The sequence below is a fragment of the Phyllostomus hastatus genome, unplaced genomic scaffold (genome assembly GCF_019186645.2).
Source record: "Phyllostomus hastatus isolate PE091 unplaced genomic scaffold, TTU_PhHast_1.1 phas_contig_195, whole genome shotgun sequence".
Lineage (NCBI taxonomy): Eukaryota > Metazoa > Chordata > Mammalia > Chiroptera > Phyllostomidae > Phyllostomus > Phyllostomus hastatus.
Window position 1 is genome coordinate 197007 of NW_025333706.1, and position 144179 is coordinate 341185.

Genomic DNA, 144179 nt, shown 5'->3' on the forward strand with positions numbered 1-144179 from the left:
GCAGTAATGTTGAGAAAGAAGAAAATAGGAGGGATCACAATATACCTGATACCAAACTGTATTACAAGGCCACTGTAATCAAAGCAGCCTGGTATGGCATAAGAACAGACACATAGACCAATGGAACAAATTAGAGAAGCCAGAAATAAACCCAAGTCTCTATGGTCAATTAATATTCAACAAAGGGGGCAGAAGCATAAAATGGAGCAAAAATAGCCTCTTCAACAAATGGTGTTGGGAGATCTGGACAGCTACATGCAAAAAAAATGAAACTCGATCACCAACTTACACCATGCACAAAAATAAATTCAAGGTGGATAAAATACTTAAATATAAGTTGTGACACAATAAAAGTCCTAGAGAAAAACTTCAGTGGGAAAATCTCAGACATTCCACACAGCAATATCTTCACTGATATGTCCCCTAAAGCAAGGGACATAAAGGAAAGAATAAACAAATGGGATGTCATCAAATTAAAAAGCTTCTGCATGGCTAAAGAAAACAGCATTAAAATGAAAAGAGAACCAACTATATGGGAAAACATATTTGCCAATGATACCTCAGATGAGGGTTTGATCTCCAAAATATATGAAGAACTCACACGACTCCACTCCAGGAAGACAAAAAAAAAACCCAATTAAAAGTCAGCAAAAGACTTCATCAGACACTTCTTCAAGGAGGACATACAGAGGGTACAAAGACATATGAAAAGTTGCTCAGCATCACTAGCCATCAGAGAGATGCAAATTAAAACCACAATGAGATACCACTTCACATCAGTCAGAATGGCCATCATAAACAAATCAACAAACAAGAGTTGTAGAGAAAGAAAAGAGTTGGAGAAAAGAAAACCATAGTGAACTGCTGGTGGGAATGAAGACTGGTGCAGCCACTGTGAAAAACAGTATAGAATTACCTCAGAAAATGAAAAATGGAACTGCCTTTTGCCCCAGAAATTCCATTGCTGGGATTATATCCTAAGAACCCCGAAACACCAATCAAAATGAACCTATACATCCCAATGTTTATACCAGCACAATTTACAATAGTCAGTGCTGGAAGCAACCTAAGTGCCCATCAGTAAATGAGTAGATGAAAACACCATGGTACATTTACACGATGGAATAGTATGCAACAGAGGGAAAGAAGGAGCTCCTACTCTTTGCAACAGCATGAATGGAACTGGAGAGTGTTATCCTAAGTGAAGGGAGCCAGGTGGTGAAAGACAAATGCCATATGATCTCACCTTTAACTGATCAGCAAAGGAAAAAAGCAAGCAAAATATAACCAGAGACATTGAAATTGAGAATAATGTGACAGTTACAGACTGGGGTGGTAGAGGATAAAGAGGGGAAGGGTTTTCAGGAACAACTATAAAGGACACATGGACAAAACCAAGGGGGCGGGTAGAAGCAAGGGAGGGAGGTGGGTTTGGCTGGGGTTGGGGGCATTGGTGGGGGGAAAATGCAACAACTGTTATTGAACAATAAAATAATTTTTAAAAGCTACAATTGATTTTTGTTTATTGATATTTCCTACAACCTTGCTGAACTCACTTATAACTTTGATAGTTTTCACTGGATTGCTTAAAATGAAGCAACTTTTATATATATTAAAAGAAACGAACCTCTATTATAATGAGAGAAATTCAAATGAAAATTATCATAAAAACAATCATGAGATATGGTTTTGTCACCTACTAAATTGGAAAAGATCTAAAGTGTCAGTACCATATGATCCAGCAATTATACTTCCGGGAATATATACCAAGAAACCCAAAACACTAATTCAAATGAATATATGCACCCCTATGTTCACTGCAGTGTTATTTACAATAGCTAAGATTTGGAAACAACCCAAGTGCCCATCAGTAAATGAGTGGATTAAAAAGCTGTGGTACATTTACAAAAGGGAATACTAACTGGATTTAAAAAATATATATAATCTTACATTTTGTGACAGCATGGATGGACCTGAAGAGTATTATGCTAAGTGAAAATAAAACAGTCATAGAAACACAAAAAACATATTACTTCAGTCATATGGAGTTCTAATGAACAAAATGAAATAACAAACAAAACAGAAACAGACTCAGAGAATAAACTGACTGCTGTCAGAGGAGATGAAATTGGGGAGGCAGGTAAAAAAGGTGAAGGGAGTAACAAAAAATTTCAGACAGACAACAGTATGGTGATTACCAGAAAAAAAGCAGGGGCAGTAGAAGAGGGTAAAGGGGGAAGAAATGATAGAAGAAGACTTGACTTGGGGTGGTGAACACACAATACAATATACAGATGATGTTTTTAAAGAATTGTACACCTGATGCCTATATAATTTTTATTAATGAATGTCACCCCAATAAATTAAATTAAATCCATAAAATTTAGATATCATTGTATGTGTGTGGTATGTATTAACACAATTACTCATGCTCTTTATTCAGCAATCCTACTTCTAGGAATATAATCTAGAGGAGCTGTGTTCAGTTTGCAGATAGTAACCAAGGGATAAATAAACAATATTGAAGGAATGTAATATATAGGCATGCCACAGTTTGATTCTATTAATATAAAGGTCAAAACAGGCCAAAACTAATCTGTTGAGAGAAATCAACATAACTGTATAATATCATTGAATCAAAATCCTTCAGGATGTTTCTTTTGTTTTCCGTTTTTAAGTATATTTTATTGATTATACTATTACAGTCCTCCCAATTTTTCTCTCTCCTTTATTCCCCCTCTGCCCAGCATCCGCCACCCTGCAACATCCCCCACCCCCTTTAGTTCATGTCCATGAGTCATACATATAAATTCTTTGGCTTCTCTATTTCCTATATTATTCTTAACCTCCCCCATGCCTATTTTATGCCTACCAATTATGCTTCTCATTCCCTGTATCTTCCCTCCCATTTTCCTCCTCCCCCTCCCCACTGATAACCTTCCATGTAATCTCCATTTCTGTGATTCTATTACTGTTCTACTTGTTTGTTTAGCTTTTGTTTTTGCTTTACAGCTTTAATTGTTGATAGTTGTGAGTTTGTTGTCATCTTATTGCTCATAGTTTTTTATCTTCTTTTTCTTAGATAAGTCCCTTTAACATTTCATACAATAAGGGCTTGGTGATGATGAGCTCCTTTAACTTGACCTTATCTGGGAAGCACTTTTTCTGCCCTCCCATTCTAAATGATAGCTTTGCTGGATAGAGTAATCCTGGATGTAGGTCCTTGCCTTTCATGATTTTGAATATTTTCCAGCCCCTTCTTGCCTGCAAGGTTTCTTTTGAGAAATCAGCTGATGGTCTCAAGGGAACTCCTTTGGAGGTAACTCTCTCCTTTCCTCTTGCTGCTTGTAAGATTGTCTCCTCATCTTTAATCTTGGATAATGTAATTATGATGTGCCTTAGTGTGTGCTTCCTTGGGTCCAACTTCTTTGGAACTCTCTGAGCTTTCTGGACTTCCTATAAGTCTATTTCCTTCATCAGATTGGGGAAGTTGTCCTTCATTATTTGCTCAAATAAGTTTTCAATTTCTTGCTCTTCCTCTTCTCCTTCTGGCACCCCTATGATTCAGATATTGGAACATTTATAGTTGTCCTGGAGGTTCCCAAGCCTCTCCTCATTTTTTAAAATTCTTGTTTCTTCATTCTGTTCTGATTGGGTATTTATTTATTTGTTTTGTTCAAAATTATTGATTTGAGTCTTGGTTTCCTTCCCTTCACTATTGGTTCCCTGAATATTTTTTTATTTCACTTTGCATAGTCTTCATTTTGTGACTGAGCACAATCAATTCTATGAGCATCCTAATTACCGATTACAGAGTTTTGAACTCTGCATCCGATATGTTGTCCATCTCCTCATTGCTTAGCTTTTTTTCTAGAGTTTTGATCTGTTCATTCATTTTGGCCATATTTCTTTGTCTTGGTGCACATGTTATGTTGTACAGGGCGGAGCCTTAGGTATTTGTGGGGGGATGGGCAACTCTTTGCTGCCTGGTGGTGCTGTCTGTGGGGGAGGGTCAGAGAGGGAATATTGCTGCCGGCTTTTCTGCTCTAGCGCCACTTTTCAACAAAATTTCCTGCAAGACTGGGAGTTTCTCCTGCCTTTGCAACACTCACAGTATTTTACAGCTAGAGGTTTTGGCCCTTTAGTTTCCCATTCAGCCACTCCAGCCTTGCCTGCACAGTTTGCCACCTTGCTGCCAGGGTCCTCTCAGTCTCCATCTCGACCCCTCCTACTTGTCTGGATGAATGTTTCTTTAACTCCTTGGTTGTCGGACTTCCATGCAGTTTGACTTTCTGGCACTTCTGGTTGTTTACTGTTTTTAAATTGGTTGTTATCCTTCTTTTGGTTGTTTGAGGAAGTAAAGCATTTATACCTATGCCTCCATCTTGGCTAGAACTCTCCAGGATGTTTCTTTTAGTAAGTGGGGCTTCCTTTTTCTCAGCCTCACCACAATGCTACTACTATATCCCTCCCCTAAAGGATAATAAGTCTCAACTATTAACAAGTGTCAATTTGCTTGCTGTTTGAAATTCATTATATTACCATTTTTATAAACACTCCATGCAGTTCAAATCCTGTCTTCAAAAGTTATTACAGTAACCTTCTAATTGGTCTCCTATATTTCATGATTCCCACTGTAGCCCTGGCTGGTGTGGCTCAGTGGATTGAGCACTGGCCTGTGAACCAAAGGGTTGCTGGTTTGATTCCTAGGCAGGGCACATTCTAGGGTTGCCGGTCAGGCCCCAGGGGGTTGGGGGCGGGGCGTGAGAAGCAGCCACACATTGATGTTTCTCTCCCTCTCTCTCTTCCCCTCTGTCTAAAAATAAATAAAATAAAAATCTTTTAAAAAATTAAACAAAAATTATTCTGAATAACCAATTGAACACTAACTGGAGAGAAGGCCTTATAACCAAACACATATGAAATAAACCACATCACCACAATGAGATGGGTAAGAAGTGTGGACACATGAGAGGGCTGACTAAAGTTCTGGGAAATATTTCAGCAGCTAGGGGATTCCCCCTGAGAAGTGCAGGGTCTAAAGTCTAAAGCCCAACTTGGGATCCCCTGCCTAGAGCAACAGAACCAGTAAAGGAACCCAAAAAACATCCAGCTGTGAAAAGCAGCAGGGTTTCTGTCCATTAGAGAGAGACAGTTAGAGACACAAGGAGCCTCTTGAAGGGCCAACACACAAAATTTTATTTGCAGCCACATGAAGAGAGTCTGAGGTTGCTGGCTCTAGGGTGAAAGCTGAGGGTTGGCCACCAGGATCCCTGTGCTCAGTCATTCCCCAAACTGCAGAAGCCATCTTTCTCACCCAGATCACTCCCCCCATGCAATGTCAGCCTGGGGGGATGTAATAGCCCCATCTGTAGGTATCCCACTTTCCCCACGCTGTGGAGCTTAGGCCAGGCTCCTGGGAGTACATCTGGGGGCACTTTCAGTGATTAAGCCTAACAGAAAGTCAGCAGGCTACGGTGGAACTCTGAGAGCTTTGAGAAACTAGCTGATTGTCCTCAGGCCCACTATTGATAAAAGCAGTCCTGGTGCACATCTTTGTTCCTTCTACACACACCCAGGCTGAGCAGAGGGAACCACAAGCTGTGGGTCACTGATATTCCAAACAATCAACCGCTGCCAGTCACAGGCATTGTCTGACACAGACCTACAACCAGGTCTTTACAGATCACCTAATACAATGAAGCAAACACAAAAAGTCAGCCAAATTGAGACGACAAAGAAATGGGCCACAAATGAAAGAACAAGAGAATTCTCCAGAAGAAACCTAAATTAAACTGAGACAAGCCATTTATCAGATATACAGTTCAAAGTAATCATTATAAGGATGATCAACAGCATGAAAAAAGACAAAGAAACAATGAAAAAGAACCAGAGAGAAGTAAAGAATGCAATATCTGAAATAAATAATACACTGGAAGGAATAAAGAGTAGGTTACATGAAATAGAGGATTATATTAACGATTTGGAAGGCAGCATAGGAAAACAAATACCAAAGCAGAGCAGCAAAAAGGAAACAGCATTTTAAAAAATGAGGAGAGTTTAAGGGAAATTTGGGACAACATGAAGTGTAACACCAACTGGATCATGGGGATATCAGAAGGAGAAGAGAGTAAGGGATAGAGAACCTATTTGAAGAAATAATGCTGCCTGTCATCTATCAGACACAATAAGCAGATACAGGGATAGGCACTTTATTCAGATGGACGGAGATCTGAGAAGACTTCAGATTATGTATCCTAACAGACCATCTCAAATTCCATTTTAAGCTGACCCTTTTTATAAGGAGAAGGAAAATATAGGTACGGGGCTTGCAATTCAGGGAAAAAGTTAGTCAGATAAAAGCTGCAGCATTCTTTTATCTGTGTCCTGGGCCACGGTCCTTATCTGTGCCCTGGGCAGTGGCCTTTACCTATGGTCTGAGCAGTGGACATCTCACCCTGGAATACAATGGCTCAGATAGCACCTTGATTGCTTGCAGTCCTCTTAGGGCACAAAGGTGGAACAATTTATGGTTTCCTGGAGTCAAGGTGAATTATACCTTCAGTTCCCAGAATAACAGCTTTTTATGCATATTGAGTACCAACCTTATTAGCTACTTCCTAAATCAAAAATTTCAAAACTGCTTTTTATTCTTGTGCCTCACGTCTTTGGAATGTTAAAACAGGGTAAAATAACCTTTGGACTGGGCCTAAAGCAACAAAGTATCCCAAATGACTGTTTTCAAAGATAATAAGAAAGCAGTTATTATAACTACTGGACTGAGGGCTACCAGACCAAAAATTTAAAACATTCTTTAGAATTAGCATCCCTGTGCTAGTTTATCTGCATTTAATAGAAATTCCTTCCTTCTATTGATATTGCTCTCTTTCCCTTTCTCTAATACCCCTTTTCTTTTGCCTCCTAATTGGAACACTATTAGCTTCCCCAATAGCTGTTCTTTTGGATCTCAGGTAAATTCTTGTTGCCTCCCATTTTGGCCTTTTATTTTTAGGTTAAGAAATGTATCCATCTCTGGGATAGAAATTCCTTTATCAACAAATAGAAACCCAGGACTCAGCAATAAGAGACATAGGCCCTACTGTAACAGGGTGCAGCCAAGAGGGGGGACCCCAAATAGGGATTTGGAATTGTTACAGAACACAACAAGGGGGGGCCTGAGACAATATACTATTATTGAAAGAAGGCCCCGGGTCCGTTATGTCCGCCGCCCTAGGAAAGACATCTCTCAATGCCAGAGATTTGTGAAAAGGAAAGGAAATGTTTATTTAATGCTATACAGACTTCAAGTAGTGACCTAATGTCTTCATCAAAAATCCTAAAGTCCCTTAAAACACCCACAAACACAGTCACAGTCCTTCCTTCCTTCCCCCTTTGCCCAGTCCAGAGTACCGTATCTCAGGAAAGGAAAACGAAGTCCATGGCTCAGACAGTCCTCTGGTTCTTCGTTAGTCCTCCATCTTGACTGGGAGACCTCCCTGGGTTCCCGGCACCCTCGGCTGAGTTGCCGGGATCTCTGCTAAAACCAGGTGGTGGTTCCCCTTCTAAAGCTGTGGGGGTCCCCACTCTGTCCAGGCCTCGTGGTTCTCCCTCTCAGGGCTGCGGGAAGGGGAGAGTCCCCACTCTGCCAAAGCCGCATGGTTCTCTCTCTCTGGGATGCGCATGGCTCTTCCTCCTAAAGCAGTATGGTTCTCCCCCAATGGCTGAGGTCCTCCTCATTCTGCTAAAGCCGCATGGTTCTCTCCTCCTCAGGGCTGCGCATGGCTCTCCTTCTCAAGGCAGCATGGTTCTCCTTCCTAAAGCACCACGGTTCTCTCTCTCCAATGGCTGCCAAGTCTGGGTTTTAAATCCCCGCGGCCAATCTTCCTCTGCAGCCTCATTTCTGACTCCTCCCACACTTGGCTTCACTTGCCAGAATTCATATCCTTCCAGCTTTACTGGGCTGCCATCATGAGTCTGGGCAGGTGTGGCCCCATGTCCTGGAGCCAATCTTCTCCGAGCTCCCACGCAGGCACTGTAGCTTGGGGGATCTGCCCCCGGTCACATCTTGGTGGGGAAGTTACTTCCATTCCCCTGGCTCAGAGATGATCACAGCTATTTAACATATCAATACAACAAGCCAAAGGCTATAGATGTGTTAAATGACCACACCAGAGGGTAGCTGCAAGGCTGTTGCTATGCAAAACAGCTCTCAATTGCCCTGCTCCATTTGTCCGTTCCCCCAACCCACACCCTGGGTTGGGGGATGGAGACATCTTAAAATCTCCTGGACACCTTAAGTTCTGGACCCCATTTCAAATGCCCATTTGGGGTCCCCCCTCTTGGCTGCACCCTGTAACAGAATGGGGCCCAGAACTCAGGGTGTCCAGGAAATATTAAGATGTCCTCACCCATTCTCCTTTAGGTGTGAGTTGGGGGAAGGAACACATGGAGTAGGGCCATTGAGAGCTATTTTGCATAGCAACAGCCTTGCAGCTAACCTCTGGTGTGGTCATTTAACATATCTATAACCTTTAACTGGTTGCATAGATATGTTAAATAGCTGTGGCTGTGCTCTGAGCCAGGAGAATGGAAGTAACTTCCCCACCAAGATGTAACTGGGGGGCAGGTCCCCCGAGTTACAGCGCCTGTGTGGGAGCTTGGGGATGATTGGCTCCATGACATGGGGCCATGCCTGCCCAGACTCACAATGGCAGCCTAGTAAAGCTGGAAGGATATGGGAGTGCTGGAAAGTAGGGCCAATTGTGGGAGGAGTCGTAAATGGGGCTGCAGAGGAATATTGGCACAGGGATTTAAACCCAGATGTGGCAGCCAGTGGAGAGAGAACCACTCGGTCTTTAGCAGAGTGAGGACCCCCGCAGCCCTGTGAGAATCACCATGTGGCTTTAGCAGAGAACCACCACTCCGCTTTGGCTGAGTGGCGACCCCCCTCCTTGCAGCCATTGAGGAGGGAGAACCACACAGTTCTGGCTGAGTGGAGACTCCCACAGCCATTGTGCAGAGAGAGCCATGAGGCCTTGCCAGAGTGGGGACCCCTGCAGCTTTAGAAGGGGGAACCACCACCTGGCTTTAGCAGAGATCCTGGTGACACAGCTGATGGTGCTGGGAACTGAGGGAGGCCTACCAGCCAAGATGGATACTGAGAAGAACCGGGGGCTGCCTGAGCCACAGACTTCTATTCTTTTTCCTGAGATATGGTATCCCAGACTGGGCAAAGGGGCAAAGGAAGGACTGTGAGTGTTTGTGGGTATTTTAAAGGACTTTGGGATTTTGATGAAGACATTATGTCACTACTTTAAGTTTGTATAGCATTCAATAAACATTTCCTTTCCTTTTCATGTATCTCTGGCATTGAGAGATGTATTTCCTCTGGCGGCGGACATAATGAACCTGGGGGGTTCCTTTTGGTAATAGTATATCGCCCTTAGGCCCCGCCTTGTTGTTCTGTAACACTACTATACATCAGCTTTTAACATGCTAAGTTATATTAGACAGCAATAAAGTTCCTGCAGGAGGAAAATAGAGGTAAGGCTCTTCTGACCTAATGTGGGCAAGAGACTGTAAAAAAATTAACTGTATATTTGTTTCTGGAAATGCTTGGTTTGGATGTTGGAAGAAAGCAGGGGTAGCTGGGAAGCTGATGCCATATGCCTTATTTATGTTAATGTAAGAGACATTCAAACCTGTAGAGAATTTTTGGTGGGTTTATTTGAGCTAAACTGATGACAATTGTTGACAATTGCTGGCAATTGCCAGGAAGTGCTCCGGAAAATGTTAGTTTAGCACCTTATTTTATACATTACAATCAAAGGAGAAGACATGAGGGAGTTTTACAGGAAATCTGATGGTACATTAGGGAGGTGGGAGAAAGCGAAGTGGAAGGGAGAACCTCTGGGATTGGATAAAAAGTAAAATGATAGACAGATACTTCTTTTACATAGGTGGGTAAAGGTTAGTTAACAATCCACAATTAACATGACAAGGGATGTGTAGTCTCAGTTCTGGTGGTTGTGTTTAAGGGTTTTGGAAAAACGGAGTTACCCTAACATTCCAAGCTATGTTATCATAGATGCAAAAATACAATAGACAGGCTCAATTAGAGATTGACCTTTGTTAGGGCAAAATACTGGCCTAGGACATGACTATCTGCCATAAACTGCTTTTAGTTAGTAAGTTTTAATTTCAGACCATCCTTTGTGGTTAGTGAAGGGCTCTTGAGTTTGTAAGGCTGCAATACAGCCTTGAGCTTGGCAAGTTTTGTATGAGGCCCCTTTCCTTCCACACTAAGCATCCTAGAAATTAAAAAAATAACTTGGATCTCACTTTTGTTATTTTGAAAAAAAGTTTTTCAGTCAAAGTGTAAAAAATTGCACAATGAACACATATATCCATCACCTAGATCCAATTGTTAACATTTTGCTGTCTTTGTTTTGTCTATATGAACTATACCTGTTTCTGAGCCATTTGAAAGTATTGCTGTAACCACGAGAACTCTTGACTAAATAACTCAGCGCACTTCTAATAACAAGGCATTCTCATAAATTGCTATCATAACACTGAAACCTTTAATGAGTTGCAAATACTCCCTAATATGTATTCCTCATGCAAAGTTCTCCAGTTATCCTCCAAACCCCCTTCATAGCTTCTTTCTTTCAACCTGGTGTAGGACCAAAAGTTATGGGATGATTTGCTGGTGGTCTCCTATGGAGGGATTCCATTGCTTTTCTGCTTTTCTTGATACTGACTCTTTGAAAAGTCTCGTAGAACTGTTTTGCAGAATTTCCTGTAGGAGACCATTCTGCTTGTGTGGGCCCAGCTTTCACTCGGAGATGCACAGGACCCATGCTTAGGGATAGATTCTCCCGTGGGGAATCAGGCCTGCAATGTACCTAGGCCACTTTGCTAAAACTTCCTCACCCTGAATTGAGACAGCAAGTGCTTACTGTAACTTCCTAAAATCCATGCTAAAACTCCCCAGTGTGGAATGTAACCGGTTCAACTACTTTTCTCTTTTCATTTGCAAATATTCTTCTTCTGTGATGTGATTAGCAGCATGGGCTCCTTTGTTTTCTGTAAAAGGTAACCACCTAACGTGAACTTGTGCATAGTAAATGAGGACCATCATATAATGTCATGATGGCTTGACATTATAAAGCCATGGCTTTTGCTCCTCTTGAGAGAGAAGCCATGCTGTCCCTTTTCCTCCACAGAACTGGGTAGTCCGTGTGAATGTCTCTCCCACATCCACAATGTTGTGGACCCAAGCCAGGGTCCTCATCAATGTCCCTCAATCTGGATTTGTCTGATTTTTTCCCCCTGTGACTAGATTCATTTTAAACATTTTTGGGCAGATATACATGAATGATATAAAAAACCATTTTTTACTTTCAGCATGCTAATTAGCAAGGCTTCAGAGGTCAGTTGAGATACTTCTAGCAGGGCTGGTAGTTGCCTCCTGGAAAATGTGTGGCCCTTTCAAACTTAGGGCTAGCTGGGTTTCCTGTCCTTGATAGCACCACTGATCAGTCTAGTGATAGAGAGATCTGATCAGATCATTCAGGAGGAGTAGGAAGGGGTGGTAGGAGGAGGTTGGCCGAGGCAATGGTAAACAGTGTAGAACCGGATTGGCTGAGAAGCTGAATGCCTCCAGAGCACATGAAATTGTGCACCAGATTTGAAATAAAAAGAGGGCTCTCTGGCTCTTTCTACCTCAACGATGCCTGGATGAGCCTGTTGCAGCTGCCTGCATTTCCCAAAGGACAATATTTTGATTGGGAAGGAACTCCAGCCGCAGCCTATGACTGAGCTGGCCAGGCAGAGGGTGGCAAGGTTATTATCCTTTGGATGTTCCAGAAGGGACCAGCTCAGAGGCAGAAACCTGTCATTCTTTCAAAATTGTTTAGCTTTTGTATTTTATGCTGTTTTAGTTTGTAAACTAAACCTATAGAAATAAGATAATGAAAAACTAACAAGAGGAATGATAAAACTTTGGTGTGAGTTTAGCCTTAATAGGTTTAAGTGATGAAAGCTATAACTAAAGAGTTAAAGAGTTTAGCCTTAATTGATAGGCCTAAGTGGCTATTGCACATGGAAAACTGTTATTCCAAAGTTGAGTGGTTATGAATACAGACTCCTTGTCTTTATCACCAAACCTTTGCCTCTGGAATTTTGCCTACAGGGTGGCAGCAGACAGCAGGACCCCACTTGCTGTTCAGTAACACTAGAGGCAACATATAAACGAGGGGTGCTGGAGTTGGGGACACATTTGGCTTTGTCTTGGAGACATTTTTGGTTGTGATACTGTTACAGAACAGACCCAAGGGGGGTGTACCATATGCTATTACTGAAAGGACCCCTCACTAGGTTCGCTATGCCCACCACCAGAGGAAAGATGTCTCTCAATGCTAGAGATTTGTGAAAAGGAAATATTTATTTAAAGCTATACAAACTTAGTGATTTAATGTCTTCATTAAAATATTCAAGTCCTTTAGGATACCCACAGACGAACACAGTCCTTCCTTCTCCCTCTGCCCTGACCTGGTGTACCACGTATTTCAGGAAAAGTAGAAGTCCGTGATTTGGGCTCCTGGCACCATCAGCTATGTTGTTGCCAGGATCTCCAGTTAATTCAAAACCATGTGGCACCCTCTCACCACCCACCAGCAAGAGTCCTTTCACCCCTTTTCTTCCAGGCAAAGTCTCTCCTGCTTTCTAAGCCACGTGGCAAAAGGGAGCACCCCAAAGCCATGTGGTCCTCACTCTCGCCAAAGCTGCGGGGGTCCCCACTCTGCCAAAGCCACGTGGTTCTCTCCTCGCATGGCTGCCGAGTCTGGGTTTAAATATCTGTGCCAATCTTCCTCTGCACCCCCATTTCCGACTCTTCCGACAATCAGTTACACCTGCCAGCATTCAGGTATTCTTCCAGCTTGACTGGGCTGCCGTCATAAATCTGGGCAGGCCCCATACCATGGAGCAAATGTTCTCCAAACTCTCATGCAGGTGCTGTAACCAAGGGGAGCTTCCCCCCAGTTACATCTTGGGTGGAAGTCATTTCCATTCCCCTGGCTCAGAGCATGGCCACAGCTATTTAACATAAATATGAAACCAGTTAAGAGTTATAGATATGTTAAATGACCATGCTAGAGGTTAGCTGCAAAGCTGTTGCTTTACAAGATAGCTCTGCTTGTTCCTGGTCCATGTGTCCCTTCCCCCAATACACACCTGTGGGGGGGAGTGGGGAGGTCATCCTGTATATCTTTTTAACATTTCCTGGACACCTTGAGTTCTGGACCCCATTCCAAATCCCTATTTGGGGCCCCTCTCTTGGCTGCACCGTATTATAATACTGTTGGGGGAGTAGTTGTACTATTGGCATCTAGTGGTACATGAAACAGCCCCCTTGAAAAAGAATTACCTGACCCCAAAGGTCAATAGTGGAGAAGTGGAAAAAGCAGGGAGCTACTGAAGCATTCCAACCATCTGACTGGGTGGCATCATTCCTCCTTCTTTCTGAAACGCTCCACTACTGCCTGGGCCATCAACATTAAACACACAAACGAAAGTAACAGTTTTCCAAAGCTTCCTGTTAGGTACAAGATTCACTTTTATACGTGTGTTATCTAAATTGGTCCTCTAGTTGGCCTGTGCACTTCCTATACCTGCCAAGGCGTCACCTGAGATAAGCACTTTAATTGCTAGAGCAGATAGTACCAATCTTATTTGGAAGAAAAGGAGCCAGTGAAATCCCAAGAGCATTGCTAACGAACAAGTGTACTGCAGGTCAGCGTACACACAGTGCTTTCCAGTAATATCCAATAAGTCCTGTCATTTAACCTGATAGCACTGGTGGAGGCAGTTTGTTAGGAGGCAGTTGTCTGGGGCTTTCGAACTGAACCACGTCTGCCCCAAACCGGCCGGCTGGCGGACACTGGCTGGTGGGGGTTGGGGTGGGTGAAGGAGAGAGCACCGAACTAGAATAGAGGAGGCGGTGAGGTGGAGAGGGAAGGGGCAGACCCTGGAATGCGGGGGCAGTTGGAGGAAGGGGCGTGAGCACGGCACGGTTAGGTTTCAGACCTGGGATTCAGCCACCAGGTCCTCCAACTCCATAGGTGTCAAAACTGTTCCTTTCCCGCTCCCCCCGCAAATACCTAATCCGAATACTTAAAGGGCGTCTTAAGTGAAATAAAGTCAAACAAGTTCACGGGTGGCCATGGGCATGGCCAGCTTTTGACTTCAAGAGAGGGTATTCCCGTTTACGGTTGAGGGCAGGGCACGGGATGGGGGGAGGTCGGGTCTTGCAAAGGATTTCCCTCTCCCTACTTTCCAGGTAGAGTAGGCAAGCAGACGAGGCTCGCGTCGGGGCAGCGATAGCCCGCGGACGCCCTTGGGCCAAGTCCAGCCTCGTCCGAAAGGCAACGTGCGCGCCGGAGGTCGACTTGCTCCCCCAAGGACTAGGAAAGCTAATCAATGAATTAAAGGCCTCCCACTACGCGTAAACGAAACCCTAGCGACCTTACTTCCGGCGTCAGTAGCTCGCACCTTGTCTCGCAGAGCCCCGAACACCTCCCCTTCCCGACACGCACCTGGGGCCCAGCAGCCCCGCCCACTTACCGCGCCAAGTGATAGTGGCTCTAGGCCCCGCCCCACCGCCCCGCCCACGGCCCGCTGTGTACAGTCCCTTCACTCCAGGCCCCGCCCCGCCGCCCTGCCGCCAGGTGAGTAGCTACTGTCCCGCTCCGCCGCGTGTCAGGGATCGTTCTCTGGCTCGCCAGGCCCCGCCCTACTGCCTGGAACAGCGGAGCTCACTCGCGCCCCGCCTACCCAGCCGCCAGGTGAGCAGCCCCAGGCCCCGCCCATCTCCCTTGGCGCTTGCGCAAAACGGCCGGTCGGGGCTGAGGCCTGGCGGCGCGGCTCGCGTAGTCGGCGGGTGCAGTGCGCGTGCGCGGTGAGGCCGGGGGCGGGAGGCGGCGGCGGCGGCGGCGGCGGCGGCGGCGGCGGCCGAGGAGCGGGGGCGGGGCGGCGCCGTCTGGCTCGGTCGAGCCGGGGCGGGAGCTCGGTGCAGGACGGTGGGACCCGCGGGTTGAGGACAGCGGCTTCGGTGTCCGGCAGGTGAGGCCATTGTGCCGCGGGAGAGCGGGCGCCACAAGGGGGTGCGGCGGGCTCGCTGTGGAGCGGCAGCGCCCGGGGAGCAGCGGGCCCCGGCGCATTGTCCGTGCGGCGGGCGGTGCCTGCACAGCGCCCCCTGCCGGCCGGGCTGCAGGCGGGGGGCCTGCGGCCGTTCGCCTTTGTTCACCGCCCCCGCCAACATGGCTGCCGCCCCCGGCCCGGCGGCACTGCGCGCTTTGTTCCGGACGCCGCGGTACCGGGCTGGCGGCGCGGCCTCGGGGCTGGGGGGGGGCACTGTGACGGGCGCCAGCGGGGGCGGGCGGGGTGAATTGCGTAACGCTGGCAGGGCCGGGGAGGGGGATCGGACCTCCCTACCCAACGCGGGGGAGATGGTTAAGGGACGGGGAGGGTACGAGTCTCCTAAACCCCTGAGGGAGGGTCGGGAGGATGTGGGGAGGGGAGGGACGGGGGCGGGGACGAGGATGGGTCCTCCGGGTACGGGGCCAGGCGGTGAGGGATCCCTTAGGAAGAGATGTACTGGGCTGGGACCCCTGGGGAGGGGAGGGGGGGGGAGGAGGAGGAGGAGGTGGAGGTTCTTTGGACCGTACCCTGACGCGGCCCTACGGGGCCCCGGCGGTTGGCTTGGCGGAGAAGGTTGCTTTTCCGGGCTTTCCGTGAAAGCCCACCGCCTCTCTTGCGGCGCGGCACCCTGCGCCTTAGGCGCCTTTCGCCAAATCGGAGGGTGGCGAGGTCTGTGCCCTCACACACACTAACACACTTTTCCTCGCAATGACCTTGAGCGAATTCCGCAGGTTTTGTGGAGATGCATCCCACGACGCGGAAACTGCGCAATGCCTTGGGTTCGGTTCTGCCTGTTTCCCCCCTGGAGATGAGACCTCCCATCTCACGTTTATAACTAGGCTGGATTTTAGTGATGGCCTTCGCAGTAAATGCCCTGAAACAGACATCCCAAATATGTGTAGGCAGTTTCATGTTTATTTGCTTTATTTGATTTGTGGGTTGGGATTCGAGTTTTGGAGAGGATTTTTCCTGTAGAAGTGGCAGGTGCGGATTATTTGGCGGTTTTAGCTGTATCACAAAGGAACACGAGATATGTTTAAGTGTCTTAAAGGATTACACTGTGTAATATGACTTATACAGAAGACGGCATACCTGCAAAGGGAATACCTATATGACTTCTGTTGGAATTTTCTGGATCTTTGCAGTCGGGAATGATTGATGGAGAATAGAGTAGTTGCTTTTTACATAGCTTTTGTTAGGAAGTGAGAATTACGGGTAAACCTGTACTTACGGATGTATATATTAGGACATAATGAGTTTGTGAACATTCACAGAGGTTTGTGGGTTTTCTTTCAGAAGTTGCGAAATTTCAGAGGGGGCTCAAGTGAAAATGAGACTTTCCCGACTGCCCTCCCCAGCCTTAGATAAAGGGCAAACACCAAAAACTTGTTGTAGCTGCTAATTTACAGAACATTTATTATTGAATTTGATAACATATGTAAGGTTGCACAATGTGTCAAAATTACCGGTCGTAGTTACCAGTTTCTTGTGAAGAATAAAATAGAATTTATTTCTAAACTTTTGAGTAGGGTAATACTGTTAAAATGCTGAGAAATGGATAAGGGAAAAGGGTCTTGGGTCATTTCTTTGTTTAATTTAGAATTTGTGAAAGACTTTTGATGAGCCAGGAATTTCTCTAGTAGTTTCTAATGGTACCTTTAATTACCAAGTTAGAATACAGTAACAATGTTTAGTTGGTTTTGGAATACCTGAAGCAGTGTTGCTTAAGGTGACTTCTCTGTGACACTACAGATTTATGGTTTTACACCCAATTTATGGTTTTCCACTTTACAATGGTATGAAAGCAATGTTCATTCAATACAAACCAAACTTCAAATTCTGAATTTTGAGCTGTTCCTGTGGTAGTAATATGCTGTACCATACTTTCTCTAGATGCTGGGCAGGGAGAGACAGTTCCCAGTCAGGCATGTGTTAAAGTCAATACTGTCTACACTGAACTGTGTTGCCAGTGTTTTGGAGACATGGTTTTGGGTTTTTGTATTCCATCACGTCTACAAAACGGCCATCTGTGTCCTGTTTCTGATAAGAGGAATGCAGTTACTCTTCAGATGAAACTCAAGATGCCATAATTGCGAAACTGTAGGCTAATGTAAGTGTTCTGAGCACAGTTAGAGCAGGCTAGGCTAAGCTGTAATGCTTGGTAGGTTAGGTGTATTGCATTTTTGATTTACGGTATTTTCAACTACGATGGGTTCATTGTGATACAACCCCATTGTAAGTCCAGGAGCATCTGTAGTTCTAAGAGATGCTATAGTTAGGATAAAGGATTCCTTGGTCACCAAAGTTTGGGAAACAATGTTACTCCTTTTCCTCTCTCCTAGAGTCACAGTTCACATTTTTTAAAAATTGATAGTGGTTTTATTTATTTGTTTTTTTAAAGATTTTATTTATTTATTTTTTAGAGAGGGAGGGGAGGGAGAAAGAGAGAGAGAAACATCAATGTGCAGTTGCTGGGGGCCATGGCCTGCAACCCAGCTATGTGCCCTGACTGGGAATCAAACCTGCGACACTTTGGTTCACAGCCCGCGCTCAATCCACTGAGCTACACCAGCCAGGGCTTACAGTTCACATTTTTACAGTTGCAAATGTCAGGAATAGTGCACTAGTGATTTCCGTATTTGGCCCCAGGTCCCTTTTTGTTTCGTTTTTAGTGTAATACCTATTAACACCCAAGAAAACTAGGTAATCTTGGTCATGGGGTTCCTTACAGTGTATTTGATTTGTGTTATATTTTATTGATTATGCTATTACAGTTGTCCCGATTTTTTTCCCTTTTGCTTCCCTCCATCTAGCACCCCCCACTGCCTCAGGCAATTCCCCCACCCTTGTTCATGTCCATGGGTCATGTCTAAGTTCTTGACTCCCTTTCCTGTTTTGTACTTTACATCCCCACAGCTATTCTGTAACTACTTATTTGTACTTCTTAATCCCCTCACCTCTCACCTGCTCTTTCCTCACCGCCCCCCCCCCCAGTAGCTCTTTATCTTTAACCTTTGGCATTTTAATTATGATGTATCTTGGGGTGGGCCTCTGCATCCATCTTGTTTGGGACTTTCTGTGCCTCTTGGACTTGCGTGTCTCTTTCCTTCACCAAATTAGGGAAGTTTTCTTTCATTATTTTTTCAAACAGATTTCCAATCTTACTCTTTTGGCACCCTTATGTTGGATTGCTTAAAGTTGTCCCACAGGCTGCTTACACTATCCTTGTTTATTTTGGTTTCTCTGTTCTTGTCACAGTGTATCTTAACAGCACCATTCCTTCAGTGGTCAGTCAGGAGATTATGTGGTTTGTGTGTGCCTTTGCATCAGATTTGGCTGTTACTGTACTGATAAGAAATTATGAGTTATTAATTTGAAGTCTTAACTAGAACAAATTTAATTACAGTGTTTTTAGTACCTGTTCACTTACTTGATTACATTATAACTTCTGGGTGCATTCCTTAATTGTTAACTTTTTTTCCCTTTTGGAATGTTAGAAATACCTGAAAAGGATACTGTTTTTCTGAAGTTACTAATGTGGATTATTTAGAGATTAAAAGTAATGCTGTTGGGTATTTCTTTTGGCTTAGCTATTAGAATCTTCATTTTTCTGAGAAAGAGCAGTTAATACATATATCCATGTAAATATTTCTTTATGCTTATTAGATGCCTAATTAAATGTTTTTTTTTTTCCTTGAATAAAAAAATTGGAAGTGGGGAATCAACTTATTTGTCTAAGTATTTTGTTCAGTGTGGAAGACGGTATGGTGTTGTGAAAAGGAGATGAGCTTTGGAGTTGGCATGGAGATATTATGGCCTTTCAACTCAGAAAAGTCAGGTTGAAATCCAGCCCCACTGGTCCATAGCCACATAGCTGATTAATCACATACATTTTAAACTTTCAATTTCTCATCTGTAAACTGGGATGAAACCTATCATATAAGGATATTATGAAAATTGAATTGAATATGTTGTAGAGTTCCCAGTACAATTCCTGAAAAAGAGCAACTAATGCCACATTGTTGACTTCCTGCTTTTGAACTTTGCTGTGGTTATTAGCATGATTTTTTTCATATTAAAGTAGAGAAGTTCTTAGTTGTGCCCCAGTACTCAATTTAATTTTTAGTTAAATCTTTATTCGGTGCTTATTTTATGGTCTTAAAATTGCCATAAGTGTTTTCTAGAAAAGTCATGTATGGACGTAATAAAGATGTGCCCTTAGAGACCTTACAGTCTGTTATACGGAGAGGATACCCATGTATGTATTGAGGAAATTCTCCACAGAGCTATGTGGGAGAGGGTGATGCTCCAGCAGAATATAGAGTTAGGAGAGGATGGAAGTCTACATGGAAGGATAGCAGGAACAGAGAGAGGCATAAAGAACGTGTTAGAGACCATACTAGATTTGAATCCCAAGCAATAGATGACCCTTGTTATCTTTTACTCCTGTGTACATTTATTTGTAGAATGGATGAGGATACCTACCTCATTAAGTGTACATTTCAGTGGAGTGGCTCCTGGATATAGTAAGTGCACCATGGCTGATAACACCTGTAGTTTGGCATTGCCAGTTTTCCTAGGGATGAATTTGGGGCCAGATTTTATTTTATTTTATTTTTTTTTTTCCATAAATCATGGTTTTTTTTTTTAAAGATTTTGTTTATTTATTTTTAGAGAGGGAAGGAGGGAGAGAGAGAGAGAGAGAAACATCAATGTGCGGTTGCTGGGGGTTATGGCCTGCAACCCAGGCACGTACCCTGGCTGGGAATCGAACCTGCGACACTTTGGTTTGCAGCCCGTATTCAATCCACTGAGCTATGCCAGCCAGGGCTTGGGGCCAGATTTTAAATTATCCTACACATCACATTAAGGCAATTGGTGTTTATCCTGTAGGTGGGGGACGCCGTTGAAAGGCATGGAACAGCACGAAGGTGGATTGGAGGACTCTGCTAGTGTAGGGTCTCCAGTCTCCAGAGTCTGGCTTGCTGGAGAAGGTGGGTGAAGTTATTTGAGGCAGGAAGAATTGGTCTGGTGTCACTAGAATGTTAAATGTGTTGACTTTTTGGAGTATTATGTTATCCTAATGTTGGATAAAATATTGCTATAAATTTATCCAAATGTTCAGAGAGTAAATGAAAAAACTAGTAAAGCATTTTACTCCATTTTAGATGTGTTCAGGTTGTAATAAAGTCTTTAAAATAAAAGAAAAAACAACTTTAAAAAAAACTTAGATTATATTTGTTTATAGTAAGTTGTCATTTTGCTTATAGTATATACTTACAACCTAGGTTTAATTTTTGGATCTGCCTACAAATGATGTTAGTTGTGAATTTCTTTCTTTTTGCTTTTTCTCTCGAGTATCACTGTGGCCCATGGTTTTTTTGTGTGTTCAGTAAATCAGGTAGTTACCATTCTTTTCCGCAGCTTATGTTAACTTGGGTGTGGTGGTGTCCTTTCAAGGTAGTTTTTTTCCCTTGGATACAACCCCATTAATCTTTGAACTGTGGCTTGCTCGTGACACAAGGTGTCTGGGGTACATTTTTCCTCACCAGTATTTGTCAGTTCTTTTAACTCCTTTTATCTAGAGTGGAACTTTAGATACCAGAACCTGGTGCTGTGCATCCTGATTGGTAATGGGTTGTTGTTTCACTGGACAGATTTGGGAAATGTAAAAAATTTGGTTTTGTATGTATGTTTTCAATTTATACCATTGAAAAATTTATACCATTTAGCAACATGAATTACTTTTTCTCTTTCCTGCAATATATAGTATTTTGAAAACACTAATGTTAAAACAATTGTAGGTTTGTATTTTATTAGTTATTGTTCTGAAAACGCATCCATGTAAGGTTGTATGTACAGTTGACATTCTGAATTATTGGGTGGGCCAAAAAGTCCATTATGTTTTTTTTTGTTTTTTTTTTCAATAAGATAAAAGACATTTTTTTTTCAACAATAACTATTGGTTTGGATAATTTGAGTATGTTGGCAGTCTCCTGCTCTTGGCTTGTAGTGGGTAGAGACCAGGGGTGCTGCTAATCATCTCCCAATGCATAAGAAAGCCCCACGACAAAGAATTATCTGGCCAAAATACCAGTAGTACCAAGAAACTTCGCAAACCACTTTGAACATGCTCAATCACTTATAGTACCTTCTCCATATACTGCACAAACCTTTTTTTGCATTTCAGTTGCAATTTTACCTTTCTTGAAATAATAAAGCATAATATGCCGAAAATGTTGTATATCATCTTCCATCTTCAGTATTAAAATGACTGCATAAAAATTCACCAGTTTTGATAATTTTTAAGTGCACACTGATGACAGCTGTCACTATACAGTCTAACAAAATTGTTTCAAATGAAGTTAAAGACAACTAAGCACTACTAGACCCATTATACAGAAAAAACATAATGGACGTTTTGGCCAACCCAATACAATATCACTTTAAAAATACTGTTCTCTCTAATTATATTAGTGGCTTGATTATTAGGTTTATTTGCATGAAATCCTTAACTTTAAGGATTGTTTAAATTCATTTAATGCATTTTTTCATTTTGTAAAACATTAATGTGGTTCAGAAGTTGAAGCTGTATTACAAAGGTACTTTTACAGCCTTTCATTCTTGTCCCCTGTATCCATTCTCTTCTTGCCCCATTTTTATTAGTTCTGTGGTTTATTCTTCCAGTGTTTCCTTTTTGTAAATACAGGCTCAGTCATGTATTTTTATTTCTCTTCCTTAAGCAAAATGTAAAACTCTATGTATACTGTTTTGTTTCTTTTTACATGATATATTCTAGAGATCCCTTCATATTAGCTCTTTTTTGTTCTTTTGTGCTTGCAGTTTGTCTCCTAATGATGAACACTTGAATTGTTTATATTCTGTTGCAATTATGCATGTTGCTGGTCCTTCTACCATTTCCTGTGCCCACCGTTTCCTTTTCCACCAGGGAGCATGGCACTTGTTCTTTCCCTCTGCCTGGAATGCTTTTCTGTCCCTGTTCCATTTTTCCTAGTCTTTAGAGCTTGTCTCAAGCATCGCTTTTTCATGATTTGTGTGTGTGTGTGCGCGCGCACACACACGCGCATGTTAAAGGTAGTGACAGTAGTCCAGGAAACCCCGTAAATTTGCTGCAACGACCATCTATTTTCTGAAGTTTTTCTTGACCTTCTTTAAGCCCAGTCTTCTTAATACATTGCAGTTCTCCCTAGTGGTTGTCAAATTTATAGTGCTACATTAGTTTACAAAATTTTTTTCCACAAAAAGGCTGAGCTTCATGAAAGCAGAGACTATTATTGTTTTTGCCCATAATTACTTTTCTAGTACTTTGCTCACTGCCTGGGTTGTGAGTGCTCAAACCACCTAGATAGTAATTGTAGTATTGTCTGAGGAAGGGTGGAGGCTGTGTGTTTTTATATCTGGTCTGCTGCAAAGAGGTCTCTCAAACAGTGGTTTTTAGGGATCAGAGTTAATGTGAGGGAGCTGACAGAGTGGCTTAAAGACAAAAAGGCTATTGTCTGCTGCCTGATGCTGGAGTTTGAAGTTCACAGGGCAGGCTTTTGGGAAAAGAAGATGTATAGTGGGGAAGTTGATGAACAAGCTGGATGGAGGCTACCCCAGAATGAAAGTTCTGTCAGTTTTTTTGTCCGGGAGCTTGGTCGAGTAGATGGTCTGTAAGAGCTGGGCCCTTGTCATGGAACCAACTATACACATTTGGCCCAGAAGGCAGAGGAGCTCAGGGAGGGGAAGGTACAAGCAGTTGCTGCAGCTGGTGCAGGCCCAACCATGCCTCAAATCAGTGAGATGTATGGGAAGATCAGTGGATGCAGGTTAGAGAGGTGGCCCTTAATGTGCCCTCTGCGCTGCACAAGAATCTCTCTTGTGGCCTGCCCAAACCAGACACAAAGGGGAGAGAAAATTCTGGGGAATGTGATTCAGCCAAGTTCAAACAATTATGAAGTGAAATGATGAGCTCAGGGTTTTAAATTCCCAACTCATGTTCCATATAAGGAGGTTTCTGTGTCTGCTGGAAAAGTACAAATTGAATTCCCAATTTGTAAGTGAGAGCATTGATTGGTAAGGAATGGGATCCTGAAAATTGTATTAAGAGCACAAGGTCAGATTCTGCAGTTCTCAGAATCCCTTTAATCCCTAAATTCTACTGGACTACCTTTGCCAATAGAAGCAACCTTTCCAACTTGTGCCTGAGGAACTTAATTGCCATTTGCCTGAAAAACCTGTAATTGGCCTATTTAGGGTAGTCCCAGCAATTTCCAAAGGGTGAGGTGCAAAATGTGCCTCCTGAGGAGGTGTGCTACTGTCCAAAAGATTGTCTGATTTGCTACCATGTAGATAAGAACCTGGGGGATATGTGTGGGAATGGATCTTAAGAGTGTGGGATAGTGGTGGAAGGAATATAAAGTTGGGTTAGATTGAATTTATTGATATGGACCCATAAACAGATTCTGAATTCAGCATTGTAGCTCCAGGGGTTAGAAAGGGCTCTGATCGCCCGAAACAACTCAAAGGGTGGCCAGTGCTAAGTGAAGTGGAGCTTCTAGAACTACTTTGGTGTATGAGGTAGGGTCCATAAACTTAGGAAGACTGGAGTATTGGAGTGGATTTGTTGTAAATGACCTCCTTGCCCATCCTGGGGAGATGCAGAGCTTATGTCTTATCCCACAGCTGTAAGACATTTGTGAGGGGAGCCCAGTATTCTTGAGAGCACTGGTCACTGTTCTCTGTAGGTCCGAAATCACAGTGGGAGTTGGCTGGCACTGATCTGGTGATTGTAAACGCAGTGGGGATAGTTGGATTCTAAGGTTGGCAGGCTGTCGAATGGTCTTTTTTATTTAGGATTAACCTCTGGGTTACAAATATTGGTAATATTTTTGGTTTACTTTTGTATTACTGTTTAAGCCTATAAAGTTTTTCCTTTAAGTTGATGCAGTGAAAGATAAGAGCAATTCTATATACTTTCCATTTATAGTTACTTTTTAACAATTTTTGAATTATTCATAAAGTAAGGTTCACCAAAACCACATGGCCTTTAAATAATCCATGTTATTGGTGGGACTATAATTTGGTAGAGCCTTTTTGGAAAGGGACTTCACTATACTTAATTTAAAATGCACATAGTCTATTTGGTCTAGCAGTTCCACTGCTAAATGTTTGTTGTATCGATGCATTTACATACATATACATTGTATGTGTAAGAGTATTGTAGTTAGCAGGGTAAAATAAATGGTCTTTATACCCATATAAAATCCACTATACTACATGGAAAACAACACATAGAGAGGCAAGTTGTAGAACTATGTATTCTTATGTGCATGTGTTTTGTGTGTATATGTGTGTTTTAAGATGTTTGTGCATCTATTATGCTTTAAATGTTTGCACAGTATGTTATTAGATTTATTACAGTCTTACCTAGTGGTTACCTCTGGGGGATGGGACTGATGGAGAAGGTAGGGAATGAACCTATAAGAAAGTAACACTAGCTTCAAATAGCTTCTTTGTAATTTGAGTTAATAGCAAATTAACCTTTGATTTGAGGACTGTTGACTTTTCACTCTTGTAATTTCTAAAAAAAAATGTGAAATATACTGTAAGTACAGAAGTATTAACAAAGATCTGTACCTGTGGTTTGTGATGCACCAATTTTGGAACTACCACTGATTGCATTAGGAGTTTTACTCATGTGGTCACATACAGTTATCTATTCATGTATGATTTATTTATGTATCATGGCTATTCATTTTCCTGTTAAATATTGGGTTATTTCCAGTTTGAGACTGTTAGTTCAGGTCCCCCAAGAACAAGAAGATGGCAAGTTGGGATCTAATCTAGCTGTATTGAGGGAAATACCAGTGAGGCCAGCCCCCTGCAGGTCTGATGCATGTGGAGGAGGAATGAATGGGTGGAGAGAACATTTGGTGGGAAAAGTCTTAATGACCACAGTGCAGTTCTGAGAAAGTTTGAGCAAGGCCAGAGAGGAGTCCTCCAGCCAAAATGGGTCAGAGGCATCCTTTGTCCTGCTGGCCTGGGCCTGCTGTAGCATCCTCTGTGCTAGAAACAGTCTGTGTAAGGGATGCATGGGGCTAGGGGTGGTGGTGATGGATTCAGCTGAGCCATCACTTAAGATCCCATTGTATGAAGCGCTCCCCATGGTAGGTGGTGTAAGGGGCTCACTTCGTTTTCATGGCTGATGTGGGGCTCATGTGAGGTGACTTGCTGTGAACATTTAGGTGCATGTTGCTTTCATGCTTTTCTGTTGTGTAGAATTTATGGGTCTCATATTATGCTTGTGTTTAGTATTCATAGATAGTACCCGACTTCAGAAGTAGATATACCAATTTCTATTCCTGCTACATCAGGGGTTCCCCACTCCCTGAGCTGTGGACTGGTATTGGTCTGTGGTCTGTTGGGAACCGGATAGAGAGGGAAGCTCCCCTGAGCTCCACCTCCTGTTCTGTTCCTCTCTGGTCCCCCCAGCCAGGCCACAGCAGGAAGTGAGAGGCAGAGAACAAGTGAAACGCCCTTGAAGTTCAGCCTCCTGACCTCTGACCCCCCCCCCCCAAAAAAAAAGGTTGGGACTGCTGTGCTATAGCAAATGCATTCTTGTGTCTCCACATCTTCACCAATATGTGGCAGTCTTTTTTTTTTGTAAATTTTTTTAAAGATTTTATTTATTTATTTTTAGAGACGGAAGGGAGGGATAAGGAGAGAGAGAGAGAAACATCAATGTGCGGTTGCTGGGGGCCGTGGCCTGCAACCCAGGCATGTGCCCTGACTGGGAATTGAACCTGCAATGCTTTGGTTCGCAGCCTGTGCTCAATCCACTGAGCTATGCCAGCCAGGGCTTGTATTGTTAGTCTTTTTAATTTTATTCATCCCAGTGGGTGTTTAGTAGTATCTTATTTTGGTTCCTGTCTTCTAAGTTAGGTGTGGCCATGTGATTTGTCTTAACCAGTGACATGTGAGCAGGAGGGACATGTCACAAACTTTTAAGAGCAAGCCATGGTGAGATTTGCTACATGTCCCTCTTCACCAGTGATTTATTTCCAGATGGAGCTTCCTGCAGTACATGTCTTTTATGTGTTTACTATGAGTCAAGAGCAGAAGGAGGGAGAGAGAAGGGACAGGGATAGAGAAAAGAGGAGGAAGGGGAGAATAGTGGGGAGGGACTGGGAATTTGTCTCAAGCAGGCAAGATTTCTGGGGTCGTTTGTGACCGTTGTATATTATAAATCTATCCTGACAGGTAAATCTATAAAAAATAAACTTTATTTTTAAGAGCACTTTGAGGTTCTCTGCAAAATTTAGCAGAAAATACAAGTTTCCTTGTGCTCTGATCCCACACAGGCACAGCCTTGCATATCCTGCACCAGATTGTACATTTGTTAGAATCAAGGAACCTATGTTGACACATTTTTATCATCCAAATCCATAGTTTACATTAGGTGTGTATATTCAGTGGGGTTTTACAAATATATAATGTGTATTCACCATTATAGTAATACATAATGGCTTCACTGCTCTAAGAATCCTCTGTTCTCGGCCTGTTTTTTTGTTTGTTTTTTTTTCCAACTGATTTCTGTGTGGTCAGAACACTGTATGGTTAAAAGTTTATGGAATTTTTTGAAGCTTTATTACCCAAGAGATGATCAGTTTTTGTAAATGTCCTGTGTGTGCTTGCAAATAATGTGGTTCTGCCTTCATTGGATGCAGTGTTTTGTATTTGTCAAGTTAGTTCAACTTGTCTAGTCATGTTATATTCTTCTACAATCTGGCATAATCTCTTTTTCTCTTCTGGTCTGCTGCTGTATTGGTTACCAAGAGAAATGTATTAATACTCTGATTTTGCATTTGTATGATTTTCCTTAGTTCTGGTAATTTTTATTTTATATATTTTGAGGTTATGTTATAAGGTGCATATATGTTTAAAATTGTATAACTTCCTTATCAATTCTGTTTCGTTTTTAGAAACAGAATTTCTAAAGAGGGACATTTCAGAGGGACATTTCAGAGGGACATTGTGTCCCTCCTTAGGGCAAAAGCATTATTAGAAGTAAAGTTTTCTTAGCTTAATATTAACGTAGCTGTACTCTTTTTTTAGGTTAGTGTGTACCCTTTATTTTCAATCTCTGTAAGTGTTTATGTTTTAGACAATTTCATTGTTAATATATAGTTGGAATTTAAAAAATCCAACATGACAGTATTTCTTAAAAATGGAATATTTGGTCTGTTGACAGTATTTAACAAGATAATGGCCATACGGCCCTGTCTAGGTAGCTCAGTTGGTTAAAGCATTGTCCCAGTTTGCCATAGTTGTGGGTTTGATCTGCAGTCGGGGTGCATACAAGCAGTCAATGAATAAATGAATGGAACAATAAATGAATGTTTCTTTCTTTCTCTCAAATCAACAAATAAAAGATAATGGACATAGTTGGGTTTAAATCTGTTATCTTACTAAGTGGTTTCTGTTTCTCATACCTGTTTTACTGCCTTTTCCTCTCCTTTCTTTGGGTGCTAATTTTTATTATTTTTTTTTCTTCTGTTAACCTGAAAGTTACTTACAACATGCATCTTTGACCTATCAAAATCTAGTATTTGGTTATTTTCCCCTTTTCTTGAGTAAATTCCGTGTATCTCATTTTAAGTAATGTATTACTGTTATGCTGTTATAATTCTGTGTATATTTTATCTTAAGACATCATTAGTTTGTTTAGTAGCCTTTTAGATTTACCCTCTTAATTGCTCTTCATTCCTTGCTATAATTCCAGTCCTCCATATTTGAACATTTTCCTTCTGTCTGAATGTTTACCACTTGTTGTGTGACTGCTGACAGTGAATTCTCTGAGTATGTGTTAGTATAGATATCTCAAATTGACCTTTTCGGAGAATATTTTTTAAGTATTTTTTAATTGACTATGCTATTATACTTTTCCCAATTTTTCCCCTTTATCCCCACTCCACCCTGCTCCCCCAACCCTCCAGTATCCCCTCCCTTAGTTCATGTCCATGGGTTGTACATATAAATTCTTCGAGTCCTCTGTTTCCTATACCATTTTTTATCTCTCCCCATCTATTTTATGCCTGCCAATTATGCTTCTTCCCTGTACCTTCCCCCCATTCCTCCCTTCCCTCCCCACTGAACTCACTCTGTGTAATGTCCGTTTCTCTGATTCTGTTCCTGTTCTGGTTGTTTGCTTAGTTTTTTGTTTTGTTTTGTTTTGTTTTTTAATTTTCTTTTCTTCTAGGTTCATTTGTTGATAGTTGTGAGTTTGTTGTCATTTTATTGTTCATATTTTTTATCTTAGATAGGTCCCTTTAACATTTCATATAAGGGCTTGGTGATGATAGAAACTCCTTTAACTTGACCTTATCTGAGAAGCACTTAATTTGCCCTTCCATTCTAAATGAAAGCTTTGCTGGATAGAGTAATCTTGGATGTAATAGTTCCTTGCCTTTCATGACTTCAAATACTTCTTTCCAGCCCCTTCTTGCCTATAAGGTTTCTTTTGAGAAATCACGTGATAATGTAATGGGAACTCCTTTGTAGGTAACTGTCTCCTTATCTCTTGCTGCATTTAGGATTTTCTCTTTGTCTTTAATCTTGGGTAACTTAATGATGATGTGCCTTGGTGTGTTCCTCTTTGGGTCCAACTTCTTTGGGACTCTGTGGGCTTCCTGGACATCTATTTCATTTTCTAGATTGGGGAATTTTTCCTTCATTATTTGTTCAAATAGTTTTTCAGTTTCTTTCTGTTGCTCTTTTTCTGACACCCCTATAATTCAGATATTGGAACATTTCAGGTTGTCCCAAGAGAATCCTCAGCTTTTCTTCATTTTTTTGGATTCTTGTTTCTTTGTTCAGTTGGGTGTTTATTTCTTCCTTTTGTTCCAAACCGTTGCTTTGAATCCTGGCTTCCTTCTTGTCACTATTGGTTCCCTGAATATTTTGCTTTATTTCATTTTCTGTTTCTTTCATTTTTCAACCAAGCTCAATCAGTTCTGTGAGCATTTTGATTACTAGGGCTTTAAATTCTCCATCAGATAGGTTGGCTATCTCCTTGTTGCTTAATTCTCTTTCTGAGGTTTTGCTGTGTTTTTTTCATTTGGGCCATATTTCTTTGTCTTGGTGCATCTGATAGGTTGTGAGGGGGTGGGGCCTTAGGTATTAGCAGTGGCAGGGCAGCCCTCTTTGTGGCACTGCCTGTGTGGGAGGGGCCAGAGAGGGAACAATGCAGCTTGCCTGCTTGTCTCTAGGGCACTTTCCAACAGACTCTCTTGTCAGACTGGAAGTATCTCTCACTGTGGCAACCCCAGCTTTAGCCCACAGTGAGCTCTGAGTCTCTGTTTTCCCCTTAAGTCAGTCCCTTCTGTGCAGCTCTGCCCAGCTCTGCAGCTCTGCCCAGCTCTGCAGTCAGCCCAGCCCCTCAGCCACCTGCCACGGTTTTTCTGAGTCTCCTACCTGGAGAGGTCCGCCTTCCTGGTCTGGTGGTTCTGGTTGATTTCTTCTTTAATTCCTTGGTTGTCAGAGTTCCATGCAGTTTGATTTTCTGAAGATTTTGGTGGTTTATTGATTTTAGATTGGTTGTTACCTCCTTTTGGTTGTTCGAGGAAGCGAAGGGTTTCTACCTATGCCTCTATCTTGGCTGTAACTCCCCTCTGAAGAGTATTTTTGATGTGTATTGAATCAGTTTTCTACTGAAGCACTGAAAGTTACTGAATTACATCTTCAGTTTCCATTCTTTCTGTAAGAAGTCAGTTTAACATATGCTGCAATGGGTACAACTCTCTCGAGTTGGTCTGTGTGCACTTGGATGCATACTTTTCACTTCTTTCACAGGGGCACCTGCACCCTGGCATCTTTCTTTTTTTCCTACTCGAATAAAACTTGCTTTATTCTACTACATAAAAAATACATGTATTAGCTCCTATGAATGGAGTCTGTCTTTTATATTTCTGGCTTTTATTATTATTTTTTGTTTTTAGTTTTCAGCTCTTACTGTGGTGTGTCTGGGTATATATTTCTTTTTGTTTATATTTTGTATTTATAGGTCTTAACTGAATCTGTGTGAATGTCTGAGAGCCCATTTAAATGCATGTTAGATCTTCCCAGTCTCATCCTCTCCACGCTTCATCCTGGATGTAGTTCTCTGATTTCTCTAATTTTTAACAAGAGTAGTATACTGTTAATCTTCATCTATTGCATTTACTATATTGTTATTACTTCTGGAAAATCCAATTCTTTTATAGTGTTCTATTCTACATCTTATCTCTTTGAGTATAATACAGCTTTTTTATTTTGTTAATTTTATGTTTTTTTTAGAGAGAGGGCAAGGGAGGGAGAGAAACATCCATGTGAGAGAAATAATGATCAGTTTACTCTTGCACATTCCCCAACTGGTGACCAACCCATAACCCAGGTATGTGCCCTGACCAGGAATTGAACCAACGACCTTTCATGATGTGACCTTTTCTGACCTTTCATGCGGGATAGTGCCCAACCAACTGAGTCATGCCAGTCAGGGCCTAATAATTTTACCTGTTTCTGTACCCTTCTTCCCCCAGATTTAAGTTACAGTTTTGCAACTCCAATACCTGGCAGTCCTGTGGGCCTGCCATTTTTGGTTTCCTATTTATTGTTTCTTCTGGTTTTTTAAAAGTATTTTATTTATTTAATTTTAGAAAAGGGAAGGTAGGGGGGAGGGAGCAAAACAATGATGTGAGGGATACATTGATCAGTTGCCTCTCACACTCCCCCAGTTGGGGACCTGGCCTGCAACCCAGGCATGTGCTCTAAATGGGAATCGAACTGGCAACTTTTTGGTTTGCAGGCTGGCACTCAATCCACTGAGCCACACCAGCCAGGGCTGTTTCTCCTGGTTTTTATTTTGTCTTTTGTGGCTGCATTGCGTGTGTGTGAATGTGTGCACATGCAGTACAAGATTACATTTTAAAAATTGAAATAATTAGGGCCTAGGATGATATTTCTCGAAAGGATTTATGCTTGCGTCTACCAAGCTTCTGAGGGAGTGGACAGTCTGGGATTACCTCAGTTCAGTTTTAGTGTAAAGGGAAGTTGCAGCTAGCTGCAGTTCTTAGCCTGCCTGGCTTCCTTACTGTTACTCCAGCTCCTGAGAGCACACTAGGATTTCAGCTCATGTGACGTGGGTTTACCGGTCCTCTTCTTCCTTTCATAGACCCTGGGTTCTGGTCTTCTACTTCTGGCCTTGCAAAGCTGTCAGCCTTTCAACTGTTCTTAACACTTGGTAGTTGTTCTCAAGGGTAAAATGATTCCAAATGTGGTGTTTACTTCCCTAGATTGTGCTTTTGTGAGCTCTACTATCTTCAGGTTCTTTGATGCTTTCAAACATAGTTTTAGTGTATGTGTCAGTGTGTTCAAGTTTTGCCATGTAAGTCTTCAGCCATATATAATAGTTATTAAAATAGTGTAAAACAACCCTCTTTGTCTTCTTGACACCACTCCAGTGATGTCTTCTGGCTTTGAGAGCTGGCTTCTGGCATGACAGTGTTCTAGGCTCCTCTGACTTGGAATTAGCCATTCCAGTAAGAAACCCTGGTTCCTGATGGTTTCTGTTAGGGATGTTCTTTTAGATGTTATTTATTATTTCTCTATTTCTCTATTCATTAGCTTTCAGGAGAGGTCTAAATTATTAGTTATTTCTACCAGGAGTTATTCGTTCTTTTTAAAAAATGTTTAATTATTTATTAGAGAGGGGAAGGGAGGGAGAAAGAGGAAAACATTGATCAGTTGCCTCTTGAGTGTGTCCCAACCATGGATCGAACCTATAACCCAGGCATGTACCCTGTCCTGGAATTGAACCAGTGACTTTTTGCTTCTGGAGATGATGCTCAGCCAGCTGAACCACACAGGTCACGGCAGGAGTTGTTCACTCTTTCCATTGATGCCTGCAGGTGTCCTGTAAAGACTCATCAAGGATTCAGAGTTGTCTTTTGCAAGAACTTTTAGGAGGAGATTGTGTTTTGGACCTGTAAGCAGTCTGGTGAAACCTGTGAATGCTGTCTCAGAATGTTTCTGAATACAATAAATAAAATATTAGAGGTCACAAATGAAATCAGTTATATTTAAATAGTTATAAAAAATAAAAACAGTTTTAATATAGTAACGTGGTGACTTTACTAATGTGTTAAGGGACAGGACATCATTAGCATACACATAAAATTTTACATTTTAAGAAACTAAAATGACAGCTTTTGATGCTTATCAGAAAAATACATTGAGGTGGTCTTGGAGTTACCTCCTTTCACATGTTGATCAACAAATCAGTGATGTTAGGAAACAAATTTCTGGTGTTAGGGAATACTAGAGAGCAGTGTAGATCTATGTATCACTGCAGTGCAGTTCTGACACATAAGCAACTCAGAAAGGAGTCAGACTTTACATACCAAGGCACTGTCCTTCACACAGTTGTTCTTAATGCAGACAACAGCTGCAAGCTGCAGGGTCCCTAGGCCACCACACTTGTGATTTGCTGGAGACAAATTTGGGGTTCCCATGACTCAGGTTCAACAGTTTACCAGAATAATTCAAGTGCTGCACTTAGGAATTACACTGTTACTACAGCAGAAAAAGATCCAAGAAGAAGTGCATAGGGTGTGGTTTGAGAGGGTTTGAGGGAAGCTTTTTCAATGAAGTTAGGACCATTACCCTCTGGCATATGGGTGTGTAACTGCATGGAGTAAGAGCATTGACGACCAGGAAAGCTTATTCTAGCTTCAGTGTCTAGAGTTTTTATTGAGGGGGAGGGGGAATCTCATTATGTAAGCATGATTCATTGGCCATGAGGTTGAATTCAGTCACTAGTTTCCCTCCCTGGAAGTTGGGCTACTGTCGTGGAGTTCATAGCCCCAGTCCTTTATCCTGTGGTGGATCTTTCTGGTTTGGCCAGCCTCCATCTGGAATCATCTTGTTAGCGTAAACTATCTAGGAGCCCACCGTGAATCACAAGGACTTCTGTCACTCAGGAAATCCCAAGGATTTAGAGGGTGCTTCCCAAGAACTGGGTCAAGGACCAGCCAAACTCTTTTGTTTTATGACAGTCACCAATTCTGTTTTTATAGCTTGGTCACTAATGGCCTCATAGCCAATCTGCTCTACTCATGTGTATTTTGTGATGTGCCTGGTAACTCAATTTAGAATGAGTTTATGAGTCTAAAAGCTACTTTGAGATCTGGAACCAATGCATTGTTTTGAGGAGATCCGTGATTTCTATGGTTGAGGAAATAAGAGGTACTAGTAATAATACTGTGGTTTGTTGTGTTGACAAAAGAATGTTTGGGTCTGTCCAAAAGATTTATAAGCATTGATTCAAAGCAAGTCTGAGGACATGCCTGGAAGCTGGATCTTACTGATTGAGAAAGTATTCTGGAGAGAATGGCAGTTTTACAGCTCATTTTATATAGGAATCAAAGGAGAGAATGTAAGGAAGGTTATATGAAATCCATTGGTGGTAGATTAAGGAGGTAGGAGAAAGAAAGAAGGAGAAATATCTAAGATTGGATAAGAAAGGAAAATGGAGAGATACATACTTCTTTTACATTATTGGGTGTAGAATATTTGATGTTTAATTTTTTAAAAATGTATTCTATTGATTATGCTATTACAATTGTCCCATTTTTTCTTCCCTTTATCCCCCTCTACCCTGCACGCCCCCTCTACCATTCGCCCTCCTCCTTAGTTCATGTCATGGATACAAATTTGGATGCATACAAATTCTTTGGCTTCTCCACTTCCTGTACTATTCTAAATCTCCCCCTATCTATTTTGTCTCTACCAGTATGATTTATTCTCTGCATCTTTCCCCTCTTTTTATCCCTAACCCCCTTCCCACTGATAACACATCATGTGATCTCCATTTCTGTGAATCTATTCCTGTTCTAGTTGTTTGCTTAGTTTTTGTTTTTTTGGGTTCAGTTGTTGACAGTTGTGAGTTTTGTTGCCATTTTACTGTTCATAGTTTTGATCTTTTTCTTAGGTAAGTCACTTTAACATTTTGTATTGTAAGGGCTTGGCAATGATGAATTCCTTTAACTTGACCTTATCTGGGAAGCACTTTATCTGCCCTTCCATTCTAAATTATAGCTTTGCTGACTAGAGTAATCTTGGATATAGGCCCTTGCCTTTCATGACTTCGAATACTTCTTTCCAGACCTTTCTTGCCTGCAAGGTCTCTTTTGAGAAATCAGCTGACAGTCCGATGGGAACGCCTTAGTAGGTAACTGTCTCCTTTTCTCTTGCTGCTTTTAAGATTTCTCTTTTATCTTGGGTAGTGTAATTATGATGTGTCTTGGTTTGTTCCTCCTTGGGTCCAAGTTCTTTGGGACTCTCTGAGCTTCCTGGACTTGTATGTCTATTGCCTTCACCAGATTGGGTAAATATTCCTTCATTATTTGTTCATGTAAGTTTTTAATTTCCTGCTCTTCTTCTTCTGGCACCCCTATGATTCAGATGTTGGAATATTTTAAGTTATCCTGGAGGATCCTAAGCTTCTCATTTTTTTTGAATTCTTGTTTCTTCCTTCTGTTCCAGTTCAATGTTTATGTTTTCCTGTTGTTCCAAATTGCTAATTTGAGTCCCAGTTTCCTTCCCTTCACTGTTGGTGCCCTGTATGTTTTTCTTTATTTCACTTTGTATAACCTTCACTTCTTCCTCTATTTTTTGTCTGTACTCAGTCATTTCTGTGAGCATCCTGATTACCAGTGTTTTGAACTCTGCATCTGATAGGTTGGCTGTCTCTTTGTTGCTTAGTTCTTTTTCTGGAGTTTTGATCTGTTCTTTCATTTGGGCTGTATTTCTTTGTCTTAGCACAGCAGTCTGGTTGAATATTTCTTTTTTAACCCCTTGGTTGTCAGACTTCCATACACGTCAATTTTCTGGCAGTTCTCCTTGTTTTTCGTTTTTTAAATTGGTTGTTGTCTTTGTTTTGGTTGGGCGAGGAAGCAGAACCTATCTACCTATTTTTCCATTTTGGCCGGAAGGCCTTGAGATATTTTTCGTTCTTACATTCATAAACCTCCTTGTGTTCTTCCTCTACTGCAACTTCTTCAAGTTATATATATTTTATACTTTTTAAAAATACAACAAGTTCAACCTGAAAAATTTAATTAAGTGGTAAGCAATAGAAAGTGGTGAGGTTAAATATTCTAGTTAGAAGGTTGAACGTTCTTTAGAGCATTAGTAAGCTAAGTTTTCATTTATTTATTTATTTTCTTATTGAGAGAAGAAGTGAGGGAGAAAGAGAGGGTGAGAAACATCTGTGTGCAAGAAAAACATCAATCGGTTGCTTCTCCCACGCCCCCAAGTGAGGACCTGGCCTGCAACTCGTGCCTTGACTAGGGATCGAACCAGTGACTTTTTTGTTTGCTGGCCTGTGCTCATTCCACTGCGCCACACTGGCCAGGGCATTAAGCAAAAGTCTTGTTACAGAAACAATGTAACTTATTAAGAAAGGCTACATTGGCATTTGTGTAGATTAAACTATTTCTCAGTCTTTGAAGTAGCCTTGTGAAGAGGAACAGATAAAAGGAATAGAGTCATTGGATGTTTTTAAAGTTGGGAAATACTACATCATTTAGTATGCCAGTGGGAATTCTAGTAGTAAGAAATAAATTAATACAGAAGACAGAGATGGTATAGAGAAGACAAGTAAAAGGTTTGAATTTAAACATAATTCATCTGTTCCTATAGCAGCAAAAGATAGCAATCAGTTGGTGAGTTTGGTGGTGGGAGGGTATTTTGTTGTTGTTGTTTGCATTATTATTGAGCTTATCTGCTGAAATTGGGGTAGTATTCTTGGAAGCTCACTTGAGACATGAGATTAAATTATTTACAGTTTTTTAGCCATGATCACCAGTTTAAGCTGTGGGCAGGGTAGGCAGAGAGTTGGGTTAGAGTTTTGTCACAAAAGTGCCAGGAAGAGACAATGGAGAAAAGCAAGGGAGTCACTTCTGGTTGACAATTCATGAAATTTAAGCTGAATTAGGACAGTGAAAAAGTGGTCATGATGGAGTAAATGGTTGCATCAAAAATTTGTTGGAGTGATGGTATTGTGTTAGAAAGTGGAATGATCAGCAGTGGAGTTGAATGTGAGATTCTTGAAACATTCCAGAGGCATTGCAGTCATTGGTGGTGAAAGGTTGAGGTTGTGACCCTGGATAGAGGTGGCTAGAAGGGGATCTGTAGTTCAAAGTGAGGATGTTGAAGAATTGAGGGCTCAGGTTATTGAATGGATCATATGTTGCCAAGTATGTACTGATAGTGGTGGAAAGGCTGTACAGCAGGTAAGAAAGTCCTCAAAGTGTGTGCAGACAAGAGGACTAATAAGAAACTGTGGCATCAAAAATGGGAGGTTGCCCAAACTGGTGCTGTGACACATGCCTTCATATGGGGTGTTGGGGTAAGAGAGATTGGGTAAGTATAGACAGTGGGGAGTACACACAACAACACTGCAGAGAGCTACTGGGCGGAAGGGACTTTAGATAGACTTTGTTAAAGACAAGCTGCCTTCTGAAGGCAGTTGGAGAGGTTTGGGCAGACAGGTAGGGAAGGGTGGTAGAGTCCCAGTAAGTAAGGATACATCAGTGTGGGGAGAGTGTAATGAGGGAAGCTGAGATGTCTGTTACTGATCAAGGTAGAGGGATGTGAAGTTTGCATGGCTTTTGGATGGGCTCTTAGGGGAAGGTGGGTGACCAGTCAGGTGTGTTGACAGTATTGCCCTCAGTTTAGTTTCCTTATGTCTTTGGGGCTGTGAGGCAGGCTGGTGTACATGGGAACCATGTACCCATGAGCACTTGGGACCTTGCACAGGAAACAGTCACTTCCAGAAAAGGTTCTTGCTCCTGTGTCTTTCTTGGTGTTACTTAATGCCACTTGAGACGCTTTTTAAACATATTAATTAAAAGTATTTTATTGTTATTCTATTTGTTGTTCCCCATTTATCCCCCATTGCCCTCCTCTACCCAACGTGCTCCCAAAGTCAGTCCCCACCCTGTTCAGGTCCATTGGTCATTCATACATGTTCCTTGACTAGTCCTTTACCCTTCGTTCCGTCCTTATCCCCTACCACCCCCACCTGGCCGCTGTCAGTTTGTTCCATGCTTCCAAGTACTTTGGAACAAACTTAACCAATGAGGCCAAGGAGGTAAAAGATCTGTACTCGGAAAACTACAGAACACTGAAGAAAGAGATTAAGAAGATACAAATAAATGGAAACATATACCATGTTCATGGATTGGAAAAGCTAACATCATTAAAGTGGCCATACTACCCAAAGCAATCTGTAGATTCAATGCAGTTCCTGTTAAAGTATCATGCCCTGAGTGGTGTGACTCAGTGGTTTGAGCACTGGCCTACAAACCAAAGGGATGCTGGTTCAATTCTCAGTCAGGGCATATGCCTGGGTTGCAGGTGGGTCACTGGTTGGGGCACAGGAGAGGCAACCACACATTGATATTTCTCTTCCTCTCTTTCTCCCTTATTCTCTCTCTAAAAATAAGTAAATATAAGAAAAATAAATAAAATACCATGGCATATTTCACAGATAGAACAAATACTTAAAAAATATTTATATGGAACCAAAAGACCCCAAATAGCCTCAGCAATCTTGAGAAAGGAACAAAGTAGGAGGGATCACAATACCTGATATCAAACAAGGACGCTTTAACTCAAACAATCCAGTACTGGCATAGAAACAGACACATAGGTCAGTGAAACAGAATAGAGAGCCCAGGAGTTAAACCCATGTATCTATGGCCAGTTTATATTTGTCAAAGGGGGCAGGAACATAACAATGGAGTAACAATAGCCTTTACAATAAATGGTGTTGTGAAAACTAGATTGGAACATGCAAAAAAAAATGAAATTAGATCACCAACTTACACCATTCAGCAAAACTCAAAATTGGTAAAAGAATTATAAGTCGTGATACCATAAATGTCCTACAGGAAAACATAGTAAACTTTGAGATATCCCATGCAGCAATATTTTTGCCAATATATCTCCTAGGTCAAGGGAAATAGAGGAAAAAATAAACATGGCACTTGAGACACTTAATTTCCTTATGTATTTGTATACTGTCTCTGCCCTCCTACATAGCCTCTGAACGGTAGCTACTCAGTGAATATTTATTGAATGGATTAATTATACAACCCATATGCTTTTAAATCTAGCTTCCATGAATATAAAAGTTTTACATGGTTAAGAATTTTTTAGCCACATCAAAATTGTAATAACAACTAGAACCATCATTCATTCAGAACTGTCAGACATCGAGGTGAATGTAAGTCCTCCAACTATGGAATTAATAAGAAACCACACTGAAACTGGTAGGAGGAGCAGAGGTGTGGAATTGGCTACACACCCAAGTATGGTGGATAAAAATCGGGAGGGATATCTCAGCAGCAAGAGGTCCCAGCCACACAACAGATCCCCCAGCCCAGGGTTCCAGTGGCAGGAAGATAAGTCTCCATAAGTACTGGCTGTAGAAACCAGTGAGGTTTAAGGCTGTTGAAGACAGAAACTTTTGGAGTCCGTGGCAGTTCCTCTTAATGGGACCATGCACAGATTTGGACCCAGTCCCTCTGAGCTCCCGCGTGGAGGCAGCAGATTGAAAGGCGTCAGAGACATATAGGGATGAACTGAATTTTATGGTATCAGGGCGGGAGTTGGGGGGCAGCTTTCTCCCAGACAGAAGTTCTGGCAGAGGCTATTGTTCCCTTGATGAGCCCTCACAGAGCCAACAGGTAGGCACCATATATGAGACTCCATCCTGGCTCACAGTGTTTTCTCTACCTTGGTGATTCCCCGAGGCCCTGTCCCACCCAACTTTGTTTGGTGGGGGTGGGGGGAGGTAGACGGTGGGGGCAAGCTGTTTCAGGTGGCTTTTCCATCAGAATGGCTTGTTTTAGCCCATCCTTCAGATTTTCCTATGTTGTCTCAATCAAGCAGCATCCAGCTTCAGTGAGCCCTGTACTTCTCATGAAGTTGCCCCAGGCCCAGCACTAGCAGCAGTCCTCCTTGGTTCACAGCTTAGCCTTGCCTGAGCACTTCCAAGCCCAGAACAAGTAGCAGCCATCTGCAGATCATTTTGTTGCTTATGCTGTGTGACCCTAGACAGAACACAGTCATAGGCTGACATTGAATGTACCAACAGCAATCAAGGCTCAACTACAGTAGGAAGGTTTACACAGCCCTATTGGTGAGTGCACCTTGAGTATCCAGCTTGGGTGAATGGGAAGGCTGGGCCACTGATCCCTACAAGATATCTACTACATTAGATCACTTTACCAATCCTGGAAGACATATCAGCTCTACCTAATACATAGAAACAAACATAGGGAGGCTGCCAAAATAAGGAGACAATGATGTCCAAATGAAAGAACAGAACAGAACTTCAGAAAAAGAGCTAAACAAGGTGGAGACAAACAATCTACTAGATGCAGAGTTCGAAACACTGGTTATAAGACTGCTCACTGAACTTAGAACATCGACAGTGTGAAAAAGATCGAGTCAGAAATGAGGGATACACTAATTGAAATGAAGAATAATTTACAGGGAATCGACAGTAGAGTGGATGAAGCTGAGAATCATATCAGTGATTTGGAATATGAAGAAACTAAAAACAACCAATGGAACAGCAAAGAAGGAAAAATAATCCAATACAATGAGGATAGTATAAGGAATGCTGGGACAACTTGAAGTGTACCAACGTTTGCATAATGGGGGTGCCAGAAAGAGAAGACAGAGAGAGAGCAAGAAATTGGAAACCTATTTGAAAAAATAATGGCAGAAATCTTCCCTAACTTGTTGAAGGAAACAGATGAAGAAGTCCAGGAAGTGCAGAGAATCCCAAACAAGATGAATGCAAAGAGGCCCACACCAAGACACAGCATAATTAAAATGCCATGGTTAAATATGAAGGGAATCTTAAAAAACAGCAATGGAAAAGCACTTTAGTTACTTATAAGAGAGCTCCCATAAGACTGTCGGTTGATTTCTCAAAACAAACCTTGCAGGCCAGAAGGGATTGGCAAGAATTATTCAAAGTGATGAACAGCAAGCACCAACAACCAAGATTACTCTACCCAGCAAAGCTTTATTTAGACTGGAAGGATAGACAAAGAGCTTCCCAGACAAGAAAAAGCTAAAGGGGTCCATCACCACCAAACCAGTATTATATGAAGTGTTAAAAGGCTTCTTTAAGAAGATAAAAAATATGAATGACAAAATGGCAGTAAATACATAACTATCAACAATTGAATCTAAAAAAACAAAATTAACCAAACAAAGCAGAACAGAAACAGAATTACAGATCCAGAGAAATGGTTGCCAGGTGGGAAGGTGGTGAGGGGGATTGGTGAAGAAGGTGAAGAAGGGATTAAGAAGCACAAATTGGTACCTAGAGAATAGTCATGGTGTTATACAGCATAGGGAATTGAATAACCAAAGAATATACATGCATGACCCAGGAACATGGACTGTGCTTTGGGGATTACCTGAGGAATTTGGGTGGGTAGATGGAGGGTGGGGCAGAGAGGGGAAAGTGGGACAACTTTTATTGTTACCAGCATAAACAATAGAATATAATTTTGCAAAAAAAAATTTTTTTATCAGTTAAGCTGATTTCTTACTCCCTAATTAATTAACTGTGAGCACATGGCTATAATTTGTAGACATGTGATTAAATGAAATTGTGGGACATGTTTTGTTTTTTTATGACAATACATCTTCATGTTTTAGTATGTGGACCGAAACTAGAACCAAATTTGGTTTTTAAGTGGATAAACTGATTATGCAAGATGATTTTAACTTTTGTGTGAGTTGGAAGTTTCTCTGGGGCTTTTTCAGTTACTGGATGTTTTTCCTCTGTTTTCTGGAAGCTTGGGAGGAGAAAGAACTGTGAAGTCTCATTGGCAATCATTTTGCACGAAGCTGCTGGCCTACTGACCTACTGAGCTGTGGCTCTGTCTTTAATTTGTTTCTTGTGTTTTCCCTTCTCCAGCTCTTGTTCTACCTTCCCTACCCCCTTACTTCACATGTTACTACCTCCAAGCAGTGGGTTGATGGGTCTTTGTCTCCCATGTAGGAGATGGGCCATGCCAGTCTAAATCTCTTCTGACATCCCAGCATTGCTCTTTTCCAACTTGGCAGCAAAATGGATTGTGGAAGCCAGATGCTATATTCTGTTCCAGTTGACCTCTCAGGAATAGTACTTTGGGGTCTTCCAAATGCCCCAGACTTCCTCATTGAAGGGTCTAGCTGATAGTGTTCACGGAAGAGACCTGGTTTTTCTTGCTGAGGCATGTAGAGAATTACAGATCAGCAAGTCTATTAACATGTAATCAGTTTATTAGTGACCCATTCCCATGGAAGAGAACAGGACTGGGTAGAGTAGGGGGTTAAAGGCAGAGGTTCAGGGCAGAGCAGGGCAACAAAGTAAGAGTAGCTGAAGACCAGGGTGGCAACCCCCCCGGGCAGCCTGAGGCCAAATGGCCAGAGGCCCATTGGCCTGAGAGCCCAGAGTGTCAAGAGCGCCCTGATCCAGAGAGACAGAGACGTTTGTTCTGAGGACTTATATACTTGGTGGGATAGGGAAAAAAAAGTTACATGTTGATTAATGGGTAAATGTGGTACCAGCTTTCCTGGGGGAATGTGACTACCCAAACTTAGGTATGTGTAGGGGTCTGTTAGCCCAAATCCTTATCTTGCTTCAGACTCCATTTGTTCATCTTGTAAAACAAATACGTGACAGGAGGCAGTTAATTAAAATTGGTGCACTTTCTAAAGTTATTTATGGGCTCTTTCTGTAAGCATCAGGGACTCCCTACTAAAACAGATAGTGACCAGAGGTAGACAGTTAACCAGAGTTGTTTATGGGCTCCTTCTTTGGGCACTGTGTACCCTCGTCCCGCATTCCAGGCCTTCGGATGAAAGCTCAGTTTCAAGGCTTTCTTTCCCAGATAGTGGAAATGCTACATAGAATTTCAAGGACGTCCCTTCTTTCTTGCTAACATAGTATTTCTTATGATGTTGGAACACCGGGCAATATTATCAGACCAGGCTCAGGACTGCTGAGTTAGTGCATGAGACATGTCTCCCTCCTCCCTGCCTCAGTTTACTATTTAATCTACATAATTGGTAAAAGGTGTTTCCTGGCAACCAGGGTGCTAGATGCTGGCCAGTAACAGTATTGCAGTCTCAGAGTTCTTCCTATGCTGTTTCCTGCCTCAACAGGGGTGTCTAACCTGTGGCATGCAGGCCGGATGCAGCCCACAGGAGGACCATGAATATGGCCCAACACAAAACAGTAAATTTACTTAAAACATTATGACATTTTTCTCTGTGCTTACTTGTCATGTTGTATTTAATTTATGGCCCAAGACAATTCTTCTTCCAGTGTGGTACAGAGAAGCCACACTGGAAGGTTGGACATCCCTGGAGCACTTCCTTTATTCCCCTGACTTTGAGTTGCCCTAGGCACCCAGGTCTGAGGAAATAAAGTTAATTGTTCTTAGCAGAGTACATTTCAGCTAATGTTATGCTTAAAATTTGGTGTCACATTTGATAGCTTAGTCAGATAATTATGCTCTTGTGATGCTGTAGTAATGAACTGTTATTTCACTATTTTACAGAGTGCTTATGATTTCACGCATTTTTGCTGAACTTGTATAAGAGGCACTTGGATGATGGATTAACCAGAACATTGAAATCCTGTGCACAGTTTCAAATTGGAGCATATTGGATTTTCACCCTAGTTCAGCAGCTCTGCTGCTCACTTAAATACAGATGAATGAAGACCCCATTCGGGAAGACACCTGGCCAGCGGTCCAGAGCTGATGCAGGTAGGCAGTGCAGTTCTCCTTATACCTTAGTGTGATAAACTGAAAGTAGTTGTAAAATTGAGGAATACTTTTACATAATTCCTAGTGGTTTGCTCTTAAATTTGTGACTTCTAGTATTTCATATACATACATGTGAAAAACAGTTTTAGATTTTTTGAGAGGAAGGATCATACTAATTTTTCCCCCCGTAGTGTCTCACCTTCTGTCAAGTTATAGATGTCCAGTAAATTTAGCAAGTGAATTGTAAATACCTAGTTAATAGGATTATAGTAGATAAAGTAATTGTCATTTTGAAGGAGGAAGTGAGAGTGAGGTGAATAGATGAATCTATTCTTACTAAATCTATTGATTTAGTAAGATTTAGGATATTTATAGCAATATGAAGGGGAAAAAATAAATTTGTAGTTTTATGTATTTGAAAGAAGTTTACTGGAATGAAATGTGTGAAAATGACTATTTAATGGAAATTATTTTTGTGGCACACAGCTAACGCAACTAGAAGTTTAGACTTTTCATGATTTTTACCCACCCTCAAAACAGATAAATCAGCCCTAGCTGGGTAGCTTAGTTGGTTAGAGCATCATCCTGATATGCCAAGATTTTGGGTTTAATCTCCAGTCAGGGCACATATAAGAAGCAGCCAATGAATGCATAAGTAAGCAGAACAACAAATTGACGTTCCTTTCTCTCTTCCCCTCTTTCTGTCTCCCTCCCTCTGTCTCCCTCTCCTCTCTCTCTCTCTCCTCCCTTCTCTAAAATCCATTAGTAAAAAATTTAAAAAATACGTTTAGGAGGAGCACAAATAATAGTGTGATCTTACATTACCTTATTTCTTAGAGCATATGATATAAAACTAAAGACAAAGCAGGTACTTTGTAAATTCTGCTTGGCCCACTGTTAGAACATGAGGTCATACTATTTTTCACTGTTATCCTCTTTTAGGAAGATTGCTGACTCCAAGATCAGTATTGATTATAAAATTGTCTTTACCATTCTTGTTAACAAACACAAAGGGTCTGTTGCTGTTAAATCCCTACATCAGTAATGAATGTGCCCCTTTACAAATCAAGAAAGTTCACCAAGGCAGGGAATACTTTTTTTTTTTAAGCAGCAGGAAGCCTAGGTAGGCATTCTAGACCCGGTACAGAGGCTCAGCTATGCCTGTAGTTGTTCCTATCTCAAAAAGGTTAGAGCTGGGGGGCTTCAGTAGTCTGGCTCCTAGGGTGTCTTCTAAGTGGGCCTTGGGGGCAGTTCGGCTTCTTCCATGGATGCTCCCAGAGGAAGTGTCCCGAGAGAAACTGGATCAGCTGTGTGGTCTCTTCTGGTTGATCCTTAGAAGTCTACCAGGTTTACTTCTGCTGTGGTTTTGCTCTTTGAGGCAGTCCACGTGCCTGCCCAGGTTTCAAGGGAAGGAGCTTGTACTGTGCTGAATGAGAGGAGCGTCAAAGAATTTAAAACTGCCACTATGGCAAATAGATTGGGTAGTGTTTAACATAGAGTGTGAATGATCAATCAAAATAAGAAAACTGAATTTTTACATCCTTTTTATATACCTATTTTAACATACTAGGCATTTGTATTTTTGAAATAACAGGTTTGTATACCTCATGGCAAAGGGCAGCAAATCCTATTATTTGGGGTAACTTTTTTCATATATTTTTCCCCTAGAGTTAGCTTTTATTTTTACTAGTTTACCAAAAGCTGCAGTTTTTCTCCTTTTTATGACATACTTTAATCTGATTGTTAGGTACAAGGAATGGTCATAATAGATATCCATGTACTCAACACTGAGACTTAACAACTAATTTTTGTTATATTTAATTCAAATATTTTTAAAATCTTGATTTTATTTTTATCTAATTAATAAAACTTCACAGTTGAAAATGTCAAATAGTGCCAAACAAAGGCTTATACCAAAATGTAGGCACTCTATTTATTATGATTTTTAACTTCAAAATTTGTAAATATGATTATACAAATTTCTTTTGTTCTGACAATTTCAGATATTATGTATCAACTTCTGTTGAGGATTTTGGCTTGTTTGAGTAACATCTTCCTCTCCCACTAGCCTCCTACAGATTTTGGCTAAAATTAAAGTTTTTGTTTCTATTACAGTTACTGTATACATACTAAACACTTTTGAGCCAAGTAATGCAGTATGATTACTCTTTTTTTTGCACTTTTTGTTTTTCTTGGAGTTTAATGATTTTTTTAACATACTTGCTTAAATTTCTTTGCAACTTGAAGTCTCTTAAACTCTTGAACAGCTGCTTAAAACTACTCTCTGTAATTTTTTGCATGGTAAATGTGATAGGTAATCCATCAGTCCATGATTTTCTTAGAGAGGTTTTTAGTGCCTTATTCTCTTAACCTGTGTGGATTGTTTTCTTCATACTTCTTTTTTACTGGCATATATTGGATTCTCCTTGTTTCCTGGATGCCAGGACCTTCAAGAGTAGGCAGTGAATGAATTGATTGTTAGAGTTGTAAGTAGAATATATGTCGATTCATTCACATTCTTTATTTTTGTGCATGTTTGAAATTGTCTCTGTTAGTTTTTAGATACATACAGAAGATAAAGTTGTTTTTGAGACCTTTCATGGATATTGTCTTTATTCAACTCTTATGCTCAGTCTTTGGTGGGGTAATAGATTCCAGGTTGGAAATGACTTTTGATCCAGAATTTTCCACTCACTGATCCATTCATTGCCTTTGAGATCCTAGTATTGCTATTTGGAGAAGTTGGATGTCCTCCCTCCCTCCCTGCCTTCCTCCCTCCCTCTTTCTTTCTTTTCTCTCTTTCTTTCTCTCTTTGTGTACTGTCTTATTATTTTTTAAATTAATTAATTTATTTCTATCTAGAGAGAGGAGAGGGGAAGGGAGGAAGAGAAACATCAATGTGTGGTTGCCTTTCACATGCCCCCAACCAGGGATCCGGCCCACAACCCAGGCATGTGCCTGACTGGGAATCAAAATGGCTATCTTTTGCTTTGGGGGATGACACTCAACCAACTGAGTTACGCCTGCTGGTCAGGGCTTATTTCTGAACTTTTATATGTATCCAGTGGATTTTCCCTCTTCTCTAGAAACTTTTAGAATTGCCTTTTTGTTCTGAAACTTTATGACAATGTATGTTAGTGTGGGTCTTTTTCATTTTTTTCAGGCTTTTCAGCCCTTGGATTCATCCTTTAACTGTGTGGAGTTCTGTGTTACTCCTTTGATTATCTTTCACTTTTTCTCTCATTCCTGGAATATATGCTACTTGGATGTTATTTGGATGTTAACACTTCTTAGGTTAATCTTTTTCTTTTTTTAAATCCTCTATTTCTTTTTACCTTCCCATTTTTCTGAGGCGTTTACTGACTTTGTTTCCCAACCTTTTAAAAAATTTCAGAAAGCATTTAAAATTTTTAGGACCTCTTTGTTTTACTGTTCTCTTTATTCATTTATTTCATAGCTGCAAGTAACTTAGGCTATAAATTGTATTTTTAAAAAGCCCAAGTTTTTGAATTAGCTTTGCCCCTTAGGTATGAAGTTTGTGTTTCGCCTGGAGGTTTTTCTTAAATCTCTTTCGATCCGAGGCTATCTCCTAGCAAAGCACAGAAAAGTTGATTAGAAGCTGTGTGTGTGAAAGTGGACCTTGTTGCCTGGTAGATTTCATGTATATTATTGGGGGCTTCCACCTGTCAGTATCTGTGGGTGTTTTTTCTAGAAATGCAATTTCAGAGTTCCTGCTTGTATGATGAAAAATTTATCACATCTCAGATTTCCTGACTTCTGCCTAACAGTTATAAAGCCATTCTCCTTTACTATCTGTTGAAGTGGCAACCCCAGAGACCACTGTTGGATGTTTAAAACTGAGCTTATTAAATTGCTAAGCAGCAAGGATGTCACCTTGACAGCTTCCCAGGGATATTTCACAAGAGGAAAAAGTGCTCACAGAGGAGGAATGAGTGACTTGGTAGGATTAGAGGCCATGAATGTGGTGCGGAGGAACATTATTTAGTATTACTCATCCAAATGAGTTGCTGGAACAGATTTTTTAGAACATCTGGGTTCCCACAAAGTTAAAAGTTGGCAATTTTGGTGCCGACTGGGTTGGATCAGTTTGTTGGGCATTGTTACACAAACCAAAAGGTCATAGGTTCAGTTCTCAGTAGGGGAACATGCCAGGGTTGAGGTTAGGTCACCAGTTGGGGTGCAGACAGAAGGCAGCTAGCTGGTCAGTGTTTCTCACATTGATGTTTCTCTCCCTCTCTTCCCTTCTCTCTTAAAAAAACAAGTTGACAATTTTGGAACATGTTTCTGAATGAGCTTTTTTTAGAACAGTTTAAGTGTGTATAGGTTTTCTTACCCATCATGATTTAGTACAGTTTATTGATTTTTAATATATTTTATTGATTATGCTTTTATAGTTGTCCCATTTTCCCCCCTTTATTCCCCTCCGCCCTGCACACCCCCTCCCACCTGCATACATATAAGTTCTTTGGTTTCTACATTGCCTATACTATTCTTAACCTCCCCCTGTCTATTTTCTACCAACCATTTATGCCACTTATTCTCTGTACTTTTCCCCCTCTCCCCCTCCCCCATTGATAATCCTCCATGTGATCTTCATTTCTGTGATTCTGTTCCTATTCTAGCTGTTTGCTTAGTTAGCTTTTGTTTTTTTGTTTTAAGTTCAGTTGTTGATAGTTGTTTGTTGTCAGTTTTTGATCTTCAGTTTCTTAGATAAGTCCCTTTAACATTTCGTATAATAAGGACTTGGTGATGATGACCTTATCTGGGAAGTACTTTATCTGCCCTTTCATTCTAAATGATAGCTTTGCTGGATACAGTAACCTTGGATATAGGTCCTTGCCTTTCATGACTTGGAATAGTTCTTTCTAACCCCTTCTTGCCTGCAAGGTCTCTTTTGAGAAATCAGCTGATAGTCTAATGGAACCTCCTTTGTAGGTAACTCTCCTTTTCTCTTGCTGCTTTTAAGATTCTCTCCTTCTCTTTCATCTTGGGTAATGTAATTATGATGTGTCTTGGTGTGTTCCTCCTTGGGTCCAACTTCTTTGGGACTCTGAGCTTCCTGGACTCTCTGAAAGTCTATTTCCTTTGCAGATAGGGGACAATCTCCTTCATTATTTGTTCAAATAAGTTTTCAATTTCTTGTTCTTCCTCTTCTCCCTCTGGTACCCCTATGATTTGGATGTTGGAACATTTAAAGATGCCCCAGAGGTTTCTAAGCCTTTCCTCATTTTTTTGAATACTTGTTTCTTCATTCTGTTCTCGTTGAACGCTTCTTCCTTCTGCTCCAAACCCTTGGCTTCAGTCCTGGTTTTCTTCCTGTCACTGTTGGTTCCCTGTAGATTTTTCTACAGGGAAAAATTACAGGTTGCATTATTTAATGTAATGCAACCTTCATTGCTGCCTGGGTCTTTTTTATGGTGTTGAAGTACCCAGTGAGTTCCTGGAGCATTCTGATCACCAGCGTTCTTAACTGTACATCTAATAGGTTATCTGTCTCTTCATCGCTTAGTTGTATTTTTTCTGGAGCTTTGATCGGTTCTTTCATTTGGTTTCATTTGGGCCTCTTTTTTTTTCTTTTCTTTGTCTTGGCATGCCTCTTATGTAGTAAGGGGCGGAGCCCTTAGGTGTTCACCAGGGCAGGGCAACCCATGTCGCTGCCTTGAGAAGGCTGTATGTGGCGCAGGGGTCCAAGAGGAAACAGTGCCAATGCTCTGCTCTCTGCCAGTTTTCAGTCACTTCCCCTGCTACCCACAATCAAATTGGGCCCTTCTGGTGCTGGTTCCCAGGTGGGTGGGTTTGTGTATGTTCTAGGACCTTGTGGATCTCTCCAGTGAACTCTCCTGTGAGCCTGGGTGTTTCTCCTGGTGCCTCAACCCTCACAGGTGTTTTAAGTCAGAGGCTTTGAGGTTTTATTTCCTAGTAGTGGAACTCTGGGTTGAGAGGTCTATGTTGCTCCCTACTTGTTCCTCCTGGTTTGTCTGCAGGTGAATGTGGGACTGCCCAGTCCATAAGCACCACCTTGTCCAGTCTGCCTGCCACTGCCTTGCCAGCTCCTGTCCTCCAGCCATGCTGCCTTGCCTCAAGTCCTCTTCAGAGTCCTCTTCACTTGGCTGCCTATTTCTGCCACTCCTACCTGTCTGGATGAATGTTTCTTCTTTAACTCCTTGGTTGTCAGACTTCCATACAGTTCAATTTTCTGTCAGCCCTGGTTGTTTTTTGTTTTTATATTTGTTGTCCTTCTTTTGATTGTGGGAGGAGGCACAGTGTGTCTCCGTACACCTCTATCTTGGCCAGAAGTCTATTTAGTACAGTTTAAATAACAGTTTTATGAGTCCTAGAACAATTTAATTTGTTAATATGGCTCTATTTCTTTTCTTATTTCAGTCAACAAATAGATGTAGCTACCTAGTAAAGGATCGTGTTCTGTTTTCCACTGAAAAATCTGTGATGCTCAGATGGGTGCTATAATTCACCTTTCATTACAAAGTAACATCAGTGCCTAGTGAATATATATATATATATATATATATGTATATACATATATATACATATATATATATATATATATATATCTACCTTCCTTTCTGTTGTGTTTTCCACTTAACTGTATGTCTTGGTGACCATTTAGCAATATACAGAGATCTTAATGGCTCTTTACAACTACATAGAATTCCATTGTGTACATGTACCATATTAGTTTGTTCAGTAGTCAGTTCTTTGGGCATTTGGGTTGTTTCTACTTTTCTTCTATTAGAAATAATAACTGCAATGAATAGACTTATCCATATGTCTAATTAGTGTGTCATTGGGATAGCTGCTCAGCATTATGAATTGAGTCAAATTGTAATGCCTGTGTAATTCTATGAAATGCCACCAGATTTCCCCTTAGGGCCTTGGGCCATTTTTCTTTCCTTTCTCCCAGTCTTGCCAGAGTATTTTGTTATCAGTAGTATGTTGTTAACTGTATGGATTTTTGTTAATCTGTTGGGTGAGAAATGGTGTGTCTCAGTGTAGTTTTAAGTATGAGGTTGAATAGCTTGTCTTAGTTGTAAGGGTGTCTTTGGCCTCCTTTTTTCTGTACTTACCCATTTTTCTTCTTTCAGAAGCTCTTGAAAAATGTCAGTTATTAACCTTTGTGGTACAAGTAATTTATCTTCCTACTGTGTGGTGTCAGCTTCTTGGAGAAAACTCCTGAATCCCTGGTCTCTTGCTCCATTTGTATGGGTCTCAGCCACCTTCACAGAAGTCCTTTTAGATTTATGCACTCCAGGGTTATACCTATGGTTTCTTGGCTCCTGTGTATTCATGATGCTTTTCTCTCTTGTTTTCTGAAAAAGTATCCTCCAAAACTTAGAGAGATTTGTATGAGGTGTGAATTCTGAGCCCATACATGATTGTAAATGTCAATTTATAATTTTCTTGGGTATAGGGTTGAGTCATTTTACCTCAACTTGGAAGGCATAAGTTATCTCTTGTCTAGCTCAGTGTTTATGGTGTAAGAATAAGTCTAAGTACCTCTTCATTTAAGGACTTCTAAAAATGCACTTAATTTTTTTTAGAGGAGTTTCAAGTTCACAGCCAAATTGATCAGAAGGTACAATTTCTCTTATACCTTCATTGTCTCCCTAGCCTCCCTCACTTAGGAGGTCCACATCAGGATGTACATTTGTTACAATTGATTAACCTATACTGACACATCATCAGCCATAGTCCAGAGTTTACCTTAGGGTTCACTCTTTGTGTTATAAATTTGGAGGATTTTGACAAGTGTGTAATGACATGAATCCACCATTATGCTGTTTTTTAATATCCCTGTGACTGTTTTGTAACTTGTACTTCTTTTAATTCCTTCAACCACTGGCTTTTTATTGTCTTCCTAGTTTTGCCATTTCCAGAGTGGCATATACTTTCTGTATGACTCCATTAGTTTGGTTCTCTTTTGCTGATATATATTTAAGGTTTCTCTATGTCTTTTCATGTTTTGATACCTCATTTCTTTTTAGTACAGAGTGCTATTCTATTGCTTGAATGTAATACAGTTTATTTATCTGTTCACTTACTTGAAGGACATTTTGGTTATTTCCAAGTTTAGGCAATTATGAGAAAAGCCGCTATAAACATCCATGTTCATATGTTTGCTTGGACATGTTTTCATCCCCTTTGGATAAATGCTAAGGAGCATAATTGCTGGATCACATAGTTAAGAGTATGTTTAGTTTTATAAGAAACTGCCAAATTTATGTTCCCACTGGCGATGAGTGAGAGTCCTCTTGCTCTGCATTCTCTCTAGTATTTGATGTTATTATTTTGGATTTCACCATTCTAATAGATGTTTAGTGGTATTTCATTGTTTGGAGTTCCATTTCCTTGATGAAATATCACATGAACCATTTTTTCATATGCTTATTTGCTGTTTCTGTATTTTCTTTGATGAGATGTCTCTAAGGATATTTTGCCCATTTTTTAAATCAGGTCTTTATTGCTGAATTTAAAGAGTTCTTTTCATATTTTAGATAACAGTCCTTTTTTAGATATCTTTTGCAAATATTTTTTCCTAATCTGTGGCTTGTCTTCTCACTCTCTTGACAGTGTCTTTCACAGAGCACAAGTTTTTCATTTTATTGAAGTCCATTTTATCAATTATTTTCTTCATGGACAGGCCCTTGATGTATCTAAAAATTCCTCTACATAACCAATGTCTTTTTTATTTTCTCCTGTATTATTGTTTAGGAGTTTTGTAGTTTTACACTTTATATTTAGGCCTTTGATCCATTTGGAGTTAATTTTGAAGGATGTAAAGTCTGTCTAAATTCTTTGTGTGTATGAGCTCTGTTCCAGTGGCATTTGTTAAAAACATTAACTTTTTTTTTGTTATATTGTCTATGCTCCTTTGTCAAAAATCAGTTAACCATATCTATGAAGGTCTATTTATGGGCTCTCTATTCTTTTCCATTGATCTACTTGTCTGCTCTTTCACAAATACCATACTGTTGTGATAAGTGTAGCTTTATAGTGAGTCTCGAAGTCAGGTACTGTTAATCCTCCAACTGCTTTTTACTCCAGTATTCTATTTGCTATTCTGTGTCTTTTACCTCTCCATGCAGACTTTAGAATCAGTTTGTTGATATAGTCACAAAATAACTTGTTAGGATTTTTTTTTAAATTGGGATTGCATTGACTCTGTAGATGAAGTTAGGAAGAACTATTAGATGAAGTTAGGAAGAACTAACATCTCAACAGTATTATTTTTCTATCTACGAACATGGATAGTCTTTCTGTTTCATTGTTCTTTCTTTCATCAGTTTTGTAGTTTACTTCTTGTATATCTTGTATATGGGATCTGCAGTGATGTTCCTTCTTTCATTTCTCATTTTAGTGATTTATGTCTTCACTCTTGATTCTTAGTTATTCTGGCTAAAGATTATCAATTTTGATCTTTTCAAGGAACCAGCTTTTTGATTTTGTTGATTTTCTGTTTTACATTTTACTGATTTCTGTTCTGATTTTTATGCCTTTTCCTCTGCTTACTTTGCATTTAATTTGCTCTTTTTCTAGTTTCCTCAGATGGGAGCTTGGATTGTTTTAGATTTTGTTTTAGATTGTTACTGTTTGCCAGTATATATAATCAGTGCTGTAATTTTCCTTTTATACACTGCTTTCTTTGTGTTCCACACATTTTGGTAAGTTGTATTTTGATTTAGTTCAAAATATTTAAAAATTTGTCTTAAAATTTTTTCTTTGAACCATGTATTTAGAAGTATGTTGTTTAATCCCCCAAGCAGTTTGGAATTTTCCAGCTATCTTTCTGTTATTGAATATAATTTAATTTCGTTGTCAACATACATGGTATGATTTCTAGTCTTTTACATTTGTTAACTTGTGTTCTATGGTCCAAAATGTGGTCTAGCTTGGTGAATACTCCTTGGGAGCTTGAGAAGATGTGTTCTACCATTGTTGAATGAAGTAGTTAGTAGGTAACAGCTCTTCAGTTGAACCACATCCTAGTTGGGATTTGTCCATTTATTTAATGAATATGTGTGATAGGTACTGAAGTCTCTGGCTGTTGTAGTTGGATTCATTTATTTTTCCTTGTAGTTCAGTCATTTGAGTTTTGTTTTTGTTTTTGTTGATCTGTCAGTTTTGCTTCCTGTAATTTAATGCTCTGTTGTTAGGTATGTACACATTAAGGACTGTTACATCTTATTGAACAGCTGACATCTTTGTCATGGTGAAATGCCTCCTCAGTGATTTCCTTGCTCTGAAATCTTTGTATCCAAAGTGAGTTTCTTACAGACAACATGCAATGTGGTCTTGTTTTTTTTTTTGATGGGCTATGAGAGTTTCTTTATTGGTGTGTTTAGACCATTGATCTTTGTGGTGATTGTTGGATTATTATTTGCCATATTTGTAATTGTGTTCTGTTGCCCTTGTTACTTTCAATTTTTGTCTTTCACTCTTATTTTACCTTTTATGGTTTTAATAGAGCATTTTTCAAGATTCCATTTTTCCCTTTGTTTTTAGCATATCAGTTACTATTAGTCCTTGAATAGTGTGAGTTTCAACTGTGCAGATCCATTTACATGTGGATTTTTCACTGAATACTGTTAATGTATTTTATTTTTTTAATACTGTGTTCTTTAGTGTAAAAATACAGAGTATAAAACATATTAAAAATGTGTATTAATAGGCTGTATATGTTATTGTTAAGTCTTCCAGTTAACAGTAGGCTATTAGTAATTAAGTTTTGGGGGAGTCAGAAGTTAATATGTGGATTTATGACTGCATGGAGTGTCAGCTCCCCTAATCCCAGTGTTGTTTAAGGGTCAACTGTGTGTTTTTAAAAAACTTTTTTAGCCCTAGAATTGGCAATATACATTTACAACTATTTGAATTCACTTCAAAATAACACTGTAGTGCTTCAGTGCTATTAAAGAGTACCTTATACAAAGTATTCTAATTCTTTTTCTGGTCCATTTACTAGTACTAGTACTGTTTTGAACAAAATCTTATCAGTTCAGGGTTGGTTTTTTTTTAAGATTTTGTTCATTTATTTGTTTGTTTGTTTGTTTGTTTGTTTGTTTATTTTTAGAGAGGGAAGGGAGGGAGAAAGAGAGAGAGAGAGAAACATCAATGTGCGGTTGCTGGGGGCCGTGGCCTGCAACCCAGGTATGTGGCCTGACTTCAGTTCAGTTTTAAATAAGAAAAATCAAAGTTCATTTTAACTTCACTTATTTCATATCTTGGCTATTGTAAATATGCTGCAATGAACATAGGGGTGTATGTATTTTTTTGAATTAGCGTTTTGGATTTCTTTGGATAAGTATCCAAAAGTAGGACTACTGAGTGATGTGGTAGTTTTACTTTTAATATTTTGAGGAACCTTCATACCATTTTCCATAGTGGCTGTACCAATTTGTAATCCCACCAGTACTCCACGAAGGTTCCTTTTTCTCCACGTTCTTAATAACTCGTGTTTGTTGACTTACTGATAGTAGCTATTCTGACAGGTGTGAGGTGGTATCTCATTGTGGTTTTGATTTGCATTTACCTGATGATTAGTGATGTTCAGCATCTTTTCATATGTCTGTTGGCCACCTGTATGTCTTTGGAAAGTGTCTATTCAGGTCCTGTGTCCATCTTTTAATCAGGTGTGTGTGTGTGTTAAGGTGTACATGTTTTATATATTTTGGATATTAACTCCATGTCAGATGTATCATTTATAAATATCTTTTCTCGTTCAATAGGTTGTCTTTTTGTTTTGTTAATGGTTTCCTTTACTGTGCAAAAACTTTTTCATTAATTTTTTTCTTTGTTTCCCTAGCCTGAGGGGACTTATCTAGATATATATTGAAAAGAGTGATGTCAAAGAATTTACTGCCTATGTTTTCTTCCAGGAGTTACTTGGTTTCAGATCTTATATTGAATTCTTTAATCCATTTTAATTTTATCCTTGTATATATTCTAAGAAAATGATCTAGTTTTATTTTTTTTGCATGTGTCCAGTTTTCCCCAATGTTCATTTGTATAAGAGACTTACATTTATTCCATTGCATATTCTTGCCTTTTTTGTCATAGATTAATGACCACATAGGTATGGGTTTATTTCTGGGCTGTATATTCTGTTCCAGTACCGTGCTGTTTTGATTACTATAGCCATGTAATATAGTTTGATATCAGGTAGTATGATACTTTCAACTTTGTCTTTTCTCAAAATTGCTTAGGTTATTTGAGGTGTTTTGTGGTTCTATATAAATTTTAAGATTATTTGTTCTAATTTTGTGAAAAATGCCATTAGTATTTGATAAGATGGCATTGAAACTGTTAGATTGCTTTGGGTGTATGGACATTTTAATGTAAATTTTTTCTATCCATGAGCACCATTGTTCTCTTAATTTCTTTTTCTAATAGTTTGTTACTGGTATGTAAAAATGCAACTGATTTCTGAATATCAGCTTTGTATCCTGCTACTTTACCAAATTATTCGTTTTAATAGTTTTTGGTGTATTCTTTAGGATTCTCTCTACATAGTATAATGTCATCTGCAAATAATGACAGTTTTACTTCTTCCTTTCCACTTTAAATGCCTTTTATTTCCTGTCTGATTGCTGTAGTTAGGACTTTCAATACTATGTTGAATAAAAGTGGTGAAAGTGGACAACCCTGTCTTTTTTCTGATCTTAAGGAAAATGCTTTTAGGTTTTCCCTAGTGAGTATGATGTTCCCTGTGGGTTTGTCATACATGGCCTTTGTTATATTAAAGTATATTCCCTCCTATTTTGCTGAGAGTTGTTTTCAAAATTGGATGTTGGGTTTTGTCAAATACTATTTTATCCATCTATTGATAGGATAATACGGGTTTCATTCTTCATTTTGTTCACGTGGTTGTATTACATTAATTGATTTGTAGATATTGAACCAACTTTGCATCTTGGGAATAAATGTCACTTGATCGTGGTATATGATGAGTTTTTTAATGACTTGTGACTTTGGTTTGCTAATAATTTTGTTGAAGATTTTTTCATCTATATTCATCAGGGATATTAGCTTGTAATTTTTTTTTTGTAGTTTCTTTGTCTAGTTTTGGTATCAGGGTAATGCTGGCCTTGTAAAACAAGTTTAGGAGCCTTCACTCTAACTTTTTGGAATAGTTTGAGAGAGATGGGTATTAATTTTTATTTGAATGTTTGGTAAAAATCACTTGTGAGACCATTGGGTCCAGCAGATTTGTTTGTTGCGAGGTTGTTTTTGATTACTGATTTAATTTTGTTAATAGTCATTGGTGTGTTCAGTTTTTGGTGGGGGTTTTTTGTTTGTTTTTTGTTTTAAGATTTTCCTTATTTATTTTTAGAGAGACGGGGGAAGGGAGGGAGAAAGAGAGTGAGAGAAACAGCGATGTGGAAGAGAGACATTGTTTGCCTCTTGCTCACCCCCAACTGGGGGCCTGGCCTGCAACCCAGGTCTGTGCCCTGACTGGTAATTGAACCGGTGACCATTTGGTTTGCAGACCAGCACTCACTCCACTGAGCTATACACCATGCAGGGGTCTGTTTCTTCTTGATTCAGTCTCAGAAGATTGTATGTTTCTAGGAATTTATCCATTTCTTTCAAGTCGTTCATTTGTTGGTATATATAATTGTTCATAGTATTACCTTATAATCCTTTGCTTTTCTGTGAGGTTGTCACTTTTTTTCATTTCTGATTTTTTTATTGGGCTTATTTTTTGCTATGAGTCTGGCTGGTCCAAAGTTTATCAATTTTGTTCATCTTTTCAAAGAATGAGCTTTTGGTTTCCTTGACCTCCTCCCCTCCCCTCTGTTTTTTCTCCTTTATTTTTTTTCTCTATTGCATGTACTTCTGCCCTAATTTTATTAGTTCTCTCCTACTCACTTCAGGTTTTATTTGTTGATTTTCTAGTTACATTAGGTGTAAGTTTAGATTGTTTTTCAGAGATTTTTCTTCTTTCTTGATATATCACTGTAAATTTCCCTTTTAGAACTGCTTTGGCTGCATCCCATAGGTTTTGGGGTCATTGTGTTTTTAGTTTCCTTCTTGTAATGGATTTCTAGCTTCATACTATTGTAAGTGAAATATGTGCTTGATAGGATTTCAGTGTTCTTAAATTTATTGAGTTAAATGTTGTTGAGATTGATCCCTTTATTATCATCAAATTCCCTTTTTAAATTTAGAGAAAGGAAGGGCTGGGGATGAGAAACATGGATTCGTGGTCCCACTTACTTATGCATTCCTTGGTTGGTTCTTATTATATGCTCTGACCTGGGATCAAACCACAACCTTGGTGTATGGGGATAATTCTCTAACCAACTGAGCTACTAGGCCTGTGCTGAAATACCCTTTTTTGTCTCTTATTAACAATCTTTGTTTTAAAGTCTCTTTTACATCAAAGAAGTATGATTACACCAGCTTTTTTTTTTAATTTTCATTTTCATGAAATACCTTTTTCCATCCCTTTTCTTTTCAGCCTGTATGTGACTTTCAATCCAAAGTGGGTTTCTCATAGGCAGCATATGTACATGTCTTTAAAAAAAATAATCTATCCAGCCACTCTGTTTTTTATTGGAGCATTTAATCCATTCACATTTAAAGTAGTTGATAGATTTGTAGTTATTGCCTTTTTATTGTTTTCTGATTGTTTCTGTTTCTCTGTTTCTTTCTCTCTTGGTCTCTTATGTATATAACTTTTTTCTTGTTAATTAAGTATAGTTGTATGTATATAACTTTAGTGTTGAGTTTCGATTCTTTTCTCTTTCTTTTGTATACTGTTAATAGAATTTTGGGTTGTTGTTACCATGTTCTTCATATACACCCAGCTATGTTCAAATATATTATAAAAGCACTACACTTTTATCTCTTACGTTTTGGGGTTGTTTTTTTTTGCGGGGGGGTTTGGTGTGTTTATGTCTATCCCTTAATTTATTGTTGTAATTACCCTTGGTCTTCCTACTTGTCTTTCAAACGTCGTACTAGTTTTATAATTGGTTAACCCATTGCCTTTACTGTTTGCTTTAGTCAGTGAGAATTTTCTCTTTCCTATTATTATTCCTATTTTTGGTCATTTTTACTTAAAGAAGTACCTTTGACATTTCTTGTAATACTGGTTTAGTGGTGATAAGCTATTTGTTTATTCTTTTCTGGGAGCCTCTATCTTTCCTTTGATTCTAAGTGTTAGCCTTGCTGGATAGAGTAACCTTGGGTGTAGGTCTTTGCCTTTAACCACTTTGAATATTTTGTGCAAAATTTCTGTTGAAAAATTAGCTTATAGTCTTAGGGGAGCGTGCTTCTTTGTGTCTAACTGGTTTTCTCTTGCTACTGTTAAGGTTCTGTCTTTGTCTTTAACTTTTGGCATTTTAATTATGATGTATCAATGGGTGGGGTTGACCCTCAGGCTGACTGGCTTTGAGGGCTGGCCTTGACTACAGAGAACAAGCTGTTTTGCATGGGCTGACTCCAAAAAGCAGTAGGAGTTGCTTTAGTGGGGCTGTGGTGCCATCTGAGTCAACCCTTGGATCTTTGTAGCTCTAGTGTGGTTCTGTTCTGCCTCTGATTGTACCAGGTTTGGGGCTGCTAAGTAGGAGCTACAAAGTTGTCTGTGGTAAGTTGCTGCTTGTGCTGGGCTGGAAACTGCTTGGGAGAGGCTGTGCTGTGTTTGTGGCTCCTTAGTTGAAGCTACATAACAGGCCAAGACTGGCCATTTCTTTTTATTTATTTATTTATTTATTTATTTATTTATTTATTTATTTATTTATTTATATTTAGAGAAAGGGAAGAAGGAAGATAGGGGGAGAAACATCAATGTGTGGTTGCCTCTTGCCCACTCCCAACTGTGGATCTGGCCTGCAACCCAGGCATGTGCCCTGACTGGGAATTGAACTGGCGACCCTTTGGTTCACAAGCGGGCACTCAATCCACTGAACCACACTAGCTAGGGCTGGCCACTTCTTATTCCAGGCTTAGGGTCACCTGATGGTAGTTACAATGCAAGTTGAGACAAGTTGCTTCTTATGCTGGGCTTGGGTCTGCTTAGCAGGTGCTACAAGGGACACTGAAGTCAACTGCTGCTAGTTGGTGGTGGGTGGACCTTTGAAAGATTTGGGGAAAGTTCATAGCACTAGTCCAGGTGGGCTGCTTGTGTGGAGAAGCCACTGGAAGAGGCTCTGTCCAGAGTTGGATGGGGTGTCATCTCTGGAGAGTCACCAGGGTACGGGCAGCAAGCAGCATTAGCCAGGTTAATGAGACAGTATGAATATGATTCTCACCTGCACTGGACTGGATGGGTAGAAGGAGAGCTCGAATAAACAAGTGAACAGTTTGGTGTGTGAGCACTTGCATTCTGTCTCTTCACCAGAGAGTTGCCCTGCCCCCTGCCCCCCTGCCCCTCCACCCTTTACTCTGAAGTTAGTAAATTCAGGTCTTCCCCACGTGTCTCTGGTACATTTTGAGCTGCTGCTGCTGCTGCTGCTGCTGCTTTGGAGTTTTGAGTGAGTTTGTAAACAAGTGAGTGTGCACTGGCCCTTTAAGAGCAGAGTGTCTTGGTTTCCTGCAGCCCTTAGTTTCTCTCCCATGCAATCCTCTACTGGTTTTCACAGCCACATGTTATGGGGACTCCTCCTACAGCAGTGTTACCCTGTGTGGGGCTCTAACCCCTATCTCCTGGTGGGGCACCTGTACACTTGAGATATTCTTCTGAATCTTAATCACCAGGTGGTGGATATTGGATATGCTCATACTGCCTCTCTGCTGTTTCTACTAGTCTTGATGTGGCTTTTTCATTATATCTTTCTTTATAGAACTTCTGTTCAGCTAGTTTTCATTGGTTCTTAATGATGGTTGTTCTATACTGTAGTTGTAAATTTGATGTGATTGTGGGAACAGGTGAGCCATCCTGACCAGAAGGAAGTCTGACTTTCTGCATTTTCATTATAATAAACATATATACTTCCCCCTGTCCCGCCCTTTGGTCAGTTATCCTGCTTTGTGTTCTCTGAGCTTCCTGAAACTGTGGTTTGGTGTCTGACATTATAGGTTGTTAATTGTTTCAAATATCTCTGTTCCTGTCTTTATTTAGTTTTTCTGGCATTTTTATTATGCATATGTTATACCCCTTGTTACTGTCCCACAGTTCTTGGATATTCTGTTTTGTTTTGTTTTGTTTTCCTGCCTGTGTCTTTTTTATTTTGTTCACATTTCAGTTTTGTAAGTTTCTGTTGACATATTCTCACGCTCAGAAATTATTTTCTTAGCAGTGTTCAGTCTGCTGAGTTTATCAAAAGCATTCTTTATTTCTGTTGTTTTTGATCTCTGCCATGTTCTTTTGAATTTTCATGTAATTTTTATCTTTCTGCTTACATTGACCATCTGTTCTTGAATGCTGTCTACTTTTCTCACTGGAGCCCTTACCATATTATTCATAAGTATTTTAAATTTCCAGCCTGATATTTCCAACCTTCTTGCCTTAGCTAAGGCTGGTTAAGATGCCTACTCCTGTCTCTTCAGACTGCTTTTTTTCCCTTTCTTTCTTTTTTTTTTAAAAAATTAAATCTTTTTAAAAAAGGTTTTATTTATTTATTTATTTATTTTAGAGAGGGTGGGGAGGGAGAAAGAGAGGGAGAGAAACATCAATGTGTGGTTGCATCTCACATGCCCCCTACCAGGGACCTGGGCCTGCAACCGAGGTATGTACCCTGACTGGGAATCGAACCAGCAAACCTTTGGTTTGCAGGCCAGTGCTCAATCCACTGAGCCGCTCCAGCCAGGGCTTTCCTTTCTTTTTATATTTTATTTATTTTTAGAGTGGGGGGAGGGAGAGAAATATCAATGTGTGGGTTGCCTCTTGCACACCCCCTACTGGGGACCTGGCCTGCAACCCAGGCATGTGCCCTGACTGGGGATCAAACCAGTGACTCTTTGGTTTGCAGGTAGGTGGGCATTCATCCACTGAGGCACACCAGCCGGGACTGCTGATTTTCCTTTCAATATACCTTATAATTAATTATTTGATGAAAACCAGACATGATGTACTGAGTAAAGGAATTCTAGTGAATAAGCTTTTACTGAGGTGGTGGTTAGGTGTATATGTGTGTTGTGTGTGTGTGTGTGCGGTGGGGGGTACATTCTATAGTGATGTAATTTGGTCTCTGTCTTTCAGTGAGTCTGTACCACTGATGTGACCTTCACAAGTGTTCCCCCTTTTGTGGGACAGAACTGGAGGGGGACTGATTTTGAATCTCTCTTCATTTAAGGGGACCCCTGGCTGTTGCTGGGTATTTTTCCCTGTCCTAATCTCAGTTAGTCTCTGATAAAGTAGTTTCTTTTGAGGGTAGGCCCCTTAAGAGCAGAATGCTGTGATATATTTCCAAAGGGGCATTTTCCCTCTCCCTCTGCTGGAATCAGGAAGGGATTTTTTTTATGATCTTCACTGTGAGGAGAACCTGGTAGAGAACTCCTAGAGATAAAACTCAGAAAAATTTGGCTCCCCCACGCCATCTCTCCCTTGATTGGGTTCCTGGAGTTTTTATCCCTTACACTTGTCTACACTGAGCCTCCAACTGTTGGTCAGTTACCTTTCAGGTTTTCCTGCCCCAGCGCTGGTTGCCTGGAAGTATCTGGATGAGATGTAATTCTGTGTATGTGCACATCTGTTTCTCTAGCTTTGGGATCAGTGGTTTGCCCTGTGACCACACCTGTGTGACCAATATAGAAAGAATTGTTAATTTTTTAGCTTGTTAGGACGGAGTAATGACTTCCAAGCTCCTAACATACTGAACTGGAAACAGGAAGTTTTCTCTATTCTTTTTCATTTTCAAGAGCTCTTGTTTTCCTTTTTATAACTTGTTCTCGTTTACAACTATAATATCTTAAGATCCTTGAGGATAACAATTCTTCTTTTAACTATATTTTATTGACTATGCTATTATAGTTGTCCCAATTTCCCCCCCATTATCCCCCCTCCATTCTGTATCTCCCCCCTACCCTCCAGCATCCCCACCCCCTGCTTAGTTCATATCCATGGGTTGTACATATAAGTTCTTTGGCTTCTCTGTTTCCTATACTATTCTTAACCTCCCCCATCTATTTTATGCCTACCAATTATGTTTCTTATTCTCTGTACCTCCTCCCATTCTTCCTCTCCCCCTCCCCACTGATCACACTCCATATGATCTCCATTTCTGTGATTCTGTTCCTGTTCTAGTTGTTTGCTTAGTTTTTGTTTTATAACTTCATTTGTTGATAGTTGTGAGTTTGTTGTCATCTTACTGTTCATAGTTTTTGATCTTCTATTTTTTAGATAAGTTCTTTTAACATTTTATATAATAAGGGCTTGGTGATGATGAACTCCTTCAACTTGACCTTATCTAGGAAGCACTTCATCTGCCCTTCCATTCTAAATGATAACTTTGCCGGATAGAGTAATCTGGGATGTAGGTCCTTGCCTTTCATGACTTTAGGACTTTCCAGCCCCGTCTTACCTGTAAAGTTTCTTCTGAAAAATCAGCTGGTGATTTTATGGGTGCTCCTTTGTAGGTAACTCTCTCCTCTTGCTGCTTTTAAGATTCTCTCATTATCTTTGTCTTAGTTAATGTAACTATGATGTGTCTTGGTGTGTTCCTCCTTGGGTCCAATTTCTTTGGGACTCTCGGAGCTTCCTGGGCTACCTGGAAGTCTATTTCCTTTGCCAGGTTGGGGAAGTATTCCTTCATTGTTTGTTCAAGTAAGCTTTCAATATCTTGCTCTTCCTCTTCTCCTTCTGGCATCCCTATGACTCAGATGTCGGAACATTTAAAATTGTCCCAGAGGTTCCTAAGCCTCTACTCATTTTTTTGAATTCTTGATTCTTCCTTCTGTTTTGGTTGGATGTTTATTTATTCCTTTTGTTCTAAATTGTTGATTTGGAGCCCCAGTTTCCTTCCTGGAACTGTTGGTTTCCTGTATATTTTCCTTCATTTGGCTTTGGGTAGCCTTCATTTTTTTCCTTCATTTTGCGACCAAGCTGAGGCAATTCTCTGAGCATCCTGATTACCAGTGTTTTGAACTCTGCATCTGATAGGTTGGCTATCTCCTCGTCACGTAGTTCTTTTATGGAGTTTTGATCTGTTCTTTCTTTTGGGCCATATTTTTTTGTCTCTGTGCTGTAAGGGGGCGGAGCCTTAGGTATTTGCCAGGGCAGGGCAACCCACCTCACTGCATTGTAGCACTGTCTGTTGAGGAGGGATCAAAGAGGGAACAATGCCAGTCACTTCCTCTGCTCTAGCTCTGCTTTCCAAGAACTCTCCTGTGAGACTGGGAGTTTCTCCTGCGTTCACAACCCCCACAGTATTCACAGTATTTACAGCTAGAGGTTTTGAGTCTTTAGTTTTCTACTCAGCTGCCTCACTGGTGTGGCCTGCTTCCTTGCAGCCTCTTTGCCCGGTTGTCTGTCTCCACTTCTCCTACCCGTCTGGATGAGTATTTCTTTAACTCCTTAGTTGTCGGAGTTACATGCAGTTTGATTTTCTGGCAGTTCTGGTTGTTTATTGTTTTTGAATTTGTTGTCCTTCTTTTGGTTGTGTGAGGAAGTGAAGTGTATCTACTTACACCTCTATCTTGGCCAGAACCCAAGGATAACAATACTTTTATTTAATCTTTGTAGCTCTTGGATCATTTCATGAACAGCGGTGCTGCTTTTTCTCTATCTTTCTTAGTTGTACCACTGAGGTTTTGTTTATGTGACTGTTCATCTTTGTTTGTTCGTTCCTAAAAATTAAGGATGAATTACGAATGGCTTACCTTTTCCTGAGTGATCAATAGGAAATTGTTTCTGCCATGGTACTCTTCTATAGAGGAAAGTTAACTTTGTGGGGATAAATGGGGCCTGATTAGCTTTGCCGAGGATGCAGGGACAGGGATGGTGTGTTATGCTGGGGCTGCACCAAGTGCTAAATAAAGTCAGCTGCCCTTTGCTTTATATTCAGCGTGGGAAGGGAGGTGGGGGATCCTGATGCCTGGTACAGTGCTAGTAGAACTTGATAGAATTCTGTATTTCCCCATCTGCTTTAGCATGTCTTATCTCCTCATACTAATTGTGTAGAAACCTAGAGATGTGCCAGGGATCCTTCAGGTAGATTTGCTCTGCAGTCTGTATCTTATCTTTTATCCATGAGCTGCCCACTTTGAGTGCATGAAGACATGCAAAGTGGAGGTGGATGGCCATGGCATTCTCAGCATCAGGGCTGTGTCTTATGTCTCTCTATTTGTGAACTGGAATGGACAGTCTTATGCTGACCAATCAGCCAATCTCCTTCTTCAGTTAACTTTAAAATTGCAAATTTGTTCGTTCCTAAAAAGTACCAGTAGTGCAGAAATGTTTGTTTATAAAATGGTCACTTTAATCTAAGGCCAAGGAGAGAGAGAACTCAGAAGCCTTCCTCCTCCCCACCCAGGAGAACTTCTGTATTTATAATAAAAAGTCTTTCGTTTTCTTTGTATTCTTGTTACCTAACGTGAATTTTTATCTATATGGTAAGTACTGCTTTTGCTGTATTGCACAGATTTGATAGATTGTTTTCATTTTTTTTAATTCAAAATAAATTGAATTTTCATTGTGATTTTGTGTTTGAACCATGGATTTTTTTTTTCAGAAAATTGTTTATTTTTCAACACTAAGGTCTCTCCAAATATCTTACTTGTTTTTAGTTTAATTCTGTTGTGACCAGAGAACATGTGTAATACGCACTTTTTTGTGTGTAATACACACTTTTTTTGCCCAAATTTTTGAGGAAAAAATAAAGATGTGCTTGTACATGGCTATAATGATTACATACCAAGGATATAATGATCCTGTGTATAATGCACACAAAACCGTTGTTACACATTATACACGGAAAAATATGGTAATTCGTATGATTCCAGGTTGTTTTAAGTGTATTGACAGTTTGCATTGTGAGTAACATATGGTGCATCTAAGTTAATGTCCCCTGTGAACTTGGGAAAAAGTGTGTTTTGGCATTATTGGATTAGTACTCTATAAATGTAAACTAACTAGTTGACTGCTTCTGATGTTCATGTCTTTTATATCCTTTCTGATTTTCTACTTGTTGTATTACTAATAGAAAAGAGTTTTTAAATCCCTAAGTATGGGTACGTAAGTTTTTCTTGTCAATTTTGTCAGTTTTTGCTTTATATCTTTCAGTAGCTTGTAATTAGGTTCAAACCAATTTATGATTGTTGTGACTTCTTGAATAAGTGACCCTTTTATCATTTGAAATAACCTTTTTGTTGTTCCCTGAAGTAAACTTGTCTGATACTATCTTTTTTCTATGGTCTCCTCGTTAGTGTATTTCAACTATGTATGTTTAATTGATGCTGGGGTTGGGAAGTATTTTTGTTGTTTATGGTATTCTGAATTCACAAGCAGGTTGATTTGTTCTAGCAACACCTTGAAAGATACAGAGCGCACTGTCTTATGGCTTACATCGTTTTTGACAGCAAATCTGGAATTAGTATTTTATGTTTCCCGATTTGTAATGTCTTTTATTCTTGGGCTGTTTTAAAAAGACTTTGCCAGTGGTTTTCAGAAACCTGACTAGGATGTGACTTAGAATGGTTTTCCTTGTTTTTTATCTTTCTTGGGCTGTATCCAGATACTTATCACATCTGGAAAATTTCTGCCATTATGTTTTTCAAATTTGTTTTTTTCTTCCTTCCTCTGTCCTCTCTTTTGTGGAGTCCAGTTTCATTTATGTTATGTGTCCAACAGGTCACTGAGGCTGTTCATTTTCCCCATTTTTGTTGTTGTTGTTGGTGGTGGTGGTGGTGGTGGTGGTGGTGGTGTGGTGATCCATTTCGGATACTTTGTAGTACAGTGTCTCAGGTCCACTGATCTTTTTATCCATGGGGTCTAATCAGCTATTGATCACATTGTGATTACTTTTTAAAATTTTCAGATCACGTATTTTTCTCCAGTTACATTTGTTTCTTATGTTGTACTGCCATTTTCCTATTTAAAGTGTTTGTGTTTTTTAGGCATTTGATCATAGTTATTACTATTGCCTGTGAATTACACTATTTTGGTGATAACCTACTTGGTTATAGGCTTACAGTCTGCCACTCTTTTGTATGTGTAGTAATTTTTGTTGGGGCATTGGACATTTGAAATTTGTTGTGTAGTATTTAATTTTTGTTGATCCCTGTAAAATTAGAGTTTATTCTGGAAACAGATGCCAGGATGGGTCTATAGTAGCTTTTTTTGTTAGGGGCACCTTTTATTGGTTTTTACTGATTTCCCTATGTGTTTAGAGAGGTGGCTAGATGGACATGGAACAGCCTTCATGCCTTTGCAGGTTAGTATCTTAAGCTGTCCCTCCACTCGCCTCACTCCCTGCAAAGTTTGGAGCCTCTACTGAGATCTCATTGTCAGCCTTCTGTCCACAACTCCCAGCCACCTTATCCTCTCCCCAGCTTCAGTCTGACTCTCAACAAGGAAAACCACAGTGTTCTTGGTTTCATATGGCATCGTCCACAGTTGTTCAGAATGCAGTCTGAGCCAGTGCAGGACACCACCTGGCTTTTAGCTCCCTGGTCTCATAGTCCTGTGCAGCTTGTCTTTGCAGTGTCTCAGTATAGATGTTGCATATTTTTTTGTCCTGGTTTTTAGTTGTGTGGCAGAAAGACAAGTTTTGTAACTTTTGGTACTTTATTGCGTGGATTGTCACTTTTTTTGTTGTTGTATTTCTTGTCCACATGATTTTAGTTTTGTGTTTTATGGCAGTTTGGGGAGATGAACTATTGTTTGTCATTTTATCTTCCTAGAACCCCTAACATCTTTTTGAAAGTTCAGTAAACAAATGCCTTTCTCACATTGGTTGTTTACAGTTTATTTTCATGCTTTATATCTCAGCTTTCATAAGTAAGTTTTTTCTTGAGTTTGAACTATTTTTTTAATCCAGTTTTCATTGACTTACACTCACTTCTTTTTTAGGCCATGCTGGTGTATCTGCAAGCATGATGAAGAAAAGGACATCCCACAAGTAAGCAATTCTGATGAAACTTGCTTTTAGATAGCAGGTTGTGGCCTTTGGTTACGTGGGATATAATGTCACCCATGTGAGGCACTTGCCTCTGTAAGTGAGGTCTTTGTTCACAGCTGCCTGCCTGTCACATAACCTCACTGCACGCTGAGTCGTGGTTGGATCATATCCCTGATGACACCCTCGTTGTTGGCCTGGCCTAAGTGTGCCTAGGTCTGTCCTTCATTCAACCTTTAAAAGCCTCTGGGTCACAATTTCCCCTCCAGCTTGATGGGTGCTGGATTGAAGCAATAGGTATCCTTTGTGGCAGGTGCATCATGACCTTTTCCCATTTCTCTTTGGAATGGCTTCCCTCTTGGCATGCAGGTTTCTCTCTGACTCTTGGATCCACTGCTGAACAAGGAGCTTCTTGTGGACAGAAGCCATAATTCATACTTGAGGGCCTGGCTAGCACACTGCCTGGCACACTCACTGCTTTGTAGCATTTCAGATGAATGAAGAGCTTGTAATTTAGAGAAAGCATATGCGTGTTGGAAGAGAATTAAGTAGCCATGTAATTTTAATGACAAATGTGTTACAGATCCTAAGTTTTATAGGTACCAGACTACAGAAGTCACTTTTTTCTCCCTCAGATTGTTTTTGGAGTGTAACGTAATTGTGTCCAAGGAGAAAATTGAGATACGATCTTACATAATACTATCTTCCTGTACTATATTATATTTATTAGATTTCACAAGCATCCACCACGACTGGTGGCGGCTACTACACCACGTAAACCACTCTAACAAATCAGTTCTGATCGTATGAGTCTTAACCATAGATTCCTTGACCCTAGCACCTCCTTATAGCAGTTATTTCCAAATTATTCATATTGATAGGCTTATGCCCTTGTTCACTCACCATAGTGGTTGAAGAGTGAGAGGTCTTTGGGCGATTGTGGAAGGTTCCTTTTAGTAATTGTTGGTGATTCAAATAAACCTGTGTCCCTTTAAATGAATACATTTAAAAGAATACATGAATACAAACAGGTCATGTAAGTGTCTGTGATGTTCAGTTAAAGAAATGACATGGAAAATAAAACTGAAGGTAAGTATTCTCTTATGTTCCTAAGGTTTGATGAAGTTCTTCTTAATTTCATTTTATTTCCCATCACTGTCTTGGCTCTGCCATATCCAGTGATCTAATAACTGAGATAATATGTCTGTGCTCATCATCCTAACGTTACCATAAGTGGTAAACCATTTCTTGGCACAAATAGAAGGCGATGATAAAACTTAAATGCAGTGGAGAATAAAAGCAAATTACACATTAACTTTAGAAGAACAGAACAGTTCATTAAAATAGATTTTGCTACTTAGGTTAAAATAAATGCCTTTGAGAATGTAGTGTACATTTTGTTTTTTACATTTTTGCATATTTCCAGATAGAGGATTTTAGGCATTCATGGATCTCAGCTTTGGGGCCCATTATTAACGTATTTTGTGTGAGAGAGATTCCATGTGCCTCATCCTAAGCTGTATTGTTTTGTCAACTATGGCTTTAGTATACTAGTTACCTTTTCCTCCGAATACACAAGGAATTAACATGTGCCTATCAAGATTTTGCAATTCATATGTGTACCAGCTAAAAGGATCATCAGTCCTGTGTGTTTTGTGATGTGGGGAGCTCCCATCTAGTGCTTTAATAGGAGGTGCATTGTGACTAGAAGAAGCCTTGAACATGTTTCTCTGTAGCAAAAGAGAGAATTTGAAATGAAATGAAAGGAAAGTAACAATGTTTTCCTAATCTCAATACAAATACGAAGATGGGTAGAAAGGGAAAAAAAGACCAAAACAATGATTTCCCCATTTCACCAGTGGTAGCTGTTAATAGTAGTTGCCTTTGGGAGGGGTAGGCAGGGTGGTGCTGATGGAGAGGCCCCTACATAGAAGCTCGCTTTGAAGGAGGAACCAGACAGTCTCAGTGATGAGCTCATCAGGTTCCTTTGTCTGCCTGGCACTCAGTTTACTCATGGCTAAAATCAGTGTTGGATTAGAACCATGGCTTTTCAGCTTTCAGCATAGTCTACATTCTACAAATGAAATGTTCATGGAAAAGCAGAGCTGTGGCCTTACTCTTCCCTTGACTGCCACACTGTGGCTTTCCACTTGTGGTCATATCTGTCTCACTGGCACATGTTGGCATAGGGGGGCTGAGCAGTAATCCCATGTGCACACACCTCTGCTTGCTTGAGACAGTCACGGGAGCACACAGGACACAGTATAGCAGTGTAGCCAGCACCCAGAGAACAACAGTTCTTGCCCCCATGGGTGCCAGGGAGAGTTCGGGGAATCAGGTCTGAGGTGCTCAGAGGATTGCCTCTGAACCCCATTATGTAGCTGGGTCTTGGTTTTGTTTTTGTTTTTTAAAGTAAATAGACACAAACATATATGCTTTCTTGCAGGCCAGGCCCCTTCTTATGTTTTGGGGACAAGCTTGCAGACAAACCGATCTTGGAAGGTGGTTTGGGAAATGTGTTTGCATGGGAAGTTCATCTTAAAGGGAAAAGTATAGTTGGGGGAGTCTAAAGTGAATTTAGCTATAGAGATTCTTTGTTTCAGTTTTCAAATGTAAATCTGGTTTTTCCTTACCTAATTTGAATAGTGGATAGATTTCCACTTCAGGGCACTTTTGTTGGAGGGTGTGACTTGGCTTTGATTTGTTTGAACCTACATCTAGAAAATGGGCAGGAGCTGTTACCATTACACACTAACTAGACATTTTTCCAGGGAATGTTTTCCTTCCTTTTTATAAGACACAAATACTAGTCACTGACAAAGATTGTCCTTGTTTTCCTCATCCTCCCAGTATACTTGCTGTGGTTCTTGTGTTTTCATGGTACACCTTCGTGCACACACAGGTTAGGTAACTTGTCCAACGCCATAGAAGTGACTGAGTTAGGGTTCAGAAACAGGACATTGTGGTTCTAAAACACCATCACATCATACCACATTCACTATCACACTATATTTCCCAAACTGCATGTTTTGTTGTGTCACATCTGAAAAATGCATTATTTTAGTCATAAACAGACTTAGATAACTGTTAAGTGGGTGTCTAAATGAAGCATGGTGTTGACAGTCTTAAATTGGTCAAAACATGTAATACTTTTTAATCAACTTGCAGTAACTCTCTTATTCACAGGGCATTTCAACATTTCAGGTATTCTCATGGTACACAGTGTGTACACAGAGTAATGAAATAAACTGTAATGATAGGGATGGAAAACTTCTTTCTCCGCCCTATTTTTATATTTGTTACTTGAAGCTGAGAATCATGATATCAGCTATAGACCTTTTATCAAAAAAGTAAACAGAATAATTTTTTTCTCTACTTGCCAAGGTGCATCTTGCAAAAAGACAATTATTTTGATTCAGTCAATATTTCCTTCTGAAATCTGCTGGAACTGAGTAAGGGAACTGCTTTTATATCACAGTACTAAATAGAATAAAGAGAGTATGTCAGTAATTAATTCATATAACAAAGTACATAGTATGTGACAGTTTTAACTCCTGGTAGAATTGTGATAATTTAACAGGTGTGATGCCTTTAAATATTGGCTATCAGAATAAGATATTTATCTACTCCTGAGGAATAGTGGTTAATTAAAGTCGTTAAGGGAGTCTAGATAAAAGATGAAAGGTCTTTTAACACAGGCTTTCTCTTCTTGATGACAAAATGCAATGGTACTTCCAGAACTTACTTGATCGATTGAGCAGACTATATAAATGTCTCCTACAACCTTAGTTTACCATTTTGGGAACATGGGTGCATAGAAATTAGGATTTGTTCTGTATCAGCACCACCAAAGGTATGATGCTGTATCAGAAGGAACAGTAGCACTTGGAGCTTGTTAGAGCCTTTGGTTGCTCTACACACCTGGGAGTGGCATGGACTTTCCTTTCACTATCTCTGCAGGTGATGGGATGCATATCAGAGTGTGAGAAGCACTGGCCTAAACTGTCATCAGGCCTGATATCTTAGGCACATCAGAGAGCTACGTCAAGTTGTATGGAAATTAGTACACACTCTTATAGCAATGAAAGGTGGTAAGATGCTATGTACTTGGTTATCACTTATTCCCATTGATAAGGTAAGAATGGCTTTACTTTTTAATTCACATTAATAGGTAAAGCCATTCTTAGCCATCAGGACAGATATCACTTCATCCCTGATAAAGCCATATACTATCCAATGTCTTTATTACTTTTTTCTTTGAACTGTTTGTTTCAAGAAATAGCTTCTGGAGATTAGAAACAAGGAAAGTGATGACCATTGTTGAATTCTGGTTTCTCTACTTTTATCCTGGAATTGTTTGGGTCACCATGAAATGCAGCCTGTTATTTGTACTTGGCTGTAACTTCATTGACTTTGGTTGAATGAAGTGTCTCGGTGGTGTGTACAGTATTGCTCTTTGTTTATTGACTACCTGGTGTGTGTCTCTTTCCCAAAAAAGTACAAGAGATTGAAGGTTGTTAAAAATACATATATCAAGAGGAGCATAAATCAAAATCACCATATTCACAGAGCCCCCATTTTACATTAAAAATTACTTTAAATCCTTAATCCCACATTTTTGTTTGTATCTGCTCTTAGATTGCATGGTCTAGAGATGATCATTATGTCCTTTTCATACCTTCTTGCAGTCACTGTTTGCTTCTATATAGACTGGTTCAACTAAAGTAAGCTTTATTTTTTATTGAAGTTTTTTCTTGTTTTAAAAATCTAAGTAAGCAATTAGAAATTAAAGTTACGTGTAAGTACTTGTTAATATATAGTTTTTAACTTTATAGTATAAAACATTTTAAATATATATAAAAATAGAGTAGTATATAATATATCCTGAGCACCTATTACCCACCTTCAGTAATTATCAAATGTGCCCATTAATTATTCGTACTATATTACTTATTACTTAGGGACTTTCTGAACCTTGTCTTCAAGTAGATGCTGATTGGAAGAAATTAAATATTTATAAATACTTGGAAACTTCTGCTGCAAGGGCACTCAAGGCCAATAATTGGAAAGCTTGATTAATAATTTTCAAAAGTAATTTATTTTATTTTACTTTTTTAAAGATTTTATTTATTTTTAGAGAAGAGGGGGAGGGAGGGAGAAAGGTGGAGAAAAACATTGATGTGCAAGAGATACATAGATCAGTTGCCTCTCACACACCCCTTGCTGGGAACCCGGCCTACAACCCACGCGTGTACCCTGACTGGGAATTGAACCAGCAACCTTTAGGTTTGCAAACCATCACTCACTCCACTGAGCCACACAAGCCAGGGCTAAAAAGTAATATATTTTAATTACTTATTTTACCTTCAGTGTGTAATCAGGATAAAACTGTCTTTGTTGCCTCTGATTTTTCAGTCAAATTAAGTTGTTTATTAAACAAATTGGAGAGGAATGGTATCTGTATTAGCTCCTTTTTTAGAACTAGTGTGAATTCATTCTAAAAGTAGAATTACCCTCAATTAAAACAAGGCAATAGGAATAAAATTTGGAATTGATAACATTACAGTGTATAAGTCTGGCTTTATATATAATTGCTTATAGAATTGGCACATTCACTGCATTAATTTATCTGCAGTTAAATTTGAAAATTGTATGTTATCTGCTTATAATAGTAAAATACTGCCCTGGCTGGTGTGGCTCAGTTGATTGAGTGCCAGCCTGTGAGCCAAAGGGTTGTTGGTTCAATTTGCAGTCAGGGCACATGCCTGGGTTTCGGGTCAGGTCCCTGGTGAGGGGAATACAATTGATGTTTTTCTTCTTCTCTTTCTCTTTCCCTTCTCTCTACTCCCTAAAGTAAATAAGTAAAATCTTTTTTAAAAAAGTAAAATACTTAAGTCATTGCAGACAAATTTTAAAAACACAGGTAAACACGGAAGAAGACAACTATTTCTAATGCCATCATCCAGGAATTATAGCTGTTAATAATTTAATGCATATTTTAAGTTTTTTTCTGTATATCTGTATGGATAATTGCATGTATAAAGTTTTCCAACAGTCACATTTTCTTCATTTGTGGGTATTTAAAAATGTCTTTAAACTCTTTTCTCTGACTTAATAGCCATGTAGTTATTTCATTATAAAGATACACTACTAATTTTTGAATCATTGGGACTTGTTGAACATTTTTTATTTCCAACTTCCCCTTTTATGAACACTGCTCAGAACATCACTGTAACTACATGTTTGTGCTCATCCATTATTATTATTATTGATAATTTTCCTATATGTGGAATCACTGGGCAACAGAGAGCCAAATTGTTTACCAACAGGGTTGTATCAATTCTATAAACAGAGAAAAATAGTATTTCACTAATTATATTATAACAACTTCTCAAAATTTGCAGTTTTTGTTATTGATATAGAAAGGTCACTTTACCCAGCAGATCAGAACACTGAGAGACTTTTGAAACATAGAAAGTAGGTGGGGACAGATTTATATAAAAAGCTGAGCTGAGCTGAGGAACTCACCGCCACTTTGAGCTGAAAAGGAAGACCTCCAAAAAGTGGATGTTTTTACACAAGACTCCTACTGTCCAGGTCAGAGACAACAGAGACTGGTCATGATCACCAAAGTCATTATAGATGAGAACCCCACTGCACTAGTCCCCAGCAGATGCTCACCTTACCTCCCCTGACTTAAGGTATGTCTGCTTACTCCTGGCTGCTCTGCAATTGTGTGGGTCATGGCTGCTTCATCAGAACCTACACTTTTGCAGGTTCTGCTTAGACTTTAGGACCTTTACTTGGTCTGAAAAATATACCATAGCCACAGATACCACTTTTGTCTTGGCATTTTAATATATGAACATTGGGAATCATCAGTTACTTAAGGAACACTGACAGCATGAAAGGAAATTATACATAGAATAGGAGAGCTAACTATGAATCAGCAAGCTTGTAGAAAACCACCACTCAGAAGGCACCAGGCCCAGCACAAAAGGTTGACTCCCAAAGAGTTTATAGGGGAAATCAAGAAAGGAAGTGAACATTATCCTCAGAGATCAGTGTCATGTTCATTGAAGAGAAAAAACTGTTCAAGATAAGGAAACAATCAGTTTGTAGAAATTAAAAAATACTATGTAAGATATTCAATAGGCTACATTTCAAGCCTGTTTATTTTACCTAGTTCAAGAAAAATTGAGCTGAGGAGTTCTTGGTGAACAGTAGGAGAGAGGGAACTTGAGTTACAGAGGCTAGATAGATCTGGAGGTGCTAGCATTCATTCATCTAATGAAAGTTTCAAAGGGGGATGGAGGAGGAAAATAATAAATATTGAAGATGATTTTGCACAGCTGTCTTTAGTCTGACCAAGTGCAAATGAGGGACCATAAAAAACATATCACAAGTTCTGGTGACATTTCAGAATCCAAGAACAAAGAAGATTCTAAAAGCAGCTTAAAGTTAAAGAAAAATGAGTTACTCCCAAAGAAGCAAGGATCAGATTGACATCTGTTGTCTGTAACTTTGGGAGATAGGGGAAAATGAAAATAATTTTTCAATAAAAGTGCTGAGGGGAAAAGAATTTGAAATTTGACTTGTATACCTAGGTTATTTAGGGTCAAGGGCAAAATAACATTTTGATGCTTGCAGGAATTTAGAGTTTGCATTTATGAACCATATCTGATTCACCAGAGGGATACATCTAGAAAGACAAAACAGACATGAGAGGAAAATAAATATAAAAATGTTAAAGAAAAAGCAACAAAAACCCTTCTTTATTTCTAAATAAGGCAATGTTTAAAGAAATTCTTGCCCTGGCTGGTGTGGCTCAGTTGGCTGGAGTGTAATTCTGTAACTGAAAGGTAGCAGGTTTGATTCCTTAGGTTTGGGTTTCAATCCCCAGTCTGGGAATGTATGGGAGGCAACCAATTCATGCTTCTCTTGCATTGATGTTTCTCTCCCTTCATCTCTTTCTAACAGCAGTGGAACAAAATGTCCTCAGGTGAGGATAAAGAAAAAAAAATTAAAATATTAGCAACATGAAAAATAACAATTTGAAACAAAAGTCTCAGTTTTAGCAATGTGGGAAAAGTGGGCAGGTGAGGTTACTGTGTGCTAATGTGTTTGTTTTTTAAAATTTCACCTTTTTTTACTAAGAATGTTTTGTTTGGTTTTAGTCTTGGTCTGGGAACAGGAAAGTGTAGTTCTGATTTAATTGTAGATTTTACTAGAAAAAGACAAGTTTAAACTTGATGCTTTGAAAGTAGAGGTGATTGCTGTAAGATATTAAGAACTAGCTATCATTAAAGAAACCTCATTTATTCTAACTGTACAGATAAATAAAAGAAGAAAGTGTTGAGGAAGTAAAAATGCTCAAACATGAACTGTGTTAGAATACTAGCAAAGTTAATTAAAATTAGCAAAGTTAATAGCAAAGTTAATTAAAATTCCCTTAAAGAAAGTAAGGAAATAAAATTCACATGAGTCTTTTGTAAACCTCAGAAGAGGGTAGAGAGAGAGAGCCTTGTGACCACCTCTGAAGGTGAGCAAGGAGAAAACATCTTGTTCTGAAATGTGATTAAAAGAAACATCAAATATCTCCCTTTTCAAGAACCAACTGCTTGTAATGGAAGAATGCCACTAATGAGTGTAGAAAGGATGAGTAAATGAACTGGAAAACCACTCCTCTGAGTTTCCCAGTTGCCTATTTCTGCTCTCACTTGGCTAAGTTTATATTGGTTTTATTTAGAATCACAGTGGTAGAAATTTCATGTCTCTGAGTTTAGGATAGAATCTTTATCTGGTTGTAGCTAGTGTTCTCCAGAACAACAGAACCAATGATGTGTGTATGAGTATATATATAAGGAGTGTTTAGAGACCCAGGGAAGAGTTTATGTTGTAGCTGGAGTTTGAAGGCAGAATTATCTCTTCCTTCAGGGAGAATGCCTTTTCTTAAGCCTTCAACTAATAGGACATGGCCCAACTGACTTACATGTTGTTTTTCTACAAAAAAATCTGTTCATGGGGAAAAAAAAGGTAGAGTAATGACTTGAGTAATGTGGCTCAGCCAAGTTGACACAAAATTAATCATTATACCAGTGAATGTGCTGTAATTGTATCTAATTTTGGTAGTGAATTATAGAATGGTGCATATGACTGAATTACTTCCTCAGTCAGGTTGCGGAACCAACTTCTTTCTTTGCTGTAAAGAAAGCCTGGTCTGTACCCAGCATGAATAACTAGGACTTTCTGACTAAAATCAAAAGATAGGTGATTGATTGTGTCTGATGAAAATATAAAACTAAAGATTCCTGTATTTTAAAGGAAATATAATCTCTGCCACCATTCATTTTTCACAGAGGGATGTAGTGGCACATTCCCAGTGATTATGAAAAGATCTTGAATTTCACTTTTTTAATTTTAATTTGTATTTGTTTATTTATTTTAGAGAGAGGGAGGGAGGAAGGGAGAGAGAGAAACATCAGTGTGTGGTTGCATCACACACACCCCCTCTACTGGGGACCTGGCCTGCAACCCAGGCATGTACCCTGCACTGGGAATCGAACCTGCTACCCTTTGGTTCACAGGCCAGTGCTCAATCCACTGAGCTAGCTATACTAGCTTGGGTAATTTCACTTTCTTTTGGGGTTTAAGTATTACTAGTATTTACAAGACTTGATAGTGCTATATTAAACTTCTTTTTTCTCTATTGAGGTTTACATTATAGAGTCTATTATTTATGTTTCTGGTAATATAGGTTGGTTCCTTCCCATGAACAGTATTGAATTTAGCTCTTGGCTCTATCCTTTCTCTCTCCATTAAATGTAAGGTAGTTTGTTCCTGGTAATACTGAACTGTTTCTACTTTGTGTTTTCCTCCCCTTTTCAGAGTAGTATTAACTATTGTCAGAGCAGATAGTATGTACGTACTATTCTATTTCTCTAGTTCCCATGATTACTCTGCTCTTAGCTATATTCATGGCTTACTATTGGCTCTATGCTGAATCTTTCCCAAGTGTTCCTTGATTGTCTGAAACTCTGTCCCAAAACTTCTGCAGGAAGCATCTGTGAGAACAGTGTTCCTCAAATTCTTACATGTTCACAGCTTTTGTCTATGGCCTTTTACTTTGTGGTAAGTATAGAATTCTTTGCTGATAGTAAAATCTTTATCTACATTTTCTTTCCTAAGAACCTTAACTTTGTCATTATATTGGCTTGTGGCATACAGTGTTGCTGTCACATTCTGATTTTCTTGCCCTTACACATAATGTGTAGGGTTGACCAAAAAGTCTGTATGTTTTTTTCTATAAAATACAAGGCACATTTTTTATTTACACTAATAACTTTCAGGATAGTTTTTGAGTATGTCAGGTATCTCTTGCGTGATATAACGTTGATTATTCTCAATTGTCTTGATTTGATCGCTATCAACTTCAACTGGTCTACCAACTGTGGAGCATAGTCCAGCAAGAAATCTCTAACAAGAAATTTTTCAAGCTGCTTTTGACACAATTGATCAGTCACAGCAACTTCTCCATACACCGCACAAATCTCTTTTTTGCATTTTACTTGTGTTATCTTTCTTGAAATAATGAAGGATACTATGCTGAAAATGTTGCATATTTTCTTCCATCTTCAATATTTAAATGGCCACACAAAAATTTACCAATTTTGATGTTTTTTTAGTGCACATTGATATAACAGCTGTCACAATACAACCTAACAAAATTGTTTCAAATGAAGTTACAGATAACTAAGTGCTACTAGCGCCATCTTATGGGGAGGAACCAAATGAACTTTTTCACTAACCAAATAGTTCTTTTGCTTGGAAGCCCAAGAAATACTATTTTCTTTAAAGTACCTTTGTTTTATTAGAATGTCTTAGTGTTAGTAGTTCTAAGTCTGCTTTCCCAGGGGTGCATTTGTACATGTATGTCTTTTATTTTAGAATTTTTTTCTTGAATTATTTTAATATCTTCTATTTTCGTTTGGGGTAATTGCATTAATGTAGAAGTTGAAATATTATATTTGTCACCATTTCTTAATTCTTAATATTTTTGCCCCATCTGTCTCCTTTTCATCATCTATTTTCCTTAGGTACCTCATGGTATCTATTTCTTCTCATAGTTCCTCTAGTTGAATCTTCAGTTTCTGAAGTTTTCAAATGCTGCTTGCTTTCTGATCCATGCCCCATTTTCCTCATGTCTTATGTAGCAGTCTTATTTCTGATGTAAGGCCTTCTTTCATGGCCTTTGCTGTGTGCCTAATGTTAGATGATAGTTTTCTCTGCCTGGTGTGTTTGCCTCCATTGCCCATTGGTTCATCTTTCTCATTATTACAGTATCATCTTGTGTTGATCCCACCATGGTTCTCTCCTGTGTTCCTGTACGTGAGAAAGGTGAGAATATTCTAGGTCAGCTGTCCTCCCTGCATAGGTTTCAGCGGTTTTCGTGTGGCATACTTAAAAATAGGGCCTCTGAGTAGTCTTGATCATACCCTTTTGAGGTCTGCCTCTTTCCTTTGTCCTGTGTTCCCATCCTTCTCATTTAGGATGTGGTCCCCAGCAGTGTGTCCTCAGTTCAGGCTCTGCCTTCCTAGAAGGCAGTTTTGCTTGGTGTTCGCCAAGCCTTGAGGATTGGTGCAGCCCTAGCAGTTCCTGGTTTCCTCACAGTCCACATGGAATCTTGTGAACCTTTTTCAGTCTGACTGGAGTTTTCCTTCTGGGTGTTTTTCCAAATGGTATTCCCCATTTTGCTTAGGTAAGATTTCAGGCCTCATCAAGGCAGCCCTAATGGTTTACTGTAACGTATTTCTCTGTTTCACAAAACTCACTAAATTTACCATGCTGGTCTATTTACATATGCAATAGTAGTTTTAAATATCATAACCTATAATAATTTTTTTTAGTTTATTTGTGTTTTATGCCAGTTGTTCATTACTTTTATTCATGGTATACCAAATGAGAGCTTTATGTCTATAAAATTGTGAGAGGTGAATTCTTTTCTTTATATTGTCTTGTTGGCATAGAGCAGTATCCAGGTGCCAGTGTGTCCCTGGCCTTCAGCTTGTATTCAGGACAAGTCTTACCCCTGTGGATGTCTTTGGATATCTAGGTGATACAAAGATTTTTTTCCTGATAGCAAGAGTCAGGTGTATTGTTTGTAAACATTGTATGTAGATTTTTCAATTGTTAATAATCCAGAAAGAATGTAGTTTGGTGTTGGTCCATACTTTTTAATATTTAAGTATTTGTCATAAATTTAAGTGTCTAAAATTATATGTTTTCCAGAGAAGTACAGATAGTATAATGCATGAATGTAAGCCAGTCTGGACTCCAGTGTAAAAAATAAAGTCCAATGTCTAGTTTATTTTTACTATTTAAGTCACTGGAGGGGACAACATTATGTGAGCATTAGAATGGATGAAATTGAATGAGTACATATTTCATTTTGACTAGATATGTATTTATATTCTATATAGCTATATATGTGTGTCTCTTTCTTTGATTTACTGGGATAATTGTGAGTTGATTCTATTAGGAAACTGCTGAAAAACTGATGCTTAATATCAGGGCTTGAGTTACTACTGACTAGTTGAGTTTTTCTGCCTGCCTACAGCAGGGGTGCACAAGAAACTCCTACTGCAACCCACCTTCTACACACAGGGTGGTAGAGAAGGGCCCCACCTGCATGTCTATGGAACTGCCTGGGTGGCAGCATTAGCCAGCACAGCCACGGTTGTCTAGTAGAGAAAACATGCTAGCTAGCGGTAGTTGTGTTGAATCTAGTAGTGGATACCTTTGAGCTGGTAACCTTACATGTGTATATGTGTGAATACAGAAAACACCGGAGCAGTGTGGGGCCAAGCAAGCCCGTGTCCCAGCCTCGGCGGAACATCGTAGGCTGCAGGATTCAGCATGGGTGGAAGGAGGGGAGTGGCCCTGTCACCCAGTGGAAAGGAACCGTTCTGGACCAGGTGCCTGTAAACCCTTCTTTGTATCTTATAAAATACGATGGATTTGACTGTGTTTATGGACTAGAACTTAATAAAGATGAAAGAGTTTCTGCGCTTGAAGTCCTCCCTGATAGAGTTGGTAAGTTATTTTTACTATTTCTGCATTTGTATGCTTTAAAAATAATTACTGAAATAGATGTTTTCTAATTATTCTTTTGTATTATTGGTATTTTCACTTTTAGTAGAGCATAAGCACTCTGTATTTAAGTCAGTCACCTAATACTACAAAAATTGATCAGTGCATGCTCTAAAGCTATAGTTCAAGGAACTGTGGGGGATATAAATATGTATGAAATTGTTCTCCAGGAAGTTTACAACCTAATAATTTTTAATATGGTTATTTCTCACATTTTGTTCACTGTTTATCTTCACTTTGATGGGTAGGAGTATTTCTTACTAGCTCAAATATTCTGTGTATTTATTTCATCAGATCATAATGGCTAAGAAAAACCTCAAACATTTTAGAATCTATGTAAAATGTATGTTTCATTCTATGTTATTACAAATATGACAATTTTACTCTCAGCCAAATTTTAAACAAATAAAACATAAACTTTATCTTACATTTCTTAGAGTTTGTTGGCATTGCATTTGTGGAAATAAGTAGATCTTTTTTTAAAAAAATTCATACAGTACTGGTTTTGCTTTGCATAATTTAAACACCTTGAGGCATAAGGTGTCAGTAAATAATAATGATTGATTTTATTTTTATGATCACTAGGTTACAGCCAAGTTAATATTAGTTTCTTCAGAGTATTTACTTTAAAAGTTTTCTTACTGTTATAATGTGATGCTGCTATTGCTTGAATGCTTGCTTATGCTTTTGGAACTATCTTTGAAAGCCTGTGCAATTAATTAATATAGCCTCAGTAGATCTGGACTTGAAGGCTTAGAATTTTGAGGATCACGTTGTCGAAGGAAGAAGTTTACCTATTCCCCTCGCCGTCTTTGTTTTTGCCATTGTCTTCTTAGCTCTTTTGCTTCCCTCAGCAAGTTAATTCTTTGCCTGAGCAGAAATTTTATCTAAATTTCCCTTTAGATAGTAAATGTTAAGTCTTTATTCATTTTGTATAAAAATGGTTCAGTTTTCATTCTTTAAATTATTCATAATGGTAACTAATTGTGTAATAGTAAATCTTTGGCATTTTAAACATTTTTATCTATTACAAGTGCAACCAAACACCTTATTTTTCTTCATGAGGCACGTAGTATATTTCCTTTTGATCTTGACATCACTCTATTTCCACATAAGAAACTAATCAACAATTCGAATCTTCGGGGCTTAAAAAATATTATCCAAACCTTCATATCAGTTATTTGTACTAATTATCATGCATTCTCTTTCCTACCCAAAATTTTATTCTCTGTGCCTTTTATTAGGGCAAAACTACTAACTAGCTCATGTGACATTTACAACATTTTGCTGCATGTCCTGTGTTAGTCAGTTCTTTTGTCATAGAAGAGAAAACAGTATTTTTGTCTAGATTTAAAAAGATAAAACCAAAATACCCCCAAATATTTATCTCTAGTGATGGGATTAAGGGTTACTTAATATTTTGCTGGTTCTGAGTCATCTCAGTTTCCAACTATAGACATGGATATGTTTGTAAACAGCAAAGTAATTGAACACAGGAAATCCAGAGGCCTGTATGCAAAACCAGCAATATATCATGTGCCTAATTTAATTAATAGCTAATTATAGTATTCTGTACTATACTTAATTCTGAAAAATTATCCCTGTAGAAAAAGTCTGCTAATTTGTTTCAGGCAGTACATTACACTACAGTTACAATACTGTTTTCCTTAAACTAAAGGTGGAGAAAAAAGTATGTCAGTCTGAAAGCATGTGATGGCACAGAGGAGTGTTTGCCAAAGTATGGTCAGGGGACCCTTCAGGTTTCCTGAAGCCCATTCAGGAGGTTTGTGAAGTCAAATTAATTTCCATAATAGTAAGGAGGAACTTGCCCTTTTACTCTTATTCTTTCATAATTATACACTGGAGTTTCACACTATTTGGAAAATCTCAATATGGGCTGGGAGAAAAGTTAGGTTTACAGTGGGGAGTATGCAAAACAGAGTTTAGTCTTGTGGTGGTATTATTTTATTTTCCATCCAAACAACTGTAAACCTGCTTTTGCTCCACCCTGTATTTTCTATATAAATAATTCATGGTGTTACCAAATCATATATTTGTTATTGTTTTGTTTTTACCAAATCATGTACTTGTAAAAGATCCAAAGACCGACAGACTTTTGTTGTTCTGTGGTAAGAAACACACACAATTTACTACTTTAACCATTTTTAAGATAATACAGTTAAGGGGTGTTATGTATATTCACAGTGTTGTGACACAGATCTTTAGAACTTTTTCATTATGTAAATCTGTAATTCTGTACTCCTTAAACAACTTCCTTTTTCCCCCCCTCTCCTTAGCCCCTGACACCCACCATTCCATTTTTTTGTGTCAATAGATTTGATTATTTCAGATGCCTTAAAAATGGAATTATACAGTATTTGTCTTTGTGACTGGCATTCTTTGTCAGCATAATGTCCTCAAGGTTCATTTATGTTGTAGCATGTGTGAGGCTGTCCTTTTAAGGCTGAATAGGACTGCATTGCATGTATAGACATTTGCCCATATTTTGATGAGGTTATTTGATTTTTTTTATTGTTGTTGAGTTGTAGGAGTCCTATATATATTCTGGAGATACATGAGTTTTAATTTAACAGTGTGACAAGTTTATTGATAATGATTTTAGATTCTACATTGTAATTAACCTTTAAGGAGCTACCACGTGTTGAGTTGAAGCAGTATGATAAAAGAATATAGAATTAAAAGATTAATAGAATACTACTTTTTCAATAGCCTGTTTTTTGAAAGAACATGTAATATTGAATGCTAAAGTAGATATGAGATACTAACTTTCCTTTTTAAAGCTAAACTTAAGAGATTTGCAAATATGTGAAATTATACCACCTTTTTACTAGATTTTTGTTAGATCATTTATTTTTCATTAAAAATTATGTAGGTATTTTTTGAATAAAAATGTTTAGGTTTGTCATTTATAATTTCTAAAATAGTTGATATTGATAGTTGTCATCCATATAAACAGATGCTCTTTTTGGTCCTCAAAAATTGTGTTAGGAATGTAAAGGAGTCCTCAGATCATAAAGTTTGAGACCTTCTGATATGAAGAAACTAGAGGGATTTCATTTTAACATGATATACCCAATGAAGAATTCTATGTACTGTTTATTAATTATCCCATAATTAAGCCAAGAACACCACCATATGTTTTTAGAATGTCCTAATAAATTGGTTGGTGGTATCTTTACCAAGAAATTCTAATCTTTGTTTCTTTGAATTTTATTTAACAGAAAGAAAAGGACTCACAAGTAAAATAGAATTGCTAATTTATTTTAAAGACATCTGTTTAAAACTTAAGGACCGGAGAAATCTTACAGTCAGTAAGAATCTCCATAATTTCCCAGTATTGAAGTAAAACTTGTAATTTTTGCCTACCTCTTTAAAGAAGGTGAAGCTGGACTGCAGAGGGCTGTTGCTATACCAGTGGGGAGGCCACGGTGCTCCTAACCGCATACATATGTCGTGTAGAACAGCCCTGCTATCTGAAATAATTCATACAACAAATATTGAATCACTATGAGCTTGGTACCGAAAACAGGATGGGAAAGGCCTCTGCTCCCATCATGGTATGCAGGCTAAAAGCAAGTAAACAAACACATAAAACAGATAACCACAGATACCATTAAGAAATAAAACTGGGTGAGGTGACTGGTGGGGCAACTTTCATCAGGGTGGTCCTAGAGAGCCTATGGGAGGAGACTGCTCAGGAGCCAGCCCCTGAATGTTTGGGGCAGCACATGGCCAGCATGAGGAGAAGCAAAGGGTTTCTCAAGAAAAACAAGGTGCTCAGGTCTTTTGAGGTATAGGCAGTCAGGAGGAAGGCCAACAGGGAAACATGGAAAGATGGCCTATGAGAAGCAGTGTGTCATTCAAATTATGAAAGAAAAGTACTGGTGCATTTTAAGCAAATGAACCACATGACTGATATAACTGCCATGAAGGTCACTCTGGTTGCTGTGGAAATAGATTGAAGGAGCAAGAGTAAAAACCTGTACCTTGAATAAATTAATTTTTTAGTTTTAATAAGTGGTCTGTGGGTTCTTTATGTAAGATGATAATATAAAGGGAAAATTGTTGAAAGGTACATGGGAATGCTAGTATTTTTGCAACTTTTCTGTAAGTCTACCATTTCAAAATTTAAAATAACTTAAACGATAACAAAAAAGCTTTATACCTTGAATGAAAAGTTAAAAGCCCCAGTTTAGATACAGTACAAAGAGCAGATGAGTGCAGAAAAATTAAACGAAAACAAAAGATTCTCAAAATAACCGGCCTGGGGCAGTAAAATAGTTCTTATAGAATCAAATCTGGGCTGGGCCCAGCAACATAATTTTGGTGGGTATTCTTAAAACCCACAAGGTGACTCTGATACTGGCTAGTGTTATGTGGACAACATTTTAGGTAGTCTCCTCAAATAAATTTAGTTTTCACAGTACATATTCATTGAAACCCTTTGTGGACCATTATTTGCTTTTTTTGTCCCCAGCAACATCCCGAATCAGTGATGCACACCTAGCCGACACAATGATTGGTAAAGCAGTAGAGCACATGTTTGAGACCGAGGATGGCTCTAAAGATGAATGGAGGGGAATGGTCTTAGCACGAGCCCCTATAATGAACACATGGTTTTACATCACCTATGAGAAGGACCCCGTCTTGTACATGTACCAGCTCTTAGATGATTATAAAGAAGGTGACCTTCGTATTATGCCTGATTCTAGTAAGTATGGATTGATAACTTTTATTTTTGATGTTTTAAAAGTAACTTGAATTTTAGAGAAGGTACTTGATTATTTTGCAGATACATTTTAAAATTTCAGTTATTAGGGATAAATGATGACTCATTTAGTCACACACTAAGCATAGGTTGTGAAATTATCCCTTTGCCAAGAGTAATTTACCTTCTGTGTAGATTTCCTTGCTCTGGACTTTGTACTTTCATGTGAATGGAGTATATGACATGGCGTCCTTTGTGACTGGCTTCTTTCATTCAGCATAGTTTTTTCAAGGCCCATCCACATTGTAGATTTTGTCAGTACTACTACCTTTTTTTTTTTTAATGGCCAAATATTGGGTTGGCCAAAAAATGCTTAACAGTTTTTTTTCTGTAAAATAAAAGACAAATTTTTCATTTTCACCAATAACTTTATTGATTTGAGCATTTTGAGTATGTCGGTTATCTCCCGCGTGGTATATATAACACTGATTGTTCTCAGTTAATATCCCAATTTGACTTCTCTCAACTTCAACTGGTCTCCTAACCGTGGAGCATCGTCCAGCAAGAAATCTCCAACAAGAAGCTTTGCAGTCCACTTTTAACACGTTCGATCAGTCACAGCACCTTCTCCATACACTGCACAAATCTTTTTTTTTGCATTTCAGTTGCATTTTTACCTTTCTTGAAATAATAAAGCATAATATGCTGAAAATCTTGTGTATTTTCTTCCATCTTCAATATTAAAATGGCTACACAAAAATTGCACCAATTTTGATTTTTTTTTAAATAAACACTGATATGTCAGCTGTCACAATACAACCTAACAAAATTGTTTCAATGAACTTAAAGACAACTAAGTGCAACTAGAGCCATCTTATGGAAAAAAAATTTAATGAACTTTTCGGCCAACCCAGTACTTTTTGTATGAATAGACTGTATTTTATTTGTTCATCTGTTGATTGACATTAGGATTGTCCTCTTATTTTATTTAAAGAAGACTGCTGCTATAAACATTTTATGTGTAAGTTTCTGAGTGGATGCATGTTTTCAGTTCTCTTGGGTATATACCTAGGAATGGAATTGATGAATCATAGTGATCATTCTATGTTGAATTGTTTAGGGAACTGCCAGGTTTATTTTTAAAGCAGTTGTACTATTAATCTATTCTCATCAGTAGTGTGTGAAGTTCTGATTTCTTCACGCCCTTATGAATACTTAGTTATCTGATTTTTTTATTCTAGTGGTTTTGAAGTAATAGCTCATTGTAGTTTTGGTTTGCATTTATTTCCCTGATGGCTGAAGATGTCAAGTATCTTTTCATTGTTGTTTGTGTATCTTTGAAGAGATGTCTATGTCCTTTGTCCTGCTTTGAACTGGGTTGTCTGTGAATTGTAGTAGTCAGTATTCTTAGGTACAAGTCACTTGTCAGATATATGATTTACAGATTTCTCTCATTCATTCTGTGGATTCTCCTTCATTCTCTTGATGGTCTAAAAAAATAAGTCCATTTTACTTATTCTTTGTTGTTTGTGCTTTTGGTATTGTATCATGTAATCCTTTGCAAAATCCAAGGCTATGAAGATTTACCTCTATGTTTTCTTTGTTAAGAGTTCTTTTTTAACTCTTACATATAGGTCTTTATCTCTTCTATTTAGATCCTTGGTACATTTTGAGTTAATTTTTGTTTATGATGTGGCTTACGGGTTCTGCTTTATTCTCATTTGTGCCAACACAGTTCTCTGAGCACCATTTTTTAAAAAACGATTCCTTCCCTGTTGAATAGCTTTGGCACCCTTGTTGAAAATCAGTTCATTAGGGATGGAGGGTGTATTTTTAAGTTTTCACTTCTATTACATTTCCCCATATGTCAGGTTATGTCAGTGCCTTGTAATGAGTTTTGAAATCCAAAAGTGATTCTGCCCTTTTTCCCCTCCAGAATTGTTTTGGCTATTCTGGGTCTCTTGCAATTTCATATGAATTTTGGAATCAGCTTGTCAGTTTTTGCAAAGAAAGCAGCTGGGATTCTGATAGGAATCATGTTGAATCTCTAGATCAGTTCAGAGAGTATTGCCACCTTAACAATGCTAAGCCTTCTGACCTGTGAACATTGGATGTTTTTCCATTTATTGAGTTTTTTTTTTTAATTTCTATCAACGGTGTCTCGTAGTTTTTCAGAGTATAAGTTTAGCACTTTTTTGTTAAATTTATTCCAATATTTTTAATTGTTGTGAATGGAATTACTCTGGGTAAGCCTGTTTTGTTTGTTTGTTTGTTTTGTTTTTATTTTTTCTCATATCCTTTCTTCAAACATATGCAGTCCTGAACAGACACAGACATTCACTGTATTAGTAATGTGACAGCACCTCTATTCCCTTTTTTTAGTTCTTCCAGTGAACCTGCTAGTCAATGAACCTAATCATGTGTTCGTCAGGCTGACTTTTCATATTATAAGATTGTTTTTTCATGTTTGTATACATTTCTTATAAATTTTTAATGGAAAGTATGTACATATAGACATGACAACATTTTCATGACAACATTCCTTAAAAGCATTTCTCCTGCCCTGGCTGATGTGGCTCAGTGGATTGAGACCCTGCCTGCAAACCAAAGGATCACCAGTTCAATTCCCAGTCAGGGCACATGCCTGGGTTGCGGGCTGGGTTCCCGGTTGGGGGCATGTGAGAAGCAACTGATTGATGTATCTCTCACACATTGATGTTTCTCTCCCTTTCTTTCTCCCTACCTTCCCATCTCTAAAAATAAATCTTTTTTAAATTTTTCCAACCTGGATATGTTGAGATATATCCAATCAACCTAAAGTATGTAAGTATTAAGGACTTGATGATAGTGTGAGGTTATTTGCATATTCCCCATCTCTTCTCCCATCCACATCTTTATCCTCTCTCCTTTCTCCAAACTGCTAAATGTTTTTTTGAGTGGTATGGAAGCGTATTTGCTATTAGAAACAGGGTTTGTTGATGCTCTGAATCGAAGGGCTCTGCAGTGGCCTCTGTTTCAGCCCTTTGCTTCTTTGCTTATGCAAAATGTCTGGGGTTCATGTTTTTGGAATTCCTTTGTAAACATGAAGGGCCATGAAAGTATGGCAGTATGATGATGATGCTTTTGAGGGAAAAGCATTTTTAAAGATATTTCAGCCTAGGTTTCCTCTTCACTTTCTTGTTTAAACATCATGTGTGCTTAGGCATTTTTTGTGTGACTCAGTACCAGATAACAGAAAACAGTTTGGATTGTGCCATTCAGTAAGAGAATTTGTTGTAATCAGAGAGGCAGACTACCATTAACATAAATATATGATAATGATCCAGCCCAGGATGCCTGTGAGAATAAAATGGTACACTTCTTAGTATTTGCCAGAATGACTGGCCTAAGCCTGAACTGTCCTAGAAAAACAGGTATCTGGATATTCTCCTGAAGGCCCTGTCTTCTCTTAGTACCTGGGGAAAAGCTTGAGTTCTTCAAGGGTTTCTTAAAATAGAATCGTTAACTGTCTGCCTCCATTCCCCTTTTTTCTCTCTTACTTTGTTTCTTTGTTGTTGCTGCTTATGATTTGCTCTCATTTCATGTGTATTACTAGAACAGAGTTCCTGCTAGGTCATAGGGTTGTGTTTTCCACCACTTGGGTTTTCTTGCGGACCTTTTAAAAAGTACAGGTGCTTCAAAAGTCCAAGGTGCATCCTTGGAGATTCAGTTGTAATTGGTCTGGGCATGGAGTTCACTTATCATTTATTTTTAAAGCAAAGGAAATCTCTTTTGTTTTGAAATGGGGTTAGGAAGACAATGTGTAATGCAATGAAGTTGAAGAGAAGGAAGCTTTAAGAACAGGATTACTTAGGAATTTTGTGTGTAGCACATTCTCAGTAATATTGCAGAGTAACTCAAACATTTTTAAGAAGATATATAGTTGTTTAGATTTTTTTCTTTGCACCTTTTCTTCATTTAGTCCTTACCTCCTCAGGTAATTATAGCCATAATTAAACATGAGCCAAAGGAATTTCTGGTTATGACTTTTAAACTTGTTTACATGTCTGCATCTCAGCAGGGGCCAGCATACTGTTTTTATAAATGAAATTTTAGTGGCACACAGCTACACCATTCACTTATGTATCATCTATGGCTGCTCTCATACCACAAAGGCAGAGCTGAGTAGTTCATACAGAGACCATGTCGTCTCAAGCCCAATGTATTTATTGTCTGGTCCTTGAAGAAGAAGTTTGCTGACTTTGGTCTAGATAAGATAAACTTGGGAAATTTTAAAAATTGTAATTATTAAAATAGACATGTGAGTTGGCAAGTATCTAAAAATTGACTTTAAATTCTTTTTCCCCCTTCTTTACATATAGATGATTCACCTCCAGCAGAAAGGGAACCAGGAGAAGTTGTGGACAGCCTGGTAGGCAAACAAGTGGAATATGCCAAAGAAGATGGCTCTAAAAGGACTGGCATGGTCATTCACCAAGTAGAAGCCAAACCATCTGTCTATTTCATCAAGTTTGATGATGATTTCCACATTTATGTCTACGATTTGGTGAAAACATCCTAGATGTCATCACGAACTTTGCCAAATTTATGGAACTATTAAATGTATAATTTGTAGACATAAAGACTTGATTGCTTTCCAGTTTAATGAAAGCTTAAATGTCCTGCGAACCCACAATCTCTGCCAGCAGAACTGGTTTTGTTATGAATATTACAGATTTATGTGAACACAAAGCATTTTGTGTAAGGAACTCCTTCCTCTTAAAAAAGAAGTCTGCCTGTTTGGAGGGGAGTTACAGGCAAGTTTGGTAAAAGTTAAGCTAGTATCATAGTCAATTAAAACTGTAATAGATCTTGTTCATTTTCCCCTTCACTCTTAATATTTTCTTATCCTATTCTGCTGCCACAATGCAAGCATAGTTTGGTATTTTTGTTACTGCCTTTTTTGAGATATATATGTATCTGTATCTACCTATCTATCTCTGTGTGTATACATGTATAATATACACACAGATCTCTGCGCACATGTGTGCACATGTGCACACACACTTTATTGGCAGTCCTTTCTTTGTGGATTGGGTTGTGGGTTAAATAATTTTCTCTAATTTAACAGTAGTGCTTGACCCAAGTCATTCATATTTAATAAATTACTGCCTTTTACTGAAAATTAAATCTGGGCACAAGAAACATGTAGGGATGTTCAGCTTGTTTGAAAATCAGAAGTTCAGAGCACCTTCTAAATTTGGAGGTTTTAAACCATAGGTCCCAAATATGAATTCCTTCTTGACAGTTAATGACCCACATTAGAATTTGATAAAACAGAAATCTGGATGAAAGCCTGCCATTAAGTCTGAGCTTTGTAAATGTTTTTTTTTTTGTTTACATTTTTAATCAAATACTTTTTTTTTTTTTTAAGCAAAGCCCAGGTGCTTGGTCCACACAGTGTAATGCCAGTGTATTTTGGGCGCACATTGGGTCCATTATTTGTACAAATCAGTAATCTGGATTTTGGTACACAGATTTAAAACCAACAGCACATCAGTCATTTGTGTGTATGTGGTAAGTTCCTGGAAGAACATAGTACTTTTTATTAATGTAAGTTGGAAAATGACAGCATTGCCCTTTAACAAGTTCTCTAGGAAACTTGTGTTTTAATTACTGTTATTACTAATATATGATTATGGTCCAAAGGCTTTTTTCCACTGGCTTTCCCCACAAAGAATATCTAGCAAATACTAGCTAAAATCCCCTGACACTATATGTCCTTGCTCACTGTGTGCTGCTGCTGGGGACTCTCTCATACCAGGGTCAGTTGGCCATACTCATTTGTAGGTGTGACTGATAGCAGCCTTTATTAGCCACAGACTCTTTCCATGGCTTATTCCTTCAAGGTTGTTTTAACCAAAAAAGTAGTTGGTTTAACAGCAAGACACCCACCTGTCACTTTGTTTTAGATAAGCCCTCATGGTTTGAAAGCTAAGAGGCCTTATGTGACACCAGTCTATTGGGGAGGTTGGAAATCTTAACTGAGATTTGGGCAGAAGACTAACCGATCACGCTATCAGTCAAACATTAGAGGTCTATGCAGCCTCCTTTATGGCCGTCCTTGATGTTAGGGATTTTGTAGTTCCAAGGTCTAATGTGTGGTTCACATGATGCCCACTTCATCTTCAGGAATGATGTATCTAGTTCTGTTGGATGGTCACCTCACGCACCATGTACACACCCCGCATTTTCTGCAGCATGTCCAGTGCCTCAGCAGCCAGGGGCAAGCTTCTCCTTGCAGTGAGTACCCAGGTCTTAGACGCCCCTCCCTTGTTTGAACCAGTGTCATGCTGCATATATGTCAGCTGTTTTCCTGATGGTTCTTGTAGGAGTGCCTGCATTTGAATCTCAAGGCTAAGCCCAATCCCCCAAGCCCAAGTGAACATGTGTGGCCCAGTGTGTCCAGCACGTGCACTACACAAACATAGCACAGTGACTTTGGGCTGGAAAGCAAAGTTCTTTGGAAGTATCCTGCAGGTTGGGTCAGTTGAAACATTTCTAGCATTACTTAATGGCTTGTATTGTGGTTTTTCTGCAAGTACCTTTAGCAACTTCAGTACCACATGATCTGCCACTCTCTAGATGAATGTGACAAGTGATTATTGTTATTATTTTAATTATTGTTTCTGGGGGATTTTGTTTGTTTGATTGTTTGTTTTTGCCTTTAGGGCTGAAGGAGGGGAAAGGGGTTTTTGTTTGTTTTTCCATTTTTTTCTTTTTTTCTTTTTTGGTGGCTTAAACCACACTTAGTGATGCTGTGACTAATCTCCCTAGCCGAGTATTTCAGGCTTCATTTTAGGCTCATGTTTCAGATCTGCATGCATTGCTTGCATTTTCCTGGTATCTGGATGTTGGTTCCTTTTCCTAGGAATCCAACATTAATTTCCAAAATCATCATGGGACTTGTGACAATACGAGACATGAATCTCTGTATAAAATGTATTGGCCTTCCTCATTGACCTGCTATAGTATTACTGTGTCCTGTGTGCGTGTGTGTGATGTCTGGCTGCCACGGAAAGCTTCAAAGGAAAACTTTAAAAGCAGACCATCCTTTTTTGCATGCTCTATTCTAAGTAGAATGTTCAATGTAACTAACGAAAAATGCATGTTGAAGATATTTAGGTTTTTTTGTTTTCTATCCTTGTTTTTACTTGTTTTCAGTTTTCTGTATATTTGCTTACTGTGCTGTCTTAGTGGTTGTAGGATAAAATGCACTGGTGAAGCAAACGTAGTGCCAACAGAAGGTGACTTTCCACTTGTATGTGTCATGCAGCATTTGAAGGGACTGTGCATCTTAAAACAATCACAGTTATCGGTAGACCAGATTTCATTTCTATTATTGTTTTATGTGCCAAACCCCGAAGTGCATTGGGCTTGAATCTCTGAACGTTGTGGACCCATTAGAAAACTATTCCGATTGTTACAAATTGTAGTGCCTGAAAACATTCTTAAGCTGATTGTCTTAAAAAAAAAATGAAACTTTTCCAAAGACAAAACAGGAACAAATAATTATGGTCAAAATGTCTGTGGTTCCTTGGAAATGCTGCGCTTTTTGTATTTTCCATCATTGTAGTGCAGTTTGAACGAATGTGTATAGTTCAGAGGTCTTCGTGTTCGCATCTTAAAATTAGGTAATGACCTCATCTTTCAAGCTTGAATTCATTTTTAATTTTATTTTTATTTTATACAATGTGTAGACAGTTCCCTGTTCTCTGCATTTAGAAGTATAAACAATATAAATCTGTTAATTCTGTAAGTAATTTTTATAATTATGATGTAACTCTATCTTATCCTTAAAACATTTAAAATAAACCCTTTATGTGCAACTTTTGACTGTAAATTTTGTGCTCATGAGAAAAATGTGATGTCTTAAACCTTCTGAAAAAAGTTTTTAAAGATTTACTTTAAGACTTTAAGTAACTTTATTTACCCCTTTTCACCACATGTAAATGTCAGATATACATAGAAACAGAAATAGAATTTTCATTTGAATAATAATATTTAATATCTGAAAGGAGAGGGGGCATTAATCAATATCCCAAGTATATTATATAGTTCCAAATATTAAAGTTTGTGATTTACAATTAATGAGAAGTTTTATCGTGAAAATTTTAACTTGTTTTAAATAGAATTAAATGTGTGTTTTATACTTTCACATCTATTCTTGCTTTGTATGCTGCCTGTAGTGCTTCATTAATATTTAAATACCAATCCATGAGATTCTGTAGTAAAAAAATCATATTAGGTACTTGTGTGACCTATATGTATGCTTTTTATCTGATGGGTAATTTTAAACGGTGAGGTAAAAAGTAGAGTTTATGATGTGCCTTTATTAGATTGTTTTTTTATGTCTCCTTATTGAGTTTGGCTCAAGGACTCTGTGGTTAAGGCCAGGCCAGGCTGCCTTCCCCTCTTTCCAGAGTGGCTGAGCGAGGCTTGTCACACAGCAGCTGAATAGCCGAGAGGAGGCATGGTTGCCTCTCAGGCTCTTGGAGGAGGAGCTGCAGACAGGTATGGGAAGAAGATGAACCAGGAAGGACAGGTGCTCACCCTGGGCCATGTCTTAGTAATCATCTTGCGGCATCAAAGGTACAGCTCAGGAAATATTTTCTCCCCAAAATAACAAAGCAGGTTTAATCTGAATGTTGGTGGTTGCTGACTGCTGTTTGTAAACTGATGAGCTGGGTCTGTTGAAAACAGTCATCATTCTCAGAGAACTGCAGGGATGGGACTGTCTTCTCTTTGTTTCTTCTCAGTACAGTCACAGCTCTGTATTAAAAAAGCACATTCTTCATAAGTACCTTCCCAAGTGCTTTCCATCCATTATTACATTTAATTCTTAGTTCATGTAGAAGGCTCACTTTTCTCTGTGTTGTACGGGTGAGGAAAGGGGTAGGGGTTTAGTATGTTGTCCAGGATTACAGAGGTCATCAGGACTCGGACCCTCAATGCTGCTGTGTTAATGCCTCAGAATTAAATTACCTCAGTGGGATGATTTGAGTAACCTATATTCTAATATCTGTGGATATTTTACTATAACCTTAATTGTCCTAAGTTGATAGCAAATTGCCTAATAAAAAGTTTACATTAGTGACCAGAATGTAGGAACCTGTCTTTATGATAAGAATTAGAACCCCAAGTTAGATCTTTCCTGCAAAAATAAATATTTTGCAGAGAAGTATGGTGAAGAAATTTAAGTAATTTCCATTACAAGAATGTAGATAGTATTTTTAAATTCAAAGATACTTAAATGTCATTAAATTAATATTTTTAATAAAACCTGGAGTTCTCATGACTGTAGCACAAAATCTTATACAGAATTTTTATAATAATTAGTTTATGTCATGTATTTGTAAGTTTTTTTTTTAGGCTGCTGTGTTTTAGGGAACTCAGTGAGTCTTTCAATTGTTTCTCTAGACATTCTTAGATAGTCTCTGTTTGCCCTTATATTGGCCTTAAAACTTTTTTAGTTTTGGTAACTTAATGGCAGATGATTTGGGGGCATTGCCTTGGCACATCATTTTGCATAAATATGACATTACGATCTTTCTGTATAATTTTATGAGAGGGCAGTGGACCAGGTGGCAGTTTTAAAACTGAAGTATGGTTGGGCCCTTTCTGTGCATTTCTTTTTTACCGTGACCATTAACAGTAGTTGAATAAGTTGCCAACTGTATTGGAGACATGTTCTTGCCTCCACTTTTATCTTCATCCTCTTACATTACTTTATGCTTGAAAATCCATGCTCTGGGGAACGTAAGAACTTGAAGTAACACATAAACTACCTAAAATCTTTTATAGGATTGGCACAATTACATGTAACTAAAGTTCTGTGTCCTAACATTGAAACCATGATGTGGAAAGGACAGAAGGAAAGCCTTCGAAAACCATGATGTTTAACATGATGAGTTGAAATTCAGCATTTTGAATGGTCTTCACATAGAGACTGCAAAAATAGCTTTAAAGTTTTTGCCTTGAATTTGTCTCCTAAAGTATTTGAGAAATTTGGTAGTTACTACCCATGCTCTGTGTACATATATGTGTTATAGGCTGTGGGCATTCCCACTAGAAAAACAAGAGTGACCCCTGGTGACTGAGGCTTTTTTCCTGAAAGTCATTCTTTATTGTGGACTGTATTTGCTGTCTGTGGTTTATTATTTACTAGGGACATTTTTACCATAATGTTGCTTTGGGTTGTTCTGTAATAGTGTGGTCAAGTAGTTCAAACCACTGGGTTTATATCTTAATTTACCCTTAATCTGGTTTGTCACACTAGGAGGGACAAGACTGGTCTTTTTCAAAGCAGTTTTGCAGAGGGAAGCAGTATATTAAAGACTGAAAAACATATCTGAGTGGATGGAGTCCACACTCTGCATCATTCCATAACTGCCGTAAGTGCCTCTGATCGGTTAGAAGGACACAGGAAGCCATGCTGTTCATTTGGTTAATTTATACATGTTCATAAAAATACAGAAATGTCTCAGCCATTGTCATCTGGCCCTTTTTTGTTTGGTATTTTTATTTTTACAAGGGTCATTCTCTGATTTATTAAACAATGGGTAGACCACTGAAGGAGTACTTTGTGATAAAATTCTATAACCGGCTTAGGCTGCTGTAACAAACACCACTGACAGCATGGCTTATACAACAGACATTTATTTAGTCTTGCAGTTCTGGATGCTGAAAATCCAGGGTCAAGGTGTCAGCAGAGTTGGTTTCTCCTTAGGACTCGCTCCTGGGCTTGAAGATCTTCTTCCTGTCCCCTGACATGTCCTTACCTCTGTGTACATCTCTGTCCTAGTCTCCCTTTCTTACAAGGACCCAGCCATATTGGACCAGAACCCACACTTATGACTTCATCTTAACTTAGTCACCTCCTTGAAGGCCCTGACTCCAAATATAGTCCCACTCGGAGGTACCAGGGTTAGGACTCCTGACACACGGATTTTGGGGAGTTACAATTCAGCCCTTAGTATCGTATTAAAATTTAGTCGTGCTTTGTTACTGTTAATCCTAAAATGGAAAAGAAATCTTATTGGCATGCTAGTTATTTTTAAAATAATACTAATTCCCTATCTTGATATGAAAGAGAAATATAATATACTAAAAAGAACATTAAGAAGAGCCAAATCACTGAGTTCCCAATCTGGTTCCCTGCCCACTTCTTACTGGTGTGATCTTAGGCAAATTATTTAGCCCTTCTGACTGTTTTCTTTGTAAATGGGGAGCATTCTGCCCTATGAATTTCTAGTGAGATGGTGGACAGGGGTGTGATGAAACCTGACCCTGATGCAGAGGGGACATGTCACCTTTACGCTGGCATCTATCAGGAGGCAGTGCCTTGTACATACAGATGGCAGGTTTATTTAAGACCTTGCCATGTTTTGCTTTGATTTTTTTGACCTTTGAAATTACACTTTTAGTTCCACATAATTTCATTTATTATATAATATTAGGAAGATGTTCATTTTTGTTTGTTTTTTTTGTTTTCAGAAAACTAACAACTCCTGCATAATAAGCACTGTTGAAATCTTACTGGAATATTCCATCCACATTTTGTATTTTATTGTAACTGAGTGCTAGACTGTAAATCCAACCTTTTTAAATAAAGGTACACACCTGTGTTTTGTTAAGGTTTGCACGCCACAGCAGTCATAAGCATTAACCTGCTTTTGTGAAATGTGTTGCTAGACTTTGTGGTGTCAGGCAATGGCCTGATTGGTAGTAATTTAAGTAGCAGGTCCACTTTCAAAATGTATCACTGCCAAAGTGGGAAGCTGTCTTTAAAAAAGGACAGTTATGCCCAGTGAAATGTAGCTGTGTGTGCAGTGGGAGGGGAGTGATCACTGTCCACATTCTGGTTAGGCCTTGGTGTTCTGTATTTAATCACTGTCTTGTCTTCTATTACAATCTGAAATCAGTCCCTTTTTGGAGAAGTTTCAAAAGTTGATTATTTTCTAGGTGTAACAGTTTACAGGTGTTAAAATTTACCTTAGTTGTTGGACATCTCATCATTAAATTCTGGTGTGGAAAGAAGTTAACATTGGTCCCCACGCTCTTTCTAAGTTAACCCAGCTGCTTTATTCAAATTACAACTGAATATCTTTCTATTAAATGTGTGTTCAAAAGAAATAACCATCAAGATTGCCAGAGAATGGTGACTGGAAGCTTAACAGGAATGCTGCCTGTGTTTCCCCACAGGCAACTGGGAAATTTGGAGGGTTTGGGTATCCAGAGCATGTTTTTGTCCTAAGAAAGCAAGGATAAGGAACTGATGAGGGCATTTGTGACTAATCAGGGTTCTAGCTTTGTGAAGCTCCATGGAGGGCTCATACCCCACAGCTGCCTCTTGGATATTTTAATTCTCTGAAATCAGAGTGGTGTGGTCTGGCTTTTAGAAAACACAGAAAGTGAAATAGAATTTGTATCATATTCTCAAGTTTATAGTGCTAATTCTCTTAGCTGATCATTAGTCTATAGAATGTTGGTTCTTTAGAATCCCCTAGGGCTGTTTCTGCCCAGCCTTGTCCAGTGAGGCCGCAGCACTCATGCATCTGACTAGAGCAGTAGTTGAGGCCTTGCTGACCTAACATTGTATATGCTGCTTCTCAGGCTTTATGCACTCACTGTCCTGTAGTTTATCATGGAGTGTAAGGTGAAGTTTCAAGTTGTTTCCCATTGCTATCCAAACTTTCTTCCTAGTTTCTATGTCTTGATAATTTAAAGTATCCTAAAATTGTCACATTTTGCTGTTTAAAACCAATTCTAGTTATAGTGTCAAATGAGGTGTGGTTTTGGATAGACAACCAATTTAACTTTAATTGGATGAATTAACCAGTTAAACAAGGGCTCTGTATTCTTATTTCTACCACCTGTATTTGTACCACCTTATTTCCCAGCTGGGAAAAGACCAGCTTTACATCTCATATAAACCAAGGTATTTTAATGTTTTCCTTATATTGTGGAAAGAATCCTAGTTTTGACTTAATAGTTTATATGCTGATTAAACACTGAACTGGAGGTAAACTAGAAATTTTTCAAAGTAGAGAGGCCTTTATAATCAATTGATTTATTCTGAGGCTGATTGTTAATTTTGGAGGAAAAAAAGTGACGTCTCTTTTAAACTAACTGTTACCAATATTTCTTTGCACTTTGTGAAACCATAAAGTTTGTAGGGTAAAATTGTCATACCTTTATTAAGAATCCCTTTTAAGGACCATGGTAATATAATTCTGTACTTAATTTTCTTTTTTGATCTTTAAATGGAAGATTTTAAGAATCATGTGTCATGAATTGTTTTAGATGGTTAAGTCCTTGTTCACTGGGAAGTACTATTTCAAGTACCCTTTCAAAAAAGTCCTGGATTTGGGTGACTTTGAGAAAACAATCCCCTCAAAGGGAAATACATGAGTACACCATTGGAGAAAGGAGTGTCAGTTTATACAGTGCCTAGGGTGACTAAGTATTAGAAGGCTTGCCCTGGCAGATTCATCCCCAGTTCACCCAAAAGTCCATTTTTTAAACCTAGCTCCTGATGCAAGGCAGCCAACAGCTCTGAGTGCCTACAGCATGAGAAGCTGAGCACTTGAGCAGATACCAGTTGGAATCAGGACGAACTTCAGCTGTCCTATCCTCCACCAGGACATCCTTTCCAAAAGGTCATGATTGGTGTTACCTGTAAAGTCCAGGGAGCATCCCAGCCCTGATGGCCAGTTGCAAGTATAGTTTCTGGTGATGTATCCTGTCAGCTGGACACAGAGAGGACGAGCATACCTCAGAAGTCAGGATGTCCAAAAGCACCTAAGGATGCTGCCGCCTAGCGCCCCCCTCAGGCTACTTCCTGAAAGGAGAAGTGAGAGTATAGTTTCAGGCGATGTATCCTGTCAGCTGGACACTGAGAGGACAAGCACACCTCAAAAGTCAGGATTTCCAAAGGCACCTAAGGATGCTGCTGCCCAGCCTCCCCTCAGGCTACTGCCTGGAAGGAGAAGTGAGAGAACTGCTTTCTTCATACTGAGGTCTATCACATGACTACTATCTCAGTTATATTCCTGTCATGGATTATCAAGCAGCCCACAAAGAAAGGGCTTCATAAAACAGAAGAGCCATACCCAAATCCCAGTGACTGCACAAGAGGAGTTCAGTCTTGCGTGATTGGCTGTGAAGAGCGGGTGTTTGCTGGCAAGGTTTGCCATGGCAGTTAGGAGCACTCTCCTAGTTCAGCATGGGGATTTCTTTCTCTGGTGCCTGCGTAGGCTGGTGAGGGTCTGACCACCCCCTTCCACCTTTCACCACATATTGGTGACTTGGGATTTCAGAGAAAAGAGCAGCCAAGCATTCCCGGTGGCCTGTTGGCTGATGTGAGAATTTCCTTTTACACAAATTAGCCCCTGTCTTCTCATACCTTTATTTCCCTTGTCCTGTCAATAGTTCACATGCTTTTAATTGTCTATCATGAGCCCAGACAAGCCCTTCCAGAAAATACTTGCTACCTTATACCTTAAAGTGTCTTTTTGTGAGCTTTTTCTGTGTCTGACATTGTGCTTACAACTTACTTTCAAGTTTTTACTCCACTGGGGCAGAAAGGGGTTACAGAACCAAGAAATAGGAACTTACTACACACTGGTTTTATTAATCATTAAAAACGGATGGTCTTTAAGAATGATCTGTAAAAATGAAAAATTCTTAGGTTAGTGTCTCATTGCAGGGTGAGAATCAGCTGCATAACTAGGTGAGGGTTATTAAAATGCAGATTCCTGGCCTTCACAGACAGAAATAGGGACCCAGGAAACTGCAGTCTGAGGAGCATTTCTCTCCAATCCATAAGTAATTTTATGTACACTTAAGTTTGAGACTTCCTGTCTTGGATCTTAGCGGTAGGTAAAATTCGTGGAATTTTTAATATTTGCAAAGCTGTATCTCAGGGATGATGGGGACATGCTTTTTTCTAATAACTTTGACCTGAATCTTCCTTTGTTTTAAAGCTCCAGGTTAAGTTTTATATCTGGGATATCCAACCTTTTGACGTCTCTGGACCACACTGGAAGATAGAGTTGTCTTAGGCCACACATTAAATACACAAAGACTGACAAAAACTGATGACCAGAAAAAAAAAAAAAAAAAGGTCTGTGCATACTTTTTGTGCTATCTGCCACCACAGATAAGCAAAAAAGTCCACATAATAACCCTAATTTATAGCAGCCCTTGATAATCTTTTAAAATCGTCAAGCAGGTTCTCAAGTTTGTGATCACTAATATAGAGAATGTACACATCTAAGTAATAAAACTTGGTACAGAGCTAAAAGTAAGTAATGTTTTAAGTAAATTGACAATTTTGTGTAGGGCCACATTCATAGCCCTCCTGGGCTTCATGTGGCCTGCAGGCCATGGGTTGGACACTTTTTCTATGTCAGTATAAGAGTCTTGTTCGTAAAAACTGGAATTGTGGAAAAGAATCAAGTTGTTTTGTTTAGAGTTCTAGGAATGTGTTTTCCAGGTTGCTTAGATTAGCAGCACATGGCATTCCTGTGTTCTGCCCATTTACAGTTAGGCCATGTTAGTTCTAGGTGACCCTAGTCCTCTGTTGGCCATTAGGAATAACTTCCTGATGGAAAACAACCCTCAGGCTTCAGCATTCAAATGACATTGGTAGCTGTGTCTGAGAGGAAACTCAAGTCACTTTAGATTACCTTCATTTTGTTTCTGAAAGAATACCCAGTACTAGTATATAGTTTTAAAACACAACAGAAAACCTGAGGGACAGGCAAATCCTTGTATCAAAATTATATCCGAGGATGCTGATTCTCTCACACATTAACTTTGGACAGTAGATATCATTTTATAACTTTGGAAGATATTATTTATTACAAGAAACTTTTAATAGGAACGAAGTAGCAGTATTTTATCACAGTTCCTTTGTCACGTATATTTGGAATTTCTCTGAATGACCACATTAGCTGTGTGTGTGGCAGCATTCATATTTGGCTGGAACTTGGTCTGCATGCAAACCATCTGAATTATGACATGGGCATGTATGTTTGAAGTGGCCTAAGAACTGAACACACCAATGCTTACTTTCTAGATAGCTCACCTTAATCTGATTACTGGGCTGTAATCCATAGGTAAACAGAGATCTTAACATGCTTAAGATTTTCAGAATCTGAGAGACAGAGCTTGAATTGATTAATTAGTAATCTGTGTTTTATACTAAATTCCTTGTTACCTTTCTCAAGTGGAGTTGACCTCTGCAAAATGTACAAGTGTACATTGAAGAGGTGTTGGTAAAATAAATTGAGCATCACACCTAATGAGTGCTAAGCAAAACACAACATATCAAAACTTATAGCTGAAAATATCTATACTAAAAAGATGTTAAATCAATAATCTAAGGTTCCACCTTAAGAGCTAGGAAAAGAGCAACAGAAATCCAAAATAGAGGGGAGAAAAAATGAAGATTATCATGGAAATCAGTGAAATAGAAAACAAAAACAACAGAGAAATAAAAACAATAGGTCTTTGAAAAAATCAACATGTTTTGCAAACCTTTAATAGCACTGACCAAGAAAGAAACAAATCACCATCAGGAATGAAGGAGGAGCCATTACTACCAACAAGAAAAGAATTGGACTTTGGCCAAGATGGAGGTGTAGGTAGACACTGTGCCACCTCCAACAACCAGAAGAAGGACAACGACCAATTTAAAAACAAAAAACAATGAAAACTGACAGAAAATCAAACTTGATGGAAGTTTGACAACCAAGGAGTTAAGAAATATTCATCCAGACAGGTGGGAGGGGCAGAGACGGTCTCGGGTGGGGTAGAGAGGACTCATTGCAAGGCAGCAGCTTGCAGAACCAGTGAGGTGGTGGGTTGCAGGTAAACCAGGAGAAACAACTGGGGAACGAGACAGACTGCACAACCCAGGGTTCCAGTACCAGGAAATACAACCTCAAACTTCTGACTGAAAACACATGGGGACTGAGGCGGCAGCAGGAGAAACTCCCAGCCTCACAGGAGAGTTCATTAGAGAAACCTACAGGTCCCAGAATGTACTCAAACCTACCCACCCAGGAGTCAGCACCAGAAGGGCCCAATTTGCTTGTGGGTAGTGAGGGAAGTGATTGAAAGCTGGCAGAGAACAGAGCAAGCAGTGTTGTTCCCTGTTGAATCCCTCCTCCACGTGCAGCATCACAATGCAGTACGGTGAGTTGCCCTACCCTGGTGAACACCTAAGGCTCTGCCCCTTACTACGTAACAAATGTGCCCAGGCCAAAAAAAGTGGCCCAAATGAAAGAACACATCAAAGCTCCAGGAAAAATACAACTAAACGACGAAGAGATAGCTAACCTATTGGATGCACAGTTCAAAACACTTAATCAGGATACTCACAGAATTGGTTGAATAAGGTTGCAAATTAGATGAAAAAATGAAGGCAATGCTAAGTGAAATAAAGGAAAATGTACAGGGAACCAACAGTGACAGGAAGGAAACCAGGATTCAAACCAGGGGTTGGAGCAGAAGGAAGAAAGAAACATTCAACGAGAACAGAATGAAAAAACAAGAATTCAGAAAAATATGGAGTGGCTTAGGAACTTCCAGGACATCTTTAAACGTTCCAACATCCAAATCATAGGAGTGCCAGAAGGAGGAGAACAAGAGCAAGAAATTTAAAACTACTTTGAACAAATAATGAAGGAAAAATTCCCCAATCTGCCAAAGGAAATAGACTTCCAGGATGCCCAGGAAGCTCAGAGAGTCCCAAGGAGGAACATACCAAGGCACATCATAATTACATTACCCAAGATTAAAGATGAGAGAGTCCTAGAAGCAGCAAGAGAAAAGGATACAGTTACCTACAAAGGAGTTCCTATTAGACTTAGCTGATTTCTCAAAAGAAACCTTGCAGGCAAGAAGGGGCTGGAAAGAAGTATTCCAAGTCACGAAAGGCAGGGACCTACGTCCAAGATTACTCTATCCAGCAAAGCTCTCATTTAGAATGGAAGGGCAGATAAGGTGCTTCCCAGATAAAGTCAAGTTAAAAGAGTTCATCATCACCAAGCCCTTATTGTATGAAATGTTAAAGGGACTTATCTAAGAAAAAGAAGATAAAAAAATATGAACAGTAAAATGACAACAAACTCACAGTTATTAACAACAGAACCTAAAACAAAAACAAACTAAGCTAACAACTAGAACAGGAACAGAATCACAGAAATAGAGATCACATGGAGGGTTGTCAATGGAGGAGTGGGAGGGGTAGAGGGGGAAAAGGTACAGAGAATAAGCATAACAGGTAGGTAGAAGATAGATGGTGAGGTTAAGAATAGTATAGAAAATGTAGAAACCAAAGAACTTATATATATGACTCATGGATATGAACTAAAGTTGGGGGGGAATGTGGGTGGGAGGTTGTGTGCAGGGTGGAGGGGAATAAAGGGGGGGGAATGGGACAACTGTACTAGCATAATAAAACATTTGGAAAAAAAAAAAAAGAATGGTAGCCCTGGTCAGGTGGCTCAGTTGGTTGGAGCGCTGTCCATACACCAAATGGTTGTGGGTTTGATACCTAATCAGAGCACATAACTAGGTTTCAGTTTGATCCCCTGTCAGGACACATGGGAGGCAGCCATTAAATGTTTCTCATTCCCTCCCTTCCTTCCTCTCTGTCTAAGAATCAGTAAGCATATCCTTGGGTGTGGATTTAAAAAAATTGTAAAGAAATATTGAAATACTATGAATATCATTATGCCAACACGTGGGACAACTTAAATGAAATGGAGAAGTCTTAGACACATTATCAAAAGAGTCAAGAAGAAACAAAATTTGTGTTATTCTAGCTTAGTTTGGGGATGATCACTTAGTAACTTATGTAATGTCTAATCACTGGAGTGTACACTAATTGAAAATTTTAAAGCATAATTTAAAGATATTAAGAAATTTAAAAAAGAAATAGAAAATTTCAATAGATGTGTAACAAAGAAATTGACTAGAAAAGTAGACTCTTCTCATGAAATAAAGCTCAGGGCCGGATAGCTTCACTGGTGAATGCTGCCAGACATTTAAAACCAATCTTTCACAGACTCAAAAAATGGAAGAGAGAATACTTACTAGCTATATGCTATGAGGTCTCTCATTAGTCTGACATTGAAGCCAGACAAAACAAAAATACTATAGACCAATATCCCTTGCCTATAGATACAAAAAGTCTTCAAGTCCAGCAACAAAATGAACTCAGCAAGATTGAAAGATAAAAGGTTTATATATAAAGATTAATTGCATTTCTATATATTCAATAAATATAGCAATGAGCTATCCAAAATGGATTAATTCCATCTACAATAGCAACAAAAAGTTCAAAATATTTAGGAATAAATTTCATAAAAGTGTGAGATTGTACCCTTGAAATCTACAAATTAAAGGAGATCTAAATAAAGGGAGAGACATTCCATGTTCATGGGTCAGAAGACTTATTAATGTGGCAATCCCTATTAGAACCCTAGCAGGCTTTGTTGGATGAATGAACAAGCTGATCATAAAATTTTTATGGAAATGCAGCAGGCTCAGCCAAAAGAATATTGAAAATTAAAAAATTTGTAGAACTAGTACTTCCTGATTTCTGAACTTACTGTGAATCTACAATAATCAAGATAGCATTGTACTGGTATAAGGATACATCTAGAGCTATCTATCTATCTATCTATCTATCTATCTATCAATCATCTATCATCTATCTCATCTGTCTATGCCAGTGATACAATTGAGAGCCCTGAAATTAATCCTTACATTCATGGTCAATTTGTTTTCCTCAGGTAGGAAAGTATTTTAATGTGGAAAAAAAGATTGTTTCTTCAACAAATGAGGTTGGAAGAACTGGATATTCACATGTGAAAAGTTAAATTTAGCCTTGGCTGGCATGGCTCATGGCTTCGTGTCATTCCACGAAGCAAAAGATTGCCAGTTTGATTCCCTGTCAGGGCACATGCCTGGGTTGCATGCCCAGTCCCTATTTGGGACACATGCAAGAGGCAGCTGATTGATGTTTCTCTCCTACATTGATGTTTCTCTCCCTCCCTTTCCCTCTAAAAATAAAGAAATATCTTCAAAAGTTCAATTTAGACCATCATAATGGACCATAGACTTAAAATGTTAGAGCTAAAACTATAAAACAAGAAATAGATCATAGGTGAGAATATTCATGACCTGGGTTTGACAAAGATTTATACATTATCAAAACCATAGTCCATAAAAGGTAATGTTGATAATTTAGACTTCATCAAAATTAAAACCATTGTTAAGAAAATGAGAAAAGCCATGGACTGGGAGGAAATATTTATAAACCATATTGATAAAGAATTAGTATCCAAATATGTAAAGAACTGTAACAAGAAGACAGTTCAAGTAAAAGTGCAAATATTTGAGTAGACATTGCTTTTAAGAAGATATACAAATGGCCAATAAACACAAAAAGATGCTTAACATTATTAGTAAATAGGGAAATGCAAATTACAACTGAGATGGTACTTCCCAATCACCAGCATGACTGACCACCACCCCCCCAAAAAAAGGCAGTGACAAATGGTGAAGGTATGGAGAAGATGCTGCAGCCCCTTTGAATAACAGTTTAGCAGGTTATTTAAAAGTTAAATGTAAATTTACCATAAGACCCTAGGTTCCTAGGAACATACACATGAGAACTGAAAAAATATATATGTCTACAGAAAACATGTAAACTAAAGCATAGCAACATTATTCACAATAGCCCCCAAATGGAAATAATCCAAATTTCCATCAACTAGTGAATGGACAAACAATATGGTGTATCCACACAAAGGAACACTACTCAGAAGAAGGAATGAACTGATACATGCATGCTGCAACATGGATGAACCTCAAAGACATGTAAAATGAAAAAGCCAGATGGAAGATCCACATATATGATTGCACTTACATAACATGGCCTGTAGAGGGAAAACTAGAGATGGAAAATAGATCACTATTTGTGGAGTGGGGAGGGGGTAGTGTGGGGCTAGGAATGGAGACCTGCTAGTGCACCCTAGGAGTCTTTGGGGTGAGGAAAATGTTTAAAATTCCATTGTTGCGATGGTTGAACAACTCTAAATTTATTAAAATGGGTTGTTCACTTAAAATAGGTGATTTTATGATACATATAAATTATACTTTAATATAGTTATTAGGAGACTCCTGATATGCGACCTGAATTCTAAAAAGAAAGGAGGGAGGGAGAGTTTGTGATTCTGAGTTTGTGCTGGTGCCTAAGAATTTGTGTTTCTGACAAGCTTCCTAGTGGTACTTATATTTGGGGTTGGGGGTGAGAAGGTTGTTGGTGGCCTGGATGGCAGTGTTTTAGTGAGTTGATATTCATTTGAATGAGGCAGACTGGTCATGAGTGGTGAGCATCTTTGTGCTGTGGGTCAAATGCTGGTGAAGTGTCAGGACTATAACTGAAAAACTGAGTGTCTCTTTTAGGAAAATACATGGTGGGAACCAGATGGTTATCCTGAGTGGACACTGTTGTTGAAAAGCTTATAGGAAGGAAGAGCAGGAAAACAAGGAAAGAAGCTCTATGTACTCTCATTGCTGGGTAACTCTGGGCTCTGGCTGAGGAGGGCTTTGGGATACTCCTTGCTCCTGATGTGTTGGCAGCTTGGGGGACAGTAGTGGTTGTGGAGTGAGTCTGGACTCTGCACAGCCTACAGGTCACCAGAAACTAAAAGAAGCACCTTGGCCCCAAGGTGGTCCCTTCTGATTCTAACTGTGATTCTGCCTGGAGACCAAGGGAAGGAACTCATTCTGGAGGAGGGGATTGGCCCATGAGAAAGGCAGAATCAGACGAGGCACAGCCAGCAGACCAAAAAGGTATCGTGAAAAGCAACACCACCCCCAAAAAAACCAAACACCCCCCAAAACCATCTGAGTGTGAAAACTTGCACTTTATTTTCACTTCCCATAGGTTGTTACATGAAATCTTATACTCTTTTAGACTAAATTAGCTGGGAATTAATCGTGTCTGCCATGGTTTGGGACCTGGCATCCCTAAGGGTGAGGACAAGTGGAGAGATGGACCCAGGTTATTCGGCTGAACTGAGAACCCTTCCTGTTACTCTGGAGTCTCTTGCAACTGGAAAGCTCTATGGACTCTCATTGCTGGGTAACTCTGGGCTCTGGGTCTTTCTTTGGAAAGGCCCTGAGAAGTCCTCTAAAGACTGAGAATGCCCTCTAGAGGGAGCTAGGGAATGAGCCTAACTGTGCTATCCTCCTCTGGCACCTGTGAGTTCTTGAGGGTGAAGTTCCCTCCCCCCTCACACATACTCTCAGAGCGGCCACAGGAAGAGAGTGCCCTGGTGGAGAGGAAGAGCTGCTTAGCTTCAACATTGGGGTCCCTAGATGCTCTGCTCTAGGGAACAGATACCCACGCCTCCTTCAGCACAGAGTATTTATGCAAATAATTGGAAATTTCTTCCGTGGGTGGGTGGCACTAAAAGGAATGTTCTCTATTTTGCTCACTGCTGTGATTTAAAAAAATTAAATAAGTAAAAAATAAATAAAGACCAAACAATTCAAAATATAGTCTTGATATTTAGAGTTTGGGGACATTCCATTCGTCTTATTTCTGAAATTTAACAAGTCATGGTCCTCCACTTGAAGATTTATACTGCTCACAACGCCTCGATTTATTTTCTCCAATTTGCCTATAAATTCCTATTTTTCTAAGACGACTGTGAATGAGGCCTTGGTAGCGCCCTTCATGGATCATCATCCGTCCCCCATCATAATTTCCACTTAGCCCTTGCCGCCAAGTGCACTTACACAACCCACTCAGTAGGTAGTGCGTGCATGGTGTCTTCGCGTCAGTCTCGCGTCACGGGAAAACCGGAGGGAATAACCGCGTCTGGGAGGACGCCGGCCTCCACCACTCATTCAAACAGCTCTTCTCACTATGGTTCCGGCCTTCCATGTCCAGGGCAAGCACAATGAATTTTCTTCAATCACCTAGTTCCTACCCCGTTAACACCGACATCCCCCCACATCACTGGAATGTAAGCTACTCGAGGCAGAACGTGGGTGAAGACTACGCTCCGTCTGAGTCTGAGGGCAGGGCAGGGTCCGATCCAATTTCCATGTTTGATGTTCATCATGAACTTTTGGGGCGTTAATTTTGACTTTTTAAATATTGCATTAGAATGTTATTTTTTCTTGATCACTAAGTTTAATGGCGCTACCTTAAATTCTGTGTCCACGCAAGTGTCTCTTCCGCCCGGTCAGAGAACTGAGACTAATTTGGTCCCAAGGCCTCCGACAGTGACGGATACTTTAATAATCAGCTTCTTGAATAAAACGTTCTTTAAGAACCTCCCCCAATGACTTGCAAGACTCCTGGGGCCCTCCCAGGACGCGCGCAGGCTGTCGCGGCAATCTGGAGAAAGAACAGGGCATATCTCCCCACTTCTCCGCTCCTACCTGGCCCTTCCAGGTCCGCGGAACACCTGGGTCAGGTGGGACGCGACGCTGCGCAATTGGGAGCAAGGACGTAGAGATGGGGGATGGGGGACTGGGGACTAAGAGCAAGGTGGGCTGCGGGCGGGCGCACTAGGAGGGGAGAGGTCGTGGGGCGGAGAGCACGCCGGCAGAGTGCGGCGGGGGCGGGGCGCGGCGGGGCGGAGCGGGGCAGGACAGTGAGTTGCGGTGCTGTGGAGGAGAACGTGGGGCGGAGCACAAGCGGGTGGAGGAGAGCTCTAGGGCAGAAGGGTGCCTGGGCAACTTGACTCCCTGGAGGCTAGATCTGCGCTGTAGCTGCAGCGGTTGTGACTAGGGTCGCAGGTGTCTGTAAGTTTCCCATGCCCCTTCTCCCTAGGGCGGGCTTTCCAGACTCAGCTTTGGGCTGAGGCCGCTGCTGAGTGAGGCCAAGGAGGGTCCTGAGCTGTACAGGCGCCAAGCTGTGCGAAAGGAGAGGAGACACCGCTGCCCGCCTGCAAGTGGCCATTTATCTGCGCTCACTGCCCCCTCCTCCCTCCTTTTCTCTCCACAGGTGTTTTTCTTCACAGGTGTCCCCGTGCAGGCAATGGTGGATATGCTAGGCGGGCGGTTCCTGCTAACCTGCGGCGGTGCGTGGGTGGAGGCTGAGGCAGTGCTGCAGAACAAGGTGGTTGCGCTCTACTTCGCTTCGACTCGTTGCGCGCCCAGCCGCGACTTTACGCCGCTGCTCAGCGACTTCTACGCGGAACTAGTGGAGCAGGCGTGCCCGCCCGCGCCTTTGGCTGTGGTCTTCGTGTCCGCCGACTGCAGCGCACAGGAGATGGAGGACTTCTTGCTTCAGCTACCGGACGCCTGGCTGGCGCTGCCCTTCCATGACCCCTACCGGCAGTGAGTGTGGCCTGGGTTGGAATTCGACTGCGAGTCCCCGGAGCCCCGAGCCTTGTTCTTGTCCCTGCAGTCGGAAGCTGTCCTCCCCCCGAAACCCCCCTCCCCCGGGTCAGGCCGCTCAAGGGTACCTTTGTAGGCTCTGCTCGGGTTTCTAGGGAGGCTATAGCAATTAGCGGACTGGAGCGATCACTTCCCCGGGGGTCTTGGTGTGTCCGGACCCCCTATCTGGGAGAGTCTGCTGCGGCTAGGCTACGGTTGGAGGAGCTCACCTTGGGTCCAGAAGCCCGGGCACCCTGCCCCACCGCACAGGGCAGACCCCAAGTCTGAAGAGCAGGAGAGCAAACTTGGCAGGTCACTCTGGTCAGAACTGGAGACCGTGGGTGGGTGGGCCTGACAAGGCCAGCAGTGCGGGGACTGGGGGTTAGGTGTGGGGTGGAGTGGAGGGGACTGGCTGGAGCTCTGGGAAGGAGGCACCCACTGCTAGCCACGCTGCAGTTTCGTTTTACTGCCAGTGATTGGAATTTCCTAACGATAAAGTCAATCCCTGTACAATCTGTAGGGGAACCATTTTCCTGCACCAACCGTAGGGGGAACCTGAGAAGGCAGAAGTCAGAGGTGGCAAAAATCCTTGCTCTGAGGGAACTCATCTGGTCCTACCATTAGAAAAGAAGTGAGAAGGCGGAGACCCTCAGCTTTGTTGGATTTCAGAGTTTGTGACTAAACTAGAAATTGACCCCGTAGTCCTCACTGGCTGTGATCAGGGGCCCCGCAGAGGGAAGTACAGTGGACTTGGGGGAAGAGGGAGAAGACGGAAGGAGGACTTAGGGGTGGATTGGCCGAGAGGGAATATGGCAAGGGCCCTAATGCTCAGTGCCTTGGGGTCTCCTGTGATGTAAGATCCAACCTTGGGTTTAAACCACACTTTGGGAAGTGCATTACCCTACCATCTCCTTAACAGACACAGAGAACTTCTGTGCCTTTACAGGGGCAAGTTTTGCATTTCTATGGGGATTATTTTTTAGTTGTTGCATTAACTCCCAAATTAATTGTTCTGAGAGGACATTCTTGCTGGGCAATTAAAAATGGAAGCTCTCTTTGGAAATCCGATTTCCCCAACACCTGCATTGGGTGATGCTAAGGAAGAAATGAGGTGGGCAAGCCTTCTTCTCTTGCAGCAGGAGTAGCAAAGTCAACACACGATGCGTCCAAATGACCATGACTCACCTGACAAAAGGATACATTATAGCATCACATCTAGTACTAGTTGTAAAATGTGTTTGATTTCCTTAATACTCAAGTTATACACAGCTTTTGAAAGAACATAGTTTTGAAAGTGATGGTAATCATGCCAAGAGCTCAGGCCCCCTGGCCGAGCCCAGCTCTGGGAATCACTTGGTTGGGTGACCACAGACAAGGTATGAATTGCTAGGTAGAATGATGCATCACAATCAGAACTCCCTTCTTCCCCATTATCTGGTCAAAGCTGATGAAGCCCCTCAGGCAGCTAAGCAGCTCAGGCCCTTGGAGACATCTGGCCTCACTGGGCCATTTCAGGTCAGGAACCTGATCTCTGGAGGGACCTAGCCTCAGGTTTTTCTTTTGGGGAGGTTAGCTCCTTGTCCCCACCCTTTTCCAGACTGCACTTCATTAACTCTGTCATTGCTGTTTGTACATGCAGAAAGGGGTATTTTATTGGGATTCTTGGAGCTGTGCCCTCAGTTCTGCTACTCTAGCCTTCATTAATGGAATCAGAAGAGGTGTGAAATGGAAGTAGCCACCATCAAACTAAGGAATGCAGGAAGCATCCAGGCAGCAGAGGGAGAAGATCCTAATGTGTTCAGAATCCAACACTCTGCTTGGTGCTGTGGGAAGATAGGTCTGGGACAGTAACCTCTGGGCTCCTTGGGTCATGGTGAAGGCCCTGGGCTGTCTTCCCCCAGTGGCTGCCCATTGGATTACTGAGGAAAGCAAGTCTTGGGAGGAAGAGAGGAAATCACCAAAGATCCCCCACAGGGTCATTTTGGCATGGCAGGAAGTGGGACCACTACAAATGCCCCTGCAGGAAGGAAATGCCTGGAGTTGCTCACTTTGTCCTCAGAGTTGCTTAGATTTTTGCTTTGCAGTGCAGCCTCCACAAAACCAGTGTGAGCGATGCCACTCTGCCTGGACAGGGTCATGTTTCCTTGCATTCCTCCAGAGGCAGCACCGGAAAGTGGAGGGGCTGACCTTCTAGGCCTGAACGAGGGGGTAGCACCAATTACAGGTCATCCTGCCTAGCTTCCTTCCCTTTGTTGTGGGCCCAGGAAAGAAGTAACAACTAAATTTTCCAGCAGGAATTCCTGTCACATTCTGCCATGCGGCTGAGACATGCTCACTGTTGATGTCACATGGATTTTATGATTGTTTCTTGAAAACAATTGGGCTCCGGAACCTCAGCAGAGCCCAGTGAGGCCTGGAGTAGACTATCCTTACTGTTCTAGTTTTCACCACTGCCTGTGGCCATGGGCCAGGTGGATGGAGCACCTTAGCCTCCAGTTGAACAGGTTTAGATTAGATGGAAAATTGCTGGCTGTGGCTTCATTTCCTGGGTAGAGAATGGTTCTATTAGAGCCCTCAGTGTCCTGGGATAGAGTTCTTGCATCTGTCAAGCTGTTCAACTCTGCCCTCCCTACCTGGGAGTCCAGGTCCTCCTGGACTTACTGACTCAACACATCCCTCTCAGGCCCCACATTTGCTAAGTCTGTGGCTCTCCAGTCCTTTCCTTCATTCTGCTTTCTACTTTCTTCATTTTCGTCCTGAATGTTACACTATTTTAACTGGTTCTGCTGGACTCTGTGTCTTCATTTAATCTGAAGGGGTTCTTATTCTCACATCTGCTTCATCTCATCACAGACAGTTGTGGTACTGCCATGTCCTACCCCAGCTTTCCAGTGGTTTCCTGAGTTTCTGTTGCCCACGGGGCTCAGTCTACATCTTGCCCTGCCCTCCAGCATTTGACCACACTTGTCTCCCACCCCAACCCTTTCCACCTGTGTTCTGTCCAGACCGGATAACTGAAGTTCCAGAACACTTTATATACTTTCCCACCTCTAAAGATTGTACATACCATGTCCCTAGAACCCTGGAGCCTTCTTGGCAGTCCCTCCTCCATGCCCCTGGGGACACCGGAAGCATTTCTGACATGGAAGGCCTGTGCCCTTCATAGGTTGAGCCTAACACCACTGTGTGTAGAAGTGTGTGTTTGGGACTCTCTGTAGTCCCTAACATCAGACTTGACATTGTTTAGTGCTTGATGTCTACAAGGTGCTTTTTGGGTGCATGATTGGAACAAGAAGAGAGATTTGCTCTGTAACAGTCTGCTGGTGGCCAAGATGGAAAGAATGAGCCAGAAATTGCCATGAAAATCTACAGGTATTTGTGCCAGGGACAGTGAGGCACTGCTTTAGATGAAGGGAGGACACCAATATTGCAACAGCACCTAGTACTGAGGGCAAGGAGGAACGGGCTCTCAGATTTCCCAAAATGGTTAAAATGCTCAGTTATCACAACTTCCCTCTGCCCAGCAACAAGGTTCTCTCCTTTCCAAGCATAGTCTATTCTCTCTGGTTGCAGCTCAGCCACCAGAGGGGATTGAGATGACTCCAGGAGAGGAGGATGTGGCTCCAAGGTTACAGTTGTCCCCAGACAGAGGCTGCCAGGGTAGGGATTTGAGGGCCCACATCACTGACTCTTTCAAAATAAGCTGAAGCAACAAAATGTCTACTCCAAACCTCCTCCGTGTTCCTCAAAACTCAGTTTGCCTTGCATCTTCCTGACTATCAGAGCTTGATTTAATGTTGCAAGTGATTAAAACAACAACAGCAACTCCAAGCTTAAACAAATGAAGGTCATCTGTCAGTTTAACTGAAACACCCAGCAGGCTGGTCTGAGGAAGAGGGGAGGCTACTGAGGATAGTTTTGTGGCTCTGCCTTTGGCTGTCTGTGCTATGCTTGGTTTGCAGCCAGGGGTTGGCTAACAAACCCAGTCTCTCCTTGTGACAAGAGTGGCTGTGGTATCTTGGGCTATACATTCTTATACCTTCCTCTTTTTCAGCACATAAGCAAGTGCTTCAATGAGTCTCACTGGTTGAGTCTGCTAGTTAGCCATTCTTATGGTAGTTGGAATAGCTAAGAGCAAAGACTGGGCACCTGGCCCAACTGGAATTGGGGCAGGAACCTATAAGTAAGAATAGCCAGTGCACCAAGCCCTTAGCTAAGCTACATACGTATTAATCATTTCATCTTCACAACAACTCTGGGTTCTGTTATTTTGTAACACAGGTGAATTATCTGGGGTGTAGGGAGGTTAACTAACTTCTCCAAGTCATATGGGTAGTTAATGCCAGAAAGTTGAAAGACACGCTTTCCAAGGGTGGGTCAAGGGTGCTGAGCAGTAAGCCACAGATTTCTATTACCCTAGCTGTCTAGGGCACTGTCCTCAATTCCTGCCTGCTCTCCCCCACTCTTCTGACCTCTGGGTCTATGGAGGGAATGAAGAAGGCCCTGGAGGTTTGGCAAACTTGAGTAAATGGGCTCCACTGTCAGGGGTGGAGACAGCATTTCTGACTGGTTCCAAGGTGATGCTGCTGCTGTTGGTCAGGGATCTCACACTCAGAGTCATTGCTGTTCTGGACATGTTGCCCAAAGTGGGACCTGGAGTAGCAGTGGCTGTAGTGTTGGAATCTGAAGGGGATGCAGATTCTGAGTCAGGCTCCAGGTGGGCTCAGGGCCTCCAGGGTCCCCTCGCTATTCTCCAAAAACCACCCAGGTGCCTTCTCCTTGGGGGTAAGCCCCACACCCTGGGTGGCAAAGCTGCAGCTAGACCATGGCTTCCCTTCCTGGCTGTATGCCTGCCCCCACTGCCCAGAGTCATGTTGACATAACCCAGCTGCCCACATGGCCAGAGAAAGCTTAGATCAGGCTGCTGGCCATGTCCCTGAGCTTTTGTGCAAAGAGCTATTTGGGTTGTTCCTCTTTAATTTTTTGTTTTATGCCTTGGGGGAAAGTTAATTTCTTAGGCATTTCAAAATTCAGGGGTTGTGCAGGGATTTTAAACATTGGGTGGGGGTCATCTCCTCTGCCACATCTCTCATCAGCCCCGCCTGAGTTCCTAGATCACCATGTCTGTTTGGGACGGACCCATCTGTCCCCTCAGTCTGCAGTTTGACATGGTATGGGTTTTTCAGGCCTGCAGTGCAATTTCAGCAGGGCTATCTCTATCATGTCTTTCTCATTATGCATGATTGTTTTTGTATAATAGTTCACTTTTTTTTCCATTTATTTCTTTTTCCTCCTCATGTAAGTACTGGACATGTATGGACTGGCTTCCAGAAGCTGCTGGAGTAGTGGTCACATTCAAGGTTTTCTTAGGGAACAGGCCATCTGGGGGTTGCCAAATGTTCCTAGGGTAACAATGGTGCCTGCCTGTGCCCCCAAGAGCAGGACCCCTGATTTCTGATATTCCCATCTTTCCCTCTCCTTGGTCCAGTTTTAGTAGAGCTTTGCTCCATTTTTCAGTCTTTCCTAAGAAGATAGTTTGGTTTTATTGCTCACCCTATTTTGATTTATTTCTTATTTCAGTGATTTCTGTCCTTAAACTTCTTTTGCCTCTTTCCACCTTCCTTATGTTGGCTCCATTATTGTGTTTCTAGCCTCTTAAACTAAATGCAGAACTGGCCTATCTAGAGGCCTTCTACTTTTGGATAAGGGTGTTTAAGACCAGAGCTTCCTTTGTCAAATTGTATCTCCAGCTTGGGATCTCTAGTATATTCCATATTGCCCTGTGTTAATTATTTTGTAGTCTGCATTGCTATTTTACATTTAATATATGGTTCTTTAGTTTTTAAGCTCATTGAAAAAAATATTTTTTATTGGTCTCCAATCCCATTTTATTATGGTCTGATTGAGTGGTCTGTGTACTACTGATTATTTGAAACTCAGTGAGACCCCTCTATGACGGAGAGGATGGCCATTTTGTCACTGTTTCACAGGTGTTTGAAAACAAGGTACATTCATTCTCCTTGTTGGATATAGGTGCTGTGTGTGTTTTCTGCTTAAGTTGAGACTTGTCTTTGACCTGGAAAAGAATGGGAAGACTTTGATGGAGCTGTCAGTGGAAGATTTGGTAACATGAGAGTCTCAAGTGCATTTTTCCTTCCACTCAGGTTCACAGCCCTGAGGCTGACAAAGAAGGGAAATCAGATTACAGCTTACACTGATGTGAGATCTTTGCGTGCTGACTAGGGATACAGGAGGGGGGTTTTCATCAGCTGTCCTGTGCTGAGAGTAGTAATCTCCATGATGGTGAGATTTGCAAAACTAAGGATGATACTCCTTCACCTAAATAAATACAGATCATTTTGTAAACAGGCCTCTGATGGGGTTACCCTTGAAATGTTTCATCCCTAACATTAATCAGCATGTCCTTGAATTTGTAGGTTAGAATGTTGAAAAAGGCTTTGCATTTATTTAGAAATCATGAAATTTTAACTTTTACCATCCTATATACCTGCTATTTTCAACCTCTTGAGATGCAGAAAGGGATTTGAATTTATTGGGTTTATTTGTGGGCTTAAAATTGCACTGTGCAATAGAATAGCCATGAGCCACATGTGGCTTCTTAAATTTAAATGAAAATGAACTAAATGAAAGATTCAGTTGCTCAGTCATAGCAGCCACATTTCTAGGACTCATTTGTCCCTTGTGTCTGTGGCAGCACAGTCACAGAGCAGTCTCACTACTGTAGACACTCCTCTGGGAGAGTACTGGCATGGAACCAATAGCTGAAGGAAAGAAAGAGGCTCAGAGGGGACCCAAAGAACAGGAGGATGGCACAGGTAGCTGGCTGGGTTCTGAGGCTGTGCAGGGCTGGTTGGTGGGCACAGGAGAGGCCTTGGTCCCTTTAGAGGTGTGGCAGCGGCTTCCTCACCCGCAAGCTGACCCCTGGCCTGCCTTCTTCTCTCCCATAGTGAACTGAAGACCAAGTACCACATCACAGCCACCCCCAAGCTTGTGATCCTGAAACCCAGTGGGGAGGTCATCACCAACAAAGGACGCAAGCAGATCCAGGAGCGGGGGCGGGCCTGCTTCCAGGACTGGGTGGAAGCTGCCGAAGTCTTTCAGAACTTCTCTGGTTGAAGTGGTGGATCTCTGGGGACCTGGACAGGCATGAGATACACCAGCTGCTGCAGCAAGATTACAGGGAGAGAAGCGGGTGGTTCAGTATATGTCAGAGCAGAAGCACTCAGCTATGGCAGAAACACTGCTCAGAAAGTATGCCCTCCTGTCTCCTGTTCAACTCCTCTGGCCTGCTTATAGCTATTTTTATTCTCAGCACAGCTTTGTCCAAATGAGATTAGCTGTGTTTGCATTGAACTGTTGGAAGTCTATGCAAAAGTTGTATTGATACAGGCTCTTCAGGTAAAGTAATATATTAATTGATACATTTTCTGTAGATCTACTTATTATAAAGATATATTTTCATTACGCTTTCACAACTACATTTATTGCTAAAATCTGAAGCATCTATATGCTTTAATAAATAAACCTGTTTCCATTTGTGCCTTCTGATTTCTATTTTCTCCTGGTGAACCAAGTGCTCTTAAGAGGAGAAAGAAGCCCTTGGGAAATACTGTTCTCCATTTAATTATGAGTCTTTGGGGGATTTTTTTTCTTCTCTTTGTTTTTTTTTTCTCAATTTATTTTTAATAACATCATAATAGCCTAGAAATCACTGAAAATATCAAGGCTGTATAGTCATGTCTTCAAAATCAAACCTCAACATCTCCTAAAAGATGCTGATGGATCCTGGTGAACAAGAGCCCATGCAGTGTTTGAAAACAGCAAGATGGGAGCCATCAGTGTTCCCCTTTCCAGCTCCAGCCCCTCCTCTCTCTGGGTGGCTTTTCCAACTGCATTTTGATCTGGATGACTTGGATCATGAAATACCAACACCTACCTCTAGCCTAGTCCCCATCTGCCGACCCGCTTGGCTCACTGGATCCCTCTGCTGGGAATTGGAGCACACCAGTCCCTTGTAGGGCTTGGGAATCCCCGTGTTCCTCTAAATGGCTCTCTGTGGAGTGGTGCAGGGCAGAGCAAAAAAGGCATTGGGTCACTTTGGTAAATCAGGAGGTAAGAGCTGAGTCCTCAAAGGTAAGACCATGTTGTTGGCTTAATCAGAATGCAGCTGTGGGCTCCATGGCTCAGTCACTTTGACCTCCCCCACCCCATATCCTGTATCAGTCAGGTTTTGTCACAAAGACCCACCATCACTGGGATCCATGCACTGACTAAAAGTGAAGTTGATGGAGTTAACCTGGTCATTATTTGCCCCTGAAATAAAGCACATAGGAATGTAGATCTCTTCCTAAAACAATACATGGGATATTCATTTAATTGTGGTATTTTTCCCAGCTTTATTAAAATATGTATTATATAATAATTAACATTGTGTAAATTTAAGGTGAATAACATGCTGATCTGATACATTTATATATGAAAAAATGATGAATGCCACAGCTCAGCCAATGCCTTACATGGTTACCATTTCTTTTTTGCAGTGAGAACATTTAAGATCTAATTATGGTACTTTTAAAAATCATTTTTAATTGTTATTCTATTATAGTTGTCCCAGTTTTTCCCCCTTTGCCCTCCTCTGCCCATCCCATGCCTGCTCCCACCATCAATCCCTACTCTGTTGTCCATGTCTGTGGGTCATTCATACACATTCTTGGACTAGTCCTTTCCCCTTCTTTCCACCATTATCTCCCTTCCCCTCCTCTCTAGTCACTGTCAGTCTGTTCTATGTTTTTATGCCTGTAGTTCTATTTTCTTTGTTAATTTATTTTGTTCATTAGTTTTCTCATGTAGGTGGGATCATATGGTACTTGTCTTTTGCTGCCTGGTTTATTTCACTCAGTTCCATCCATGATGTCATGAAAGGTAGGAGCTCCTTCTTTCTTTTTGTGGTGTAGTATTCCATTGTGTAAATGTACCACAGTATTTTGATCCACTCATTTACTGATGGGCACTTAGGCTCTTTCCAGCACTTGGCTATTGTAAATAACACTGCTATGAACATAGGAGTCATAAGTTCTTTTGAATTGGTGATTTGGGATTCTTAGGATATGTTCCCAGCAGCAGAATCACTGGGTCAAAAGGCAGTTTCATTTTTAGTCTTTTAAGGAAATTCCATACTGTTTTCCATAGTGGCTGCACCAGTCTGCATTCCCACCAATGGTGCACTAGGGTTCCCTTTTCTCTAGATCCTTGCCAGCAATTGCTGTTTGTTGATATATTAATGATAGCCATTTTGGCATATGTGAGGTGATGTCTCATTGTGGTTTTAATTTACATCTCTCTGATGGCTAGTGATGTTGAGCATCTTTTCATATGTTACAGGCCTTCTGTATGTCCTCTTTGGGGAAGTGTCTATTCAGATACTTTACCTATTTTTAAAAAAGATTTTATTTATTTTTAGAGAGAGGGGAAGGGAACAAGAAGGAGAGGGAGAGAAATATCAATGTGTGGTTGCTTCTTGTGCACCCCCAACTGGGGACGTGGCCTGCAACCCAGGCATGTGTCCTGACTGGGAATCGAATAGGGGACCCTTTGGTTTGCAGTCCAGAGCTCAATCTACTGGGCCACACCAGCCAGGGCTCCTTTGCCTATTTTTCAATTAGATTGTTTATCTTCCTGGTGTTGGGTTGTATGAGTTCTTTATATATTTGGGGGATCAAACCTATGTCCTATGTATCTTTGGCAAATATGTTCTCCCATATAGTCATTTCCCTTCTTGTTTTGATGATAATTTCTTTAGCTGTTCAGAAGCTTTTTAGTTTCATGTAGTCCCATTTGTTTACATTTTCCTTTGTTTCCCTTGCCCTAGGAGATATATTGGCAAAAATATTGCTACTTGTAATATCTGAAATTTTCCTGCCTGTGTTTTTCTCTAGGACTTTTTTTGTGTCATGACTTAAGTTTTTTATCCATTTTGAGTTTATTCTGGTGTATGGTGTAGGTTGATGGTCTAGTTTCTTCTTCTTCTTCGCCATGTACCTATCCACTTCTTCCATCGCCATTGATTGAAAAGAATTTCTCTCTTTACTCCATTCTGTGCTCATGCCCACTTTGTCAAATATTAATTGACCATACACACTTGGGTTTATTTCTGTTCTTATGCCTGTACCAGACTGTTTTTATTATAGTGGTCTCGTAGTATAGTTTGATATTGGGTATTGTGATACCTCCTACTTTGTTCTTCTGTCTCAAGATTGCTGAGGCTATTCAGGATCTTTTTGGTTCCATGGAAATTTTTAAAATATTTGGTCTAGATCTGTGAGTATATCATTGGTATTGTAATAGGATAGCACTGAATCTATAGATTGCTTTGGGTAATATGGACATTTTAATGATGTCAATTCTTCCAATCCATGAACACAGTATATGCTTCCATTTATTTGTGTCTTCCTTAACTTCTTTCTTCAGTATTGTGTAGTTTTTTGAGTACAGGTCTTTAACCTCGTTGGTTAAGTTTTTTCCTTGTTACTTTATTTTTCTTGTTCCTATAGTACATGGGATGCTTTTCCTAGTTTCTCTTTCTGATATTTCATTGTTGGTGTACAAAAATGTCATCAATTTCTGAATATTGATTTTGTATCCTGCTATTTTGCCAAATTCACTTATTAAGTTGAGCAGGTTTTTGGTGGAGACTATAGGGTTTTCTATGTACACTATCATGTTGTCTGTGAATAATAACAGTTTTGTTTCCCCCTTTCCAATTTGGATGACTTTTATTTCTTTTTCTTGTCTGATCACTGTGGCTAGGACTTTCAGTACTATGTTGAATAAGAGTGTTGAAAGCAGTCACCGTTGTCTTGTTCCTAATCTTAAGGGGAAAGCTTTTAGTTTTTGCTTGTTGAGAATAATGTTAGCTGTAGGTTTCTCGTATGTGACTTTTATTATGTTGAGATATGCTTCCTCTGTTCCCACTTTACTATCACAAATGGGTGCTGGATATTGTCAAATGCTTTTTCAGCATATATTGACATGATCATGTGATTTTTGTCCTTTATTTTGTTTATGTGATGTATTACATTTATTGATTTGCAAATATTGTACCAGCCTTGTGTTCCTGGGATGAATCCAACTTGGTCATTGTGTATGATCTATTAATGTATGTCTGAATGCGGATTGCCAGTATTTTGTTGAGTATTTCAGCATCTATGTTCATCAGCGATATTGGCCTGTAGTTTTCTTTCTTTGTTGTGTTTACCTGGTTTTGGAATTAAGATGATACTGGCCTCATAAAAAGAGTTTGGGAGTCTTCCCTCTTCTTGAATTTTTTGGAATTGTTTGAGAAGGATAGCAGTTAGTTCTTCTTTAAATGTTTGGTAAAATTCATTTGTGAAGCCATCCTGTCCAGGGCTTTTGTGTGCCAGGAGTTTTTTGGTTACTGCTTCAATTTCGCTAGTTGTTATCTGTCTATTCAGGCTTTCTGCTCCTTCTTGATTCAATATTGGAAGATTGTATATTTCTAGAAATTTGTGCATTTTCCCCAGCGTGTCCAATTTCTTGGCATATAGTTGTTCAGAGTAATTTCTTAAAATCCTTTGTATTTCTGTGGTATTGGTTGTAACTTCACCTGTTATATTTCTGATTTTATTTATTTGGATCTTCTTTCTTTTTTTCTAGATGAGTCTGGTTAAAGGTTTGTCATTTTGTTTACCTTTTCAAAGAACTAGCTCCTGGATTAATTGATCCTTTTTATTGTTCTTTCAGTCTCTAGATCATTTAAATCTGTCCCGATCTTGATTATTTCCTTCCTTCTACTTACTCTGGGCATTGTTTGTTGTTGTCCTCTAGTTCTTTTAGTTGTAGGTTTAGGTTGTTCAGTTGAGATTTTTCTACCTTATTCAGGTAGGCCTGTATTGCTATGAACTTCCCTCTCAGTACTGCCTTTGCTGTGTCCCATAGGTTTGGGTTTTTGTGTGTTCATTTTCATTTGTTTCCAGATACTTTTTTATTTCTTCTTTTATCTCATTGTTGACCCATTCATTATTTAATAACATGTTATTCAGCCTCCACATATTTGAATGTTTTTGAGTTTTTTTTTCTTTGAGGTTAGTTTCTAGTTTCAATCTGTTGTGATCTGAGCACGTGCTTGATATGATTTCAATTTTCTTGAATTTGTTGAGGCTTCTTTTGTGTCCTACTATGTGGTCTATTTTTGAAAATGTTTCATGTGCTTTTGAAAGAATGTATATTTTGCTTCTTTGGGGTGAAAGTATGTATCTGTATGTATCAGTGAAGTCCATTTGATCTAGTGTGTCATTCAGTGTCACAATGTCCTTGTTGATTCTTTGTTTGGTAGATCTATCCTTGCCAGTGGGGTGTGAAAATCCTCTATGATAACTGTATTGTTGTCAATATCTTTCTCATAGTCCTCCAATATTTTCTTTATATATTTAGGTGCTCCTAGGTTGGGTGCAGGTTATATCCTATTGTTGGACTATTCCTTTAAGTATTCTGAAGTGACCTTTTTTGGCCCTTTTTATGACTTTTGTTTTGAAGTATATTTTATCTGATATAAATATTGCTACCCCAGCTTTCTTTTCCTGTCCATTTGCTTGTAATATTTTGTTTTCTATTCTCTTGCTTTCAACCTGTGTATATCTTTTGTTCTGAGTTGGGTTTCCTGTAGACAGCATATATGTGGGTTGTGTTTTCTTATCCATTCAGCTACCCTGTATCTTTTGATTAGAGCATTTCATCCATTTATATTTAAAATTATTATGATAGGTACTTACTCAGTGTCATTTTCCCCATACCTGTTTCTCTTCCTCCCCTCTCTTTCTGTCTCTGTCTCTCTCTGTTTCTTCTCCTTTTTATAGCATTCCTTTTAGCATGTCCTGCAAAGCTGGCTTGGTGGAGATGTACTCTTTTAGCCTTTTTTTTTTTTTTTGTCTTGGTAGCTCTCTATTGCACCTTCCATTTTAAATGAGCCTTGCTGGATAGAGTAGTCTTGGTTGTAGTTCCTTGCTTTTCATTACTTGGACTATTTTGTGCCAATCCTTCTGGCCATAGTGATTCTGTTGATAAATATGCTGATTGCCTTATTGGCCTACCCTGTATAGTACTAGCTATTTCTCCCTTTCCATCTTTAAGATTCTCTCTTTGTCTTTAAATTATGATGTGTCTTGGAGTAGGCCTCTTTGGATTCATCTTGATTAGGACCCTCTGTGCTTCCTGAACTTGTGTGACTTTTTCCATCTCAATTTAGGGAAGTCGTCAGTCATTATTTTTTGAAACAGGTTTCCTATCCCTTGCTCCTTTTCTTCTCCTTCTGAGATCCATATAATACAAATGCTGTTACATTTCATGTTGTCCTGCAGTTCCCTTAAACTGTCCTTGTTCTTTTTGAGTCTTTTTTTGTTTTGTTGCTCTGGCTGCATATTTCTTTCTACCTTGTCTTCCAGCTCACTGATTTGGTCCCCTGCTTCATGTAGTCTGATTTTAATTCTTTCTAGTGTATTTTTCATTTCAGATATTCTTCATTTCTTCCTGGTTCTTATTCATAGTTTCTATGTCCTTTTTCATGCTGTTGTGTTTTCCCCTACATTACTTGTAGTTCTTACTGAGTTCCTTGAACATCCTTATTACCATTATTTTGATTTCTATATCTGATAGGTTGCTTTCCTCAATTTCATTTTTTTTTCCTGGGGATTCCTCCTTTCCTTTTGATTGGGGGTTCTTTTTATGTCTTCCCATTTTAGGTGACTTTTTTTTTGTTTTTGCATCTCAGGTTGCTCTGCTTCGCCTGCCTGTCTTCATGGGGTGGACTTCTGTGGTAGCAGTTTGGTGGGACTCAGTGGTGCAGTCTTTTTGCTCTAGTGGTATAGTGGTGGCTCTAGGGTTTCCCTTTTTCAGTTTATGTGTGCTCTCTTGTTGTACTTGGGCTTTGATTATTTGTGGCTCATTTGTTCATGTGTTTTCCCCTCTCACTGGCTGACTGGGAGTCACAACTCCTGCCATGTTTTGTATGTGCCAGTTGTGAAGCATCCAACTTCTGTACTCCTTGCCTTCCAAACTTCTTATCAGCTAAGTGTCCATTGAATGTTTTGTTCATTTTTTGGAAGATCAGCCAACTGTCCCAATTGGGTGCAAGATGGGAAGATTAGCCAAATGTCTGAGTTGGGTGAAAGACTCAGTTCCTATCTACTTGGTTGCTATCTTCTGAACCTGGTTGCTGTGGTTAAAATGGAGGTGGGTTGAAGCCAGATGGTGGGCTATTTCAGGACAACATAGAACTACTTCTAAGAAGTGACATGGAAAGATGCTCCTAATTATGGTATTTTTAACCACACATTCTTGGGGGGAGGTGTGGGCATCTTTTGGAGGTAAAATGTGCAAAATCATTTTTTGTGTTTATGGTGTTTATGGGTGTTATGTGTGTGTGTGCATGTGAAACCACAACCACAGACTTCTTAAAGACTGAAGATGCATCCCTCCTGGTAAACATGCTCATAGCCACCATATGGGAGCTCAGGATCCATGATGACTCTGTGGGTTGGAAGAGCATGGCTGGGAGGGGCTCTGTGTGTGCTGGATGTTAAGGCACCTGGAAGGAGGGCAGGTCCTAGACAGAGGCCACTCCACAGCCACACCAACCCTGCAGACATGCACCTTCCCCCTTAGGGCCTGGCCCAGGCTGGGAAAGTGATGTGTCATTTACCTTATTTTAAGCAGAACCCATTTCTTTTAATAACATCCCTAACAATCTTTCTTAATTTCAGGCACAGTATATCCAGCTTTTTATCAGGGAATTGTGTAACTGGTTGCTATTTCCGTAAGTGCCTTTTGCCACTTGTATTACAATAGCAAAAATTGTGGAAAATGAGAGGAAAGGTTCTGTCTTCTAGAGGTAAAGCTACAGTCAGTGTTTTAGTACATGTATGTGTCCCATTAAAGTCACTTGAGGACTCATTGATTTCTATTTTTATCCTTCAGCCTTGAGACTCTTGCATGACCCTGGACCATCACCAGCAGCATCATGTTGATAACCAGAAATGTAAGATGGAAGCTCAAGAGACATACAGCATTGTGGCTGTTGTGTCAGCTCAGGCTACTACCACAAAAAACTATAGACATTTATAAGTTCTCACAGCTCTGGAGGCTGAAGTCTGAGATCAAGGTGCAGGCATGGTCATTCCCGGTGAGGGCTCTTTCCTGCTTTCAGATTGCCACCTTCCTGATGTGTCCTCACATGGAGAGAGAGAGCCTGGTGTTTCACAAGAACACTAATCTCAACACCAGGTCACACGCTCATAATTCTCATCTAAACCTAATTTCCTCCCAAAGGCTTCAATGCCAAATACCAGTATATGGGGGTGGGGCTTCAACATGTGAATTTTAGGTGCACACAAACATTCACAATAGCAGTCTCCTCACTCCTGACCCTGATTCTTCCAGTAAGGAGGAGTCTAGGGTCTAAGGACTTCATGAACAGATCCCTTGGGTCCTAATATATGCTGTGTCTCTATGTCAAGAAGCATCAGGAACCACCAGGGCCCTGTCCTTGGAGAATTCCCTGAAATAATTTCATTGCTTCCCATTCCCAAATCCTGGCTGGGGTCCCATGTGTGGGCTGTACTGTGGAGCTTCTGAACATTTAAAAAATTTTGTTGATTATGCTATTACGGTTTTTCTCCTTTGCTCCCCTCTACCCAACATTCCCCACTTCCTCAGGCAATGCTCCCACCCTTGTTTATATCCATGTGTCATGTGTGCATGTTCTTGGCTACTCCATTTCCTATACTATACTTTATATCCCCATGACTATTCTGTAACTACGTATTTGTACTTCTTAATCCCCTTACCTCTCACCCATTCTCTCACACCCCGCTCCCATCTCTTTATCTTTAACTGTTGGCATTTTAATTAAAATGTATCTTACTGTGGGCCTTTTTGCACCCATCTTGTTTGGGACTCTCTGTGCTTCTTGGACTTGCCTGTCTATTTCCTTCACCAAATTAGGGAAGTTTTCTTTTATTATTTTTCTAATAAATCTCCAATTTCTTGCTCTTTCTCTTTTCCTTCTGGCACCCCCATGATATGAGTGTTGAAATGTTTGAAGTTGTCACAGTGAATGTTTACCCTATCCTTGTCTTTTTGGATTTTTTTCCCTCTTGCTGATCTGATTGGTTGCTTTTTACTTCCTTATGTTTCATATCTGTAATTTGATTCTTGGCTTCATCTACTCTACTGTTTTCCCTGTAAATTGTTATTTATTTCGATTAATGTATCCTTCATTTCTGATTGGATCTTTTTTTATGGTGCTGATGTCCTCACTAAGTTCCTTGAGCATCCTTATCCAGTGTTTTGAACTCTGCATCTGATAGATTGCTTAACTCCATTTTGTTTAGTTCTTTTTCTGGAGTTTTGGTCTGTCCTCTCATTTGGGTTATGTTTCTTTGTCTCTTCATTTTGACAGCCTCCCTGTGTTTGTTTCTATGTATTAGTTAGAGCTGCTATGACTTGGTAGTGTGGCCTAATGTAGTAAGTGTCTTGCAGGGTCCAGTGGCACAGCCTCCCCTATCATCCAAGCTGGGTACTCAAAGCGCACCCTCCATATGGGCTGAGTACACCTTCCTCTTGCAGTTGAGCCTTGGTTGCTGTTGGCAAGTCAATGGGAGGGATTTACCCAGACCAGTGAGCTGCAAGGACTGGCTGTGACCATTGACCACCTACCTCCACCCTCCATGGAGAATAAGGTGTTCGGGGGCAGGATGGTGGTACTCTGACGTGGTCTGTACCTGTCTGCTGGGTGTGCTAGCCCCTGGAGTTTCCTGGGTGGTGGTGTAGGCCAAGATCAGCCCCCACCTTTTTTTTTTTGACTGGGGCCACCCTGCCTGAATGATAAAACAATCTGAGATGGCTACTACTTGTGCTGGACTTGGAGATTCCCAGGTGAAGTCAAGCTGTGAATCTAGGCTGCTAGCTCTGTACCAGGGGCTCATTGAAGCTGGTTGTTTCTTGATTGTTCATATGGAAAAGCAGCTTGGGTGGGCCCATAAGTTGGGTGGAGTGGAGTCTCTGGGGATCTCCAAGGTGGGTCAAACAGTGGTAGCCAGGTTGATGGGATCTTAGATATGGCACTAGTCTGCTGGGTCTGTTGGGGGGATAGCCCAGAAAAAGGACAATGACCTTTGCTCACCTTGATTCCAGACACTTCTGCCTTCTCATGCATGCCGCTGATGCCCCTCAAGCTGCCTTCCCACTGCCAGAGCCCAGAGGGAGTGAATCTGAGTAGGTGAGTCCATGTGTGGGTCATTTAGGAGGAGCTGCTTGGGGATCCAGAAGTTTCTTGCACCAACTCAATCCCTGCTGGTTTTTGCAGCCAGAAGTTGTGGGGATTTATCTTCCTGGAATTGGAACCCTGGGCTGGGAGGCCTGGGGTGGGGCTGGGACTGCTTGCTCTGGAGATATCCCTCCCAGATTTTTATCCACCACATGTAGATATAGGACCAGCCCATTCCATGTCTGCACCCCTCCTACCAGTCTGGAAGGATGTGGTTTCTTTAATTCTGTAGTTGTCAAACTTCCATTCAACTCAATTTCTGTTGGTTCTAAGTGATTGTTGTTCTATATTTTAGTTGTAATTTTGTTGTGGTTATGTGAAGAGGTAAGCCATGTCTGCCTATACTGCTATCTTGACTGGGTACCTCCTGAACATTTCTTGTTTCCTCTTTTGTTTTCCATCATTTAAAAAACCATTTGCCACCATTTTAATATCTTTGTCAGGGAATGAAATTACATGCATGAGTTCAAGCTGCCTGTTTGCTGCAAAGAATTAAGTTTAAGTTTGCAACACCACAAGGAAGCTTCCTTTAAAAAATTTTATTTAATTATTGCACTGGGTTCTGGCCAAGATGGAGGCATAGGTAGATACACTTTGCCCTGTCACACAACCAAAAGGAGGACATCAAAACTTTAAAAACAAAAAATTACCAGAACTGCCAGAAAATTGAACTGGATGGAAGTCTGACAACCAAGAAGTTAAAGAAGAAACATTCATCCAGATTGGTGGGAGGGGTGGAGATGGGCAGCTGAGGTGGAGAGGATGTGCAGCAAGGTGGCAGCTGGCAGACTAGGCAGTCCCACATTTATGTGTGGATAAACCCAGAGAAATAACTGGGGAGTGAGACAGACCTCATAATCCAGGGCATGAAAAAGAAAACCTCAAAACCTCTGGCTGTAAAAACCTGTGGGGGGTTGTGACTAGGAAAACTCTCAGCCTCACATGAGACTTTGTTGGAGAGACCCACATGGTCCTAGAATGTACACAAAACCACCCACCCAGGGATCAGCACCAGAAGAGCCCAATTTACTTGTGGGTAGTGGGGGAAGTGACTGAAAACCAACCAAGAGCTGAGCAAGCGGCATTGTTCCCTCTCTCATTCCTTTCCCACATACAGCACCACAATGCAACAATGTGAATTGCCTTGCCCTGGTGAATACTCAAGGCTCTGCCCCTTAAAACATAACAGATGCACTGAGACAAAGAAATATGATCTAAATGAAAGAACAGATTAAAACTCCAAAAACAGAACTAAGCAATGAAGAGACAGCCAATCTATTAGATGCAGAGTTCAGAACACTGGTAATCAGGAAGCTCACAGAAAATGTGTGAGTATGGTTGCAAAATAGAGGAAAAAGTGAAGGCCATGCAAAGTGAAATAAAGGAAAATGTACAGGGAACCAACTGTAATGGGAAGGAAACCAGGACTCAAATCAATCATTTGGACCAGAAGGAAAAAATAAACATTCAACCAGAACAGAATGAAGAAGCAAGAATTTTAAAAACTGAGGAGAGCCTTAGGAACCTCCTGGACACTTTAAACATTCCAACATCTGAATCATAAGAGTGCCAGAAGGAGAAGAGGAATAGCAAGAAATTGAAAACTTATTTGAAAAATGAGATGGAGAACTTCCCCAATCTGCCAGAGGAAATAGACTTCCAGGAGGTCCAGGAAGCTCAGAGAGTCCCAAAGAATTTGGACCCAAGGAAGCACATACCAAGGCACATCATAATTACATTACCCCAGATTAAAGATAAAGAGTGAATCTTAAAAGCAGCAAGAAAAAAGCAGACAGTTACCTACAAAGGAGTTCCCATTAGACTATCAGCTGATTTCTCAAAAGAAATCTTGCAGGCAAGCAGGGTCTGTAAAGAAGTATTCAAAGTTATGAAAGGCAAGGACCTATATCCAAGATTACTCTGTCCAGCAAAGCTCTCATTTAGAATGGAAGGGCAGATAAAGTGCTTCCCAGATAAGGTCAAGTTAAAGGAGTTCATTATCACCAAGCCTTTATTATGTGAAGGACATAAACTAAGAAGGCAAATGCTGGTAGGTGTGGGGGTGCAGAGCAGACAAGAATAAAGGGTAGACAAAAATGGGACAACTGTAATAGCATAATCAATAAAATATACCTTAAAAATTTAATGAACTTACAAAATGCTGTGTAAGGCCAGTTTTCTTCTTTAAAAATGAATTTCTAACTTTACAGTGTCTCCACAATTGTAATGGTGTATTCAATGTCATTTCTGCAATATCTTTCAGACTTCATCTTTGGAGAATGAGAAGGAAAACAATTGTGGGGAATGCCAGTAAAGTCACCCTTGCATAAGATCTAAAAGGGTGGTTTTGATCTGAGAATTGGTAGACTTGAATCTTAGGTCTAAAATCCTGGGTGATACCTCCCTACCCCACATGAAACCCACTGTCCTGTGGGTACAGTATCTCTCAAAAAATATCCTGATTGACAATAGTAATTAAAAGGGGATTCAGTGATTTATGTGCATTGCTTCAAAAATAATTGAGAAGATCCATTCCACAACCCAAGACTACATATCTAAAACTCCCCTTGCTCTACTCCCCAAATCTCTCTCAAAAATCTCTTGTCTACTCTTAAAGGCCAGCCAAGACAGCTCTGTTCCCCATGCCACTTCTCTCTCAACTCCTCATCACATAGTAGGTTTTAGGGTCTCTGATTCCATTTGCATTGTCCCCTTGCCCTCCTCCTCTATGTTCTCATGTGGGACTTGGGTTGACCAGAGGGATCTTTTGAGTTGCTGGGACAGGTAGCACATATTATAGGGTAGAGGGAACATTTTCTTACCTGGCTGCAGAGTGGCAGGGAGAAGGCGGGCTGGGGCCATGACAGACCATGGTTCCTTCAAACGTTGTGTAAAAGATTTCTTATTCTAGGTAAATGGAAACCTCTGGGAATAAGGCTTCATGATTTTAGAGTCAGCATCCTCAGTGATTAGGCATAAATAATTTTTTCCTATATCCTTTTACTCTCCTCTTTTCTCTTTTTGTGAAACAGTAAAGTTATTTTCTTTATTCTCCTTTCCTCACATATGTGTCATGATGACTTTATCTGTTATGAATTATCATCCTTGGTTTTGGGGGAGAAATTCATTGTTTTAATACAAGGTTTTGGATATTAATTAATTCATTCATTTGACAAACATCTGGTGCTTGTCAAGCATATGAGCTGGCAGATTCTAAACATGACATTAAATGGTCTGTGATGATGGAGCATGGGGACCTGAGGCAGGGCTCAGGCTCAGGGATGAGCAAAGATGGCTGCAGCTGCTGACAGACACCAGGCCCTTTAGTCAAGTTTTTAGTACCCCCTTTCCCTTCAAACAGGTCCAAGGCCATTCCCAGGGGTGTGATTATTTGTGGTGATAACACAACCATCTACTGTGAGTTGGACCACAGAAAATAATCTCTCTTCATCGGAGGGAATCATTTAGGAATATTTTTGCATTGCAGAGCCTTGGATATGATAACAATATTGCACATTCACTGAAGGACAGGGAATTTTCCTAGGATGGTGCTCCATGCTTGTCCCCTTCCTGCTGAGAGCAGGCTGTGCTCCCTTATCTTTTCTTCAAAACAGACTCATGAAGCATCTTGTGTGAGGACAGCACCAGGACCCCCTGGAAAAACGAACATAACCAATTGGCTGAAATAAAGCCCCAGGTCAACAAGGAAAAGGGGACTGGGTGGGGATTTTCCTGGCTCATGGAGCAGATTTTATGAGAAAAATATTTGTGAGTCTTTTGGATTATGGGAGGAGAGAGGCAACATTTTTTAACTGTGCAAATATCTTTGTACATTGCTGTCTTGTTTATTAATCTCACTTGACAAGGCCTCTCTTTCCTCCTCCCTTTCCCAGTGTCTAAAGGGACCTGAGAAACTTCAGACATGATGGCTTCCCTCTGAATGAGCACCAGAGCTCCCTTCAGAGTTTCTTCTTTTTTTAAAAGTATTTTAATTGATTATGTTATTAGTTTTTCCAATTTTCCTCCTTTATCCCCTTCTACCCTGACCCCAACCCTCCAGCATCCCCCCTCAGTCCATGTCCATGGGTTGTACATATAAGTTCTTTGAATCCTTTGTTTCCTATACAATTTTTATCTCTCCCCATCTATTTTATGCCTACTAATTATGCTTCTTCTTCCTTGTACCTTTTCGCCTCTATTCCTCCTTTCCTCCTCCCCACTAAAATCTCTCCATGTGATATCTATTTCTCTAATTCTGTTCCTGTTCTAGTTGTTTGCTTGGTTTTTGTTTTTGTTGTTTTTCTTTTAGGTTCATTTGTTGATAGTTGAGTTTGTTGTCATTTTACTGTTCATATTTTTTATTTTCTTTAATTTTTTAGATAAGTCCCTTTAACGTTTCACATAATAAGGGATTGGTGATTTTGAACTCCTTTAACTTGACCTTATCTGGGAAGTGCTTTATCTGCCCTTCCATTCTAAATGAAAACTTTGCTGGGTAGAGTAATCTTGGATATAGGTCCTTGCCTTTCATAACTTTGAATACTTCTTTCCAGATCCCTCTTGCCTTCAAGGTTTCTTTTGAGAAATCAGCTGCTAGCCTTATGGGCACTCCTTTGTAAGTAACTGTCTCCTTTCTTCTTGCTACTTTTAGGATTCTCTCTTTATCTTTAATTTTGGGTAATTTAATGATGATATACCTTGGTGTGTTCCTCTTTGAATCCAACTTCTTTGGGACTCTCTGAGCTTGCTGAACGTCCTGGAAATCTATTTCCTTTGCCATATTGGGGAAGTTTTCCTTTATTATTTGTCCAAATAAGTTATCAATTTCTTGCTCTTGTTCTTCTCCTTCTGGTACCCCTATAATTCAGATATTGGAACACTTCAGGTTGTCCCAGAGGTTTATAAGACTCTCTTCACTTTTTTGAGTGAAGAAGTTTATAAGACTTGTAAGAGTTTATAAGAGTTTATAAGACTCTCTTCTTCATTTTGTTCTGGTTGGATGTTTATTTTTTCCTTTTGTTCCAAATCATTGCTTTAACTCCTGGTTTCCTTCCTGTCACTTTTGGTTCCCTGAATATTTAGCTTTATTTCATTCTGGGTATCCTTCATTTGTTTTTTTTCATTTTTCAACCAATCTCAGTCAGTTCTGTGAACATTTTGATTACTAAGGCTTTAAATTCTCCACCAGATAGGTTGGCTATCTCCTCATCATTTAGTTCTCTTTCTGAGGTTTTTCTCTGTTCTTTCATTTGGGCCATATTTTTTTGTCTTGGCACACCTGATAAGTTGTAAGGGGGCAGGGCCTGGGGTATTCACCTGGGCAGGGCAACCCTCTTTGTTGCATTGCAGTGCTGCTTGTGGGAGAGGGGCCAGAGAGGGAACCATGCAGCTTGCCTGCTCAGCTCTAGCCCCACTTTCCAATGAGCCCTCATGTGATACTGTGAGTTTCTCCCACTGCAGCAACTGCTATAGTCCAAAGTGAGCTCTGAGTCTCAGCTCCCCTTTAGCCAGCCCCACTTGCATGGTCTGCTGCCTTGATGCAGTTTTTCTGAGTCAGCCCACATGGTCTGCCGCCTTCCTGGTCTGGTTGTTCTGGTTGATTTTTATTTAACTCCTTGGTTGACAGAGTTCCATGCAGTTTGATTTTCTGGTGCTTTTGGTTGTTTATTGATTTTATATTGGTTGTTATCCTCCTTTTGGTTGTGTGAGGATGCGAAGATTTCTACCTATGCCTCCATTTTGGCTGGAACTCTAATTAATTTGCCTTCAGAGTTTCAAGAGTAGTGGTCCTGGCCCTACAAGGCCCACTGCATTAGGATTTCTAGAACACTTACACTGTGAGGGTGTTGATGAAACAGGCACCCAAACATATACCCAAGCAATTCTTGCTGTCAAAGTTCATCCTAGTTTAGTCTCAGTGGACTTAAGGTGTTTGTTCCTATTCCCTGGTGTTCAAATGGGTACTGCCCACCAACAGCTTGGAACACACTTGGGGGTAACCTAACTCTGGGACCTTGGCCTTGTCCTGAATCAGACCCTGACCATGGTGGTTACAGATGTGCTTCTAACCCTCATTCTACCCAGAGGTGCTGTGGTGAAAACCAGAAAACAAACAACAGTATCCCCCTCTGTTCAAGAGCCTTTGAGTCAGGAGAAGAACATAAATTCTGGGAGAGTCAGTTCATCCTTCTGTGTTATAAGCCAAAGTCTCTCCTTCACATTTTTTGAAATCCCATCAGAATGTTGTCCACCTCAGCCTCATTCAACAGACATAATTTGAGAACTTGTTTAATGGGAGGATGACTCTCCCTATTAGGGCTTCCCAGGACTTGGTATAACAGGGAGAAGATGGGCCCCTCTGGCCTCAAGTGGCAGGCCACTCAGTATTCAAGGGCCCCAGTCTCTGCCTTCAGTCTCTTGGTATCTGTATCAGCCAGCCGGGGCTGTGTAACAAAGCACCACAAATCTATTCTCTTACAGTCTGGAGTCTGAGAGTCAGAGATCAAGTTGTTGGCAGGGTTGGTTTTGCCTGAGGGCTCTCACCTTGGTGTGTAGATGGCTGTATTCTCTCTGTGTTCTCACATAGCCTTTCTTCTGTGTATGTCTGTGTCTTAATCTTTTTTTTTTATTATTAAGGATACCAGGCAGATTGGATTAGGGACCACCCTAGTGACCTCATTTGACCTTAACTATCTTTTAAAGGTCCTGTTTCCAAGCACAGTCACATACTGAAGTACTATGGGTTAGGACTCAGCATATGAATTTTGGGGGAGGGATACAACTCAGCCTGTAATAGAGCCTGGTACTGAACCTCCTGAAAGCACTCTCCTCTGGGCAGATAAACATAGCTGCTTACACTCTTAAACGTAACCTAGAAACACAGAAGGCAGAATAGGTCCAGCTAGCCTTTCAGAGACCTCGTGTCTTTTAGGACCATTTGCTCTCCTATCCTGCCTACCTGATGTGACCTCTGGGATATGGGAACAGGAGTTCAGGGCCTGCTTCTAGACTGTGGCTGTTGTGGCCTGCAGGTGACATGGAAAATGCTTCAACATCACCCACAACAATAGCTCTCTGGAGACTGCAGGCTAATTTTAGACAAACCCAAGATGCTTAGCTCTACTGAGACCCCAGAGAGAGGCAACATAAGAGATCCTCCTCGGGGATGCAGAGCTTTGGTTCTCCACCACCAGCTGGCCTCTACTGCTTGCCCCTCCAAAAACAATGACAGCATTAGTAGTGACTGCAAAGAGCTTGCAGTTCCTAAGCTCTAGGCCTCAGCTTTGCTTCCCTGGTCTGCTTTCCTGGCCACATTCATGCACCTTTCTAAAATAACCCTGAGGTACAGATTCAATTAAGTAAGTCTTAGGAACAAAAAGGGTTTGACTCTAATGGGACATTAAGGAATATAATGTTTGAATCTGGGAGGTCTTTAACACCTTTTCAGGTAAATTAGCTGAGTGCGTCCTTAACCTTTCCTCAGGCCTTTACAGGAAGGTGGGGACATCTACATAAGAACCATTATTCCCATAAGAAGGCTGGAGCTGGCAGAAACAGTGTAAAAAGGAAGCCTCCAGGAATAATTGTAGGTCTTCCTGGCTTTCATTATCAGGAATTCTGAATGCAAATGTTCATGCTATAGTTTAAACCATTTCCAATAAATTCTGGCCTCAGTGAAGATGTTTAAAAAAGGCCCAGTCACTTTTGGCACACAGCCTCTCCTAGACCAGTTGGATGCATCTACCTGCCAATGCTGGCCTCGCTGCCCCATGCTCATCTTTCCTGTGGACATGGACCTCCTGGCACTCATACACATTCACCTGCCATGGACTTTCACTTTCCCGAGGGACCATACTTGAGGTGCGGGTTGAAAAAGGCCCAGAGTCTCTCTGGTGTGTGGTTCTGGATCACTGTGGAGCCCTCAGATGAAGAAGTAGGTCTAGGGGCATGGAGGGGTAGGTAGGGAATTTTCTTCCTTTGTTAGACAATCTCAGGGTAGCTCAAGAATTGCTTAAATAAATCCCTGATACTTGGGGATATGTTGGTCAATAGAGACCACATAAATAAATGATACATAAAAAGAGACCAATAAATGGCACAGGTGGTCAATAGAGACTTTATAACTTTGGTATACATAAAAAATGAATACTTCTGATATGGAACTAATGGATAAGTGATGAAGAGAAAAGATATTTTTCAATAGCAACAACAAAAAGGGGCCCTCCCCACATTGTCCATGGAGCTGCCACAGATGACAAGAAAGGATGGTGGGGAATGTGCAAAAGGAAATAACAGGCAAGTTACAGAGGAAATGATCCAAAAAGCTCACAGCTGCGAAGAGATGCTAGCCTTCATTAGTCATTGGATATGAGTTGCAAGAGCCCTACTGGACTTACAGGGCCATGCTGTACATGGCTGAGACAGTGCAGAGATAAACCATGGTGGTGGCACCAGAGTGGGACATGCAGCAGACTGCACAGATTAGATGATCATGTAGTGGAACAGAAGAATGGAAACCATACTCCACATGGAAGGTGTCTTGATTCCTTGGGTCTTGAGAGGCTGAAGAGCAAAGAGGATGAAGGAGGCCACTGGTAACAGGGCTGTCACTGCAGGTCCCCTGACACCAGAATAAGCATCCACTGCAGGAGGCAAGTCTTGGACTGAGAGACAGGTGGTCAGTTTTCAACACATTTTGCCAGTGAACTGAGCATAACAGCATGGGTGGCTATAAAAAGCGCTATGCTGAGTGAAGAGTACAGAACACAGTGAGATATCAGGTGGGTGTGCAGCATTATCATTTATGTCATTTAAATATATGCACACACAAGAAAACCCCATACACAGCACAAGAACATGTGCACACAAAAATCTGTAGCAACACCATTAGAATTAGTTCCTTGTGCTGGAGGATGGCTGTGGACATACAAAGGAGCATAAATATGTGAACAAATAAAAAACAGACGAGTCTTCTCTTGAATGATGATGGTAGTGTATCTCAGACCTCTGTCCAAAGAATTTAAAGCTCGTCTGTTAGCATAGGCAGCTGGTTAGTTGACAAACATAAAGGAGATTCCTCTGCTGAGCACATGCTCAGCTGAAGTGAGGATGGCACAGAGGGAGGTAAACATATGTGCAGTAGAAACCAGGTAATGCTGTTAAACTCTGAGGCATGCATAGTGGGAGACAAGATGGCAACCACGGAGCCATGTCTGTATAGCCTGGGAAAAGGATCCAATTGGATGAGGGCATAAAACTCTGGAAGATATAGGAAATGGTTTGAAAAGGAAGAAGACCCAACAAAAGCCTACAAAGAGCCAGGAAAGAGATTGGTTAGTTTGAAAGAAACCTTACCTCTTCCCAAGACTGAGCTAATGTAATCAAAGCTCAACGAAGTCCTGTACCAATAGTAGCATTTGTCCATGCACTTACCTGTTAGTTTGCATTCTGTCTCCATAGCAGTTGTGTAGGCCTGGCAGCCACATGGGCCTGGGTGCAGCAGCTCAGTACTGGCCAGAATGCAGTTAGGAACAGATTCAGCTAGCCAGATAGGGACAGAAACTGAGCTGGACTAAGCTTTGGCATGGTCTGAAATGAACTACAAGAGCCTTGGATGCCCTGTCAATGTTGGATAATGGCACAACATCTGTGGACCCTGGCCCTTCTTCTGGTCTTGATGAAGGCAAGGCTGGACTTCTTCCACAGTGGGGTGGAGCTGAGCCACCTGGTCATGGATGAAACATGGGGAACCTGGGAACAGTCCTTTGTGTTTGCTCTAGCTCCAATAAATCTTACCACTACTTCTCATCCTCCCATAAATGCATCCCCAAAATGCTTTTCTCATTACTCTATGAAAGAACCCAATTTCCACCAGCAACACAATGCACAAACCCAAGTGTGTCCAAGGCACACTTAGCAGAATGATTTAGTTGCAAAGATGAAAAATGCCAAGTGTAGGAGACCAGGTGGAGTCGTTGAAGCCTCCCCTGCTGGGAGTATAGACCCATGTAGTCACCTGGTTTGATGGATTTTGCTGACCCTGAAAATTTGCATACCTTATGAGCCAGGAAACCCAAGGTTTATCTCAACAGAGCATATGTCACCAAAAGGCACAAGTTAGACAGTGAATAGAAGCACTATTCATAATAGCCTCAAACCGGGAGTAGCTGATGGACCTGCAACAGCAGAATGGATACATCATCTACAGTGTATTTCCACAGCTAAGACCTATAAGTGCACATGGCCATGGAGCTGAATCTTAATGATTAATGTGGAGCGGAAGGCACACAATGTACATTTTCATTTAGATAAAGTACAGCAACAGGTGAAATCCATCTGTGTAGTCAAGGTAATTGTTGACCTGAAGAAGGGGTTGGAGATAAAGGCACACAAGGGTGTGGCAGAATGCTGGTTACACAGGTGTGGGCACTTGGTGAAAATCAGTCAAGCTATTCTTTTTGGTTAACTTTCTTTTTTTAAAATTTTATTTATTTTTAGACAGAGAGGAAGGGAGGGAGAAAGAGATGGAGAAAAACATCAGTTTGTGGTTGCCTCTCACACACCCCCCACCTGGCCCACAACCCACGCACATGCCCTTTGGGAATCAAACCAGTGACCCTTTGGTTTGCAGGTTGACACTCAATCCACTGAGCCACACCAGCCAGGGCCGTTTTGATTAACTTTCAATAAAATGTAAGAAGAAGAAAAAATAAATGTGAACTAGTTTAAATTGCGGTAGGGCATTAAGAGAATAACAAATAATAGAACATATTGCAGAGGAAATATGGCTTATTGACAAAATATTAAAATAAATTTAGACTGAGGGCTTTCTGTGTGGGGGGTCAGGGTTGTAATATAGAGCTAGCCTGACCTGCCCCTGCTTGTGGCACTGCACACAGATGCGCACACACACACACAGGGCCATGCCCTGCCCCAACTGTTCTGTAGCCTCTATTTCTCACTTCACAGTATCTGTTGCTGATTACTGACTATTTGTACACTGATATCTCCCATCTTTCCATTGCTCAAGTGAAAAGTCTAGGAGCCACCTGCAATTCATACTTTTCTCTGGTTTCCTACAACTGGATCCTCAGAGAGCTTCCACTTCCAACTGTCTACCCCTTCCTGTCTACCACCAGTCTCTTGCCTGTCACTTGGTTGGTCACTGTTGTCCCCTGGCTGGGCTCCTGGCATCCATTTCAAACCACCTGGAATGTGTGGTCCATATAGCAATTAGAAGCATCCTTTTGATGTTGAAATCCATTCTGTTATTTCCCTGCTTCTTAACACCTCAGACTAAAGCCCAAATCCTTCTCTTGCTGATGGCCCACTGATATCCTGTTTCTCTGTGCCCCACTTTCTCCATCTCAAACACACCATGCCTCCTTCCTCTCTCTCTGGAATGTCCTTCTCCACCTCTTTGCAGTACTCACAATTTCAAGTTACTCAGGCCTCTCACCAAATGCTCCTCAGAAGCTTCTTCCCTGACCATCCTACTACAAATGACACCTCACTCCTTATTGATCTTCATCAAAGCCCTTCTTTGATGTTATGTATCCACCTATATGATCTATTAATCATCAATAATCTATATATTATCAATCATCAATCATCTATCTGTATCTATTGTAGTGAGAGAAACATTTCTTCTACCCTTCTAGGTTTTTCTGGATGGTTTAAGAATTAAATTGACATGAAACAGGTTAACTGGAGGAAATCAAGTTTAATTTTGTACATATGGAGGTCTCATATATATGGGATCTAAGGAAATGACCAAAGCAGGCAGCTTTATACTTTTTAGACAAGGAAGCAATAAATTTGTGAACTGATCAGACAAAGAAACTTCTGGTAGGGTACTAATTGATGAAGATACTTAGCAGTGTTCGGTCTTCTAGACTCTGAATCCCTTATCTCTGATGATAATGATGTCTCTTTACTTCCTGGTACAGACAGGGCACCTTCCATGTGGATACCTTGCTTTCAAGGGGACAGAGAGGAGGGTCAGAGTGTTCTTGCACCAGCTCTTTCTTAAGCAACTCTAATTCAAAATAATTAACATACAATAGTTGTATATTTTTGGGTGGCAAATTTTGCTCCTCTACAGTTATCTATTGATCACCAATAATCTATAACTATTAATCATCTGTCATTTCTATCACATCTGTCTATTATCTATCTATCTATCATCATCATCTATCATCTATCATCTATATACCATCTTTCTTCCCAGACAGAATATATCCTCCCTGAGTGTAGAAATTCTATTTATGTCAAGTTCATAGAACTGGTACACAGTACATGTTCTGTAAGTATTTGTTGACTTGCTGAATTCTTTCTAATGTCTGCTGAATATGTTCCTGTGTGGACACACTATACATTATTCTCTTCAGTCCTACATTGATGGACTTGATGCCAGTCTTTAACTGTTACTAGGTGTGACTTCCAGCATTTTTGTTGGAATATAATGAATTTGTAAATGAATTGATAAAGAGTAAACAAAAGACTCATCTTTATTTTTCCAAATGGTGCACTGTTGTGTCATCATGATTTAGGAGTGAACTTTCTCCTATTGTACTAGTAAGGACATTGGGCTGTGAGTTAATGAAAACTCATTAAATACCATGAGTTTTTCTGTCTTTGACAATCCAGTGAGGAGCTTTCCACAGGCCAGGTACACCTGTTCTCTCCATCCAAATGCTTTTTGCTGCCTAGTGCAGGGCCAGGACCAGCCTGAGGCCAGTGAGGTATCCAGGTTCAGAGTTCAAGGCAGCCCTCACTTCCATGACACCAAGCACAGTGCCTCCTTACATTGCCTTGCCTGGTACCAGCCCTGAAGTAGGTGTTGTCTTTATCTGTGAAACCACAGGTGGTCACTGCCATGTGTGGGCCAGGCCTCTTCCCAGGGGAACCTGAAGAAATGTCTTGTTTGCAAGTTGGAGATAACCAAGTTCATGGAAATGCACATTAACCAGGCACATGTAAACTGTGACTAGTGTCACCGAGCAACTGAGTTTTCTGTGATGCTTAACTTAATTAAATTACATTAAAAATTAAAAGGCTTTCATGTGGCTAGTGGTTACTGTATGACAGAGCACAAGAGAATTCACACTCAGAATTCTGCTTCCATCTCCCTGGCCCAGACTTGATCACATGGCTGCATGTGAGTATGAGCATGTCTGTGATGTTGTCCCTGCTGGCCAGTTGGGTGCCTGGTTCTGAATTGGGAGCAGGCCCATAAACATCTCCACAGAAGACACCATCCATTCCCTCTTGGAGCTAATGATGATTAGAACTTGGAGGTAGAAAATGCCCCAACGGGGAAAACACCATCTTACCAGAAGGGAAGTGGGCATCTGGCCAGGTGAGTGTGACCAAGGCCAGGCCCTGCGTTTTAGGCGGAGGGCTGTTTTCCATGGGGCACAGGGCTGGGATCGTGGCCTCTTTGGATATTCCTGTGGCTGGAGACCCTCTGGCGTGTTTGGGGGAAAAGGTCTGTTGTATAATAAAGAATTGTCTGTTATTGTCCTGGGTCCTTTGCATGAAACTTCTAAATACTTGGAATCTCCTGTACCCCCAAAATCAAAGGCCCTAAGCAAATCTGCTTTTTAAAAATCTAGTTTGGAGCAATTTAGAAAGGTACAAACCAAAACTGGCAACAGGAACCTGACCTGCAATCACATGGGGTGATGGTCTCACAATTCAATCAAGAAAGAGATTGACAAAAGGGCCAGGGTCCCTTGGCTCAGTCCTTTGTGGGGACACTTAAATATAACATGACAGGGAGTGAAGAAGTTTCTGGAGCCCTATGACATGGGACCAAAGTCTACTGGCGAAGTCCTAATGGAGGCTACAATTATACAGAGAGAATGTAGAAATGGAGTGTTGATAAGGTGGAAGTTTGAATGAAAGTTGGAATGTTAACTTTCCAGGCTTTATGTGAAGAAGTTATGTCCCCTTCATCTGAATGGATATTTTGTCTGACAGGAACACATACCTTATCTGGCATTGTAAAACCCAAATGCAATGGATTAAGGTGAAAGTCTAGATGAAATTTGATGTTTCTGAACAGGGTTTGTCCTAAAGGTATGATAAGGATGATCATTTCCCCTCCCTAGGATTGTAGAACAGAAGGCCAGTAAATGCGTCCTTTAGGCAACATTAATTGGAAATGAGGATGGGGACCAGTAAAAGTTCCCAAGCCCTTACAGATTGGTTATTCCAAACAGTGCAGAATAGGGGCTGGAGTTCTGTGCAAACGAATTCCTAATCCATGGCCCAGGGGTTGGGGATCCCTGCTCTACAGTGAAGAATCTCGTGTAGGGCAACAGTGGGGCTATGACAGAAGCCTGTGAGTCTACCCCAGCAACATCTGCTGGGACTTTGGATGAGAAAATTTCCATGTGATGGGCAATGACTAGCTTGCTATCCAACATTAGTTGAACCTATGACTGAAGGACATACTCTTGAAATCTGAAATACCCATGATGTGTTGGGTAATGTCTGAGAATTCTCTGATAGAGCACTCAATTCCCAGAAGAGTCCATACTAAAATGGAAAGGGTTTGTATAGGATCATGCAACTGGGAGGGTGGGTGGGGTGGTGCAGAAAGTCACTCAGCGTATTTGTGAGCAGGTTGTCAAACTCCCAGAAATGGAACATAGAGGGTGGCAACCAGGGCTGGGGAGAGAAGAAGGGGGAGTTTTTGTTTAATGGGTATGAAAAAGTGCTGGAGATGGTTTGCAAAGCAATGTGAGTACACTTAACATTACTGAGCTGAACATTTCAAAGTGGATAAGGTGGTAAATTTTATGTGCGGAGTATTTTACCATAATCAGAAGCGCAAAAGGCCTGTATAAGTATTTCTTCAGAGATATACAAATGGTCAACAAGCACATGAAAAGATTCTCCATATCATTAAGCATTAGAGAAATGCAAATCTAAACCACAGCCAGGTGGCTGTAATAAAGGCAATGGTTAATAACAGGTGTTGAAAGAACTGGGAACACTGTGACTTTCTGCTCCTGGGATGGAAAGTGGTTCAGCCTCTTTGTAAAACAGTTTGATGGTTTCTTAAAAAGTGAACATAGACTTTCCACAGGGTCGAGCAACTCCACTTGTACATATACACCCAGGAGAGCTGATAATATCTGTCCATGAAAAAAATTGTGCACAAATGTTCATGGCAGCTGTATTCATAAGAGGCAGACAGTGGAAACAACCCAAATGTCCATCAACTGGTCACTGGATAAACAAAATGTGGTGTACACATACATTGAAAATTATTCAACAATAAAAAAGATTAAAGTACTGACATGCTACAACATGGATAAACCTTGAAAACATTAGGCTCAATGAAAGTAGCTGGTCACAGATGACCCTGTATTGTATGATTTATTTATACAAAAATGTTCAGAATCTGACATCTGTGGAACTGAAATAAAGTGGTTTATTAGGACAGGTTAGGAAAAGAAAGGTGGAGAAATGGGAAGTTATTGCTAATGGACACAAGCTTCCTTTTGGGGTGAAAAATTTTCTAAAATTAGATTTGGAGATCTATGAATATACAAAAAATCATTTATTTACACACATAAATGGGTGAATCACATGGTATGTGAAGTATATCTTAATAAAGCTCTTAAAAAATAAAAATAGACCAAAAAATCATGATTACACATCTGCTCTGCTAGAGATCCAGGGGGGTGAGATAGATATGCTGTCAGTTTATAGGACCTAATGGTCCCTGGAAAGGCAGTAATTATTCAAGGATAATAAATAAGCCCAACAGTTGCCTATTGTTTTGAGTGTTATAATAGAAAAAAGTAGAGTGCTAGGATGAAGATTTTGGGATGGTGGCTTCCTTAAATACTCAGGGTGGGGTTCCTGAGAAGAGGGGTTTTTGCTGATCTGTATGGGGGAAGGGGCCAGACTGGTATGGAGCAACACCCCTCCCTCTCAGTGTCCTCAGGGACAGGAATTTTGGGGCCAGATGTACAGATACCAGCTCCAGGATCAAGAAAGACAAGACAAAGTGAAGCTCTTTAAAACATATCTCGGGTGACATGTCAGTGTCAATCTATCTGAGGATGGGGCAAAGCAGGGAGTGGTTCTTCCAATCCTGTGTCCTCACTGCCCCATTCACAGTGATACCTGGGTGGTACCTGGGTGGTACTGTCCACCTCACATGAAGTATTTCATTTCATTCATGTACTTGAGCCCACACCATGGGTGTCCAGGTACATGCTACCCAGGGAACAGGAAAGTGAAGTGAGTTGGGAGTTTTCGGGTGCCTTTAACCTTTGTCAAGATACTTGATGAATTTCTACCAAAATGGCAGTTTTAACAAATGCAACATTCTGCAACAGCCAGTGCCTCTTTCTCTAACAAGAAAGAGACAATGAAGTCCACTGAGAGCACAGATGCTGGGGACACTACTGATTTCTCCAGGAAGAAGATTCCATCTCAGGCCAAAGGCTAAGAGGTAATGATGGAGGGGAGGGGGTCTTAAAGTTTCCCTCCTTAGACTCTTTGCTGCCAAGATGATGAATCTTCCAGAAGGATTCTGTCTGCTATGAACAACAGGACAGGGCAGGCTGACCCTCAGCTATGTGGGAGGTTCCATTAAAACAACTGATTCTCCAACCATTGGTGGGCACCATGTTGTGATTGCACCATCTCTGAATTCTTGGCAAAGGAGCTCCATGTCAGCAACACACAGCCCTGATTTTCTTGACTCTTAACCCAGGATTCTTTCCCTCTTTCATGATTCTCAAATTGGGATGCATCTTAGAATTCCCAGCAAAATGGACTGGCTTGATGGTAGGTGGAGGAAACTGGTTGCTCAGAGAGGGTGCCTGCCAGCCAGGTCTGCTCTGGTGTTGGTGGAATTTCAGTTTTCCTTTGGAGTCCTCCTTTTAACTTAATATGTCCTCATAAAAATTGCCTATAAATTGATTCATCTACCCTTTTTCATAAGTTCAAAATTATATTTTGCATACAAAATTTACATATTGTTATATAAAATAAAGTTAGGTTTTCCAGAGGAAATTGACTGCTGTGTGCCAGTTAAGTAAAAACTGCTGACCTTGCCACCCTCTGCACCTCATGATCACATCACGCAACTTAAAAGCTAAAACTGGGACTTAACTAAGTGGTAAATGACAGTGTCATTTTCTTGGGTACATTTCAAAATGAATTTGTCAATTCAAGACAGAGTTCTAACCCCAACGAGTTTAGGACTATGAGCAGGAGTTGACAAGAATAAAATTGTGTCTCCTGATGCTGTGAGAAAGTCCAGTGGCTCAGTGTTATTCCTAGATGTCCCAGCTCCAACCTCAGCCACCATCCAGAAG

The 144179-nt window shown here is 40.3% G+C and overlaps 2 protein-coding genes and 1 long non-coding RNA gene across 8 annotated transcripts; 2 read left to right on the plus strand and 1 right to left on the minus strand.

Annotated features, from left to right (window-relative positions):
• The first annotated feature begins 14969 nt into the window (after positions 1-14969).
• On the plus strand, positions 14970-92878 carry SPIN1 (spindlin 1). Of its 4 annotated transcripts, XM_045833841.1 has the most exons (7): positions 14970-15126; positions 42885-43094; positions 54205-54281; positions 67087-67135; positions 79971-80224; positions 84780-85013; positions 89372-92878. In XM_045833841.1, exons 4-7 carry the CDS (start codon positions 67110-67112, stop codon positions 89569-89571), a joined length of 714 nt encoding a protein of 237 aa, XP_045689797.1. In that variant the 5' UTR covers positions 14970-15126; positions 42885-43094; positions 54205-54281; positions 67087-67109; the 3' UTR covers positions 89572-92878. The 4 variants fall into 4 exon arrangements, with proteins under 4 accessions (XP_045689797.1, XP_045689798.1, XP_045689795.1 ...); XM_045833839.1 differs by lacking the exon at positions 54205-54281 and having other exon boundaries at positions 14971-15126; XM_045833840.1 differs by lacking the exons at positions 14970-15126; positions 54205-54281 and adding an exon at positions 15301-15376.
• LOC123815545 lies at positions 90392-98877 on the minus strand. The gene is made up of 2 exons (XR_006785136.1): positions 98728-98877; positions 90392-93821 (listed from the first exon to the last, which is right to left on the minus strand). It is a non-coding gene; the product is annotated as an uncharacterized LOC123815545 (long non-coding RNA).
• Positions 98878-108445: 9568 nt separating this feature from the next.
• NXNL2 (nucleoredoxin like 2) lies at positions 108446-117019 on the plus strand. 3 transcript variants are annotated; one of them, XM_045833845.1, is made up of 3 exons: positions 108446-108565; positions 109099-109433; positions 116441-117019. In XM_045833845.1, the coding sequence occupies exons 2-3, from the start codon at positions 109132-109134 to the stop codon at positions 116607-116609; spliced, it is 471 nt and encodes a 156-aa protein (XP_045689801.1). In that variant the 5' UTR covers positions 108446-108565; positions 109099-109131; the 3' UTR covers positions 116610-117019. The 3 variants fall into 3 exon arrangements, with proteins under 3 accessions (XP_045689801.1, XP_045689799.1, XP_045689800.1); XM_045833843.1 differs by lacking the exon at positions 108446-108565 and adding an exon at positions 108621-108639; XM_045833844.1 differs by lacking the exon at positions 108446-108565 and adding an exon at positions 108759-108896.
• Positions 117020-144179: the final 27160 nt, after the last annotated feature.

Coding starts and splice junctions, on each gene's coding strand:
- SPIN1 (XM_045833839.1), top strand. CDS start 43,043: ATGAAGACCCCATTCGGGAAGACACCTGGCCAGCGGTCCAGAGCTGAT. Junction 67,136..79,970: donor AAGAAAAGGACATCCCACAA/GTAAGCAATTCT, acceptor GTGTGAATACAG/AAAACACCGGAGCAGTGTGG. Junction 85,014..89,371: donor TCGTATTATGCCTGATTCTA/GTAAGTATGGAT, acceptor CTTTACATATAG/ATGATTCACCTCCAGCAGAA.
- NXNL2 (XM_045833845.1), top strand. CDS start 109,132: ATGGTGGATATGCTAGGCGGGCGGTTCCTGCTAACCTGCGGCGGTGCG. Junction 109,434..116,440: donor TTCCATGACCCCTACCGGCA/GTGAGTGTGGCC, acceptor TCTCTCCCATAG/TGAACTGAAGACCAAGTACC.